Below are 124,760 nucleotides of genomic sequence, written 5' to 3' on the forward strand. Positions count from 1 at the left end.
CACCCAAATTGGGGGCCAGCCCTTATCTGAGGGTTAAGTAGATAGGCTAGAAGAACCCCCTTGGTCAGAGAGAAAATAGGGGTGCCAGGCTGCTGGGACTTGGAGGTCAGTGGCCCAGGTAGGCAGCTCAGGCTAAAAGGGGTCTGGCCACTCCCCCATTAGCCATCTTCCTACCTTGCCCACCTCATTCGAGGTCCCAGGTATCACTTGCTAATGAGAAGGAACAACCTGGAGGTGTCCCAGAGCCAGAGAGGCACTCTGGTTGGGAGTTCTCAAGACCTGGTAGCGAAGCAGGCTAGGAGTGGGGACCCAAAGCAAGGAGGATGCTTGGATAGAGCTCTTACCAGTTGCCAGCTTCACAGCTCCTGAGTTGAGGGCTCTCTGGGTCCCGTCCTGCTTTGTGACCAAGGAAGCCCAGGATCCTGGTCAGAGGATGGGCCCCTGGCCCTGCTCCTGGTGCAGCTCAGCTGATGGGAATCTGAGAGCCCAGCCTGGGCCCCCTCCCCACCTCTGGTTCCAAGCCCACTTCCAAGAGGACTGAGCAGAGGCTTGTCTTCCATATGCAACCCTGTCCCTCATCTTCCCTATTTGAGGGAAGACTGAGACCCCTGAATCCCATCTGGAGGCACCCCTGCCCTGACTGTTTAGAGTTAGCATATCCTTCCTTTGCTCTTGGAATCTGCTCACACCCCTCTCATCTCCAGGGGTCCACCCAACACCCACACACATCCTGAAGGACTACCCTCTCCCTCTTGGCCATGCCCTCCTCTTCCAGGACCCCAGATGAGGAGCTGTCCTCTTCTGAGGCTCGGCCTTGCTCTCAGGAGGCTGGGACCAGGCCAGCTGTTTTCCCTGGGCAGCCAGCTGTTTTGCCCATCAGGAAGTAGCCCTGGCTCCTCTGCTAAAATCGTTGCTCTGCTGCAGCGTGGCAGCCCTGCTGGGCCAGGGCCTGGGAGCTGTTAACTCCTCCAGCCCAGGCAGCCCTTCTACCTCCTGGCCTCATCCTTTTTGCCTTCCCCAAACCCACACGAGTATCCTGTCCCAAGGACTTCTAAGGACTCCAAGAAGATGGAGTATCTTATCCTCCGCCCCCCCCCAACAACTGCTAACTTGCTACTCACACAGAGCCTTGTCCTCAGGTGAACCCAGGTGATGCGGAGGTTCAAAGGGCCATCAAATTTTATCAGAATAATTATAGTACTAATACCCACCCTTAACTGCTTGATGTGTGGCAGCCATTGTGCTGAGTGCTTAAGATGCATCACCTGATTTCCTTTTCCCAACAACCTCATGTTGTGGGGAACATATTTACTTTCCAGAAGAGGAAACGAGGAAACCAAAATATAGAGAGTCTAAGTCATAGCTCACAGTGAGTAGGGTTTGAAACCTGCTTATCTGGCCAATCCTGATGGCTCTGGAACATCCCCCCACACACACACACACAAACCAGGTATTGCTGTTTAAGGTTCCCTGAGCCCTCTGACCCTGGCTCTCTTTTCCTAGTCTGGGCCTCTGAGAAATGGGGAAACCAGTGGATGGAGTTAACACCCCACCAGTTCCTGGATGTTGAGTTGGGCGCTGTGCCAGGAGCTGTGCGCAACACCTTCCAAGTATTTATTAGCGGATTACTCCTGGTGGCTGCGGTCAGCCTGGGCTAGAATTCCAACTCAGCACCTCCTCTGGGCAAGGGACTTTCTTTCTCAATCTCTCAGTCTCCAAAACTGGATAATGGAGATAAGAACAAGGGTACTGCATCCCTGATTTTGTTGTGGAAAGGAATAAGAAAATGCAAGTGGTTAGTCCAGGACCCAACACAGAAGGTGTGGTGGGAAAGCTAGAGTAACTGTTAACCACAATCTGGAAGGATCTGAGTGCCACCATGGAGCACCTCCATGGTCAGCACAGAGTGGGTACATGGGGGGTGCTCTGTCCTAATATGTGAGTGAAGCCTGGTCCAGGGGAAAGCAGGCTGGAAGAGGACCACAATGTGCCCAAGATCACAGTTACCAGTCACCTGGAGAGAGTTGAAATTCAGCCCATCTGCTGGATCTCCCAAGGCCGCCTGTTCTAACTCTGTCCCCCTGTGCCTTCTCTCCTGAGGCCAGAACCTGGTCTGGGGAAAGGGCAAGGGAATAGGGACAATCCCAGGGATAAGACAGCCCAGAAGATGACTTGACTGGGGCTGGGTGGGATCTCAGGGTCTGGGAACGACCCCTCAGGATGCAGTGACCCGTGCTCTTCCCCTTTGTCCCCTCCCCCCTGCCCACCCTGGGTCAGTTCCCTGGTCCCAGCCTAGACATCTGGAACTGGGGCAGACAAAGGGCTTCGGGAAGGGACAATAACCTTCTGTCCATTTTCAGATGCGGCCGGGCCTGGCCAGGGCTGGGGGCCGGAGCCCCGGGAGGCGGTGCCAGGCCCCCCGCGGGCAGCGGACAATGTTGGCAGTGATGGAGAGGAGGCATTTCAAAGCGTTTTGTTCCCGCTGACCCCCTCCCCCCCACATCTCGCCCCAGCTCGGGGTGAGGCCCCAGCCCCACCCCCAGCCACCCAGGCCTTACGCTGGGCGGCTTGGGGACCGGCCACATTCTTGACCTCAGGGGAAAAGTTTAGACTCTTTGCGCCCTGGGCAACAATAACAGTGTCACAGAACTGATTTAGGAGCAGCACTTACCATCACAAAGCAGCAGACAAAGAGCCAGGGCTGAGAACGAGCAGGCCTCAGTGTGGATTCCACAACCGCTGCCCATTTCTCTCCAGGGTTCTGCCTAGGCTGAACTGGGTACCAGGCTGTGGACTCAGGGCACAATGGGGGATAACCTGAGGTGGGCAGGAGGTGAAAAAAGACAGTGGGATCCAACTGTGTCCTAAGAGCCACTTCCCACTCCATCACCAGTTTGCGGTGTGACCCTGAGCAAGTCCTTCCTCACCGTGGCCTCAGTTTCCCTTTCTGTAATAAGGCTCAAGCACAAGACTAAAGCAGGAGATTCTGATCTTGTGGGCAGAAGGGTTTCAATAATGATGGCTGGGCAAGTGACAAGTGCCTGTAGTCCCAGCTATTCAGGAGGCAGAGGTGGGAGGATCCCTTGAACCCAGGAGTTTGAGACCAGTCTGGGCAACATGAAATCTGTCTCCCCCCACCAAAAAAAAAAAAAAAAAAAAAAAAAAACAGAGCAAGATCATGGGATGGTGACGTTGGTGAAAGGACATATACTCCACTTTATCTGGGTACTTCCTAGGTGCTGGCACTATACTGATAGGACAGCCCTGTCTGGCCTTCAGTCCCTTTAATCATTTAAACCTCACGCACTTCACAAGCAGGTAGATAATTAACCTTGATAAAATGAGGCTCAAAAAATTTGAGTCATGGGCTGGGGATGTGGCTCAAGTGGTAGCGCGCTCGCCTGGCATGCGTGCGGCCCGGGTTCGATCCTCAGCACCACATACCAACAAAGATGTTGTGTCCGCCGAGAACTAAAAAATAAATATTAAAAATTCTCTCTCTCTCTCTCCTCTCTCACTCTCTCTTTAAAAAAAAAAAAATTTTGAGTCATGCTGGGTGCGCTGGCGCTTGCCTGTAATCCCAGCAGCTTGGAAGGCTGAGGCAGGAAGATCACGAGTTCAAAGCCAGCCTTAGCAAAAGCAAGGCACTAAGCAACTCAGTGAGACCCTGTCTCTAAATAAAATACAAAATAGGGGCTGGGGATGTGGCTCAGTGATGGAGTGCCCCTGAGTTCAATCCCTGGTAACTCCCTCCCCCACCAAAAAAAAAAAAAAAAGTTGAGTCACTTGTCCAGGGTCCCAGCTTGGAGGCTGTCATGGCCAGGCTGCTTTACTCCTGATTATACTCCAGTGGGAAGGACAGGAGCGTGGAGGCAGCTGAGACTAGAGAGTTGCGGGTGGGAGGGCCTCCCCTCCCAGCCAGAAGGCTATGAATAAATAAATGTCTGATTACCCCCAGGGGGAATTCCACCCTTGGAGCAGGTGCCTTTAAAAACTAGATTGGTTCTTGTCTGTGCCCAGAGGTTGGCCAGGGTGGACACCCAGACACAGTGGACTGGACACAGTAACCCCCAGTGCAGGCCTCTGAGGAATTAGAGGCCATGTAGAAGAACATTTAAGAGCTTGGGGCTCTGGAGCCAGCCCTGCTGTGAGCTAGAATTCCAGCTTTGACTTTTCCTGGCTGTGTGTCCACGAACAGGTTACTTCAACCCTCTGTGCCATGGTTTTATAGTCTATAAAACTGAACCCAACTTGTAGGACTGTGGTGACTTTTCAGGGAGGTACAGGAAGACCTCCGAGCAGAGTTTGACACAGTGTGGACACCCTGTTTCTACTTGGCACGATCCTCCCAAGTTGGGTCCCACAGGCTGGGACACTTCACAGTGGGCACCTCTGGGGCCCTGTAGCATGCAGTCATGGTTAGACACCCAGAGCAAAGAGGTCCCTGTTCTCTGGGATTTGTAAGCAAAGGCCAACCCTGAATCCCCAGGGAGGATCAGAGGAGACTAGCTACTCTGAGGCCCAGCAGTGATTGCTCTGGCTTCCAGGCTCTTTCCAGGGTATGGTGCCTGGGCAGGGACAGAAAGGGAGGGGACCTGAGGTGCTGTTCAGACCCTGCTCCTCTTCTACCCACAACCAGCCCTTATTATTTTTCTTTCTTTCCTTTGATACTGGGGATTGAATCCAGGAGGGCTCTACCACTGAGATACATCCCAACCCCCATTTATTTATTTATTTATTTATTTATTTATTTTGGGACAGCATCTCTGTAAGTTGTGATCCTTCTGCCTCAGCCTGCCAAATCACTGGGACCACAGATGTGCACCACCACGCCCAGAGCAACCAGCCTCCTAAGTCCAAAAGGGAGGGATAAAGGTGGCCAGGGGTGATGACCACAGCGCAAACGATACTGGCCTCAGTGTGTAAAGGGGCCTGACTGGTTTGAACACCACATCCACTGATTTGCTGTTCATCCAGGATGAACACTCTGAGTTCATTCCAAAAGTCTTTTAGATTCCAAAGTGTTAAAGCAGCCTCTGATTTCACCAAGTCTAATCAAAGTCAGTTTTGGCAGAGTGCTGTGGCATGTGACTACAGTCCCAGCTATCAGAAAGGCTAAGGCAGAAGGAACACTGAAATTCAGAAGTTCAAATCCAGCCTGGGCAACATGGTGAGAATCCAACTCAAAAAAAAAAAAAAAAAAAAAAGTGGCTTGGAATCCAGGAGTCCTACAACCTAGGCTCCAGTCCCTCCCACCTCCCCTCATTCCCAGGGTTTTCCTCTAGATTCTCCAAACATCCTTTCAGCTCCCTTCACCAAAACACCTGTGAGTGACACACCAGCCACAGACAGAGGATAAGACAGTCCAACAGAAAATGCCACATATCTTGGGACTCAGAGCTTGTGGGGTGTCCTGAGGAAACCCTTCAAGGTCAGCCTCTCCCTCCCTCACTTCCTGGCTGTGGCCAGAGGGGCACTTACCTGGGGAGAGCATCTTGGGGTTCCCCTCTGCCCTGGAGGTGGATGGCACTGCTGGGGTGTCTCTAACACAAGGTGACTGCCTGCCCATTTCCTGTGGCTGAGGAGAGCCAATCAGGCAGCCCTCAGGTACTGGGCCAGCCCTTCCCAGGCCCAGATTTTCCTGGCATCTTTGGACAGGAAGGGCACTGGCCTGGGGGTGGGTGAGGGACAGGGAAAGATTTGAGTGAGGGTATCTCCTGGAAGGCTTATCACCAAACCCTAGCCCCGCTCTCCTGTGGACACTATGCCAAGGGTCCAAGGAGGCACTGCTCAGGAGTAGGGAGAGGGCCGATGGAAAGGCTAAGAAGACCCAGGCCCCTGCTCCATTCCCCCACCGCACCCCCAGGCCGGTGGGGCCCACATTGCGGTGTTTGCTTTTCCTCTCTCCACACTGACTCCATTCAGACTGGCCTATCCCCACCCCAGGCCAGCGGCCAGCAGCAAGTCAGGGCACCAGGGAGCGAGATCACCGCCCACCCTCCCTCCTTCCCAGAGCTCCCTGCCATCCTTGCTGCGGGAACACAGCAGCCACAAGTCTTCTCAGCTGCATGGGGGACTGGGGGAGAGGGGACCACTCCTGAGAAGAGAGAAAGGGAAAATAGGGGGATGGAGAAGAGGGAAATAAATTCAGAAGGTAGAAAAGGGGTGGACAAAGGACTGGAGGAGGCTGCAGTCTAAGGCGCAGGAGGGTACAATTGGAACTATGACTGGCTCAGGAAGCAGGAGGACCTCGACACACTGGTACGGCCTCACCACCTGGCTCGGTGCCAGGATGACTGGCAGGGCCTGAGCTGGACACTGCCACTGGAAGCTCTTGATGCCCACCTGAAAACCAGCTTCCTCATCATCCCCAGGACAGGGCCCAGGAGGGGCTGTGACCTGGTCTGGGGCCAGGGGAAGGAGGAGGGTGAAAAGTTTCCCCAAGTCAGGAGGCCATGGGGAGGCATTTCAGGGGGTCCTGCTCTTTGCTCTCTCTGACTGTCACGTTGGTACATAAAGGGGGTAGAAAGGTCAGATGTGGCCTTTCAGGCCCGTGGGAAAAACTCTGCCCATTTCCCTAATCCATATTTATTGGTGTGAGACCCTGGGGTGGGAGCAAGCCCCCGCCCCCACCCACCGCCCTGGCCAGGCCAGGTTAGCACTAAGAACAGGCTCCATGTCACCCAAATCCTACTCTTTGTCTCCAGATTGGCTCCAGAGTCCTCCCCTTCCCTCCTCCCCTTTGCTCCCTCCCAACCCCCCTTGGGGTTGCCAAGCAACCATGGAAGGGTAGCTGAGATATTTTCTTTATTACAAGCAAAAGCAAGACAGCATCATGGCCCCAGGAGAGGAGCAGGGTGGGGGTTGGGGGAAAGGGCGTCCTGTGCTCTGGGGGGAACATGTGACCCCCACCTGCTCTGGACATGGACAGTGGGGAGACAGGTCCCAGAGCCCAAGAGAAGATGGAAGACAGTACATAGTGGGGGTGGTGAAGTAGGAGGGGCGCACATTGATCCAGTCTAGATAATTCTAAAAGACAAGGAATTAACAAGAGACCTAGGCCTGAGTCTCTCACCTGTCACCAGCCAGCTGTCCTCTCTGCACCAAGTCACTTTCCTTCTCCAGGCCTAAGCTTCTTCCTTGACAAAAATGGGAATACTAATATTATCTCATTTAATCCTCAGAAAACCCATGAGACATTTATTTTTCCCATTTTACTGGTTAGGAAACTGAGGCTCAGAGATGTGACCTCACATGACTAGTAGGTAAGTGGCAAAGGTGGGATTCTTGAGCTCCAATTTTTTTTTTTTTAAGAGAGAGAGAGAGAGAGAGAGAGAGAGAGAGAGAGAGAGAGAATTTTTTAAATATTTATTTTTCAGTTTTTGGTGGACACAACATCTTTATTTTATTTATTTTTTTAATGTGGTGCTGAGGATCAAACCCAGCGCCCCGCGCATGCCAGGCGAGCTTGTTACCACTTGAGCCACATCCCCAGCCCCTCCAATTATTTTTTTAAACAACACTTTTATTGAGATGTAACTCACATGGCATACAATTTGCCCACTGAAAGCATACAATTCAATGGTTCATAGTATAATTGGAACTGTGTGCCATCACCACCTTCAATTTTACAACATTTCCATCACTCTTAAAAGAAGCCCGGTTGCTGGGCACAGTGGTGCACTCTGTAATCCCAGCCACTCTGGAGGCTTAGGCAGGAAGATAGCAAGTTCAAGGCCAGCTTCAGCAATTTAGTCCTGTCTCAAAATAAAAAGGGTTGAGGATGTAGCTCAGTGGTAGAGCACCCCTGAGTTCAATCCCCCCGTACTCCAAAAAAGAAAGAACCATTAGCCATCACCTCCCCACAGCTCCTCCCAACTTCCCCTCTCCCCAGCTCCAAGCAAACTGCTAATCTACTTTCTGTCTCTACATATTTGCCTATACTGCATACAAATGTAATCATACAATATATCTGAATGCCAATTTACAACTTCAGTGGCTGCTACCTCACTTGGATGGGTGCTGGTTGGCGAGGGTGGAATGGTTAAAAACACGGACTTTGCAGTTTGACAGACATGGGTCTAAAACCTAACTCTGTTGCTCAGTAGCTCTGTGCCTGTGGCAGGTTGTTCCTCTCTCTGGGCCTCAGGTTCCTGATCTGCAATATGGGGAGAGTGACATTTCTCTTACAGGGTTGTAGTGATGCAGGAAAAGTGCCCGTTGCTCAGGATCGCAGGGCTGTTAACTGGATTACAATAATCCACGCAGCTTCCTCTTTATTCTTTGACCCAGGCATTTGATAAAACTTGCCACTTTGTAAGGGTCAGGCATCATTCTCGTTGCCAGAGAGGGAGTAGTGGACAGCACATGACCCCGTCCTCCTTCATAAGGCTTCCGTTCCAATGGAGAGACAGGCAAGAAAGCTGATAAGTGTGACACTTTCAGAGAGTGATACTTGCCATGAAACCACAGCACAGTGTGACAGGGTGATGGTGACAGCTACTATATATTTATTTTTAATTAACAATTATTAATATTATTATTTTGTGGGCTGGGGTTGTGGCTCAAGCGGTAGCGCGCTCGCCTGGCATGCGTGCGGCCCGGGTTCGATCCTCAGCACCACATACCAACAAAGATGTTGTGTCCGCCGAAAACTAAGAAATAAATATTAAAATTCTCTCTCTCTCTCTCTCTCTCTATTTTTTTATTTTATTTTTAATTTTTTTTAAAAAGGATTAGTTTTTGCTTAAGAGGCAGGTATATATTTTTTTTAAAGAGAGAGTGAGAGAGGGGAGAGAGAAAGAGAGAGAGAATTTTTAATATTTATTTTTTAGTTTTCGGCGGACACAACATCTTTGTTGGTATGTGGTGCTGAGGATCGAACCCGGGTCGCACTCACGCCAGGCGCCAGGCGAGCGCGCTACCGCTTGAGCCACATCCCCAGCCCCTCTCTCTCTCTCTTTAAAAAAAATAAATTATTATTTTGTGGAGCTGAGAATTGAACCCAGGGCCTCATCACACTAGGCAATCACTTTTCTGCTGAGCTACATCCCCAAGCCTTTCAAAATTTTTGAGTCTCACTAATTTGTCCAGGCTGGCCTGGTACTTGCAGTCCTCCTGCCTCAGCTTCCTGAGTGGCTGGGGAGACAGGCATGGCCAGCAGCAAAGGCTCCTTTACACTAGAAGGCATTCCTGCCCTGCTTCACCCACTTCGTGGAGAAGGACATCTTTCATACACTGAAACACACAATGCAGGGTGGAGGAGTCCTTGGTATCCTTTCTGAGTGAGGACAGATGACGAGCTTTGGCATCTTCTGAGACTGGGCATGTCAGGTTGTCAATTCATTTCCAAAGGTGGGCCACATGGCCAGTCACCATGTGGCGCGGGTCCCTTTTAGAGAACTGATGGAGCAACTGGACCCCAGAATGGGCCAGGGCTGGCCTGAGGAGGCACACCGGTGGATCCCAGGCTGAAGGGTCAGGTCACACTGAGACCTGGATTGATAAGAACACTCAGGGACAGGAATCCAGCTTTGGAAATACCCAGTACAGAGCTGGGTCCTAAGCAGCCTGGCACTACAGCTGTTGCCTGGACTCCTACCTGGCTGTCATCCTCAGGATCCTGGCCTAACTTCAAAGCACCAAGTGGAGGCCCCCCGTGTGATTAAACCCTCTTCCAGCCCCCTTAATAAGCCCCACATCAACACTTGCAGTTCTGCACCTAGAACCTTGATTGGCTACAAACATTCATCACCTACTATCCACTTTTTTTGTCCATTCTTTATTCATCCTTCACTCAATTGTCCCCAAGTCTGCTTTTTCGTCCATCTATCTGCTCATTCATGTAATTATTATGTCAATAAAGCATTCATTCACACATTCAGCCATCATTCATTCAGCAGATGTTTACTGAGCAGCTCCTTTGTGCTGGGTACAGTGTTTGGTCAAATCCTTGGTAAAATGCCAGTCCTGGGGGTAAGGAAGAGCATGCTACTGGGGAGTGAGGACAACTCTGCTCCCCACATTCTGAGAACTGTTTTTCATAAGGGAGAAGGCAGAGCTGGTTTTCATAAAGGCTAGACAAGTTGAGTGCACACAGGAGCCCAAACACTCACCCATTTGTGTGTGTGCGCATGTGCACCCAAGTTAGAGGACAATGAGAATTCTCTCCTTACAACAAGCAAAGGCCAAGTGTATTTGGATCCTCTGCACTACAACCATCTCTAGGGAGGCAGGGCAGGCACAGTGGCCAGGTATAAAGTGATCCCACTTTATAGACTATATAACTATGGTTCAGCTATGGGAATTCACTGGCCCTGGAAGCCCAAGGTAGGTCTGCCTCTTCCACAAGTTTCCCCACAGCCTCCCTGTTCGAATGAGCTTCTGCATTCTGTAGTCCCAGAGCACTCTGCCAATACTTCAGTTAAACTTTGCCAATACTTCCCTGGAGCAGGGTGTGGTGTCACATGCTAGTAATCCCTGCGCTTGGGGAGGTTGAGGTGGGAGGATTCCAAGTTCGATGCCCACCTTAGCAAGTTAGTGAGACCCTGCCTCAACGAAGTGGTAGGGCATCCCTGGATTCAATTGAAAGAAAGAAAAGATGGAATGTGTTTTCTTGTGGCTCTCCCACCTCCATTGGGGTTGGCTGGGTATCCTGCCTGTCCACCAGCTGGGTGCTTTTGGAGGGGCAACATCACTGTTCACCTCCTCTCCCCTAGTGTATACATCAGGTGCCCACTAAACGTTGCTGGGCACAGGTCACCCAGACCATCCAGAACACAGACCCTGCTCCACTGCTGCAAGCTCTCACCTGCAAACCAGCAGTAGCCTAATTAGTCTCCCGTCATCAACTTGGCCCATCCCCCTCAGGCTTCTCCACACTTCAGCCCCAGCAAATCTTTAAAAATGTAAATCTGAACCTGTCAGACCTCTCAGGATCCCCACAGCGTTTAGGATAAAATCACAAATCCTTCCCAATGTCCTGCAAGACCCAGCAGGGTTGACCTCAGCTTTATCTGGAACTTCCTCTTCCATTTGGCACTCCAGCCACACTGAATTCCTTTCCTTCTCAGAATTTGCCAGCCCCCTAACTCCCACTGGGGATTGAACCTAAGGCCTCATGCTTGCTAGGCAAACGCTCTGTCACTACATCCCCAGCTCTACTTTAAATTTTATTTTACCTGTTGTAGTGGTGCACGCCTGTAATCCCAGTGGCTCAGAAGGCTGAGTCAGGAGGATGACAAGTTCAATGCCAACCTCAGCAACTTAGTGAGACCCCATGTAAAATAAAAAGGGTTGGGGATATAGCCCAGTGGTAAAGCACCTCTGGGTTTTATTCCCAATAAATAAATAGATAGATAAATTTTAGTTAAGATGGAATCTCACTAAATTGTTCAGGCTGGCCTTGAACTTGTGATCCTCCTGACTCAGTCTCCCAAAAAACTGGGATTACATGGGTGTGCACTATTCGACGTGTTCTGTTTTGCTTGCTAGCTTTGGACGGGAGATGCAGTGTCTGCCTTTGCTTAACTCCTCACTCCTCCTTGGGGCTCTCCATTCCTGTGACCTGCCTCAGTTGCACACTGTACCCCCTCTGGGAATATCTATCCTCTGCTGAGCCCCTAATTAGCTCACAGTAGGCATTCCATAAACGTTCAAAGACCAGAGTAGATACTCCTTGGCTCCTCAGTCCCCAAGGGTGAGAGGAAGGGCAACTGATGGGCTTTAAATATTGCTGACATTGGACTGGGGTGCAGCTCAGTGGAAGAGCACTTGCCTAGCATGCGCAAGGACTTGGGCTAGATCCCCAACACCAAAAACCAAATGAACAAAACAATAGTGTCCACATCCCCAGGAGCAGGAGGAAAAGTCCTCCTCCTAGATCTCAACTAAAGATCCAGCCTGGGAGCTCCCCACTAGCTCAGAGACATCCCGTTGCCCGCTCAATCTTGGTTGTACTTGCACGAGAATAGTATAGGGCTGGATTATAATGTAAACGGACAGGGACAGAGTGTCTCCCAGGTCCCACTGTTTTGAGTGCATTTACAACAGTCACCTCTGTATCTGCTAAGAAAAGCCTGGAAAAACCAGTGTGCAGTTTGACAGGCTTGAGTTCCAACTCTGGCAACATCACCTGGCAGATGGGAGCTAACCACTAATCTCAGTTTTTCAGTGGTGGTGGTGGTGATGATAATAGTACCTAATTCCCAAGGTTGTGTGGAGAGTCAACAAGGTAACTACCTTCATTTTATTTATTTAGGCAGGGTCTTGCTCTGCTGAGGGCTGGCTTTCTGTCTCCACCTCCTGAGTGGCTGGGACTACAGGTGCACCAGTGTCAGTAAACTACCTTTATTTTATTATTTTTATTTCTAAACAATTTATTCTTTGTGATACTGGGAACTGAACTCAGGGGCACTTTACTACTGAGCTACATCCCCAGCCCTTTTATTCTTTATTTTGAGACAGGGTCTCACAAAGTTTCCCATGCTGCCCTTGAACTTGTGATCCTTCTGTATTACCCTCCGTAGAGGTGTGCACCACCATGCTCAGTTAAACTATCTTTAAAGCACTTAGTGCTCAGCATCTAAGACACTTATTGCTATTATTATTAAGTGGAGCACTTCCAGGAATTGAGATCTGGTTGGCAGAGCTTTGTCTCTATAAAATCCAGAAGCCATATTTTGCCACCTTTTAAAAAGAAACTCCAAGAAATCTATGTGGTTCATTTTTAATTAATGGGGTATGCATGCAAACACCCACAGACATTTGATTTGTTGGGGGAGGACATTGTTCTAGACTCTGGAGGAATAAAGATAGAAAGGGCTCACTTCCTGTCCTAGGGAACAGAATCAGTCAAACTGATAATCACAATTCATTTGGGCATATGCAGGGCTGCCTAGAGGTTGTGAGGACAGGAGAGCATTTCAGAGCAGGATGATAGGGTGTGCAAGGGCAGAGTTTTGGGTTTAAGGTGGATGGAAGGCAGGATGAATGAAGACTGGCCATTCATTCCCCCTCCAGGGGTGATATTCACTGGGATTGACAGACTGAGCTCAGGAAGCGAGTCGGGTACCTCTTTACCCAGCAATGTAAGAACCTAGTGAAGAGTGGGTGTGGGGGTATCAGACCTTTCAGAGTCCCTGCTCTCCTGAATGGGTGGGCTGTCCAATGAAAGAGACAGTGAGGACACAAGCATTAATGAATTCCAGTCTGCTCTCACACCCACCTGCTCCCCCTCCCCGGCTGCTAGAGCAGAGGTATCCTGGAGCCTGGAGCTTTGGAACCAAGCCTTTTTCCTTGGTTGGAGAAGGGGGCAGCCTCCAGATCCCTAGTGGTGTGGTCTCTGGAGATGGCATCCTCAGACTGGGGGTTGGGGCTGCATCCCTCCTCTCCTATCCTGCTACATGGCCTTCTTAGGGGCTGGCTGACCCTCTGACCTCCAGACTGTTCCCCCCTCCCAATAATACCCTGGACAGGAGCTCAAGGAAGAAGCGATCCAGAGGCCAGGCCATAGGTCTAGACATAGCTGGAAAGCAGGGATTGGGCCTTAATATTCTGGGGGTCCCCTAAATTCTCTTGGGGAGCTCAGCCAAGGCCAGGGCCTGATTCGGGTCACAAAGCGCAAGGCCGGGATGTGGGTGCCTGGCCCAGGAGGGAGGGGACGTGGGTAAAGGGGTCAGGCTGAGGGAGCAGGCGGGGCATTGGGAGTGGAGGGCGCTGTGTGGGGGTGGGAGGGCGAAGGGTCCGGCCGGTGCAGAGGGGGGCGGCCCCCAGGGAGGGGCACGCTATGTCTTTAAGAGCTGCCTGAGCGCAGGTTGCAGCTGCCTGGCCAGCCCGAGGAGAGACAGCGGAGATTCATTACCCGCCAACACAATGACCATTGATGGCCCCGTGGCGTTATTCAAATCCAGTACCAATTGCAGCCGAGCCCCTTTCTCCGCGCCAGGCCCGTATTGTTGGAGCGGCCCACTAAAAGCCCGCCCCGGCCCCGAGCCGCCAGAGGCGCCCGCTCGGGTTCAGCCCTGCGCCTCGCCAGCACGCCGGTTCTCAGTCCGGCTCCCCGGGCGCTGCAGGTGACCCGGCGGCGCATTCCAGTGCTCCCCGCCGCCCGGGCCACCGCCACCGCCGCCGCCACCTCCGGCGACTCAGCCACAGGGAAGCGGAGAGCGCCCGAGCCGGTGCGTGCGCGGGGCTGGGCGGGGGCGGGGGACCCGCGAGTCCAGCAGCCCGGACCCCGGGCTCGGAAACGCGACCCGGCCTCGGGCCCCAGCTTTCCGGATTCTCGGCGAGCCCAGGCTGGGGGACAGGGAGAGGGGAGTCGGGGTTCCCCGGGCCTGGCAGAGGAGATTTCCCCAACATGGGGCGGCACAGACCCAGCGGTCTACTCCAGGGACCCCGGGCCGCGTTCGAAGGAAACACTCCAGGGGTGATGGGGATCCCCGTGCTGTGTTGGGATCCGCGTGCCTGCTCGTCCACCTTACCGCGGGATGGGGCGAGACTGCTGAGCGTCTGCGAGGTATTCCGAGGGGCAGCTCCGGAGATCTCCGGGTCCGGCGTTTTTAGAAAAGAGCGAAGCGGAAACCCGCAGGAGACCGGGGCCTTGAACTCTGGGGCTTCGCCACTGATTGTCCAAACGCAATTCTTGTACGAGTCTGCGGCCAACCGAGAATTGTGGCTGGACATCTGTGGCTGAGCTCTGGGCGCAACAGGGGTTGGGGGATGCAGGGACCAAGCTCAGGGAAGCCGAGACCCTGGGGGATGGGATGGGGGCGGCTGACTGGCCCCAAGTGTGAGGATCGCGGCCCCAGCTCGACGCGCAAAGGGACGCCGATCCCTGCCATCAGCGTCGCCGTCGCCATCCTCATCCTCTTTCCTTCTCCTCTGCGGGTGACTGGTCCCTCCTGGCGGGGTCCTCCAGTAGATCGCGTCGGTTTCCCCCCTTTAAAATTTCTGCCCAAACGAAGCTGGCTCGCAGCAGCGGGACCCAAATGTGGTCTGGGAGCCCGCCCTCGGCCAGAGCCGCAGGAAGTCGGGGGTGAAAGCAGACGCCGGCGAACGCGCTCGTTAACTCGTTTTTGAATTTGTTCTATCGCATCCCCCGACCGGTATCCCCTAAACAAACAAACAAAATCCTAAATCTGCCCCTAAATTCCAAGCCAACCAACCCCTTCCACAAACCCCTCCAGACGGACGGATGGACTGAGCCTCCTCCAACCGCTGCTAGAGTCCGAGAAGCTCGGGAATCATGCGCTCCAGCCGGGCAACCACCTCTGCTTTGGAAATAGAACTTGGACAAACGAATCCTTTTCATTAAAGAAAAATCTTCGGAGATAGTGGGGTTTATTTATTCGTTTATTTCCTCAAAAGTTGGGGTCAGGGAGTTGCATGGGAGGAGAACCACTGGCAGCTGCTGGGTTGAGCCAGTGTCACCTGTCTCTGACCCCTTTTGGGCTATAGGCTAAAAATGACCTGAAATGATCTGGAGTGCCTTATCCCTGGCCAATTTCCATGGTGGCGCTGGCATCAGCTGTGGGGAGCACCCGATTTCTCCAGCCCCTCTCCTGCTCCGCAGTAACTGGGGTGTGGTGGAGGCTGGGATACCCCACATATCATTCCACACCCTTTGCAGGCAGCGTAAAGGAACCCTAGTGTGGTCAGTTCCAGGAAAGTGGGACAGGCCATTCCTGAAGCTCCCCAACGGGAGAAAGGGAGGGACCCTCAGGTTACAAGAATTTAGACAAGCTGACCCTCTAAAAGTGAGACTGTGAGGGCCATTACAAGTCCCTTACTCTGTTCCCTAATATGGAGACTCTGACCTCAGCACCTAATGAGGGCTGGTCATGCGGGCTCTCTGGACAGTGTTCAGACCCAACGCTGGCCTTAATCTGCACCCAGTATTGCCTGGACCAGTAATCCCAACATGGATGCTCCCACCCACACATGCCTAGAGGGCCTCCACTGCAGCAGGACTGGGGAGAAGTCCACCAGCCAGGGGTCATCTGTTCTCTAAGAGAATGATGTGTGCCCGACATTCTTCCCAACACAGCTGGGACACTGGGTACTTTCGTCTCCACAGGGGGAGAAATTCCACCTGAAATCACTGACATTTAAAGAAAAGCAATGTTTGGGGTGGGATGATAGTGCCCTAATTCTTTTTTGAGGTCTCCCTCCAGCAGACAAAGCTCTTTCTGCCAGATCATGGGAAGGAGAGGGGACTCTCATCTATGCCACTCCCATTCTGGGTTCTGGGGCTGCTGAATGCAGCTGGTGGGACAAAGCCTGGCCTTGGACAGACCAGTGGGGATGTCCTGGGACTCAGACTGGTCAGCACAGACTGGCTCTGCACCTCCTTTTCCAGATAGTCCTATCAGACTACCCCCTCTGGGGTAGCCTGAGTTTTAGCCTTTTGGTTAAAGCGCAGCTGAGAGCCCTAGGTGAGGATAGAGAGGTCATATCAGACAGAGGCTTGGGCTGGGGGAACTGGGGTGCCACCCATTTCTGAGGATGAAGAAGCTCCAAGCAAGGCTAGTAAACAACCTAGTCTTTTATTTGCTCAAGGCCAGCTGTTGCAGGCCCCAAGGACCCCAGATTTCCAAAACAGACAGAAGGAGCGGGTAAACCCCTCTGCCTACCAGGTGCTGCTTGCCCCGACCCTGCTTTCTGCAGGAGGTGGGAAGGGACATAGACTTTACATCTGTGCCATCATATATATCCTTGGCTTTCAGGTATTATGAATATTCAGTTAGTGTAGAGAAGGAAACTGAGGCACATTGAAACACCCCCCCAGGCCTCTATTGGCTAATTGGAGGTTGGGCTACTTCCTCTTCTTCTCCACCCACAGAAGAATGAACTATAGACAGCCTGGTGAGGGTCTCAGGAGCCCATCTGGTGGCCTGTGTGTGTGGGGGAGGCCAGCCAGGGTCAAGGGCTGGGTGTGGGGGGAGCAGGAGGAGGGGTGTGGCTGGGATAGCAGCTGCTGGGTGAGGGGGAGGGAGTCAGTATTGAATAGGGGACCCCAGCTGGGGTTCCATAATGATATCAGTGGGGGACAGGCAGAGCCCTCTGCTGTCCAGATGGGGAAACTGAGGCGGAGACTCCTCCAGTCTTTGGGAAGGGAGGGGTTTCCCATCAGTTATTCAGATCCATCCATCTTCTCCACAAATGTGGCCATGAGCTGGAGTGCTCATTGGCAGTCACTCAGTGCTCAGACTGAGACAGGAATGGAAGGCAGCTGGGTCACCTGGCCACACCAGAGGGGCACCCTCCCCCACCTCAGCTGCTGGGAAGGAGCTCTGGGCTCAGGAGCCTGACTGCCTGCTTTCCCCTGCTCACGTGCCTGAGAAAGGCTCATTTTTAGCACCTGGCCTCTTTTCCCTGCCTGGAGGGAGCTTGGGGGATAGAGCAGGGAAGAAGGCAGCCACGGGGGACAGGGAGACCTGAAGGCTGGGCCCAAGGGGATGTTTGTCTGTTCTGTTCTCCCCCTGCAAGGGTGCCGAGGAAGAGAGGGGCCCTCAGCCTCCATGCAGCGTGGAAATGAAGAGGACGCTGTCCTGGTCCTGCAGCTGGTAGTCCAGCTCACCCTGCGGCAGGAGAGAGGACAGGAACCATCAGGACACGGTCTAGTTTCTCCCCAGGTGTTGGGAAGGGAACCAGGGAGGACTTGCTGCTCTTAGAAAGACAGACTTTGCCAAATGAAATGGGTGCTCTGTACATCAACATGCAAGTCTAGAGGTGGTCCTAGATCTCACACTCACCACCTCCCCAGCAGCCCATTCTCTCCTCACTTGGGGTGGGACACTTGAGTAGCATCAGTTCAGGGGCTGGAGTGGCACAGAGATTATCCAGCCACCCTATCTGGGCTTAATGAGAGGCCCAAAGCTTTTCTACTGAAGCAGCGGCTGGGAGAGCAGGGGTAGGGGCTGGGAGAGGGGTATCCCCCTACGCTGAGGTACTGACCAGCAATTCCCAGTCGGCATCATTAATCAGCACCAGAATTCCTGGTCGCCTGTGGAAAAGATGGCATAAGTAGCAAGGATTGAAAGGCAGAAGACTCAAGAGTCTTTGGGCCATAGGAGAAGAGGCAGCCCTTCTTTCTGAGGTTTTGGTTAAAGATCTGCCAGGCCAGGCGCAGTGGCACAACCTATAATCCTAGTGGCTCTGGAGGCTGAGGCAGGAGGATCAGGAATTCAAAGCCAGCTCAGCAAAAGAGAGGCAACTCAGTGAGACCCTGTCTCACAGCTCAGTGGTTGAATGCCCGAGTTCAATCCCCAGAACCCCCCCCCCCCACACACACACACAAAATCTTCTTGGAAGTAGAGGAACCCAGGTAAAGGAACCCAGGTCAGAAGGCCTGGTCTTGAGGGCCAGATGGAAAGTGTGTGCAAGTGACAATACCATCACCCAGACCTTAGGCAAATTATTTTGTTTCTCTGCACATCAGTTTCTTTTTTTTTTTTTTTTTTTAAGTGGTACTGGAGACTGGCCCTGGCCCAGGGACTTGGGCATGTTACAGGCAAGTGCTCTATCACTGAGCTACATCCCAGGGCCATTTTTGGATTTTATTTTGAGACCGGGTCTCATTAAGCTGCTAAGGCCAGCCTCAAACTTGAGATGCTCTTGTCTCAGCCTCCTGAGTAGCTGAGGTTATAGGCATAAGCTGCTGCACCCAGCTGCACATCTGTTTCTTCATCTGAAAATGGGGTAAGCAGGCGCCTGAGTCACAGGTGTGCCCAAGGATGCAAAGAGATACAAAGGGCTTGCTGGCCACACTATCTGTCATGATAACTGGAGAAGCAGCATACTTTTCCTGGGGTTTAATCTTAGTATTTTAGGCCCCAGATAGGAAGAACTCCAGCTTCAAGGCCCCCCACATGCCCATGCTTCCCCTTGAGAGGAGGCTACCTTAGCTCTTATAGATCAGGGATGGTTGCCAGTGGGACCTGAATGCTCAAGAGTAGCCCTGCCTCAGATCCACAAGGCAGTTTAGCTGGCTTCTACTGGCAGTAGCCCAAAGGGCACTGCTATTCTTGCAGGTGGCCTCTGGGACTGCTGCACCAGGGTCTGAACCAGAGGCCCTGGGGGGCACCCCTAGCCCCCAGGAACTGAAGGAGCCTCACAACTGTGTTACCTGCCTCTTTTACTTAATCTTGAAGAGGCCTTGTTAGAAGTAAAGTGACTCCCTGGCACATGGAAGCTGGTCCTTTGCCATCAGGCTGGGCTAGGCTGGGTGAGAGAGGTAGGAAAGCTTTGGACTTTTATAGGGTATCCATAATGAGAGATTAAATGTGTGTTCCTGAGAGGGTACATGCATGCAGTTAATGACCCCTGGAATCCAAGACCTGTGTGTCCCATATAGTACCTACTGGCCATATGTTGCTATTTATATTATAATGAAATAAAATGGAATGTTTAGTTCCTCATTCACACTAGCTGCACTACAAGAGCTCAACAGCCCCATGTGGCAGCAGTTACCACACTGGACAGCACACATATGGAACATCTCCATCACTGCAGAAAGTTCCATGGGATAGCACTGTCCTAGATAGTTCAATGACAAGAGGGACCTTGAGCAGCATCTTTTTCTTAGAATTTTCTGTATATAGAGAGTAATGGAGGCCTAAAGAAGCAAAGTAACTTGCCTCAGATTTCACAGCAAGTTTGTGGCTGCCAGAAGGTGTAACTGGATTTTTTGGAGAAATTCACCAGGCTCCTTTCATCACGTGTGTGTTGCCCAGGTCTTGTGCATGAGAGGCAGGCACTCTACCAACTGAGCTGTATCCCCGGCCCCTCGTGAGGGCTTTTAACAAATTCCGGACAGTCTAGTGTGGTATCAAGAAAACTGAAAATCCACCTCAGACAGAACTGGATAGCTCTTTTCTCAGAGGAGACAGGGAGAACAAAGAGGGAACAGGACCCAGAGGAGGCTGAGACTGAACCCAAGGATAGGGGCCCAGACGTCCTTCCCACCCTGTCTTCTTCAGGGAAGAGAGGAAGGGACTCACACACTGTCTCCCTGGAGGAACAGCTCTGGCCGCTCTTTTAGCAAATTCTTCTTGATCCAGATGAGGAGGTTCCGGATGTCCCCTGGAGAGGAAGACACAACTAATATCAAACCCAGGTGATTATTTTTTGTTTTGTTTTATTACCAGGGATTGAACCCAGGGTTGTTTAACCACTGGGCCACATCCCAGGCCCTTTTTACTACTTTTTAAAACTTCAAAAACAGGGTCTTGCTTAGTTGCTAAGGCTGGCCTCGAACTTGTGATTCTCCAGAGTCAGCCTCCAGAGTCTCTGGGATTACAAACATGCGCCACCTGGTTCAGCTCTGAGGCTGGCTCTGAACTCACAATCCTCTTGCCTTAGCTTCCTGAGTTGCTAGGATTATAGGCTTGCACCATGGTGCCCGGTTCATGCTAATCTTCTCTGTATTATTACAATTTTAGAAAGTGTGATGCTGAAGTGAGCACTTTTTTTTAATATTTATTTTTTAGTTTTAGGTGGACACAATATCTTTATTTATTTATTTATATGTGGTGCTGAGGATCTAACTCAGTGCCTCATGCATGCCTGGCGAGCACGCTATCACTTGAGCCACATCCCCAGCCAATGTGAGCACTTATTTATTTATTTTTTTTTAAAGAGAGAGTGAGAGAGAGGGGGACAGAGAGAGAGAATTTTAACATTTATTTATTTTTTCTTAGTTCTCGGCTGACACAACATCTTCGTTTGTATGTGGTGCTGAGGATCGAACCCGGGCCGCATGCACGCTAGGCGAGCGCGCTACCGCTTGAGCCACATCCCCAGCCTCTGTTAACTAGCAAGGGATCCTCCCCCTCAGCCTCCCCAGTCACTGGGACTACAGGTGTATGCCACCACAGGCAGCTCAAACCTAAATGATTCTTGGGTCCCAAAACCTTGCCTGGCCCAGAAGGGAGTGCATGTGGGAGCTTACAGGGCTTTTTTTGGACTAGGCTGGGATGGCCCAGGAATTTGTGGGTTCTTAAGATGAGGAAACAAATTAGGAGAGGTTAGTGACTTTTCAGAGAGATCTTCACAGAAAGTGGCCCCTGGCCCTGCTGAAAGCTTGAAAAAGTACTAGCCTTTACCTATAGCAAGGGACTCAAGACAGTCACATCTTAAGGTCTGGGAGACAAAACCCCACCCACAAGTCCTGGAAGCTGATCTGGACTGCCCCAGCCAGGCTTCTGAGAGGGCCCTGAAGAGCCCCTTCCACCTCCATCTCCAGCCAGTCCCAGATGGAGAGGATTGGGCTTTGCTCTTGGAAGGGTCTGCATATATTTCCCTTTGTGAGGGGAGAAAAACAATCACTGAGCTGATAACATCAGTTAATTTCCTCTAGCACAGGGAGAGAAGGATCCTTCACCAGCCAGGGACACTGACAGATCACTGCTCCGCCACTCCCTGCCTCCAGGGCCCTCAAGACTGGGGATGGCTACCTTGAAGACGCAAGAGGTTCAGGGTCAAAAGGGCCTCTCCTGCTCAGCTGAACGCCAAGATCTGCTTCATTGTGGATCTGGTGTTCTGGAGCAGCCACCAGTCTCTGTGTACTCACACAGAGGCTCAGAGGCTGGGTCACCTCAGGATCAAAGGTGCCAGGCCACAGCACACTGGGATCTGGCTCTATAAATTGCTTGGACATGAAGAGGCTTTTGCTCTGTGCTCCATGTGGGTTCGGAAGTGCAGCTCACATGCAACTGCCACCTTGGGTAGGGCTGGAAGCACTCTCCCTGGCCTGCATGCCACCTTCCCAGGCGGAAGGCTGTAGTCAAGATGTGCTGAGCCTCGAGGTTGGGCACCAACACCCCTAGATTGTACACCAGCAGAACACAGGGCCTGTGCCTATAAACAGGCATAGTGTCCATAAGCTGAGGCTGCTACCTTCCAATTTTATTTATTTATTTACTTGGTACTGGGGATTGAACCTAGGTATGCTCTATTACTGAGCTATACCCCTAGTCCTTTTTATTTTTTGAGACAGGGTCTCATTAAATTACTGAGGCTGGCCTCAAATTTGCAATGCTCCTACCCAGCCTCCTGGGTTGCTGGGATTACAGGCATGCGCCACCACTCCTGCAGTTCCTCCTTTTAAACAATGGAGTCTGCCGGTGGAGTTCACCTGTAATCTCAGTCACCAGTGAGGCCGAGGACTGCAGGTTTGAGGTCAGCCTCAAACTTAATTAGCAAGCCCCTAAACAACTTGGCAAGACCCCTAAAAAATAAAAGGGCTGAGGATGTAGCTCAGGGTAGAGCATTTGCGTAGCCTGCGTAAGGCCCTGAGTTCAGTCCCCAGTACCACCAAAAACAAAGAGGCTAGAGGTGTAGCTCAGTGGTAAAGCACCTCAGGGTTCAATCCCCATCACCAAAACAAAACAAATAAAATAAAATAAACAGACTGGAATCCCCAAAGTCCCTGGAACAGGCATGTGTGTGAATACAGTCTCTAGCTATCTGTAGTCCACTTGGACTCTTGGAGGCTCCTCCCCAAGGCTTGGGTTCCAGAGGCTTTCTCTCGGCCCTGAATCCCCTTGGCCTCCACCTGGCACTGTCTGGTGGACCTCTGGCCCATATGTCTTGTGGCCGCTCGATAGAGCCGCCACGACCTGACACATCCATCAGGCAGCCTTGCGGGTGGGGCTGTGCTTGTGTGCGGAGGCAGCAACAGGGACTGGGCAGTGTCTGGACTGGGGACCACAGACTGCACCCCCACAACCCTATCTCCCTCAAAAAGGAGGGCATGACTGCTCCATTATGGATAGGCTTGGGGGTGGGGGAGGGCCAGTGGTCATGCTGGGGTCATCCACGTGATGGCACCATCATGGAGTCCCGAGGGGTGGGCTGAGGGGTGAGTCTGCTGCCTGGTGCTGGCTCATTTATCATGATGCTCCTATTTGCTGAGGTCACTCCCTCCCTCCTCTGCCCACCCCCCACCCCAGGCCTGCCCACATTTTTGATAGCCGGTTTCCATGGTGAGGCTACCACATCACCACCGGTATTGTTCCCCCATGCTTGAATTTGAGAGTGGGGAGAGGTAGAACTCAAGGCTCCCTTCTCAGGCTGCAAAGACCACTCGGCCTGGCCTGAAACACATCCCCAGGGACATCTTGCTCAGCTTGTTGAGGCCCAGACAATATGCAAATAGGCTTCAAGCCAGATGGTCGGCTTCCAAAGGCACCCAGGGGAGGAGGAAGGGTTAAGCAGAGTCAGGGGCTGGTGGCTTGGGGATGGCCCTGAGATAAAGGTGGGGCTGAGAGACTCTCAATTCCACCTTTCCACTCTGTGTTCTCCTGCCTTTCCAATTCTGCTGAGAGTGGTCTCCTTCCTATGATCCCAGGCAACCATTCAAGACAAATATTTATTGAGCAACTACTATGTGCCAGGTACAAGGGAGATGGTGGTGAGTAAGATGGAAGCAGAGCCCACAGTCATGGAGCTAAGAGGACAGCAGTGAAACAGACACGACTTAAGTAGTTAAGTAGGTGATAAAATGCTACCTCCTTTGTCTAGGATCAGGAAAGGCCTTTCTTGGGGTGGGGTGGGTGGTAAGAGGGATTGAACCCAGGGGTGCTTAATCACTGAGCCACATTCCCAGCCTTTTTTTATACTTTATTTAGAGACAGGGTCTCACTGAGTTACTTAGGGCCTCACTAAATTGCTGAGGCTGGCTTTGAACTCAGGATCCTCCTGCCTCAGCCTCCTGAGCAAGGGGATTACAGACATACACCATCATGCTGGACTCAGGAAAGGCCTTTCTGAGGGTGTAAACACTGAAGCTCAGGTCTGAAGAATGAGTGGGGTGGCTGTGGGGGAGTACCCCAGATAGCAGTAAGAGCACACGGGAAGACCTAAGGCAGGATGGAACTGGCAGGTACAAGGTAAAAGAAAGGAGAGGTTAAGAAGCTCAAAATGATGGGACCAGGGTTATGGCTCAGGGGTAGAGATTGCCTAGCATGCATGAGGCACTGGGTTTAATCTCTAGCACCACATAAAGATAAAAACAAATAAAATAAAGAAGCTCAACATGTGGGCTGGGGTTGTGGCTCAGTGATAGAGTGCTTTCCTAGCACAGGCAAGGCCCTGGGTTCGATCCTCAGCACCACATAAGAAAAAAAATAAATTAATTAAAGATATTATATTCAACTACAACTAAAAAAAAAAATTAAAAAAAAAAAAAAAAAAAGAACAGCTCAACATGAGAGGGACCCCGAGGAGGGGCCTGCTCTGGAAGGTGCCACTCTCTTTTCATGAACCCCAGCGGGGCTGACCAAGTATGTGCTGTTTATCTGCCTTGACCCTTGAAGCCCGATCCAGCTCAAATATATTGCATACCCTCCCATTCCTAGAGTGGGAGCTGAGGCTCAGAACCCTGAAACTCTTGCTGAACACAGGGGCAACTGAGAGGGGTGAAGAGTCAGACTAAGACCACTGACTGGAGTTGGATAGTCCTGGTTTTGAGTTGGACCCTGTCACTTGTACTCATTGACCTTGGGAAAGGAATTTCCAGAGCCTCAGTTTCTTTGCCTTGCAAAACAGGGTGGTCAGAATGCCTGACAGGTTGTTGTGAGGACTGAATAAAATGATCCACATACAATTTTTGGCACTGTGCCTGACCTATCAATGTTGTAATTATTCTGGAGTCCAGAGGGGGAACCTGTCTCCTCCATACTCTCTGGTGTCCTGGGCTTCCACACACTTGCTCTGCATAGCAGCCTGGCACCCCAGCTTTGGAAAAGTCTGTTGAGTCTAATAATTTGTCAGTCAGTGCTAGTTGGGGCTTTCTGAAAGAGAATTAGGGAAGTGGTAACATTGGGCTTCCTTCCTTGTTTTTTTTTTTTTAATCTTTTTTTTCCCCAGGGCTGAGGACCGAACCCAGGGCCTTGTGCGAGCTAGGCAAGCGCTCTGCCACTAAGCTAAATCCCCAACCCCATACCCCCCCCTTTTTTTAAGACAGGGTCTCTTTCTGTTGCCCAGGCTGGCCTCAAACTCCTGGGCTCAGGTGTTCCTCTTGCCTCAGTCTCCCAAATAGCTGGAACGATGGGCCCCTGTGCCTGACTTCTTCCTTCCATTTTTATTCAGACCCATAAGATGCCAGTGACCGGTCAAAGCCCTCAGGACAACCTGGGAGTAAGGAATCACATCCTGAGGCCACGTGTGCTAGCATCCAGACTCCTACTCAGGGCACTGGGGAGGAAGATGGATACTTAATGCCAAGGTGTCCAGCATAGAAGACCTTGCGGCCTGGCCTACCCGCTGGGGGAGGGCAAGTGAAGACAGCTGCTGCTCTGTGGAAGAGTGGTTAAGAGTTCCCCCTCTGGAGCCAGAGGGAACTTAGCTGTGGGCTGGATGGCCTTGAGTAGGAAGTCATTTGACCTCTCTAAGTCTTGATGTCATCTACCTTTCAACAAATGGGAACAATAATCCACACTTCAAGAAGGCTATGTGAGAATTAAGGTATAGCCTAGAAGCAGGCCACAGAGCGTGAAGCACACAGGACACGCTGAACAGACATGTGCCACAGGAGCACATGGCATGTCCATCCTAGCAGGCTCCTGGGAAAGCTTCCACCAAAATCCTTGCCCCAGTGACTTCTCCTTGTCTGGGGTATACACGCTGCCCAATATGGCAGGGCCACCAAGGGTGTCAACCCCAGGCTCTTAGGGCTGAAAAGGAACAACTTCAAGGTCCCATCTGACATTGAATCCTGCCTGCAACAGACTCTCATTCAGCCTCCTTGAACACCTCAGGGACAGGAGGTCACTCCCAGGGAGTTGTGCTTCTCCAGCAGAAGCAAGTTTTCCTGCCACTCCCATCCACTGGGCCTGTTGGTCCACAGGGCCCACGCCAACAATATGACCCTTGTCCCCATAACAGCCCTTCAGATTTAGGAGATCCTGGATCCCCTAAATCTTCCCTTCTGTAGTTTATACCTTCCTGTCCCCACCAAGGCTCCAAGACAGGGTTCTTTTGGGAGCCCACCCCAGGCCTACGTTGAAAGGGAGAAGAAAGAGCTGGCATAGGGGGAGTGAAAGAGAAGAGGGGTGGAGGGAACCTCTGAGGCTCCATTTACAAATGAATGGGGTAAGAATGGAGCAGTTTGTGGGCTAAACTGGCCTCAGAAGGAGGTTTACAGATGTGCGAGGGGACGCTCCTCATTGTTTAATTAAGCAGAAAGTGGATCTTTTCAAAAGCAATTTTGCACAGGGACTGGGAGGGGTGGGAGAAGAGGAGGGAGGCAGGGAGGGGATCAGCAAACAGGCCCCAAGAGCAGAGAAAGGAACAGCTGGCCCCAGAGAGGCTGTGAAATGAATGCTAAGCAGTTTAAAGCGCCCAGAAGCTCTGCTCAGCTCCTCCCCTCCTTCACCAGCCACCCTTTAATGTGAATCAGCAGGAGGAGGGGGCATGAGGGTGGGGCGAGAAAGGTGAGGCAGTCTCCTTCCTACAGGGGAAGGGGCTGGGAGCCTGGAGTTGAAGGGATCCTTGAGTCATAAAGGCCAGCAGCCAAAATGGCCAGACGGTGGTTGGTGCCTACCCCCAAAATCCCCTCCAATTAAGGAGATGATGACAGTTAACACACACACACCACTCGCCTCTTGCAAACACATACTTGCAACCACTTGCTGGGTCTGCACATTCTACTTCACAAAAGGACATATACTTACATCTGGAACCAACTTTTCCAAATTGGAGTTGTTCAACAGATATCAGGCTCAATAAAGAGTGGAGTTGGCCCATTTTCCATTCTACACACGGGGAGAGAGACGTTGGCCGAAGCCACTAATGTGCAATGCACACTGTCAGGGCTCCTCTCTTGGAGTTTCATCCCCTTTGGCCTCTCCTGTCCTTTTACCATGTGGGGTGGGTTGGAAGTTCTCCCCTGGCCCAGGACTCACAGGTCCCCTTTTTTTTGTGAGACTTATCATAGTCTACAGTTTTTTTTTCTTTTTCTTTTAATACTGGGAATTGAGCCCAGGAGCACTCTACCTCTGAGCTACCTCCAAACCCTTTTCATTTTGACCAGGGTCTCATTAAGTTTCCAAGGCTAGCCTTGAACTTATGATCCTCCCGCCTCAGACTCCAGAGTTGCTGGGATTGCCACCATGCCTAGCAGTCACAATCTGTGATCCATGGCTCTTGCTATTTCAGCTGGAGTATCTAAGACCTGCTTGGCCAAGTGGCAGCCAGGGCTGGGAAGGTTGCCAGATGACAGATCTGGGCATGGGTTGGGGAGAGAATATAAGACTTCTCTAGCAGTATCAGGCCCCTTGGGTTCATGAGTGCCAGAGTAAGGCCTGGCAACTGCAAACTAACTCTGTGGCTGCAATGTGACCTGTGCCTCTGGACACCGCAGGTCACAAATGGGGACCAGGAGTGAGCAATAGGGGCATCCTGCCTTCCTTCCCTGGGTTGATGGGCCTCCATGTTTTGCTATCTGGCTGAGGAATGAAGGAACAGAAACCTGAGTCCTAGCTCCTAGCCCAGCTTCCCTACCTAGGTAATTGTGGACAGGTCTCAGGTTCCTCCTCCTCGGTCTGTTTTCCTTCCCTCTGAGGTCTGACTTCCTTGGTGATAGGATCTATCAGGGTCATAACAAAAGTTAAACTAAATAACCAATGAGGGTCATGAGTGAAAATAACAGTGTAAAAACTGGAAAACAGGTCTTGGGTGTGATACGTCAGGGTGATTCAGGGAGCCTCTTGGAACAAATGATGGGTTAATGCCTGGACTGCAGAGACCCTGCGGTCTGGGTGTGCTTCACTTAAGTAATTATATGAAAAAGATCCCTTTTTCACTTTAACTTATTTATGTATTTTTTGGTAATGCTGGGATTCAAACTCAGGGCCTCCTGCATACCAGGTAAGCTCTCTACCATTGAGCTACACCCCCAGCCCAGTTTCGGCCTTTAAAAATTGAAATAATAGGAGCTATCTCCTAAGAATGTGGGAAAATGATCTACAAAACCTACTGAGACTTTACCTGCCACTCCAAACTCAGCCTGTGCCCCCCTTAATCCTGGCCTTCCTTCAGCACTCTACCCAGACCAAGGCTTTTTGCCCCTTGGAGTTTTCCCAAGTGCTGTCTCCCTGCCTGGAAAAGCCCAGGCCTCTTTGCTCTCTCCCTGCAGTTTATCAGGTTGGCTTCCTTCCATTCTTCAGGCCTTCACTCAACCTCACCTCCTTAAATTGAAGAGGCCTTCCCTGACCACTTGTTAGTCCCATTCCAAGCACCTATGTGCTCTTCTCATGCCAATCACTGGAGTCTGTGATGGTACAGTTTTATGTTTGTTTCCTTATTTACTGCCGGCTCCATTTGCATGCCACAGTTAACTTCATGAAGGCAAGAACCCACCCAGCAACCAGTGCACTGGAGGCACCAGTGCAAAAGGAGGCAATCAAAAAATATTGCCAACTACATGAAAGAATTAAGTACTTCCTACCATTCATTCCTGGCACTTGCTGAGTACTCTGTCAATGAATGAATGAGATGAAGCTAGAACGGTGAAAACTAGTGGGCTTTCATGCCAAGCAAACTTAAGAGGAAATAAATCATAATGTGCTATTTTAATAAACTTCCAGGAAAGATCTTTGAGAGGCTTTATCTGAGAACCCTTGCTTCCTCTCAAGGCTGCCAAGGTTGCGTGGCCATCTGCCACACTAAGAAACAAGGATCTATCATCTGAGGGTCCCCGTCACCCTCAGAAAGGACGCAAAATCTTACTATCCTGCCGTTTTAACACCAGCTACACACAGCCCCAGCTCAAGGTGAGCAGTACCCTGATTCTGGATAAATGTCCCTCAGCCTCTAAGAATGGCAGGGAGCCAGGGACCCAAAGGAGGGCCAGAGATGGCCATGGCAACCAGTGGATTTGGACAAGTGTAACTGTTTTGTTCCTGGCAGATGTGTCCACTTCAGAAGAATCTTATCAAACCTCACCTGATTATTTTTTAGTGTCCACCTCCTGGAACCTCATTCCCCTGCTTCCGCATATGCTTGATGGCCTCGTCTCAGCCTTAGAAAGAGACTGGGCTCCTATCCCTGAGTATCTGCTCTCAGCAGGACTCACTGCTAGGGCTGTAAAAGACCTGACAGTCACCAGATGCAGACCTTGCCCTAGGCTACACTGATGGTTACCCTGGCATACCTCTGGGTTAACTCTTTAAAACCTCCCCACTTGAAGTCAGGGGCTGACTCCTCTTGTTCATGTTTGTCACCTCAATGACCAGACACAGTCCACCTCACAGAAAGTGCTCAGTATATATTTGTTCAAGAAAGATTAACAAGTTTCTCCTTTAGTCAACCTCCCTCCTCCAATCTTTCTGGCTGGAGCCTTTTCATTAGTCTAAATCTCTGCACTGTCAGGAGAGTCCAATTGTTTGGTCCGTTCTCAGGGAAGGTTACCTCCTTGAAAAGACCTTCCCTGTGCTGCCACATTATAATAATAGAGGGCTGGGGATATAGCTCACTTGGTAGTTGCCTCACATGCACAAGGCCCTGGCTTCAATCCCTAGCACACACCCCCATCCCCCACACAATGGCATAATTTACTTCCTCCTCCTAACATCTCTAAGAGAGAAGGACTGCCATACCCACTTCACAGCTGAGAATACTAGAGTTAAAGAAGACTAGGTCCCTGGCCTAAGGTTCTAAGGAGTATGAAACCTTCACAGAACTAAGTAACCCCACTTCCCTCCCACAAAGCTGGTTGATCCCAGAGAAGATGGGAGAAAAGTATTCTGGTGACTTTTTCTTCCTTCCCACCCCTGGCCAGGGAAATCCTACCCATTTCCACTGAACAGGGCTAAATGATCCCATAGACCCTCTCCTGCCCAATATCCACTCCCCCACCCCCGCTTAAAAAGCCAATACTCACAGGGCTCCTCCTGCCCAGGCAAGGTGACTTGATGTTTTTTTACACCATCAAATAGGAGCTCCGCACCACCTCTGCAAAGGAAGGCCAAAAAAGACAGCCAGGTGAGCTACTGCAAACAGAACTAAGGATGAGAACTAAGATGAGAATGGAAGAAGAACTAAGGATGAGAATGGAAGTAGAAGCCCAAGAGATACAGAGACCAAAGTTCAGGAACAACACGGCACTGGTGACTAACTCTCAAATGCGACTTCCTGCTGTGGTAAGGTAGGTATAAGTAATTTTTACTAATAATCAAGCAGACTGTTTGCCCCAGAAGCAGCCGGAGTACACAGTTACAGAACATTAGCTTTGGAGCTGCCAATTCCAACATGGAGACCAGGCTCCATCTCTGCCAACCAGGGCATGTGACTCCATCTTCTCATACCTTGATCTTTCCATCTGCAAAAATGCCTTGTAAGAAAAGCCTTGTAAGACCTTCTGCAGATCCTGTGCATCTCAAAGTTTCCTCTGGCCAGGTGAGGTCTAGAAATGACCCTGTCCCTGTCCCCTGCTGCTAGCCTGGTGGGCATACCACAGCACTGGAGGCTGAGAGTCCACTGAGCTCTCAGCCTCAGCTAGCATCCACCAAGAGTAATCCTGCCATTTATAAGATGCTCTTCACCTTATTTCATCCTCAAGGCATCACAGGGAAGAACTGGGAGGGAGGCAGATATCATTAACTCCATTTCATAGAGAAGCAGGCTGATTCCTGGAAAGGTTAAGTGACTTGTGCAAGGTCAGACAGGAAGCAGCTGCACTAAAATATGAATCTAACTGGTTTCTGCTCAGCCCCAGCAGCCTTGCTGAAAAATAAATAAATAAGACTCCCCAAAAGTCAGAAAGCCCCCTGAGGGCAGAGTTTGGTTCATTTCTGTGTCTCAACATTGTGCCTTGGGAAGGCAGGAACAGTAGAGATAATCAGAGTAAAGTACAGAAGCCAGAACTCCTGATGTGGGCAGCAGGACTCTTTCAATGCCCCATACTCATCTCCCTTTGGGTCTCCTGATTCCCATCTCAGACCTAACATGGGTCTGACCTGAGAAGGCCCTAATAGACTTGATGGATGGGATACCTCCCAGCCTACTACCCTTTCCCAATTTCAGGGAACAGAGATGTCCTGAGACAGCCCACTGGGAGGCAAAGGCAAGGAAAGCATTGTCATGGGAGAAACATGGGGCGACTGTCATCCAAACAAGGTCACGCTTTGTTGATGCAGAAATGTGGAGGGGGAGCAGAGGCCCATCTGTGGCTGTGTGCAGGGCCATTTCAGCTGCAAGCCCGCACAGAGCCTCCATTTATCTCCTTCCAAGAGCCTCATTTTCTCCTGGGTAGGGGTTGGCACATGTAGCAGCTGGGATGGGGGATGGTGACAGGCAAGGGGCTCAGGAATTGGGGGTCAGAGAAGATGGGTGGGAACTGGAGGCACTGGGACCCAGGCAAACAACCAAGAGTGGCCAAAGCTGGTGGTGCCAGTCTCAGAGGCTGAGTCTGTTTTTTCCCTTTATAAATGGATGAAGGCAGAACCAGTCTGGCTCAGAGAGTAACCTGTCACTGCTGGGTTCACTGGGCCCCAGGGGAGGGGTTGACACTTCTGTCAGCACATCTGGAGTAGGGGAAAGTGCACACCAAGCCTCTAGAGTGACCCTAGGAGGCAGACAAGGGGCCTGTTCTAGCCCCATGGACCCAACCAAATCTTCTTATGTCTTACAGGATTTGCTATGCAACTCAACTAAGATCTCCATCTTCTCTCCACGTGCCCAGACATTCCTGCTGGATGTCTGTTCATACCAGTGACAGATACAGACATTCCCAAAACTGTCTTCCTTCTACTAGTTCATCTTCATCGTCTTTATCATCTATTCATCTATTTTTTAAAAAAATATATTACTTCAGTTGTGGATGAATCTTTATTTTTATTTATTTATTTTTATGCGGTGCTGAACCCAGTGCCTCATACATATTAGGTAGACGCTCTATCACTGAGCCACAACCCCAGTCCTATATTTGATTCTTTATTTCCCTTCTACCTGCTGGAATACAAGCCTTGCCTAAAACAGGGCCTAGCACACAGTGGGTACTCAACAAAAATTTGCCAGATAAATGAAAATGTCCATTTTTCTTATTTTTTCTCTGACCTCAACGGTACCCTCCTTTGTTAATACTTCCCCAACTCAGGGAGGAGGAAAAGGAATGTGGTAAAGAGAATCTTACATTTGAATTTTAACAGCCTGAACTGAAGGACTCAAAACACAACCATACTACGCACTTTTGAATTCTGAGAAAAAGCTCTGCTAGGAACAGTTCAAGAGGGAAGACAAAAGATGGCAAAACTAGTTACTGACAAAAGAGAGAATGGTGCAAGAGGCTTTTTAGAAGGCTCAAAAAAGAGCTGATGGGGGCTGGGGATATACAGCTCAGTTGGTAGAGTGGTTGCCTCACATGCACAAGACCCTGGGTTCAATCCCTAGCACCATCATACACACACACACACACACACACACACAAAAAAAAAAAAAAAAAAAAAAAAAGAGCTGATGGGGCCAAGAGGACTATATCTGCTCAGGGGTTAGAGACAAAGTCCTAACCCAAACTCTTCTAGGATCTGTGATGGTAGGAAAACAGGGAAACAAGGGAGATAATGGTGGGCACGGCAGCTTCTTTGCAAATCTGCCCAGGTTCAGGGTGAAACACATCTACTAAGAGATGTAGGAAGTAAAAGGTCAGAGATAAAAATATGCAAGGACAGAGAGCAGGGACTTGGGTTTGCAATGCTTCTTGGGCATTCTTACTTCCCAAGAAGATACAATTCTCATGGGACAATGGTGTGGGTAGTGATGGAAGGAGGTAGATAGATGGGTAGAGGGATGTTGTCTTGTTTTGCTGGAACTCACTACTGCTCTTGGGGGTAAGGGAAGCTGAAACTAGAAAAGAAGTAATTATGTTGGCCTGTGACTTCCTCACTGTTGCCCGCACAGTATCTGGAAGACAGAAGACATCTCTGGTGAACAAACACCATGTCTACTTAATGAGAATAAAAGGCAAGTTGACTATGGATAAATCCCAGCCTGGCGATCTGAAGCTTCTCCCTTTACAGCTCTACTGAGGCCTGTCAAGACAGAAGGGATTCTCCTAAAATGCCCAGGCTTTAGTGTACAGCTGGGCCAAGGGTGAGTGAAGCAAAATAGTCAGAAAGCCTGACCAATGTAGTTCTAATTGGATCCAAGCGGCTAGACAATAATCATCAATTAAAATGCACTTAACATTCATGAGGCTACCCACTTCTAAGGGACAGAAATGCTGAACACTGTAGGGCATGGACACAGTGCTATTTATCTTTGTATCCTCTGTGTCTGGCTCACTGCCTGGCACATGGTAGGCACTCAATAAATGACTGGTGAATGAACCACCCAATGAAGGGAAAACATGAAAGAAACTGGGAGCATCCAATGAGAGGAAAGGCATTTGGACAGAGGTTTTAGATTCCTATCCCTGACTTTTCCTCTCCCTTTCCCAGCGCGCGCGCACACACACACACACACACACACACAGGGTCCCATCCTTTTCATGTGATTCTGGCAATGATATCACCACCCATCTTTTAGGGTCTCAGTTTCTTTGCTGTCTCTCTAAGCTATGCAGTTTTTCTCAGAGTTTTTAATTTTTATTTTGAGACAGTTGCACAGGGCCTTGCTAAGTTGCTGAAGCTGGCCTTGAACTTGCAATTCTCCTGTCTCATACTCCTCCCTAAAGGCTACCAGGATTACAGGTGTGCACCACCATGACTGGCTTTCTCTGTTTTGAAACCAGGACAAATCTGTTTGTTGGAGGGATAAGATAGTGGCTTAAGAAGATTTCCTCTCTACCGTTTTCTTCAGTTATTGATGTGTTCCAATCCCTGCATTTTCATCTTGTGCAAAATATACTGCCAATATTAGTCTCTTCCAATGTGGTTATCACATTTATCCCCATACCTCTACTAGACTCAAGATCTGCAGAGGCACTCAGCAAGTTTACTGACTATCCTGAAAAGAGCTTCAGGTTTTTTTTAAAATCCCAAGTCTTGCGAAAAAGAAGAAGAAGAAAAAAAAAGAGTTCCGTCTTGTCCACACATCCCACAAGAAACAAAGCCTCAAGAACCGTGTAAGCGGATATTGAAACTGCTGCCTGAAGAAAAAAATCATGGGTTGGAGAGCGGTTCTTTCAAGGAACCAGATGCCAAACCGATGGACCTGGTAAAGTGCGTAGAGAGGCCACCCGCTAACCGTCATGTCTTTTGAGCCTTACAGGTACTGGGCACAGCGGAGTACTCAGAGCGCACCTCCCCGCCCGTGTGTGCGCATCTATTCCCGGACATACGGCGTTGCCGAGGGAGACAGAGCCTATCAGACTCGAGGCGGGTGGCACGGCTCACGGCAGGCGCCGGGAGCCTCGGCAACTCGGCCGTGTCAGGCCTCGAGACAGGAGAGGAGTTGCGGGCCCGAGGACTTCAATCCATACCCAGGGCGCCCCAGCTCTGTTACTCACCCGAACTCCACCTCCACTGACAAGGGCGCTGCCATGTTGAGGAAGCCGAGCTCGCAGGAAACTCCCCTGAACTTCCGGAGCTCCCGCCCACTTCCGGTCGCCGCCTGGAGCCACGTCCGGAAAAGGCGGTGCCCAAAGGTCATCCTCCTCAGCTATTGGAAGGCGCGGAGGAGGGAAAGTCACGGGCGTTCCCGGGGATCAGGAGTCGATGTGCCTCCGCCTGTTGGCGGCCGGGTTCCAGGACCCGGACTGGGAATCAACTTGAGACCGCAGCTAGGCGGAAGACAGCCCCAGCACCTTTTCGACAGACTGTGAGCCACATTACTGTTTATCTTGCGTTAGTTACAAATCCGCTTGGGCGAGCCTATTCACTCGTCTGACGTCATAGTGACCTCCTAAATATTTCTGACACAAAAGTCTCTCCCCTGATCTATCAACTCACTGTCCAACCGCCCCTTTGGATATTAAGCTGGCTGTCACTACTCAGAATTTTTTTTTTTTTTAAAGAGAGAGTGAGAGAGGAGAGAGAGGAGAGAGAGAGAGAATTTTTTTAATATTTATTTCTTAGTTCTCGGCGGACACAACATCTTTGTTGGTATGTGGTGCTGAGGATCGAACCCGGGCCGCACGCATGCCAGGCGAGCGCGCTACCGCTTGAGCCACATCCCCAGCCCACTACTCAGAATTTATTCCATGTTCATGTGCCCAGCATCTTGTTTGGTGCTATGGATGCAGTAGCAAGGGGCAGGGAGTGTGTGTGTGTGTGTGTGTGTGTGTGTGTGTGTGTATGTGTGTGTATGTTTTAAAACCCTCTTTGTGTTGGGAATCGAACCCAAGGTCTCGTACATGCTAGGCAAGCACTTTATTACTGAGCTACATTCCTAACATTCAGTATCTTTAGGGCACTCACAGTCTAACCGGGAAAAAAATCTGTAATAAAATAAACATGCTGGGCTGGGGTTGTGGCTCAGTGGTAGAGCGCTCGCCTAGCATGTGCGAGGCCCTGGGTTCGATCCTCAGCACCACATAAAAATAAATAAAATGAAGGTATCGTGTCCAACTACAACTAAAAAAGAAAATATTAAAAAAACAAGAAATAAGCATGCTAATCAATCATATATATATATGTGTGTGTGTGTATATATATATATATATATATTTTTTTTTTTTTTTTGTACCGGGATTGAACCCAGGGGCCCTTAACCACTGAGCCACATTCCCAACCCTTTTTTTAATAAAATATTTTTTTTAAAGAGAGAGGGAGAGAGAGAATTTTAATATTTATTTTTTAGTTATCAGCGGATACAACATCTTTGTTTTGTATATGGTGCTGAGGTTCGAACCCGGGCTGCACGCATGCCAGGTGAGCGCGCTACCGCTTGAGCCACATCCCCAGCCCAATAAAATAATTTTTTAATTGTAAATGGATTCTTTTTTTTTAAATTGTAGTTGGACACGATACCTTTATTTATTTTTATCTGAGGTTCGAACCTAGGGCTTCACATGTGCTAGGCTAGCGCTCTACAGCTGAGCCACAACCCCAGCCCCTGAATCTTTATTCTATTTATATAAGGTGCTGAGAATTGAACTCAGTGCCTCACAATGCTAAGGCAAAAGCTCTACCACTGAGCTACAACCCCAGTCCCCCAGCCCTTTTTTGTATTTAGAGCCAGGGTCTCACTGAGTTGCTTAGGACCTCACTAAGTTTCTGAGGCTGGCTTTGAACTTGCCATCATCCTTCCTCAGCCTCCTGAGCTTCTGGGATTATAGGCATGTGCTACCATACCCAGCTAAGAAAGGCTTTTTTTTTTCAAAGATAATTTTTTAATATTTATTTTTTAGTTCTCGGCGGACACAACATCTTTGTGTATGTGGTGCTGAGGATCAAACCCGGGCCGCACGCATGCCAGGCGAGCACGCTACCACTTGAGCCACATCCCCAGCCCAAAGAAAGGCTTTTAAGTGGTAAGACACTTCAATAAGAAAGGGGGAGCTGGAAATGTAGTTCAGAGGTAGAGCCTTAAGTTCAGTCCCCAGCACTGCAAATAAACCTGACTGGACTTGCTGGGCTCTAAAGCCTAAGTAGAGTGAATTGAGTGGATATGAGAGAAGCATTCCAGTGAGGAGAGCAAAAGGTGAAAATAAGCTGAAGCATCAAGGGAAGAAAGTGGAAGTTGGGAGCAGAGATGGAAATTGCTAAGAGATAGGCTAAGCCAAGCCATGCCTTATAAGCAGGTAAGCATTTCAGTGTGTAGGAGCACTACTGCTTGACTTGAGGCTGTGGAAGGTTTGGGGAGGGATGGAATTGTGCTTTAAAATAACTCAGTGGTAGAGTGGTTGCCTAGCATGTGCAAAGCCCTGGTTCAATCCCCAGCACCACAAATAAAAATTTAAAAACTTTTTTCTGGCTGCAGTGTCAAATGGTTTGGAGGGAAACACGGAAGAGGATATGGAGACAACTGAAGTTTGTTACAAAAACCCAAGGCAGAAATGGAGTGGAGCAGAGTGGGTGTTCTATGGGTCTCCAAACATTAGTACTCCCAGAGTTGAGCACTGGTAGAGGATGGTGATGTAGCCTGATGGTTAAAGATGTAGTGATTATGTTAAGAGCTAGCAGTTCGGCTGGATGCAATGGCACATGCCTGTGATCCCAGCAACTCAGGAGGCTGAGGCAGGGGGATCATAAATTTGAGACCAGCCTCAGCAACTTAGTGAGACCCTGTCTCAAAATAAAAAAATAAAAAGGGCTGAGGACTTAGCTCAGTGGTAAAGCCACACTGGGTTCAGTCCCCAGCACCAAAAACAAACAAAAAAACCCTAGCAGTTCAACTGCCAGTTTTTATCCAGGTCTGCCTTAGCTGTTTCTTTGGGCAGGTCCCTTAATAATTTGTGGGGCTGGGGATGTGGCTCAAGCGGTAGCGCGCTCGCCTGGCATGCGTGCGGCCCGGGTTCGATCCTCAGCACCACATACCAACAAAGATGTTGTGTCCGCCGAGAACTAAAAAATAAATATTAAAAATTCTCTCTCTCTCTTTAAAAACAACAACAACAACAAAACAATTTGTATCCCAGCTTCCTCATTTGTAAAATAGGAAGAATAGTTTCTTACAAGGGCGTGGAAAGGACTGAATGAGTTCTTGGCACAGTGCCTCTTTCCCTAAAATAGGCTCTGTGTTGCCCATCTTTGGGGTGTAGGTGCCACTGCCCCTCACACAAATACCAAGATACTCAAATACTTGAATATTCATTTAAATATTTTCCTCCATTCAACCACCAAATTTGGACCAGTCTTACTTTTGACATGATTTTGCAACCCCCCAGATTTTTCCTGACACCCAGCTCCCAACCACCCTCTCACCCACATCTGCTTCCTCTGGCCTATCTCCCTGTGGCCTTAGCTTCATGTGCAGTTAAACTCCATGGACAACTCTGGGCCCCTTCAGTGTTCCAGGCAGTGTTCTAGGGCCCTGACAAAACAAGGGCAAATGAGATATAGCTCTGGTTCTCATAAAATGCAAGTGAGTCTACATGTCCTACATGGAAAGGCCCCCCCACACACACACACCACCATGCTACGTGGGCCACTTCCCCTCTGGAACTCAGTTTCCTCAATCTGTAAAGAGAGTCTGGGACCAAATGATCTCTTAAGAGACTTTCAGCAAAAAATATTCTTAGATTCTTCCACTGAATTCTTAGCTTCTCCAGAGCAAAAACCTTTTCTGATTCATCTTGGATCGTTATCCTGTAAGGAGGAACTTTGTACATCATAGGGATTTGGTAAGTGCTTGCTGAATGAGCAAAAAAAATTAACAAGTGATATTTGCCAGCAAGGGCCCATCTAAAAAGCATTCAGGTCCTTTTACAGCCTCTGATCCCAACCAGCCTCTGCTGGGTATCTTAAGATCCTAGGAATTGCCACTTCCCAGAGCTGGAAGGAGAGATTGCTTGGGAGCATTTGAAGAGCATCCTCCATTAGAAAAACATTCATTGAGCACCTGTTAAGTGCCAGGCCCAGTGCTGGTGCTGGGAACACAATGGTGCACAAAAACAGCTAGTTCCTGCCCTCTTGGGGCTGATGTTCAAAAGAGTGGAAGGCAAAACAGGATGCATGGTGAGATCAGTGTTATGGAGGGGAACAGGGGAGCTGTTGGAGGCCCCAACCCAGCTTCATGATCTCACGGAGGCTTCCTGGGAGTCAATTAAACCAGATCCACTGGGATTTAGAAGGAAGAGGTGGAGTTGGGGAAGGAGAGGGCACAGGCAGACCAGAGTTGTCCCTCCTTCCTCTAGATTCTAGGTAGTCCTCAGACTTGTCCTGGTTACTGGGAGCTCACCTCTTGAGTAAGCTGGCCCGGTTCTGTGGCTTCCCACCTCTCACTCAAAAGTGCTTCCTTTACCTGACCCCAATCCCATTCCCTTGAACCCCTCAGTGACAATACTGTTTTACCAGTGTATGCCTTCAAAGAATATTTATTGAACTTGAACATTGTCTTTGCATCTGCCAGGTGATTTACATGCATTACCTAATTTATTCCTCCCAGGGACTCCCATCTTTCCTATGAGTAAACTGAGACAGAATATGTGGCTTGCCCAAGGACCCCTAAGTATGAGGCCTCAAACCAGGTTTTAGAGCCTTCAGGATCCCTTCCGTGTCCCTATCATTGAGCCTCAATGCCTTCCCTTCAACTAGTCTCAACCAAATGTCTTTCGCTGGGACCCAGAACAGGGATTTGGGCCCCAAACCCTATCCCTTCCAGCAGGCTGTCCAGCCAGGGCATAGGCCTCCATCCTCTCTGAAGCTTCTGGGGAGACAATGGCAGGGTTGGTGGGGGAATTGAGGGCTCGGGTGCCCCCCTGCCCACACCCTTTGTCTTCCCGCCTGCTCCTCTCAAGCGCCCGGGAGGCTGGGAGTCGCCTCTCGCAGGCTTCCTCCTCCCATTCTTGTGCTAATTGGGTGTCAAGCTGAGATCAGTGAGAAAGAAATCCGCCCTGGCTCGGGTTAAACTGCCGCCAAAGATGAGGGCTGAGCCCAGAATATCATTAGACCAGGAGGAAGCAGGGCCCCTTTTGGGGGAGGGACTGGCAGCGCATTCAGGCCCCTTTGAAAGTCACTCAGTCGCCCCCTCCCTTGCTGTTGCCATTTCAATGGGCCCCTCAGAGGTATTTAACCTTCCCAGGAATTGAAAGTGATAGCCACGCACTGGCCTGGGCAGCCACTTGCCTGTCCCGAGGGCAAATGGACCTCCAGGGACGCTGCAGCCCAGCCCTTTCCAGCCTTCTCCTGTGGAACAGGCAGGTTGTAGATGGGAACACTGCTAGGAAGGGGATTTTTCTCCCAGCTTTGCCATTCTCAGGCTCTGTGGTCTTTCTCATAAGGCTCAGATTCCTCATCTGCAGAATGGGGATGAAAACTGTACCTACTTTGCATTAAGAAAATTTAATGAAACCATGCACAGAAAGCCCTTTGCACAGGGCTGGTGCACAGGGTCTGATACTCAGGCAGCGCCCCAGACTTGACAGCAAATCTAAGGAAGTTGGTTTGACCAGCTACTAGGACCTCCAGATGTCTGGCCTCGATTCTAATCCCCTTTACAAACCTGCAGCCTACCACCCCTCTTTTTACATTAATTTTTTTTTATGTGTGTGGTGCTGATGATTGAGCCCAGGGCCTTGTGCATATGAGGCAAGCACTCTACTAACTGAGCTATATCCCCAGCCCCTACGTTTACTTTTTTTTTTTTTTAGTTGTAGATGGATGGACACAATATCTTTTTATTTTATTCTTATGTGGTGCTGAGGATTGAACCCAGTGCTTTCACCTGTGCGAAACAAGCGCACTACCGCTGAGCCACAACCCCAGCCCTACTTTACTTATCTTTGATCCACTCTGATGGCATTGTGCCTCTCTCACTCTCCTGAAGGAAAAGAATGACTATCAGTGACAAATAGCTGCTTTGCACCCAGAGAGAAAGCTGCACCTCTGCCTCATGGTGTCCAGTGCTCTCTGCATTCAGAGAAATTTCTAGTAATGAACTATAGAAATGACCCATTAGGACTGGAGTTGTGGCTCAATGGAGGAGCACTTGCCTGGCATGTGTGAGGCCCTGGGTTTGATCCTCAGCACCGCATATAAATAAGTAAATAAAAATAATAAAAAAGACCCATTGACAACTAAAAAATATTTTTTAAAAGTGACCTGTTAGTATTGTCCTTCCTTAACCTGCCCTTCACTTCCAGGCCTTGGCATCTGCCTGGAAGCTTCTGGAAAGTCCTCCCTGTTCCAGTGTGCTTGGTTAGGTGCAGCTGAGCACATGACTTTGGCTTTTCTATTTGCCAGCCTCTTCCCCCACCATGCAGACTGGGGGCTCTCTGAGGCAGACTTAGAGCTTGGGGATCTGTGAGGCTATCAAGGGCAGCCTTTAGAAGCTGCTCAATACATGATATGGGGGCTGGGGATGTGGCTCAGGTGGTAGCGCGCTCGCCTAGCATGCGTGCGGCCCGGGTTCGATCCTCAGCACCACATACAAGCAAAGATGCTGTGTCTGCCGAAAACTAAAAAATAAATATTAAAAAAGAAAAAAAAAATACATGATATGGTGGTGCACACCTGTAATCCCAGCAATTTGGGAAGATGGGGCAGGAGGATTGCAAGTTGAAGACCAGCCTGGACAACTTAGTGAGACCCTGTCTCAAAATAAAAAGGGCTGGGGATGCAGCTCAGTGATAGAGCACTACCGTTTGGTACTGGGGATTGAGCCCAGAGGTGTTCTAACAAAACAAAATAAAAATTAAAAAAAAAAAAATCAAACTTAAAAAATATAGGAATCTTCTCAGAAGATGAACTGCATTGTGGTCTGTGAACTGTACCACTAGGTAAATGTCACCAACTGCCTGGTAAACAGTAGCTGTTATGTGGTTAATTAACTTCACAACCATGTGTTGAGCAACTGCAGCATGCATGGAGATGATGGAGAGCTGTAAGGCCTCCATTGTGGATGATGTGGTGGTGGTGGTGGGGGGGGGCTGGTGTGGAATTGGGAAACTTTCTCTGGGATCTTAACATCTGAACACACTTTTTCTCCTTTTAAATGATGTACATTGTGCTGAGATTTTCATGCATGATCTTGTACTTTTCACAATTCAAGGTGGGGACTCCTTGGCCTATGTATACAGGAAAAGGAATTGAGTGCAAATGGTAGAGCCGGGATTTGAATATAGGCCCATCTGACTCCAGGGCCACAGCTCTGAACACCACACTGCCTCTTGGTGACTGCTCAACATGGAGGAAGGAACGGGCCTCCTCTAGAGGTTCCTTCCCATTGTAGAGAACTCACTACTGAGGATTAAAGATATAAAGATGCTCCACTAACCAAGCTAAGCCTCTTGCAAGCATAATCAAAGGTCCTCAAAGGCCACCATAGGGTCTTCTGGGTGGGGTATCTGCTTCAGGACGAGGCAGGAGGCACAGTCTCCTTGCTTCCCTTGGCTTGAGTGTTAAGGTTCGGGACTGAATTCTTCAAACTCTGTGCACCCTCTGCTGGCCACATTTGGCAATGCAGACATACCTGCCACCCCAAATCCCTCAGTATGGGTAAGAGACCCCTCTTCAGGTCAGCTCCCTACTTTCTCCCTACTTTTCTACCTGTCAGGAGAAAAGACTCCTCTTTCAAGGCCGCTCCCCCAAGAGGCACCTCAGTTTTCTTCACCAGGCTCCTGACTGCCTGAACTGTCAGATGATGGCCCAGGGTGTGGTGCAGAGCTGGCTCTGGAGGCATGTGTGGAATGAAACTTCCAGCTTCCTGTTGCCTTTTGCATCCAGAGGAAGAATAGTATTGGTTGGGGGGGGACTGGGGCTTGGGTTTGCATTCCAACTCCCTACTTTTGTGACTTTGGCCAAGTGACTTAAAATCTCTAAGTCCTAGGTCTTTCTTCAAATAACCCATTTGTGTAAAACCAATTTCATACACTGGACAAAATTTCAACAGTGGAGATGAAGCCCCCCAGGGGTGTGTACCCCCCACCACCCTGGGTGGTGTTGGGACCCTTCCCCACTGCACTGATTCCTGGGTGTGACTCTAGCAATGGGGCCCAGGATATCTGGCTCCCCATCTCACTGCTGCCTGCTGCTCCAGGGCTGCCTGGCAGGCTAGGCCACCTCACTCTGGTTCTCTAATCAACCTGGGCAGAACTTTCCCACCTCTGAACAACTGGGGCACCAGACAGGGAGGAGCAGAGCACAGACCTGGAGATGACCCTTCCTTCAGGGAGACTTCCCCTCAAAGCCCAGGCACCCTCTTCCTTATAATGGCCTTTTTGCCTTCTGAATGCTTTTTGTTTGTGTATTTGTGGTACTGGGGACTGAATCCAGGGGTACTCTGGAACTGAATTACATCTCCAGCCCTTTTTTAGACAGGGTCTCACTAAGGCACCCAGGCTGGCCTCCAACTTGGGAACCTCTTGCCTCAGCTTCCCGATTTGCTGGGATTACAGATACATGCCACCATACCTGGTCCAAGGCCACAAGCTTCTGCTTTTTTTTTTTGTTTTTTGGTACCTGGGTTTGAACTCAGGGGCACTTGACCACTGAGCCACATCCCCATCCCTATTTTGTATTTTTATTTAGAGATAGGGTATCACTGAGTTTCTTAGCACCTCGCTGTTGCTAAGGCTGGCTTTGAACTTGTGATCCTCCTGCCTCAGTCTCATGAGCCACTGGGATTACAGGCATGCACCACCATGCCCAGCTAAGCTTCTGCTTTTGAGTGACAGCTGGTCTGGACTTTGAAGCTCAAGCTGTTAAAACAAATACCTTGCCAGACTTGGTGGGAACTGCCCCCCATCTAAGCCAGCACATAAGCAAGGGCTGTGGCATTTCACTTTACCTGCTCTACCTTTTTTTTTTTTTTATTTTTTTTTAGTTCTCGGCTGACACAACATCGTTGTTTGTATGTGGTGCTGAGGATCAAACCCGGGCCGCATGAATGCCAGGCGAGCGCGCTACTGCTTGAGCCACATCTCCAGCCCCACCTGCTCTACCTTTAAGTCCAAATGAGTCAGTGGACAAGTTAGTTAACGGGCCAGATAAGCAGAAAGTAGGGCCTGAGCAGACTGGGGGCTCCAGGGGAGGATGGGCTCAGGTGGAATGCACAAAGGATAGGAGGCGTCAAGGCAGAGTTTATTGGCCTGAGGGCCACCCTCCCATTCCTCCTCCTCTCATAGCCAGGCCAGGAAGGAGATGGAGACAGTGACGCTGACCCATACAGACAGGGCCTGTAAGACAGCCAGGTACCTCCCAAGCAGATGAAGATGTAGGGGTTTGGAGAGATAAGGGTTGGTGTCCTGACCTCCTGCTGCAGGTGAGGCATGGTGGGGCCACGTCGGGTCTTCCTCCTCTCCACCTAGAGGGGTGGGCAGCTCTGGGGCAGATTCTTTCTGGTCATCAGATTGATGGCCATTACTGTTCCTGCCCAATCGCTTGGCTTCCTGAGTCTGGAGGCTTCTGCCTTGGTCCCGTTTATGAAAAGCCCCTGTTCTTTGGAGGGAGCTTTGTGACCCCTATGCCTCTCCCTGCCCTGCCTGACCCAAGACATCATCCTGAGGCGGCCCCCCGTTAGTCTCAGCCTGGGGCCCAGAAGATCACTTGGACATGCAGCTTTCACAGAAAGCTTATGCAAGGGTGTGGAGGCGGCAGTGAGTCACTTGGCAGTTGTGGAGGGAGGGGTCAGCACCTCAGGGAGGAGGTGTGGCCCTGCTTGCTTTGGTCTGGCATCACCCAGAACCCCTCTGAGTGGAAGCTGAGGCTTTGGATCCAGCATCACTGGCCTCAGAGGGATGTGGGGGGCAAATCACAGCTTCTCCTCGCCTGCCTGGATGCGGGCATAGGCCTCTTGGTCCAGCGGGACATAGCAGCCTTTCCGGGCATCCAGGTAGAAAAGCGGGTCTTTCACAACAGCTGGGTCAAAGCCCTCCTTCCGTAGCTCTGTCTTCTGGAACTTGTAGGTCCCTGGGAAATGAAGAGGACAACTCAGCACAGGAGCTGGAGTCTTTCTCAACCCCCTTGAATCTGGACTGGCCTCATGACTTGCTCTGACCAACAGAATGCAGCCAAAGCGATGTCTTAGGTCAGTCTAGGTCTCAAAGGGCAATGCTGCTTTTTCCCCACCTCCTGGGGGTGCCCTGAGGCCAGTCCAGCCTTCAGAAGGATGAGAAGCTGGATGGAGCAGAGATGAGGCCTCTAGACTGGCACTGTCCTGTGGGGGTAGTCAATGCCCTATGTGGCTATTTAAAGTTAATTAACATTAAACACAATTTGAAAAAAAAATTTTGGATTTTAGTTCTCTAGTCACAACAGCTACATCTCAAATGATGAACAGCTTCGCAGGGCTAATATATACTGTCCTGCTGAGACAGCAAACATTTCTAGCACCTCAGTTCTGCTGGTCAGTGCTGCACAAGTGACCAGCCCAGAGCCAGATGTGAGTGAGACTACCTTAGACTCTCCTGGCGTGACTGAGTCCCTAAGTGATAGCAGCTCTTGGAATGACCCCTAGGCAAGGCCAACAGAATTGCTCAGTTGAATTTGGCTCCCAAACTTCTGACCCACAGAACTGTTAGTAAATAAAGTAGTTGAAGTGCTTTGGAAGCCAGCTGTTCTGCAGCAAAGCCATGTGGAAGCTGAGGCCCAAGCCTGCCTCTCCTGGACAGAAGTCACAGGTATCAGTCCTCAGGGAATGAGCAGTCTATGGCTTGAGCCTGGCACCACTGCTGTCTTTCTGTGCCACACTGAAGCCCTAGGTCCTTCCCCCAGGTCCAGGTGCCCACATCAGTGGGGGAAGGCTTACCATCTAAGAGGGGCTCACATGATGACCACCATTGGGGGCATCCAGGCAGATGTGGCCCAAGGGTGTGTAGCCAGAGAGAGGCTTGACAAAGGGAAGATTCTACAAGGGACAGCAAGGACCAGGCAAGGAAAACACGGGCAGGTCTGGGCAGGAACCTCTGTACCTCCTACCCACTAGGAACTCCTGAGAGCCATCAGAGGACCAACAGAAGGATGGCACTGCCCTGCATGTGACCACAGCTCACCAGGAGGCTATGACAGCCTTTCCTTCATCTCCTATTCCCCCTGCAGTCCTATCCCACTCTCCATCCAGCAGCCAGGATCTTTGAGCAGAGTAGTAACCTCGTCAGATTTGTATCCTACACTTCTGTGGTTCCCTGCTGTTCTGAGATAGTCACACTCCCCCCTGGCCTAGGCCTTGGGCTTCTAGCTCCTGTGCCCCCTCTCACCCACCTTACCCCTCTGCCTGCCCCTCTTGTAGCCTCCTCCTTTCATTCCTTCAGCACTGCCATTCCTTCCTGTCTTGGGGACTTCACACTTGTTCCCACAGCCTGGAATGTTGCCCACCCCTATAAGGTCCTCTTTTTCATTTGGGTCTTAGCTGAGATGTCACCTCCTCAAGAGAGCTCTCCAGTCATCCCAAATGCCCCTTCATTCACTTTTCTGTGAACCTAATCTGTAGTTCACTCCTTATTTTTGGAATTCCTTGTCCTGGAGCTGCTTCCTTTCCAGTTCTAAAAGCTCTAAGGCGGCAGAGGTCCAGTCAAAATTTACCTGTTTCCCCAAGGCTCAGCCCAGAGCCAGATACTCTGTCAGTGACTTGTCCCACTAATGATTGGTGAACCTCCTCTTCTGAGGGACAAGTTTGTTCACTTCCACAAGGGAGGGCAGTTTACCATCTACCTGGCAAGGCTGTGGGCGAAGGTCAAATGCCCGCCACTGGTTTCTCTAGAAAGGAGTGGAAAGGCCCAGGCCTAGTACCCAGGAGCTGGAGCAAGGAAGGGACATACCTGTTTTGTGCAGCTCAGGCAGGAAGCGCAGGAAGATGGGTCGGGCATACAGGGGCAGCTCCTTCTCTAAGGCGTCTGCAAAGTGCTCCAGGTCACAGCTACCTGTGGAGCTGGCCACGGCAGCCATTCCGGCCCGACCTTCAGTTCCTGCAGACAGGAAGATGAACCATGAGCCCCAGCAGTGCCCACTTGTGGCACTTCCCAGCATGCCACCCCTCCCCCAACATACCTGGTACCTCAACACCATATACAGCTACATCAGCCATGTCCAGTAGGCGGCTGAGTGTACCCTCCACCTCGGTGGTCGACACGTTTTCCCCTTTCCAGCGGAATGTGTCGCCTGTGCGATCTCGGAAATACAGGTAGCCCAGCTCATCCATCACCAGCACGTCACCTAGGGAGGGCTTTGGTGAGCAGGACCTGGGCTGCCCAGCTCTGGCCCAGGGGCTTGAGCCAGGCAGTCTTTGCTGAAGCCTAAGGATGTGATTGACCACAGGGGCTGAGACAGGGGAGTCCTGGGCAGGTGTTCTCCGAAGATAGCAGAAGGTCCCTCACCACCCCCTGCCTCTCTGGAAGTGGTAGCAAAGGGTCAGGAACCCACCAGTGAGATAAGCTTGATCCCCCTTCTTAAAGACATCCTTAGCAATCTTTTTGTTGTTAGCACCCGGGTTGAGGTAGCCATCAAAGCGGCGCAGAGGGTCTTGCTGGATGATGCGGCCTACCAGTTGGCCCGGCTGGCCTGGGGCAGGAAAGGCAGAGTCAAATTTGTCCTAGGAATCCTCATCCACCTGTTTTCCCCAGACACATCCTACATTCTTTTTGGTTTTCCTTTTTCTTACCCCCAGTTGGTACAAGGGGTTGAACCCAGACTATTTTATTTTGAGACAGAGTCTCATTAAGTTGCCCAGGCTGGCATCAAACTTGCAGTTCTGCTGCCTCAGCCTCTCGAGTGGCTGGGATTACAGGCATGGGCTACTGTGCTTGGCTCCCTGTATCTTGAACTAATCTGATTCATACTGCTTGCCATAGAAATGCCCTATTTCTGGGGGCTGGGGGTGTAGCTCAGTGGTAGTATGTGTGCTTAGCATGTATGTAGCCCTGGATTCAATCCCTTATGCGGGTGCGCACACACACACAGAAAAAAAGAAATGCCCCATTTCTCCTCCAGCCTGGAGCTTGCTGAGGGCAAGGTGTTCATCTTGGCTGGTCTGACACAACTGGATCCTCAGTGATGTCTGTCTAATGAACTGGATGGGAAGATAAATAAATAAATAGTGAGTGGGGCTCAGGCTCTACTGGACATCCGAACAGGCTGGCACCACTGAGCTCCTGCTCCAGGCGTGACTCCACTCAAAAAGCGATATGTTCTTTATCATGCATAATCCTCAGGTTACCCTGATGGGGCCAGTGCTACCATCAGTCCCATCTGCAGAAGAGAGGACTCAGGCAAGAGGACTCAGAGAAGCTAATTCTCCCTCGGCACAGGGCTAAGGGTCCAAACAAGACTAATTCTAGGTGGCCAGACTCAGGGTTCTTTGGGGTCAATATGAAAATGAACAAATGAGCTGGGTGCAATGGCAAATGCCTATAATCCCAGCAGCTCGGGAGGCTGAGGCAGAAGTTCACAAGTTCACAGCCAGCCTCAGCAACAATGAGGTGCTAAAAAACAGTGAGACCTTGTCTCTAAATAAAATACAAAATAGGGCTGAGGATGTGGCTCAGGGGTCAAGTGCCCCTGAGTTCAATCCCCAGTACTGCCCTGCAAAAAGAAAATGAACAAATGGACTGATGGGTGGATGACATGGTGAAAGGATGGACAAAGAAGTGAACAGTTTATAGCCCTCAGAGCAGGACTGACTGATGGCTACTAGTCACAACCCGCTCCCCACCTAATCACAATGGCCGACCTCCCTCCCAGAACAAAAACTCCTCCTCTGATCCTCAATTCCCACCCAAGGCAGACCTGGCTGGCAGGGAATGCACACGCCATCAGGTCCCCGGATCAGCTCCATGGTGTCCTCGTTGACACGTACCAGCCGGATGGGGTATACAAAGGACAGGATACGGCTGTTAAAGCCACAGGCTCCTACCTGCAAAGGCCAAGACTTGGGCTGGGGCTCTGCCACCATGGGTCCCAAGGTGGACAATGGGGGCAAGGAGCAACTCTGGCACCCAAACTCCCACAGTGGAACTCTGCCCTCCCCTCTGCCATGGTCCATCCCCATAGCAGCCTTACCCATCCCCAACCTGGGCCGCACCTGGCTGTCAAAGTTGCCTAGGCTGCAGTTGCACTCAGTGGCTCCATAGAACTCGGCCACCTGGGGGATGTGGAAGCGGCTGGAGAAGTTGGTCCAGATGGACTGCCGGAGGCCGTTACCCAGAGCCATGCGCACCTGGTGCTGGGTCTCTGCTTCCCGGGGTGGCTGGTTCAGGAGATAGCGGCACAGCTCACCGATGTACTGCACAATCTGGGGTGGGCTTGGTATGAGTCTGGGCTCCCAGAGTTGCCCCACTCCCCTACCCCCATATCTCTAGACCCTCTCTTCCACAGGGGCTGGCATGTGATCCCATCCCTCTCTGGGCCTCAGTCTTCCTATCTGAACAATAGGAATGTTGCCCAGTGAACCCTTCTAAACCACCTCAATTGTGTGAAAGATATTCCAAAGTGTGGTTAGTGGGAGGCAGACAAGGGGACAAGGGACTGCTCATTCCCTTCCCTTCTCACTTACTGTGCAATTGTATTTAACACAATCATCCCAGAACCGGGAGGCTGAGAACTTCTTTCGGATCACTACTGTCATGCCATGGATCAAGCACTGACCAACACCCACGATGTTTCCTGAGGGCAAAGAGGGCCTAGAGTTCAGGAGATAGAGACCCATTCCCCAGAGGCTCCTTTTTTCTTTCCATGAAGGGGATTGAACCTAAGGCTTCACACACGCCAGGCAAGTGCTCCACCACTGAGCGACATCCCAGCCCCCAGGGCCGCCTCTTGCCCAGGCCTGCCTCTTCACAGGCACTGTCCCGTGGTCTCTTTTCCCCATCCTGTCCTAACTGATCATATCTGTCTCCATTCAGGCACCTTCCATGGCTTCCCAATGTCTCTGGGATCAAGTGCACACTCCTTAGCCTGCCCCCTGGGGACTCTGGAGCCAGCCCCAATCCCATTTTCAGCCAGGTGGGGCCTAGCTACTCTGCCTGACCTCTGTACCTCACACCTGCCTTCTCCCAGGAGTCCTCCCAGGCTCCCACTGCTGCTCTTGCCACCACTGCTCGAGCGCTCCCTGCTCCTTCTCCACTCACCAGGCCATGCCCCTCTTTAGAGTCAGATAGGTTCCCCTCACCCATTCTGCCATAAGGACACCACCATTAAGCACCTTGAGGCAGGGACTCTGCTATCTCAAGCTGCCTTCCCTCAAGTCCCTTCAACCAAGCAGCAATGCTATTGCACATCTGTGGAAACCAACTGGAAAACAGGTCAGCCCAGATGCCCCCAGAACATGGTCCCACACTCTGAGCCTGGTGTGGTCACCCTCAATGGACAAGACTGAGGTAGACCCTTTGGCCATGCCTGGATTTGAACTCAGATTTGAATTCAAGCATTTCTACTGCCTCTTCCAGGAAGGCCTCTCCATGGCCTGATGCTGCCCTGCTCTAATGCCTGCTTCCATGCCTTTCACAAACAATTTCTGGGGCTTGCCCTGTGCTAGGCCCTCTCACAGGTCCCAGCCGAGCAGGGCAGTTATATGAGGTGGCCTTCCTAAAGATCTGGGGGTGCTGGAGACTGCGGGGTGGGTCCAGGCTTACCTGCAGAATGGTAAAGGGGGAGACAGTCATAGACAATGTCGTCAGGCTGCATGCGGAACCCGTAGTACACCAGGGCAGCCATGCGGTAATACCTGGGAAGGCAAAGGGCCAGGGGCTTGGTGGGAGGAGGCCCTGCAGCCTCACCATGCCCACCCCACCCTGGGGTATGAGACACCTACCCCTTACCTGCTGTGCACCACAATGGCAGCTTTGGGTAGCCCTGTGGTGCCCGATGTGTAGATGTAGAAGAGTTTATCTGAAGAAAACACACAAGGGCAACTGAGAGGGCACCCCACACGGCAGGGCAGAGTGGGATGGATAGTGTCCATGTTCGTGTCCTTCAATACCAGTTCCCACCATGCTTCTTCCAGGAAGCCCTCTCCAATGGCCTGATGCTGCCCTGTTCTAATGCCTGTTTCCATGCCTTCCACAAACAATTTCTGGGCCTTGCTCTGTGCTAGGCCCTCTCACATGTCCCAGTTGAGCAGGACAGTTATATGAGGACACAGGCAGTTCCAGTACTGAGACAAGTGTGGGGGAGGGGAAAACACAGGACCTGAGGAAGACCAGTAGCACCAACTGGCCTGGGCTTCTGTGAAGGAGGTGGCGCCAGGTGGAGGTTTTGGAAGGAGGGTACCTGCCCCAAGACTTAGCTGCAGGAAGTGGGTGCTGTGTAGCTTCTATACTTCTGAACATCTATTGACTCCACCCTGCAGCTCTGACTAGGAACTGTCACACTATAGTTCCTATGGGAGGCTCAGCCTTGCCAGAATAATGTTCCTGGAGGCCAGGAACTGCACTGGACAACTCTGCACATTTATTGCAGCCATCTGAGGCTCTGCCTGCCTGCTGTGTGCTAGCTCCATGCAGCACGAGGGCACCAGGGTGGACCAGCCACAGGCCCTGCCCTCTAGCAACTTATAAAAGTACTAGAGTCAGGATAGGAGAGGTTAGACAATGATGACAAGGACAATGACCTGTTACTGAGCCCTTCCTCCTTCCATGCTCTAGCCTTAGAACTTTACCCACTGTATTTTTTTCAACCCTCAAAATCAACCCAGGAAGTAGATTCTGTTATAATCCCTGATTTTATGGCTGGGGGACTACACAGCAGATTGGTGGCTTTACAAGGAGGGAAGTAAGAGTGGAAGAGCTGAAGGACTGAGCAGGTTGGAGTGTACAGGAAGAGAGGAGAGGCTGGGGGAGCTGCCTGGAGGAGGTTGGGAAGGCTGCCCAGTGGGGTAGGAGGAGGAGGACCCACCTGTGAAGCCCTTGTCAGGGCGACTTGGTAGGTGCTTGGGGGCATCTTCCAGCAGAGGGTCCAGGTGCTCTGTGCCAGTGGGCACTGTATTGGGGTCCCAGGAGCCAGAGCAGAAGAGGATAAGTGAGGAGTCCAGGCTGTCATGGATCTCACATACAGCTATAGGAGACAGAACAGGTCAGCAGGCAGGCCAGTAGGCTGTGCATTCCCAGGGAAGACTGGTTAATATGAGGGGGAGATGGGTAAGGTACTTTTACTGTTTATAGGACCAACAGCCCCCATGAGCTGCTGGCTAACTACACAGAGAGCTTCTTACGTGCATTTTCTTATTCTTATAGCCCTAGGAAATAGGTACCAACAACAGCCCATTTTAGAGCTGAAGAAACTGACACACCATGAACGAGAGGGAGCTCATACCAAGGTCTCTTACCCACTGTACTGGGTATGGTTGGTGGACAGGAGTGGGGGTCAGAAGGCCCCATTTCCTGTAAGTGGGAACCTTCTGTTTTCCTAGGCACTGCACAGATGTCCAGATACTCACTCACCTTGGGCACAAGGCAGTGCTGGCTCACTTGGCCTCACTTTCTCTGGCTGCTACTTATTTTTATGGTGCTGGGTTGAAACCTATGGCCTCATGCGTGCTAGGCAAACACTATACCAACTGAGCTACTCTGGTTTTCTCTTAATTCATCTAATCTTCTTTCCTCTACCTACTGTATCCTTCTTTCTCCCCTTGTAGCATTTTTTTTTGGGGGGGTGGTACAGGGGTGTTTTACTGCTTAGCTACTTAATTACACCCCCAGTCCTTTTATTTTTTGAGACAGGTCTTGCTAAGTTGCTGAGGGTCTCACTAAATTGCTGAGGCTGGCCTCAAACGTGTGATCCTCTTGCCTTAGCCTCCAGAATTGCTGGGATTACAGCTGTATGCCACTGCACCTGGCCCCTTGCAGCATTTTAACTTCCTTGTCCATTATCCCACAACAGCCATAGTGTGGGGAGAAAGAACAGGGACACTGTGATGAAGCCCAAGATCAAATCCTAGTTCTGTTGGGCATGGTGGCTCACCCCTGTAATCAGAGCAATGAGGGAGGCTGAGGCAGCAGGATCACAAGTTCCAGGCCAGCCTCAGCAACTTAGAGAGATCCTATCTCAAAATAAAAAATAAAAAGGACTGAGGATGCTGGGTACAGTGGTGCACTGTAATCACAGCAGCTCAGGAGGCTGAGGCAGGAAGATTGCAAGTTCAAGGCCAGCCTCAGCAAGGGTGAGGCTCTAAGCAACTCAGTGAGACCCTGTCTCTAAATAAAATACAAAATAGGGCTGGGGATGTGGCTCAGTGGTCAAGTGCCCCTGAGTTCAATCCCTGGTACCAAAAAAAACAAGAATGGAAGATGTAGCTCAGAGGTACTGTGCCACCGAGTTTACTCCTCGATACAAAAAAAAAAAAAAAAAAAAAAAAAAAAAAAAAAAAAATAAAATAAAATAAAATAAAGAGCCTGGGGAAAGGGCTGGGGTGGGGCTGTAGCTCAGTGGCAGAGTGCTTGCCTTGCACATGTGAGGCACTGGGTTTGATCCTCAGCACCGCATAAAAATAAACAAATAAAATGAAGGCATGCTGTCCATCTATAACTACAAAAACAAATAAAAAAAAAGAGGCTGGGGGCGCTGGGGCTGGTGCTCAGTGGTAAAGCGCTTGCCTGGCAAGTGTGAGGCACTGGGTTGGATTCTCAGCACTGCACGTAAATAAATAAAATAAACTCCATTGACAAAGAAATAAATAAAGAGCCCTGGAGCTGGGCTTGTAGCCCAGTGGCACAGTGCTCACCTTGCATATATAAAGGACTGGGTCCTTTGATATCACAAATAAATAAAATAAAATCCCAGTCCTCACCTACAGCTGTGTGAACTTGGGTAAGCTCTTTCCTCTGAACTCACTTCATCATCCATAAAGCCAAGATGACAGTCCCTCCCTCCCCAGTCTTTGTGAAGATCAGAGCTGCTCTTGTAAAGCACCAGGCTCAGCATGCTGGCACCTAATGTGGCAGCACATGAAATGCAAGCTCCTCCAGGAGACGGGGAGTGAGTTCTTGTTCCCATTGTACAGATAAGGCAAGTGACGACTAATCAGTCACAAGAATGGCAGCCATCATGCCTGAGGGTGAACCAGTACCAACCCCCTGACTACCACTGCGGCAGGGCAACCACCTCCTCCTTAAGATCAGTAGGGGCAGGTGCTACAGATTTGGAACCTGACGCTCAGAGCACCTGCCTCTCATCCAGGACTGCCAGCTTCCCTGGCAGGCTCAAACCAGCTGACTCCAGGGCCCCTGCCCTTAACCACAGGCCAACATTGCCTCCCCCAGGCCTAGAAGGGAGCTGTGCTCTGTGCAAGGTCCCCTGGGTCTGCCACCTGTCCTTTGCCCCCTGGAGCTCACCTGGGGCCATCTCACTACCAAAAATAAGGGCACGAGCCTGGGATGTGGTAAGGCAGTGGCGCAGAGCATCACGCCGGAGATTGGTGTTGATGAGTGCCGCCTCCACGCCCAGCTTGGCCATGCCAAGCCACAGGCCCACAAACTCATTGCGGTTCTCCATGAAAAGGGCAGCCACATCGCCTGAAGCCAGGCCCCGGGCCTGCAGGAAGTTGCCCACGCTGCTTGAGTAATCATCTAGCTGGCGGAAGGTCCAGTGGGTGTCTGTGCCCTCGAAGATCAGGGCTGTCTTGTTGGGGTGGCGCTGTACCGTAGAGGCAAACAACACAGGCACAGTTTCCTGATCCCGCAGGTACCGTCGAACCTTTGCTTTCACCTTGAGGAGCACCAGGCCGCCGCTGTGTGGAAGTGAGCAATGAACTGTGACTGCCAGGGTTGGCAGGGTGGCCTCCTGAACCCCTGGCCCAGGTTCCTGCCCAATGGCCTGAGTGCCATAAGCCAGTCCTTCCTGGATGCATGACACTGCCACACACAGCCTTTCACCAAGACCTCACAATGACACCCATAGGTTGTGTGGTTTCTCGCTCCTGATAGGAGGAGGAAAGATTCTCTCATGGTGCTGCAGCTTACCCAGGGCTTCAAAGGTGCCATGAGGCTGAGACTTGAACTGCAGGCCTGTCTGGTTCCAACTTCTACTCCCCTCCTGCAGCCTGTACTGTCCTCAACCCCTATCACCACAGTAAACTATGGTAAGTTGTTCTCCCTGTCAGTCCAACTAGGACAGGCCTCTATCTTGTTTACCACCTTATCCCCAGGGTTGACCAGCACAGGGGAGATGCTTAGTGCTTGTGTTCCCCCCACCCACCCCATAAACTCTGGAGCTCTGCAGTCTTTATGTCTCTAGTGCTGTGCCTGAGGCTGGACTCCCCTCCTTGTACCACCTTTGAGGTACCTCTCCACTAGGAGGCCTCTAGATTCCCCAAGCCCCTGGCCTGGGGTCATCTCTCCCTGCTCCTTGCTCCCACAGCTCCTGCTGCTACCACCCTTCCTGCAGGGTCACTTGATACCTCCTCCTTCTGTAATCAGTCCAGATTGACAAAGGCTGAGTTGCCTATTTGGGGGATGGTACACTATGCTGGGCCCTGGAACACAAGAGTGAGCAAGACTGCCAGGGTCTTTGCCTGCATGGTACTGCCACTTCAGGGAGTTGCTTTGTCCTCTCCTTATCCCCATGGTTAGCTTAAGTTTGGCAGATCAGGTCTGCTTTGTTCCTCTCTGGGCCTCGGAGCAGCACAGGACCTGGCGCAGAACAGCAGGGAACAGGTTCTCCCAGACATCTAACTTGGAGCCTTATTCTAGAATTCAGTGCCCCTTATACCCTCTCAGGCTTGTGCCAATCCAAGAAAAGGTCCTTTCCCACTGGGTTCCTCTTCACCTAGTTATAAACTAGAGTGTCCTCACTATCTGTCTTCAACATACTTGGAATTCAGTGTGTGTCCCAGCCCAAGGAGTTTCAAGTTAGGGAGATTCCCTGAGGAAAGACTTTGACCTTGGAGATGGAGGTACCAAATATTACTGCCAGGGGTAAGGTGTGGAGCAGAGGCTTCTGGGGTCCCAGGTGTCCTATACTGGTAGATACCATGGGGTCTTGTCTGGGGAGATTACAGGGATCAGGAACCCAGGAAGGATGAAACCCAGGAAGGACTGGACCAGTACTCACAAGATATCACGCCTGAAGGTCTTGATGAAGATCCGGATGAAGCGCCAGCCACCAGATCCCAAGTAGAGAAGCAGCAGGGAGAACCCCACTTGGGTCCAGGGTAGTCTCAGCACCAGCTTGGAGAACACCATCAACCCCACCAAAGATGCCCCAAGCAGCATGTTGGCCTGCAGGCACAAGGCAGTCAAACGTTTGTGTCCCCAAGGACCACACACTTCCAGATCCTGGCACCCACTCCACTGTGATCACAAACACCGTAGGGCTTGGTCACCCCAAGTTGGGTGACTGAGGACAAAGTTCCCTTTTAAGGTTTTGGTGGCTGAAAGGGTCTTCAAGTAAGTTTCAGGGATGACAAGCAGGGGACTGTTCTAGCCTCTAGTCGTATCTTGAACTACCACTTTCCAAGTTACCTTGGACAGGTCCCTTTTCCACTTCAGGCCTCAGTTTCTGGCTGTGTGCAATGGGTTAGTGAGACCTGTTTTTAGTTTTTCAGTCCACTCTCCTACATCCAAGGACCCTAATCAAAACACCTTGACTTAAGTGTCTCCAGCTCAATTCCCCACCCAGAGGCCCAGGGAGGTTCTGGGGAATGATCAGGCCAAACTACAACATAGAAAGGGGCAGCTTCCTGGGAAGGTAGCCCAGCCAAATCCCTGCCCACGGACTCTGGCATTGTCCTGCCTCCACTGTACTGATCGATAGAGGGCGACACAGTAAACAGGTTAGAGCCCGGAGGTGCCTAAGGGTGACTGCCCACAGGGAAAGATGAATTAGGGAGAAGAGGGTCTTGAAGACACGCCCTACACCCCCGCCCCCCAGCAAACCACTCAGATGAATCTTTAGGAATGGGGCTTAGGGTAGGGGGAAAAGCTGACGGTGCTGCAAAGGCTGGGCTGAGATTAGGACTCTTGGGCTCTCTATTCATGGCTCTTTGCGGACTTGTTCAAGGGAAAGCTAGCTGAAGGGACAGTTTTTCTTAGGGTTTTCCTATTGTTAGAAGGAGCTGAAGGTCAAGGCTGTAAAGTAGCCTGAGAGCCAATATGAGGACATGGCCTGGACCACAGGGAGCCTCTACAAACCTCCTCCTCCCGGGGAAAAGCAAAACCCCGACGTGGGGGGCGGGGCTGGGCTAAAACGTCCCCAACCCCAATGCCAGGAACTCCAAGGCCCTCAGACCTCCGGCCTCCCAGAGCCCGCCAGAGCGGAGGGCAGGAACCCCTTCAGGAAGAATGGAAGGAGAAGAGGCGGGGGTGCCGAGTTCCCGAGGGGCCCCTTCCGGGGTCCTGCTCCTAGACAGAGTAGCAGAGGTCCCGGCAGGGAAACAGAGAGGCTGGGCGCGCCCCTCACCCCAGGTCCGCCCCGCCGTCATCCCCTTCTCGGCCCGGTAGGTTTACCAGCCCTGGGTCCCACCGGCCCCGCCTCGCTCACCCGGCGTCGGCTCCGCAGCGCGGCGCCCAGTCCAGATGCGGCCCGGATGCAGCAGCGGAGTGGGGAGCGCTGGGGGCATCAGCCGCCTCTGGGCGCACAGAGCCAAGACCCAGCAGCGCTTGGCCGGCTCTGCGCCCTTCAGGGCCCGCCCGCCTCCCACAACCCAAACGGGAGGTGCCGGCCCGCAGCACCGCCTCCAGCTCGGTCCCAGCGGCAGGCGAGCCTCTGAGCCGGCCGCGCGGATCCGCGCTAAGCTACCCAGCCCAGTCAAACCCAGCCCAGCCCAGCCCAGCGCGCTGGACGCCTCTCGGCTCAGTCAGCCCTGCGCGCGCCGCGACGTTGGGCGGTGCCGCCGCGCGGCATACTGGGAGTTGTAGTCCATGCCACTCAATCCAGCCCTGCGCGCACTACGCTAGGAGTTGTAGTCCGCGCCGCACACAGACCAGCGCAGCCGTAGGGAACCCCAGGCTTGGGGAACCGGCGGTTTACCGCTGGTTCCTCTGTTCCTATAATCCCGCGCGAGATTTAGGCAAGCACACTCTAACTCTTACGGTCAGCAGAGAATCCTAGCCCGCTACGCGGCCCCAGCAGAATTTAGTAAAGTCCAACACTACATCTAGGTGAGCTCTAAAAGGGCGGAGGTAAACGGTGGGAGGTCCTGGAAACCTGCCGCGGTGGATAGCGCATGGGACTTCTAGCCAAAACCTGCAGTGGCCATTTTTATGTTGTGGGTTCGAGTCCCACCAGAGTCGCTGTTTTACTTCCTCCAGTACCTTCACAAGGTTCAAGAGGATCTGGGCATGGTGGTACATGGAGGCTGAGTTCTGGGCCAGCCTCAGTAATTTAGCTGGGGCTCTCAGCAATTTAGCGACATCTTGTCTCAAATATATAGCTCAGTGGTAAAGCGCCCTGAGTTAAATCCTCAGTACCAACAATAAAACATAAACAGAAGAACCACAGGATCTGTGCCCGACTCTGCTTTTGGGGTTACTGTGCAGAAATTCTCTCATCATGATTTTTTTTTTTTATACTGGGGATCCAACCCAGGGGCACTTAACTGGTGAGCTACATCATCTCCAGCCATTTTTATTTTTTATTTTGAGACAGGGTCTCACTGAGTTGCTTAGGGCCTTGCTAAGTTGCTGAGGCTGGTCTGGAACTTGTGATCCTCGCACCTCAGCCTCCACAGTTGTTGGGATTACCAGTGTGTGCCATCACACCTACCCAGCCATCAGGTGCTTTTTTTTTTTTTAAAGAGAGAGAGAGAATTTTAATATTTATTTTTCAGTTTTCAGGGGACACAATATCTTTGTATGTGGTGCTGAGGATCGGACTGGGCCCCACGCATGCCAGGCGAGCTCGCTATCCCTTGAGCCACATCCCCAGCCCCCATCAGGTGCTTTTGAAGTAGCATTTGGTACATTGGAGCTTAAAGGTTCATTAATCACAGAAGTATATATAAGATGAAAATTTAGACACAGAAATTATCTCTGATGGTATTCACAGGGCTTGGCATATTACAGAGGTGCAGTGTTGAATGAGTGAAAGGGAGAAGGATTTATGGGGATAAACACATTTATTTCCAAATCAACTATTGAGGTCATTTGCTGATGACCAGTCACATGCTGTCTTTTGCCCAGACTAGAAATTAAGAAACTAAGGCAATACTCTACCAGACAGTGGGCCAGGCCGAGGTATGGAAGTAGGGGGACACAGAGGGAAAAGGACAGTCTGCCTTCAAATTGCTTGGTCTGGTGGGAGAAGGCAGGTGAAGATTTGAGTAAGTGGGACCTCTCTGACCACTCAGGGTACTTCTGGTGTAGCATCTGGTGTAACACTCTGCCTAGTTGTTGTGATCATTTATTGAGCTGTACTCTTTGCACAGCAGCAGACACAGCTGGGGTGCACTTCCAGCCCCAGTTGTGAGCTCTGAGCAAATCTCTCCTCACAGAGCCTCAGTGTCTTTACCTGTCCAATGGCAATACCATTGTCATGGCCCCTTCTTGTGTGACCACTAAGGATTCAGGAAATGACAGGAGTCAAGCTCTTACCTCAGGGCTGGCTTCAGTACATAGCTCCAAGGGCAAGAGTGGCACTGTTCTGATCACTTGCTTAACTCCCAGTATGTGCACTGGGCACACACTCTGAAGAGGTCTGTGAAGTGACAAGACTGGTGGGCTTGTGCAGTAGAACACAAGGGTGGTGGTGGTGGGAGCACATGGTGGAAAGAACGGGTAGGAAGGCCTTGTGTGCCAGCCTGAGTTTATCCCAGGGGCAATGGAGAGCTAGTGAGGGTTTTTGAGAAGGTCAAGGACTGGGTCCTGTCATTTGAGGGGTGTGCCTAACTTAGGCTGACCTCACAATGGGCTCCTTTGACACGGACACGACTCCCATCCTGTACCACACTGGGGACAAATATCAGTGCAAAAACCAGCAGACTTAACCAGCAACTGACTTTTGGGCTCAAATGGAGGAACTTGGCCTCCCTGGCTCTCTGAGGTAGTTTGGCCCTGGCACACAGTAGGTGTTTACACCAAATACATTTGTTCCATTGGCCTGAAGAGCTCTGAGCTATAGAAATCCTCCCACTCTGGGTGTGTGCAACATAATACCTCTGGCTTGACTTTACTTCCAAGATCTCAAGGGACCTTCCTGGCAAATGACAACTTCCTTTTCTTAAATGCTTACAATACGTTAATAAGCACTGACCATGCACCATTTTACTGAGTTTCCCAAGGGCACTGCTGTGAAGCAGGTGTATTGCTCTCCTCATTTTATTTTATCATTTGTTTATTTGGTACCAGGGATTGAATCCAGGGGCATTAAACCACTGAGCCACATCCCCAGCCCATTTTATTTTTTAAATTTTGAGATAGGGTCTTGCTAAGTTACTTAGGGCCTCACTAAGTTGCTGAGGCTGGCTTTGAACTTGTGATCCTCCTACCTCAGCCTCCTGAGCTGCTGGGATTATAGTCATGCGCCACCCACCCAGCTTCTCCCCATTTTAAGGGGAGGAAACAGGTTAACAGTCTGATGAGACAATGGCAAGGGAGCAGAACTGGGCAGCAGTGGGCCCAGGTCTGTGTGTCTTTTGAGCTTGTATACCCAGACTTGGCTCAGACTCCAGCTACCTATGCTTATTCTCAGAGTTAGTTTCTTTCTTTCTTTCTTTTTTTTTTTTTGCAGCGCTAGGGATAGGGATGGAACTCAGGACCTTGCCTTGTGCATGCAAGGCAAGTGCTCTAGCACTGACTGACACCCGAAGCCCACTACCTAAGGAGACTTTTCCCGGATTACTGGGAGAGAACTCACAACCTCAGTTTAGCTGTGACCCCAGAAGTGTCCCTAAACCTGAGAGTTGGTCTTCATCGGTAAGTGAGCTACCATCAGTGTCTCAGGGGTTACTAAGGGAATTGAATGAGGACTTGACTGTAGCAGGCTAGCAAGGGCCTGGCCTCCATTTGCTCAACAATGAAGTATTAAGTCCTTGTTATATTCTTCCTCAGATGGGGTGGTCAGGGAAGGCCTGAGGTCACATTTGAGCAGAGATATGATTGACAAGGAGCTGCTCACTTAACTACCCAGAGACAGAGTGCTGTTCCCAAAGGCAAGAAGTTTGGTGTGTTTTGGGAAGAAGGATAAAGGCAATCAAGATTTATTAGAAAATGGAAGTTTCCAGATAGAAGGTGGCCTCACAGGCTATGTTAAAAACAATCAGTCATAGCTATTACAGTATTGTTTTTCTTCACTCATAGGTGACACTAATGCCACCCTATGGTTAGACCAGACTTCATCCCAGACAATGTGGATGTCTGATTCCCTCTGGCAAGTGCTGTAATGGCCCAGGGCTAGAGTAGGTGTGATCCAGATGTGCAGAGAAGGCCATCTGAGTCTGATCTACCTGCCACCTTGGCACCTGACTTCAACTGAGTTGCAGTGGGGTAGGTGCCCTAGACACCAAAGTTTCCCAATGGCACTGCTGTGAAGCAGGTGTTTTGCTCTCATCATTTTATTTTATCATTTGTTTATTTGGTACCAGGGATTAAATCCAGGGGCACTAAGCCACTGAGCCACATCCCAGCCCATTTTATTTTTTAATGCAGACCAGGCAGCTCTGCAAAGGCAGCCTACATTGTCCTGCAGGTGGGTGAAACACAGGGAACTTGCCTCTACCTCTTGCCTTCTGTAGGAATTCAGGGAGTCAGCACAAGGTTTCCCTATTTTTGTTGGTTGGTTTGTTTTTATGGTGCTAGGGCTTGAACCCAGGGGTGCTCTACCACTGGAGCTACATCTCCAGCCCAAGCCTTCTCTCTTAAAGAAGCCCACATTCTCAGCCTCCAGCACCCTCCTTCTGCCAGCAGGAGCCCAGGACAGGACATGGTGGCCACAGGTAAGGCCAGGGCTGGGCAGGTGCTCATATGGCTTTCTAGAAAGGCCTTCAGATAACCCTGGTTCCAGCCCCAGTTCTGTTCCTGTTGCCTCATTAGTAAAGCAAGTAAATGGGGCCCCATGGTGCATGTTTGTCATCCCAGCCACTGGAGGATTGCAAGGCCATCTTGGGCAACTTAGCAAGACACTCTCTTCAAGTAAAAAGTAAAAAGGGATGGAGATGTAGTTCAGTGGTAAAATCAAAGTAACAGTACCCCCTACCTCTGGGTGGCCACCTTGAAGTGTCATTGTGATGATGCATCTCAAGTGCATAGTGCTGCTTGGCCCATAGTATAGTTGTAAATAAACTGTGGTCATTATTATAGATTGGGAAAGTGAGGAATAGGAAAACCAACCTGGAAGCCTGTGGCCTGTGTTCTAGTTAATATTAAGCAATTCCCTGCCTAATTTCTGGGCTCCAGGTGACAAATCCACAAAATAACGAAGTTGGCCCTGAAAAACTCTAAGGGCCCAGCCAGGTGTGGTGTCTCATAACTATATCACAGGGACTCAGGAGGCCGAGGCAGGATAGCAAGTTCAATGCCAACCTGAGCAATTTAGTGAGACCTTATCTTAAAAAAAAAAAAAAAAAAAAAGACTGGGTTGTAACTCAGTGGTAGAGGATCCCTGAGTTCAGTCCCCACTACCAAAGGGGGGAAAATATGCCCAAAACACTCTAAGGGCTCTGCCATCTTGAGAGTTTTTCTGGTCCCAAATACCCAGACAGAGCCACCCACTCTTCTCAGGTACTTTTTGTCCTGCCTGCCCCTGTTCCTGACTCTGATTGGAGGGAAGAGCCTGTTTGCCACTCCAGAATGAGCTGCAGTCTCCTGTGCCCCCCAACACACTAAAACTAAAGTGGCTCCTGCTCCTTGGCCCTATCCCCACAGGCCTTCTGCACTCCACCTCAGGGAACCCCCATAACCCAAGGCAGAAACTGTCATTTGCCCTTCATTGAGGTTTAAATGGCTCAGAAGGGGAAGGTAGGAGTCCTCCACTAGAAAATGGAGGAGCTGGAGATTGGAATCTTGGCCTGCCCAACTTCAGACTAGAGAGGGGAAAGCAGCTGAAGTTCAGGTTGGGAGGGAATTTCCACCCTCGGTGCTGGGAAGGCCCAGGGCTGTCAGAGCCACAGGCAGCCCTGGGCCAAGGAGGACAAGCAGACACTTGGCCTGATGAGAGCCTTTATTCAGATGGCTGACCTGCCTCCACTCTGCCGCCTCTCTTCTTAGACATTTGGAGTTGAGTGTTGCTCTCACTACTGTGAGTACACCCGCCTGGGCCTCAGAAAGCCCTGGTTGGCAGGGAGGAGTCCCAAACAGGCTATGGACCTGAGATATTCCACCTAATCCTAGATGGCCAGTCCTTGAGAAAATGTGGCTCTCCTTAGGCAGCTTGGAGGCCCAGTGCCCTGCTTGCTCCCTCCTGGACTGGCCCTCAAGGACACACAGCAATGATTATGACAACTATAAATAACATCCACAGGTCAGTCAGTGTTCAAAAAGAAGGAGCAAAGGTAGTGGCAAAGGTGTCTTCTGTCCCTGGAGGCAGTGGGTGGGAAGGCAAACCAGCACCCTTGTTGCAGCAGCTCAGACTAGGCCCAGCCCCGGACACACAGAGGCGGCACTGTGATGCCCAGTTCCTCTCGCAGGGCACTCAGGGACTGCTCCCACCGCTGTTCGTAGTACAGGTTGAGGACGCAAGGGGCCCTGCGCCCATTCTCAACTGCCCACGGGATCAGCTCCGAGACTAGCACCTGCAGGCTCCTGAGGGGTGGCAGGGAGAAGAGAAGACATCAGGTCCTCAAGGGCTAGGCCTGCTATGTGCTCAGAACCTGCTGTGCATGTGCCCAGTTAGTCCTCACTCAGAAGCAGAAGGAAAGCTCAGTGAGGTGAAACCTTATGCCCCAAGTCTTACACACCTTGAACACACCAAAACTCAGATGTAAATAGAGGACTAATTCCAGAAACTTGGGCTACCCTGCCTTCCCACTGACTCCTGTCATTCTGCCCTGGTCCTGAGGCCTGGCCCCAAAGCTCCTGGGACATAGGCCAGTTTTCCCTTTCTGCCTCCTCTTTCATACCCTTGCTTCCTGGAGAGCCACGTGGGCTGCTAGGTGTCTGCATACCTTTCCCATTTCCTGAAGTCCAGCCCCTCTGAGGTCTCCCCCAACCCTCCAATGTCCCTACCACTTGAAAACTTACTGAGCACTGAGACGGACTGGTCCAAAGAGTGCACCCAGGATGCACATGGGGAGACGAGTCTGCACAGCCTCAAACCATTTCACCACGATTTCCCCTAGGGGTAAGGACAAGGACCAGGTGGAAGGTAAGTGATGCTGGGAGGAGGTGGCCAGTGGTGCTGCTGGTAGGGCCCAGAGAGGCATCTGCTTTTCTCCAATCTCTACCAGGGCTCAGCTGTACCCCTTCCTGGCCTGTGCTGGGCTTTGGGGCACTGGGCTTGGGGTGGAGGAGAGGGTATCAGTGCAGGAGAAAGGGGCTGGAAGGGAAGCTGCGTCAGAATGCAGAGGATCTCAAAAGCCAGACTGAGGAGACTCCGATGGTCCCAACAGGCCTTAGAGGGAGGGATGCTGTGGGAGGGATATCAGTGTAGAAGTCACAAAGGAGAAATGGGGATAGCATGGCCCAGATGCTACCAGAATGTTTGCGCAAAGCAAAAAAATCAGCAGGCACTGAGTAGATGAAGGGACGTGGTGGAACAGGTGACCCTGCCCTGGCCCTGAAGACTCACAAAGACAACTGGCTGGAGGACACTGCCATCCACTACTTGCAGGTAGCTGGCTTGGTGGCACTCACCCAGGATGTTGGTAGGCATCCCCAAGAGGGTGTGAAGCATGTCATGCACCTCCCGGTAACGCTGGATCACGTATGCTAGCTCTTCATCATCCACAAAGCGGGTGGGCGCTCGGGTGTCTGGGGAGACCCTCTGACAAACATGACACTCCCCTAGACCCTTTCCCAACAGCTCCCAGGGCCTAACTTTCAACCATTCCTACCAAACTCAGTCCACACCAGAAAACCCTGGTGACTTTATTTCTGTCCACACTTACCAACAGGGGAGGACTCAGGCAGGAAATATTGGGGAATTAGCACCCCGGCTTGGGCCTACTCCAACTCACACATCATGTTTGTAGCCTGTTGAATTCTATGGTAACAAAACCCCTTGTGGGGAGGGTAGGTAATAGGAAGTTGTTTAATAGGTATAAGTATCCATTTTGCAAGCCTAAATTCTGGAAATTAATTGTACAACAAAGTGAATACAAATAAATACTACTGGGGCTGGGGATGTGGCTCAAGCAGTAGCACGCTTGCCTGGCATGCGTGCGGCCCGGGTTCGAGCCTCAGCACCACATACAAACAAAGATGTTGTGTCCGCCGAGAACTAAAAAATAAATATTAAAAATTAAAAACAAAGATGTTATGTCTGCCAAGAACTAAAGAATAAATATTAAAATAAAATTAATAAATAAATAAATACTACTGAACTGTAACTTAAAAATGGTTAAGATAGATGGGCATGGTGGCACATGCCTATAATGCTAGTGACTTGAGAGGCTGAGGCAGGACCTCGGCAATTTAGCAGGCCCTAAGCAACTTAGTGAGAGCCTATCTCAAAAAATGAAAAGAACTGAGGATGTGGCTCCGTGGGTTAAGTGCCCCTGTGCTCAATCCCTGGCACTAACTAACTAAATAAATAACCAATAAAATAAATAAGATGTTAAATTTTATGTCATGTGCTTTTCTTTTTCTTCCTTTTTGGGTGCTGGGGAGTGAATCCAGGGGCACTCTACCATTGAGCTACATCCCCAACCCATTTTTTAAAAATTTGAGAAGGGTCTTGTTAAGTCACCCAGGCTCCTGAAACTCAGGATCCTCAGCCTCCCCAGTTGCTGGGATTACAGGTTTGCACCAACACGGCTGGCTAAGTGCCTTTGATTTTTTTTTTTTTTTAACCACAATTCAAAATTTAAAAAAGGGAGGCTGGGAGTACAGCTCAGTGGAGAACATCTGCCTAGAACGTGTGAGCCTCTGGGTTTGGTCATCACCACCTCACACGAAAAAATAAAAAGAAAACAAGAAGCCCCAAGGTCCCTGATTGTTGGCACAACCTGCTCCCAGCCTGGGTGCTCTCTCCCACCCCCATCTTCACCTTGAGAATTCCTGTACATCCTTCATGACCTGATTTAAGCATCTTCCACCTCCTAGAGAAGCTGTCCCTAACCTTCAGACTGAGTGAGTCCATGTTATGGTCTCCTGCAGCATCCTGCCACCTCTTTGTGTACTCAAGATGATTTTACCTTGATGTTTAGTGCATGTGACTATTAATGTCACCTCATTCTGCACTGTCCTGTGTAGCAGCCACCCACCACTGCAGTGATGGAGCTTCCAAACATGGCAAGTTCCAAGATGTGCTATGCTTGTAAAATACACTGGATTTCAAAGACAGTATGAAAGAAAGTGAAATCACAATAATTTAAAAATGTTGATGCTGGGGAATGATACTGGCCCAATTATACTGTCATAATGTGTGCATATATGAATATATAACAAATCCCATCAGTATATATACAATTAATATACTAATGAAAAAGGAAAGACCCATCTTAAACCACAAAAAAATAAGTAAATAAAAATAAAAATATGGATTACTTGTTGGAATGCTACTATTCTAAATATATTTGATTAAAAATGTATTATTAAAACAATTCCTGGGGCTGAGGTTGTGGCTCAGAAGTTGAGCACTTGCCTAGCAAGCATGAGGCTCTGGGTTCGATCCTCGGCACCACATAAAAATAAAATAAAGGGGGCTGGAGATTTAGCTTAGTTGGTAGAGTGCTTGCCTCACATGCTTAAAGCCCTGGGTTCAATCCCCAGCACCCCCAAAAAACAAAATAAAATAAAGATATAAAAAAAAAAATTCCACTTTTTTTTCCTTTTATTAAAGTGGCTAGGAGAAAGCTTTAAATAACCTATATGGCTTGAGTCTAGTCTGTGGACACTGCTGCTGCATGAGGGCAGGGCTAGCTGCTTTGCTCATTGCTGTTATCTTTGGTTTCCGGTCTGGGACCTGGATGAATAAGCATCTCTTGAATGTGTGAGTAAATGGCCAGCCATCCCTGAGCACTTCTCTGACCCCAGGTAAGAATGTTGACTACATTCCTTCAGCCCCTGCCTCGTTGAGTCCTCATCAGTGCCCACACAGTAGTAGTATCCTGGTCTTTCTGCTCTCAAGGCATGGCCTCAGCCTGTCCAGAAGCCGAGAGATCTGAGGTCTTCATTGCTTTGAGGCTGCAGGCTCAGCATCATGGCCAATCTGAGTCTGTGGCCTCACTGGGTCCCAGGACCTCACTTCCTCTGCAGTTGTGCTTGCTGTGTGAAGCTGAACTGATCAGAGTAACAGCAGCTGCTTTTATGGAGTACCTACTATATGCCAGCCCTGGGCAATCTCCTTCACACGTTATCATATTTCACTCTCACAGCAATTTAGGTAGTTCCCACTGTAATTATCCTCAGATATAGGTAAGAAAAACAAGGCTCAGATAAGTAACTTGCCCAAGAGCATACAGCTAATAAAGTGACTGAGTCAGGATATGAAATAAAGTCTGCTGGATTCCAAAGCCAGTAGCCTTGACATCTGTTATCAATAAGCTGTATAAGTACTCTGAAGACAAAGGTTAGGTCCTTTTACATCAGATAAGAATTTGTCCAGGGCTATAAAACTAGGAAGAGGCAAGATTTTAACTTGGGTTTCTCTTTAACTCCAGAGCTCATGTCTGCCCTCTTGACCATGCCTCTTAGCAACGTTAGCCTCAGGGCTGGTGGCCTCACCTTGATCCTTTCTTTGAATCTCTATTGGCACAGAGGTGTTCCTTCCCATTTTGTGGGTTGCTGATTCCCTTGCTCTAGAAATGTCACAATCTTCAGGCTGTTACCATAACTAGGGCAGTTGCTGGGCAAGGTGCCCATCGTAATCCTGGTAGACACCTCTCTGCCACTGCAACCCTCCACAGCATCAAGACTAAAGGTTCTGGTGAACTTCAGAAACTGTTTCTACTTGGGTGGCACATGGGGCAGGTTTCCCGCTGATGAAATAACTTACACCCTAGTGAAATCTGAGGAAGATGGTATAAAATAGGACAGGTGATTGCCCTGCAAAGGCAAGTGTCTGGAAAGTGTAAGGGACAGGTTACTGTCTTGGGAACAATGTCTTTCAAGGGCAGTGACTGTCAACTGCTCACCAGGGGACATCTGCAGTGTCTAGAGACATTTGTGGGTTTCTCCATGGGAGGGGGAGGGTTCTACTTGTATTGAGTTGGTAGAAGCTAGGGATTCTGCTAAATGTTCTACGAGACACAGGACAGCCTCCTATGAGAATTATCCAGCCCCAGGCATCAATAGTGCAAGGTTGAGAAACCCTGTTCTAGAGCAACCTTTGGTCACCACTTGCCCTCTAGTACGGTGGGCTCTTGAGCTGAGCTGGAGAGGCACTTAGCAAGGGGGCTTTGATGGGGTGAGTATGTGCTAGAGGGAGGAATAAAGACAGGTCAGGTCAGGTCATGTAACTATCCTTGTAATGGTTTCCTTTAGCTATTACGAAATACAGAGCTCTTCCCAAAGTCTATAGGGCCTGGTAGCGCCTAGCCCTAGCCTACCTCCCAGGCCACTTTTTGCCTTTCCCCCAGTCACTCCTCTGGCTGAGTTTCTATTCTTTATGGTGCTGGGGATAGAACCCAGGGCCCTGTGCACTGAGCTACACTTATATTCCCAGTTAATTTGCCTATATCATAGAAAATGAAATGAGACTAAAAAGCACTTTTTTTTTTCTTTTTTTACAGGGATTGAACCCCAGGGCACTTAATCACTAAGCCACATCTCTAGCACTGTTGACATTTTTTTTTTTTTTTTTTTTTGAGAAAGGGTCTCACTAAGTTGCTTGGAGCCTCACTAAGTTGCTAAGGCTGGCTTTGAACCTGCAATCCTCCTGCCTCAGCCTCCTGAGCTGCTAGGATTACAGGCATTGCCACCACAACTGGCCTAAAAAGTACTTCTGCCCATGATGGCAGCTCGGGGCTCCCCCTGCCTCAGCATGTCACTCCTATGCCATTTCTCTGCACTTCTTGATGATGCCAGATGCATACAAACTGGAAACTCACATTCACATCCAGGAAACGGAGATACTCGCGGCCAAACGAGCCTTCAGGGAGGCTCTGGAGCTTGCCCAGGTCCAGGGTGGACAGTGAGATCCGGGGACGCTCCCTGAAAGGCAGAAAGCAGGACCGGATATTAGGAGGTACCAGCAAAGGCAGGTGAAAGGCCCAGTTAGAGTAAACTTTGGTTGGGGGTGAGGACACAGAGCAGCATTTAGCCACAGCTCTAAAGGAGAATCTACTTGCCAGGCCAGTTTGGGGACTGAGGAGACTACCACAAACCAAGGACATAGGAAGATAGACTACAGATGTACTACAGGGGAAGGGTACAGCTAGCACGTTTTGTGAGCTTAATGAAGGCACGGAGTCCTGTGGCTGAGCTGCCACCTTGTACAACCCAAAGGTGGTCATACTGCACACACATATATATCAGTGGTGCCCCTGGAGTTGGGCAGTGCCCAGCCTGTGCAATGTCCATGGTCAGGGTATCAAGAAGAGATCCCTAAAAGAACAGGGCTGATAAAATATGACTCTAGAAAAGTCAGGATCCCTAAAGAACTATCGCTTCTTGGCCTTTTGGCTAAGATATGTGCAGGATACCTAGAAAATGACTTCAAGTCCCTAGGTAGAGCTGGGACCTACTGTAGGATCTTGGCACCCTCTGGATCCCTCCTCATCTGGTCCCTGAGGACCTTCAGGGTCCAGCATCCTGTGGTCTCCCCAAGAACTGCAATCATGTCTGAAATGACAGAGAAGGGCACAGATAGGGAATGTGATCTTAGGTAAGTTACTCGACTTGGTCTTATCCTTGGTTTTCTACACTATAAAACAGGGATAATATCTACCTCTTAGTTATAATAATCCATTTTAAATGCTTAGCATATCACCTAGCACACAGCTTAGACTCAATGTATCTATGATTTATTTTATGTTATTAATCTTCTGGGGTGGCTTTGGTTAGCACAGTGCTCTAAAGACTTTATAAATCATTTCACATTCATTATCACAAAAGAATATCATGTCTGCATTGACTGGTACAGACTCTGGTATTAGAGAGTGCTGTGTCTGAGACCAGGTACGATCTATTTAGGTGAACTTACACAAATTGCTTCACACTAAGCCTCAGAGTCCTAATTTGTAAAGTGTAGATTACACCTTTCATAGAGGGTTAATGTGAGAAATCCAGAAAAATCATGTTATATAAAATATTTAGCACAGTGCTTAAGGAGCAGTTGTCATTATTATTCTCAGTAAGAGTGACAGTACTTTCTAGAACTTAAAAATCCTGGAAAGGACACTATAGGATCTTTTTTTTTTTAAGTATTTTTTGTTGTAGTTGAACACAACACCTTTATTTATTTATTTATTATTTTTTTTAAAGAGAGAGTGATAGAGGAGAGAGAGAGAGAGAGAGAATTTTTAATATTTATTTATTTTTTTTAGTTCTCCGCGGACACAACATCTTTGTTGGTATGTGGTGCTGAGGATTGAACCTGGGCCGCACGCATGCCAGACGACTGCGCTACCGCCTGAGCCACATTCCCAGCCCCCCTTTATTTATTTTTATTTTATTTTAAAAAAGAGAGAGAATTTTTTTAATATTTATTTTTTAGTTTTCACCAGACACAACATCTTTTTTGTATGTGGTGCTGAGGATCGAACCCAGGCCACACGCATGCCAGTTGAGCTCGCTACCTACCGCTTGAGCCACATCCCCAGCCCCCTTTATTTATTTTTATGCGGTGCTGAGGATAGAACCCAGAGTGCGCACATGCTAGGCGAATGCTCTACCGCTGAGCCACAACCCCAGCCCCAACTATAGGATCTTAAGAACTATCTAGCAGCCAAGTATGGTGGTCCACTTCTGTAACACCAGTGACTCAGGAGGCTGAGGCAGGAGGATCACAAGTTTGAGGCCTGACCCTGTCTCAAAATAAATAAAAGGGCTGAGGACATAGCTCAGTGGTAGAGTACCCCTGGATTCAATCCCCAGTACCACTTAAACAAAAAGTGTTCTAGGGGCCAGGGAAACTTGGCCCTTTAAAAACAGCATCTAAGCCAGGTGCGGTGGTGTATGCCTGTAATCGCAGCAGTTTGGGAGGCTGAGGTAGGAGGATCGAAAGTTCAAAGCCAGCCTTGGCAAAAGTGAGGCACTAAGTAACTCAGTGAGACCCTGTCTCTAAATAAAAGATACAAAATAAGGCTGGTGATATGGCTCAGTAGTCAAGGGCCCCTGAGTTCAATCCCTGGTACCCACCCCCCACAAAAAATAAATAAATAAAGCAGCATCTGGTTGGAAATTGCCTCACCTGCCACACCTGTTATAGAGGCCAGGAAACTCCAATTCCTCCTCCAGAAATGAGCCCTGAGCAGCCTCCTGATTCCTCCTGGGCCCAGGGACCCTCATCTGCAGGCCTCCATGGCTGGGTGCCAAGTAATTTGGTCTTTAGCCATGCCTGCACTCCTTACCAGAGGCGACCTTCCTTATGCACTGGTGAGCATAGCCCCTTTCCTGTGCCCTTGTCCATCCTATAGAATAACCCCTGGATTGTGATCATAAACATTTTGTTTACCTTCTCCCCATTACAACCCTGGGCACCATGAGGAGGGGCTATGCCCACCAGGGTGCCTGTGGTGGGGAGGGGGCACAGTGGTTAGTCAGCCTGTGTAGGGCCATCTGGGGCTTTTATACAGGCTGGTCAGAGACCCTGGGCAGCCCCTGATGGGTCAGCTTGTAGAAATTGCCCACGGCCCTGCAAATGTCAGGAGCAGTACTGATGTATAAGTTAGTGAGCCGCCACCATAGTAGGCATTTGAGCAGAGTTAGGAAGCAGAGGGGGTGATATGGTATATCTTCAGAGAGAGGTCACTTCTAGAGATGATGCCTCTGTGGCCTAGGGGGGCCTCCCAGGTCAGGGCTCCCAGGTTAGGCTCAGCTGATGGAGGATGAAGTGGGTGATGGGTGGGTGTGGCCAGCCTGGCAGAGGAGACAAATATGACAACAATGTGACAAATGCCATGCTAGAGAAGGTCAGGGGTCACAGCTTGGCACAACTGGAGCAGAAAAGAGGCTCTTCTCAGGGATATTTGCCAGGCAGGTGTGGGAGGAGGTGAGCTCCCAGGCCATACCATGGGACATGTATATCCATGCTCCCCAGTGTTCTCTGTAGTTCTCCACTGTTCTTTCAGATCAGTCCTCCCCTGTGCCTGTCTCTCTGTCCCTTGTCCCAGGTTGCCCAGTTCCTGGAACCAAATCTTGAGGAGGCCTGAGTTCCTCAGACCTCCAGATTCTCGGCCTTTTACTTAAGAACTCTGTCCAGGGGAACTGGACGCATAGGAAATAAAAAGCAGCAAGATAAATACTACTTGAATCTTCAACCCAGACAGTGTTTTCTATAAGTGCTGAGGTTATAATTGGAAAGCCAGAATTCTCTTAGTTGCCTAGTCCTGAAGTTGGGTGCAGTTCAGTGCTACAGTACAAGTAGGAGGCCCTGGGTTCAGTTCCCAGTAATGGGGGGGTGTTCTAGGGATGGGAATATAGCTGAAAGGTAGATCCCCCCGTCCCCCCTAAAAAAAAATTCTAATTATACAGCCAGCAGACATTTATTGAGATTTACTGAGCATTTACTATGTGTCAGGCACTATTCTAAATGCTGCAAATTCTGTGCATTCATGTTATTCGACCTCATAAAATTTACTTTCTAGCAAGAATGTTGTTATTATTTTCTTAGTATGAGGGATTGGAACCCAGGGGGCGCTTAAGCCACATCACCGGCCCGCTTTTATTTTAATTTTGGAAACAGAACCTCGCTAAGTTGCTGAGGCTGGCTTTGAACTTGAGATCCTCTTGCCTTAGCACCAGGAATTAAAGGCGTGCGCCATAGCACCCGGCTCTAGCAGGAATGTTATAATGCGACAGGTGCTTATAAATCCTTTAGCCCAGGGGTTCTAAACACAGATGGATGACAGAATCTCCGGGAATTTTAAAAGATAAATGATCAGACTCTGCACCCCTCTTTTTATCCCTCCCCGCCCCCTGCCTGGCAGATTGGGATTCAAAGAGTTTAGGCAGAAACCAGGCATCTGGTTTTTATAAATGTTTCTGGTGATTATGAGGTGAAGCAAGGTTTGGGTACCCCGACCCGTTCTATTCTCCAGGCACCCAGGAAAAGGAGGCTTTGAGGTGGGGACCTGCCCAGGCTTCCAGAGCAAGGGCACCCCGACCTCTCGCTGCCGGGACAGAGCGCCCAGCACGCGCGGCCTTACCGTGGCGGTACGGGTCGTAGAGCGCCATTCCCGCCGAGCCCGCGGCGAGCAGCGCCTTCTGCAGCGGGGAGGTGGGGATGTGGTCCGGGTAGAGCCGGCTGGCGCCATGGCTCCTGGCCCGGAAGGGCACATCTGCCGGGAAAGCAAAAGGCAGAGGTCAGACAAGCTCTGCGCCTGCACGCTCCTCCCGCCTCGGCCTGGGACCCAGCGCCACTTGCCTGCAGCCGGCCGGGTACTGCTGGAGAGCGGACGAAGGGGGAGCAGAGCCCGACGCAGCAGCGTCGCCATGGCAGCGGGCGTCCACCGAAGGGCAGGCGGGGCAAGGCCGACGCTCTAAACTTCTCCGGGAACGGAGTGCCAGAGAGGTCAAAAACTAAGCTGCCTACGGCCTCTCGTGGAACCGATAGGAAAGGGACCTAGCTAAGTATGAGAAGGAAACTCAGCAGTTTTCACTGATATAAGTTGTGCCCTGTTTCCCGCAACCCCAGAAAATTTCTCCAAAAAGACCTAATCCCGCTAGTTTTACAATTCTCTACCGGACCCTATTTCCTCCTCTCAGGTTTTCCCCGAGGACAATATGATAAGAACCTCTTCCGGCCAGGAAACATGGCGACGCCTATTGTAAGGACCACATTTGGGAAAGAACCGTACGACACTTCCGTTTGAATCCCAGCTTTTCCGAGAGCCCGGGGCGCCAGGGGTGCGGGGGGCGTGGGCTGTGGTTATGGGTCTGGCGCGGTTGAACGGGCTCTTCGCCGCCTATAAGCCCCCGGGGCTAAAGTGGCTGCACCTTCGGGATACTGTAGAACAGCAGCTTCTGAAGGGTGAGTGCTTCGAACCCACGCACTATCCTGTTGAGGTTCTTTTAGGGGTCCCTCTCTGCTTCTTTCTATCCTTCCTGCAAAATAAAGTCATGTGACTGTTCTCCTGGGCAGAGCACTTTCCTATTCATCTGTTCTTATTCTCCACTATTTTCAGATGGGGAAATGCAGTATTGTATGTTGTCACACGGTGCATAATTAGAGTCAGGATTTGAACCCAAGTTGTCTTAACTGCTGCTATTTTGTGCTTATTTTCTCTCTTCTACATCATTTACTTCCCTGTCCCCTTCTCTTCCAGTTGTTCTGACAGAACTGGCAAGACATTTGTCTTTATTCAGGTCTCAATGCCGCGGAGCGGTCTGTTCCTGAACAGCGTGTTCGCTTCTTGTTGGGCCCCATGGAAGGCAATGAAGAGGAGCTGGCCCTCACAGCCACCAGTGTGCCCACCCTCACCAAGCACAGGCTTGGTAAGGTAGATTCAGGCGGGATCTTGGTTAATACTTAACAGAAAATCCCTGACCTCCGTCAGTATCCCAGTGCTCAGATTCCTGGCCCAGGTCCTTGAAGTATTAGACCAGGGATTGGCAAACTTTCCTGGAAAGGGCCAGATTCTAAATATTGTAGGCTTTTCAGGCATGTGGTTTCTGTTGCAACTGTTCAGCTCTACCATTTCAGCACAAAATGGCACAAGACACTGTGGGAAAGAATGATTCTTTTAAGATTGTCATGCAAAAAAGCTACAGTCAGCTATGTGTGTACCTGTAGACCCAGTGACTTAGGAGACTGGGGCAGAAGGGTCATTTGAGTCCAGGAGTTCCAGGCCAACCTGGGCAACATAGCAAGACCCCCATCTCTTAAAACAGCAACAAAAGGACCCCCACAGGCTTGAGGATTTGGCCTATGGACTGTGTTTTACTGACTCTTTTATTATTCTAGGACTCCTGATATGAATTGAGACCTATAGATAGAATTCTTAAGGAGGGGTTTGGGACTTCTCAAAAAGAGTGACTTTTTTTTTTTTTTAGTACTGGGAATTGAACCCAGAGACTCGTACATGCTAGGTAAGCACTCTACCACTAAGTTATTTTTTAATTTTTAATTTATTTTAAATTTTAAACATGGGGCTGGGGATGTGGCTCAAGCGGTAGCGTGCTTGCCTGGCATGCACGCGGCCCTGGGTTCGATCCTCAGCACCACGTACAAATAAAGATGTTGTGTCCGCCAAAAACTTCAAGAAATAAATATTTTTTAAAAATAAATAAATAAATAAATTTTAAACATGGTCTCTCAAAGTTGCCCAGGCCAGCCTTAAGCTTGCCATCCTTCTGCCTCTGCCTCTTGAGTAGCTGGGATTACAGGTATGTGCCACTGTGCCTGGCAAGACTGACTTTTTAATCAGTAAAGTGGCTCAACAACAGAACTGTTTGCGGAAGCTGCCCTTGAACTTGCAGTCCTCCTGCCTTAGCCTCCAGAGTTGCTGGGATTACAGTGTGTACCATAGTCCCTGGCATGCCCAGTCCTCTTGAAGTCTCTCACTGGAAGACTGGTGAAAGGAAGAGTAAGAAACCTCTTGGGTTGTCCTTTCTCTGAGCCCTAACGAACTAAGAAAATAGTTCTAGATCCCAGATTCCATGGAAAAAAGCCCGAGAGTATAGCCTGATCCTGATTTGAGGTACCATTCAAGGAATGAGGTCAGCATGCAGTGCAGAGTTATCCTGGAGGCTGGATTAATTGAGGAAATGGACCTTGCTGTTTTTTTCCAGTGTGTGGGCCAGCATTCACCAGCCTGAAGATTGGTGTGGGACATCGGCTGGATATCCAGTCTTCTGGGGTACTTGGTAGGTTGTGGGCAGCTTGAGGGTACAGTGATACGGTCTTAGGGAAGGACCAGGGAGCTACCATGAGCCCAGTGCACTTCACACCACTGCCTCTTCCCCTGATTCCTGCCTTGAGTCTCTGATCAGCTGGGGAATTGATTGGTAGGATGGAGGGAGTCACAAGAGGGTAATCACAATTGCTTACTTTTATCAAGTGATTCTACCATGTGACATGGCTCAAGACCTTTAATGTACATTTATTCACCACAATAACCTTACTTATTAGGCAGATTCTTTATAGTTTTATGATTAAAGAAAGTAAGACTTCAAGAGGGGCTGGGGATGTGGCTCAAGCGGTATTGCGCTCGCCTGGTATGCGTGCGGCCCGGGTTCGATCCTCAGCACCACATACAAAGATGTTGTGCCCGCTGATAACTAAAAAAAATAAATAATAATAAATATTAAAAAAAAAAAAAAAGACTTCAAGAGCTTGGGTGGCTTGGCTGGGTTCTGTGGCTAGTGAATGCCCCTGGTCCTGAGAGGGAACACCATCATCTCATCATGGGGCAGCCAGGCATGTGACTCTGGCCAGTGTCTGAGTATTGCCAGAGCTGGGCCCACAAAGCCCTGAGTCATAAGCTGTTTGTGTCCCCAAGGTCAGGTGTTGGTCTTAGTTCCTCAGCCTCAATGGCAATGGTCCCCTTGTCTTGCTTCTTGGAATATGGGAAGGCAGACATGATCTCATCTATCTACCCTGCTCACCCTCTCCAAGAGTGAATGTGGGTTGTTCTCTCCTTCAGCCAGAGAAACAAGCAGACTGAGAGAGACACATGAAGTGGCCACAAAGACCCCCATTTGTTGGGCCCTTACTTTGTGCCAACGAGCTTCCTGTGCACTGCCTTCTTCCATCTGCATGACACTCTCAGACACTGGACAGGATGCTTCTCTCTATTTTACCGATGCAGAGCTCAAATCCCAAAGAAATTAAAAGTTATACTCAGAGACAACCAATATTTGATTACAAATCTATGGGTCTAGGCTACCCACAAAGTCTCTTGTTTCTAAGTGGATAGAATCCCCTGAGAAACTTGCTAAGGACCCAGACCCCTTCCCCACCTTGTGACAGATTCAGTACATATGGGCAAGGCCTAGAAATTGGTATCTTGAAGTACCCAAAACTCACTCACTTCCTGCAGAGGAGGTTCTCTTTGCCACCTTGCTGGCGTCGGAAGCTTGGGAGTATTCTAATGGCAGCAACGGGGGTGGGAATTTCTGGGGGAATAGGAGGGAGATGCCAGGCATGAGATGAGACTGACTGCCTTTCAGTGCTTGGCGTGGGATGTGGACGAAGACTCCTCACCGACATGTACGATGCTCACCTCACCAAGGTAAGGGAACCAGTACAGCTTGCTTATCCCTTGGTCCTTTCTTGGGGATCACTAGCAGTATTCTTTTTTTTTTTTTTTTTAAGAGAGAGAGAGAATTTTAATATTTTTTAGTTTTTGGCGGACACAACATCTTTGTTTGTATGTGGCGCTGAGGATCGAACCCAGGCTACGCGCATGCCAGGCGAGCACGCTACCACTTGAGCCACATCCCCAGCCCACTAGCAGTATTCTGATGCTGAAGATACCATAGGGAACACCCAGGCCATCAGCAAACTTTTTTTATAATCATGTACTAGGGGAGACTGATATTGTGATGGTGACCAATGGTGTTATTACGTGCCGACTGCTCCGCTCAACACTGTACACACATTTCTGTGGGGATCCCTCACCACTACCTGTAAGGTGGAATCTGTGGCTAATCCAGTTTTACAGATGAGAGACTGATTCTCACAGAGGGGACATACATATAGGGTCCCAAACTTTTTAAAAAAAAGTTTCCTGTGGTGCTAGGGATTAAATCCAGGACCTTGTATGTGCTAGGCAAGTGCCCTACCATGGAACTACCTCCCCAGCCCCACGAAGTCTTTAAGGCTTTAAGAACTGAAATTGTAACCTTCATTTGCCCCATACCAGAGCCTGGTCATGACACCATTTCATTCTTTCCCCAAGACTGAGAAGTGGCTGTTATCATCAAGTCCTCAAGGAGCTTCCTGTCCAAGATGGGGCCGTGGACTCTGGTCTCATAATGTACATGCAGATTTACATGTTAAGGACCTTGTCTTAATGTTAAAGAGCATAGATTCTGGAGTCATATGACTCCAGTTCAAAACCCAGCTTCAGGGCTGGGGATGTGGCTCAGTGGTAGAGGGCTTGCCCAGATGCATGCCCAGGGTTTGATCCCCAGCACTGCAAAAAATAAACAACTTCTATTTCTTTGCCAGCCATGTGTCCTTGGGTGGGTCTCTTAACATCTGTGTACCTGTTTCCTCATTTTTAAAAAGGGAATGAGGATAGTATTTCCTCTGCAGGTATATTAGCCAAGGTTTTCTAGAGGAACAGAATCAACAGGAAGTATAATTGTAAAAAGGGACTTATTAGGTTGCCTTATGTGACCAGAAGCTGGAGAGGCCACAATGGCTGTCTGCAGGCCAGAGAGCTGGGAGAACCAGTAGCTGCACAGTCCAAGAGGCTGAAGCCCCAGAACAAGAGAGATCAATGGTGCTACCCTAGCCTGAGACCTAAGCCTTCTGGAGAATCACTGTCCTCTTTGGAAAAGTGAAGAAGTGAAACAATTACCAAGTTGATACTTCTGCAAGGGAGGAAGCCAGAATTTTGTGAAATAGAGATATTTGTTGTTGCTAACCAACATTTTTAAAAGAAGATTCATGTGTTAATTATATAACTGAAAAATAAGGTAAAAAAGAACATTAGATGCCAATCATCTGATATACTCAGATGATTGTAGCAGCAATCAAGAACCTGTTCAAGAAGAAATGAGCTTATGTCTGCTGTTGCTTCTTTGTTCTTCCAACTTTTATTCTATCCAAGCCATCATCTCATTGGTTGGTGCTGGCCACGCTTAGTGAGTGTCTCCATTGCAGTTGGCTATCTTACATGTCAGTCATTTCTAGACATACCCTCATTGACACACCCATAATCTTAATCCTTGGCATCTCTTTTTTTAAATTTATTTTTTAGTTGTAGTTGGGACATAATGCCTTTATTTTATTCATTTATTTCTATATGGTACTGAGGGTCAGACCCAGGGCCTTGCACATTCTAGGCGAGCACTCTACTGCTGAGCCACAACCCCAGCCCTCCTTGACATCTATTAATCCAATCAAGTTGGCAATGCAAATTAACCATTACTTTGAAGATTAAACTAATGACCACATGTAAATGCTGAGCCCAGCCCCTGGCACATCGTATATGCTCAGTAAATTCACTGTCATCACCAACTCTGCCCTCATCACTGCCTTCACTCTTTTCTTGCTGGACTTTGATTGAACCCTGAGTACTCTACCATTGAGCTGCGTATGGAAGAGGCAGTTAGCTGTGCAGAGTTGGAAGAAGGGGCCCTCCTGAGATCAGGGTGGCAGGAGGACTTGACATGACTGTGGAAAGCCTTGTTACCCTGGAGGGTAAAGAGAAGCTAACAGCATGCTGAGAGTCACTCATTATTGGGTGGCTGGGTGGAGAAATGGAGAGGTATGGGGTCGTTGCAGGGTGACGATCGGCACTCTTTGCTGGTGGGCTGGTTTAACATCACCATGAGATTGGCCCTGTCGTGGTCCCCAGGTCACAGAAGAGAATTGGGGCACAAAGAGCAAGAGAGCTGCCCAAGCCCCATAGCCGAGCTAGCACCCTTCCCTAGGGTCAGGGGCTGTACATGGGAGCTCCCTGAGCAGGACCCAAGGACCCCCACCCCAGCCTCAGCTTTCCTCTTCCTCTGCACCAGAGCTTGGAGTGGGAATTCTGATTGGATCTTCTTCCTGCCTCACAGGATTATACAGTGCGCGGTCTTCTAGGCAAAGCCACGGACGACTTCCATGAGGATGGACGGCTGGTGGAGAAGACCACATATGGTAAGAGCCTGGGGTGGGTGGGAGTGGTGGCTGCCACTGCCCTCCACGTTGGCTTCTCAGTGAGCCTGTGTTCTGAGACATTCCATGGGATCTATTGCATGTTCATTGGAAGAGGATTTTGAGTACCAGGCACTGGGGGAAAATGGTGAATCAGATGGAGGTCCCCAGCCTAGCACATGGATCCCACCTCTTCTGTAAAGGATAGGAAACATGAGGCAAAGCAACACTATATATTTGTACACATAAATATGTGTCAATGTCCCAAAAAACGCCTGGAAACAATTACCAAGTTGATACTTCTGCAAGGGAGGAAGCCAGAATTTGGTGAAATAGAGAGAGAGATTTGTTGTTGCTAACCTACATTTTTAAAAAGAAGATTCATGTGTTAATTATATAACTGAAAAATAAGGTAAAAAAAGAACAGTAAATGCTGAGAAAGAGAGCCAACAGGAAGAAGCCACAGGATCCAGGAGGGGCTTCCTGGGAAAGGGGAATCAAAGAGGGGGAGGAGGCAGTGGTAGGTACATTCCAGGTAAGATGACAGGCAGTGTGAGGAAGGTCAAGAAGGCAGGGCCCTTGGGGCTGAGGATGTGGCTCAAGCGGTAGCGCGCTCGCCTGGCATGCGTGCGGCCCAGGTTCGATCCTCAGCACCACATACCAACAAAGATGTTGTGTCTGCTGAAAACTAAAAAATAAATATTAAAAAAATTCTCTAAAAAAAAAAAAAAAGAAGGCAGGGCCCTTCCAGGCTGGCAAACCTTCTGTCCCCACACCTGGTTCTAGAGCTCTGGCCCTTGCTACCAGAAGTTGACACTTGCCCCACCTGGGCCCTAGGCTCCAGGCCAACTGGAATTTGTGAAAGTCTCCAGGCTGCTATAGTCACTTGGTGGGACCAGGTGTCAGAGCCATTCCCAGGTTTTTTGTTTTTTTTTTTTTGCTTCTGTTTTTGTTTTGGTGGCACTGGGGATTGAACCCAGGGGCAGTCTACCACTGACTGAATCTCCATCCCATTTTTTTTGTTTTTCCCATATTTTTAAAAATTTTATTTCTTCTTTTTAGATATACATAACAGTAAAGTGTATTTTAAAAAAAATTAGTTGTAGATGGACACAATACCTTTTTTAAAAAAAATGTGGTGCTAAGGATAGAACCCAGTGCCTCACATGTGCTAGGCAAGCACTCTGCCATACTGAACTACAACCCCAACTCTAGTAAAGCGTATTTTGACATATTATACATGCATGAAGTATAACTTATTAGGATCCCATTCTTGTGGTTGTACATGGTGTGGAGTTTCACTGGTCGTATATTCATAGGAAAGTGATGTCCAATTCATTCTACTGTTTTTCCCATTCCCATTCTCTTCCTTTATTTCCTTTTGTCTAATCTAATGAACTTCTATTCTTTCCTCCCCTCTCCAGCCATTTTTATTTTTCATTTTGAGACAAGGTCTTGGTCAATTGCTGAGGATGGCCTTGAACCTAGAATCTTCCTGTTTCAGCCTCCCAAGTAGCTGGCACCACCACACCAAGCTCCACTCTCACTCCTTACTTCCTGTTTCTACATTTGGGCAGGTGGCACCCTCCTCCAAGGGTCCCTGGCATGGAAAACCCAAGGCCAGGGCATAAGAGATGTGACTTAGGATATTTGGTGAGTCACGTTAGGTCTTTGACCCTCCATTTCCAGAAGAAGATGTTCTTTTTATTTTTATTTTTATTATTTATTTATTTATTTTTTTTTTAGGGTAGATGGATACAACACAATGCCTTTATTTTTATGTGGTGCTGAGGATCGAACCTGGGTCCCACCCGTGCTAGGCAAGCGCTCTACTGCTGAACCACAATCCCAGCCCCAAGAAGATGTTCTTAAGCTGAGTCTGGGTGGCTTTAGGGAATCTGTGAGCCCCTGGAACATATCCTCAAAATATTAAGTTCCTGGGCTGGGGCTATAGCTGAGTGGTAGAGCACCTACCTCACATATGTGAGGCACTGGGTTCGATCCTCAACACCACGTGAAAATAAATAAATAAAGATATTGTGTCCATCTACAACTAAAAATATATAAATATATTAAGTTCCTGTGTCTTTGCTGAGAAGAGGGTGCAGAGCTTTCATGAAGACTTTTCTCAGAGGACTCTGGACTTCACTCCCTGGAACCCTTCTCTGGCTGATTTTAAGGATGGAGTTGGTTTGGAGGAAAGGAGCTTGCCAGTTTGCTGTCGCCTCTCCTCAATGGGTACCTGTGTACTGACACCCCACAACTGCGTTTTGCAGATCATGTGACTAGAGAGAAGCTGGACCGGATTCTGGCTGTTATCCAAGGCTCCCATCAGAAGGCCCTGGTGATGTAAGTGGGGTCCTGGGGAGGTGCTGGGACAACAAGAAGTGCCTGCAGAGCTCTGTAGGCTCTGCCTGCCCTGGTACAGATTCCAAGGATCCTGTTTTTACAACTCAAAACTAAATGGAACTGCCCGTTCCTCTCAGGGCATGCAGAAGTGTTTCTGCCACGTCTTGTTCTGGCCACTGGGGAAATAAATAAATAAATAAATAAATAAATAAATAAATAAATAAATAAAATAAAGGAGAGCAAGAAATCCCAGTGCCAATCTTGGGAGCTTGGAAACCTGGATCCACATCCTGGAGGCACAGAGCTGGAGATAGGGATGGTGGTGGGGTCACCTAGTAACTACGACCTTGGGCCCTTGTGGCAGCCCACTTAGGATTCCTGGTTCCTAGACATCAGTGCTGTGGCCTTGGGTGAGACCCTACCCTGCTGGAGTCTGACTTTTCTTGTCTGTGAATGGGACAGAAAGAACCCATGCCTTCCAGAAATGTGCTGAGGACTTCAGAGGATCAGACAGGTGCCTGAGGAACAGGGACACAGCAGAACAGCCACCTGAGATGGGGAAGCAGCTGTGATTAGAGAAAATGGCCTGGAGAACATGATTTCAAGAATGAGTGGGAGCTGGATGAGGTGGCTTGTGTCATCCCAGCTACTCTGGAGGCTGAGACAGGGGCACCTGAGTTCAGAAGTTTAAGACCACACTATGTTGCTACAGGCAACATAGCAAGACCTCATCTCAAAAAATAAATTAATAATAATAATAATAATAATAATAAACCACCAACAACAAAACATAAAACACCTGGGTGTGGTGGTACACACCTGTAATCCCAGCACTCAGGAGGCAGAGGCAGGAAGATCAAAAGTTCCAGGCCAGCCTCAGCAATTTAGCAAGACTCTGTCAAAATAAAAAGGGCTCAGGATGTAGCTCACTGGTATAGCTCTTGCCCTGCATGTGCCAGGTTCTGAGTTCAATTCCCAGTACCATAAAAAATAAAATGGAAGCAGGATGGACAGGATGATGTGGGCACAAAGAGAGAAGAGTCTGGGAAAATATCCTGGGCCACTGGGAGTTGGGACAGGGAGGAGGAACCCATGTTGGGCATGTTGTGGGTTACTTGGGTTGAGTGTGCAGTGCCTGCAGGATGATCAGGCTGAGATGCTGGAGCATAGGGCCCATCACCCTCTCAGCCTGGGTCACCAGTGAGCCCAGGGAACGTGGGCAGAGGCTGCCTTTGGTGATTGAAGGGGACCAAGTAAAGGAAACTGCTCCAAAGGTGGCTGGAGAGTAGGGGGTGGGTGGGGAGCATAGAGCAAGTGAGAGGAAGCACCTTCCATGGTGGGGCAGGAGCTGGCTGCACCTCCACCCACACTACCCCCTGCTCCCCAGGTACTCTAACCTAGACCTGCAGTCCCAGGAGGCCTATGAGATGGCCACGAGAGGTGTGATCCGGCCCATGAACAAGTCCCCGATGTTGATCACTGGCATCCGGTGCCTCCATTTTGCACCTCCAGAGTTCCTCTTAGGTAAGCTGCCTCAAGAAGTCGGAGCCCCTATGGAATGCTTTGGCAGGAGCCTGCCTTTCAGGCTCAGCCAAGGCAAGCACACACCAACCCTGATCTCTGCTGATTAAGGCTTCAGGGGCCAATTTCCTTCCCGCTCTGACCCAGACTTACCTGAACCCAGTGCAGCCCTGACTCCTGCCAAGTCAGCCTTTGAAGTCAGAACTGAACAGATATAGGTTCCAGAACAATCTCCATTGCTCTGGGCCCCTCAGACATCGCTGTCGTTTCCCGGGTCCTGCCCAGCTCAGGATCTTTGTTCCATCTATGACTGTTAGTCATGTGAACAAGGGCTTTTCTTTTTTGGCCCTGGAGCTTTACTCCAGGGCCACTTTACCACTGAGTCATGTCCCCAGTCCTTTAAATTTTTTGTATTTTATAGTTTTTGAGTCAAGGTCTTGCTGAGTTGCTGAGGCTTGAACTTGCAATCCTCCTGCTTCAGCCTCCCTAGTTGTTGTGATTACAGGTGTGTACCACCATGCCAGGCTAACCAAGGCTTTTCTTGAGCACTGATCAAGACTCTGAATGCTAAGCACCATGTATAAATGATCTCTTTAGTCTTTATAATTCCTGTTTACAAATTAAGAAATGAGGTCTTGGAGTAATACTTCTCAAATTCTCACCTGCCCCTTGGTTACTTGGGGGATTTCTTAAAAGGCAGGTTCCAACCCAGCAGTGCAGGTGGGGTTTTGGATCCTACATGTCTGGCAAACTCTTAGGGGTCCCCACAGGACTGCATTCTGCACAGCAAGGCCCAGAAAGCTGAAGTGTCTTGCCAAGGCTATTACACAGTTGAGGCATCCAGATGCCAGAGGCAATTCCTGACCTCAGTGTCCATCCATGTCCCCGGCAGAGGTGCAGTGTATGCACGAGACACAGCAGCAGCTGCGCAAGCTGGTGCATGAGATCGGCCTGGAGCTGAAGACCACTGCTGTCTGCTCCCAAGTGCGCCGCACACGGGACGGCTTCTTCACACTGGATGATGCCCTCCTGAGGACTCACTGGGACCTACACAGCATCCAGGATGCCATCCAGGCTGCAGCCCCCCGGGTGGCAGCCGAGCTGGAAAAGAACCTGAAGCCAAGGTTGGGCACCCAGGAGCTCCCCAGTCCCAGCCCATCCTGGAACTCCGAAGGCCTGAGCTCCGCCATGGGGGCAGGGAGCTGTGCAGGGCATTGATAGGCCAGGCTGTTGGCGGGGCAGTGGGCGCTGTAGCATAAAGGCTCAGTATTCATGAGCCAGAACCAGTGAGTGTGGAGGAATTGAGAGTAAGAGAAGCTCTTCTACATGGACACAAAACTGAGTCTGTAATAGGAAAGATTAGTGGGCTTAACCCAATTGAAAAGGAAAAAACTCTGTATGGAGAAAGAGATGATAAAGAAATGACAGACTAAGACTAATAAAAAAATTTGCAGTATCTTTAGCTAGGAACAGCGTCCACAGGCTGTATGCACACACACATGTGCTTTTTTTTTTTCCTTTTTGTGGTTGAGCCAGGGCCTTCAGCATGCTGGACAAGTGCTTTACCACTGAGCTACATTCCCAGCCCAATCTATACCACATAAAGAACATTCGACAGTAAGAACAAAATGACAAGAAAGTTGATACGGAAAAAAGAACACACACACAATTTGGTGATCATTTCATGTCATTTAGTATTCTTTTACAAATATTTTTCCAAAAACAGTTGAGCAATGATTTGAACTGTTTGTGTATCAAAAGTAATCTAAGGGGCTGGAGCTGTAGCTCAGTGGTTGCCTAACGTGTGTGTGGCCCTGGGTTTCACCCCCAGCACTGAAAAACAAAAACCAAAAATCCGAGAAGCTAGTACACCAGAAATGGCCTTCAGCCTCCCTATTAATGAAAGAAGAAAATGACTTGTCTCTCAGAGTGGGAGAATTAATTAAAAGATAATAGGCCGGGCTGGAGATATAGCTCAGTTGGTAGAGTGCTTGCCTCACATGTACAAGGCTCTGGGTTCAATCCCCAGCACCACACACACGGGGGAAAAAAAAAAAAGGTAATATGCTGTATTGGTGATGGGGCAAGAAAATGGGCCATCTGTGAAACTGCTCTCTTAGGAGTCATTGGTAGTGTGTATCAGAATTTAATCCTTCTGCCCTATGATCAAGCCACCATCAGGATTCTGTCCTACATGGTTAGAGACATTTATATACAGACAACTGTCGTGGCTGTGTTTTAACAGTAAAAAGTGCAGGAGGTGGCTGGGGATGTGGCTCAAGCGGTAGCGCGCTCGCCTGGCATGTGTGCGGCCCAGGTTTGATCCTCAGGACCACATACAAACAAAGATGTTGTGTCCGCCGAAAACTAAAAAATAAATATTAAAAAATTCTCTCTCTCTCTCTCTCTAAAAAAAAAAAAGAATTTTAATATTTATTTTTTTAGTTTTTTCGGCGGACACAACATCTTTGTTGGTATGTGGTGCTGAGGATCGAACCCGGGCCGAACGCATGCCAGGCGAGCGTGCTACTGCTTGAGCCACATCCCCAGCCCCCCCGACATGTACTTTTTAAAATATTTTAGTTGTAGATGAACACCGTACCTTTATCTTATTTATTTATTTTTATGCGGTGCTGCGGATCGAATCTAGTGCCTCACACATGGTAGGCAAGTGCTCTACCACTGCGCCACAACCCCAGCCACCCCACCCCCCATGTACTTTTTTTTCCCACTCTAGTGGGAATTGAACCAAGAGCCTCACAAACACTAGGCAAGCACTCTACCACTGAGTTACACCCCCAGCCCTTTCTTTTCTTTCTTTTTTTAAAAATATTTTTAGTTTTAGGTGGATATAATATCTTTATTTTATTTTTATGTGGTGCTGAGGATCAAACCCGGAGCTTCACACATGCTAGGCGAGCATTCTACAACTTGAGCCACTACCCCAGTCCTTTAGGCAGGGTCTTTCTAAATTGCCCAGGCTGATCTCAAATTTTCAATCCTGCCTCTGCTCCTAAGTAGCTGGGATTATAGGCATGCACTGCAACACCTGGCTTTTCTTTTCTTTTTTTTTTTTTCCCTTCCTCTTTGGCAGGGTTGTCTTTTCTATTATGTTTATTTCCCCTTGGGCTGCTTTGATTCTGAGGCAAGCACTGGAGTATCTCTTGTCTATATTGTCACCTGTGGAAACTGAGGCCCCACCACCATGACCCCTTTACCTACTCAAACAACCTGCAACTCTGAGCAGGGCTGAGCAGCTCTGGCTCAGCAGGTTTCTGGCTCCGGTGTCTTAAAAGTTCAGCTTCCTCATCCATGAAATGAGAATAATGATTTTGCCCATCTTGTTGTGGGAACAAATGAAGGTGGGTTTCCAGTGCTTCTCCAAGTGTCAGGCCTTCCCTCTACCTTTTGTCTTCTTGCACAAAGATCTGCCAGCTGAATACCTGACAAACAGGAACCTTAGCCAGGTGAGCAACATCAGTCACAAGTCCTGCTGCTGGTGTGCACATTTGATGTGATGAAATTGGCCCTTTACCTTTGTGACCACTTCCTAAAGGTCCCTAACTCTATTAATGAGGAAAACACCAAATAGACTCCAGTGGCAGGGCATTCTATGAAATACCCGAACAAGGTTAAAAGCAAGGAAAGTCTTAAGAAACTGCCACAGCTAAGATTTGCCTAGAGATTGGACGATTGAGTAAGTATCTCCTGGATGGGATCCAGGAACAGAGAAAGGACAGTTGGAGGAAATAAGCAATTGAAATAAACTATACATTTTGGTTAATCGTGATGTAGAAATAACGGTTCATTAATAAGCTTATTATACTAATAATGTAAGATGATAATACCATAATGTGGGGCATGATGCCAAGTATGTAGGAATCCTGTTGTCCTCTGAGTTTTCTCTGCAAATAACTGTTAAAAAAAAAAAAAAAAGGCTTGGTGGCTCTTACCTGTAATCCCAGTGACCCAAGAGGCTGAGGCAGTAGGATCACAAATTCAAAACCAGCCTCAGCAACTTAGCAAGGCCCTGAGTAACTTGGTGAGACCCTCAAAATAAAAAAAATAAGGGCTGGGGATGTGGCTCAAGCGGTAGCGTACTCGCCTGGCATGCATGCGGCCCGGGTTTGATCCTCAGCACCACACACAAACAAAAGATGTTGTGTCCGCTGGAATCTAAAAAATAAATCTTAAAAAAAATTCTCTCTCTCTCCCTCTCTCTCACTCTCTAAAAAAAATAAATAAATAAAAAATTTAAAAAATAAAAAAGGAATGGGGATGGGGGAACTCGGTGGTTAAGTGCCCCTGAGTCCAATTCCCAGTCCAAAAAGTCTCTGGCGCTGTGGATGTAGTGTAGCATGGTATGCTTGATGCCTTGGGTTCAGTGCCCAGCAGCACCACCATCCCCCTGCAAAAAAAAAAAAAAAAGTCTAGTGAAGGGCTGGGGATATAGCTCAGTTGGTAGAGTGCTTTCCTCACATGCACAAGGCCCTGGGTTCAATCCCCAGCACCAAAAAAAAAAAAAAAAAAAGTCTAGTGAAAAACCTGGAAATATCTTTGAAAATCCAATTCTAGAACTGGAGATAAAGCTTAGTGGTAGAGTACTTGCCTAGCATCCATGAGGCTCTGGGTTCAATTCCCAACACTGGCCCCAAAAGATAAATCCTAGTGGGGCTGGGGATGTGGCTCAAGCAGTAGCGCGCTCGCCTGGCATGTGTGCAGCCCGGGTTCGATCCTCAGCACCACATACAAACAAAGATGTTGTGTCCGCCGATAACTAAAAAATAAATATTAAAAATTCTCTCTCTCTCTCTCTCTCTCTCTCTCTCTCTCTCTCTCTCTCTCTCTCCCCCCCTCCTCTTTCACTCTTTTAAAAAAAAAAAAAAAAAAAAGATAAATCCTAGTCCCAACCCTTAGATTCTAATGCAGGTCTGAGGTGGGGCCCAGGCACCTATGTTTTTAGCAAGTTTCTTCATGTGACTACAATGCTAGTTCTTTAAGAAAGAGTGCTCCATTAGAGGCCACAAGGGGCTGTATTTTTCTTCAGATGTTTGGGATTGACAAGAGTCCCACAAACGGAATGATTTCAACCATAGAAACTTACTGTCTTACTTCTGGAGTCTGAAATCCCAAGACCAAGATGTCTGTAGGGTTGGCTCCTTCTGAGGCTGAGGGAGACCCAGTACCATGCTGCTGCCTCACTTCTGGTGGTTTACTGGCAATCTTTGGTGTACTTTGGCTTGCAGAAGCATCCACCAATTTCTGCCTTCAACTCATATGGTGTTATCCATCCAAATCTGTCTTCAAATTCTCCCCCTTTATGAGAACACCAGTCACATATGAGGTTCACCTTGCTCTATTATGGCCTCCTCCTAACTAAGTGCATCCACAATCACCCAGTTTCCAAATTAGGTGGCATTCTGAGGTACTGGGGTTTAGGACTTCATTCAAATTTGAAGGTGGTTTAGACCCAGCAGCTGGGCTGGCTTAGTGCTTCTCAGCACATTGTCCCATGACCAGAAAATTCCCCAGAGGTCAGGGCAGACCACCTACTCCCCTGCCCACACCCAGCCACCATGGCAGCAGTGAGCTGCTGCAGTTGACCAGCTGCTGTGATGCTGTGGTTATTGGAGTCCCCTTAAGAACTGATGGGATGGCCAGGCACAGTGGCACATTCCTGCAATCCCAGCAGCTCAGGAGGCTAAGGTAGAATTGCAAGTTTGAGGCCAGCCTCAGCAACATAGCAAGAGGTTTTTTTTGTTGTTGTTTTTGTTTTTGTTTTGTTTTAAGTGCTGGGTATGTAGCTCAGTGGTAGAGCGCCCCTGGGTTCAATCCCTGGACTAAAAAAAAATTAAAATTAAAAAATGGGCTAGCCTCAGCACTCTGGTTTCGGCTGTGATGGGGCAGGGCCCAAGGCACATTGGTCTAGCTGCTGAGACTCAGGGTGGGCAGATCTAACTCTCCCTTTCACCAAGCAGCTCCCCTTCCCTTGCCTAAATAAAAATGTAAACTGTTTGCACTCTAAGAAGATAATCTTGATCTCATTTTAGAATTTACAAGTTGAGCATTTGGTTTTGGATTATAAAGCTAGGGAAAGTATCTCTCAGGAGTCAGGAAAGAGGGCTTCGTCTATTTCATTTTATAAGAGCCATGCAGAACCATGCCCTGGGTTCCTGGGATAGTGCTGAGTATTAGGAGGCTTCTTCAGAGAAACAGGATCAGTGGCAGTTTCTTTAAGGAAATAGCTTGGAAGGGGGTTGGGAATTTAGCTTGGTGGCAGAGTGCTTGCCTAGCAGGCACAGGGCCCTGGGTTCGGTCCTCAGCCCTGGGGGGAAAAAAAAAAGCTAAAAAAAAATAGCTTGGATGATTCTGGAGCCTGGCAAGTCCTAAATGTGCAGGGTAGGCCAATAGGCTGGTGACACTGGGAAGTTGAAGTTGTGGTTAGACTCTTAGGATAGTCTTCAGACAAACCATTTTTCTCTTCTGGCCTTGAAATTGGTTGGATGAGGCCAGCCCACATTATGGAGGTTTTACTTGCTTTACCAAAAGTCTACTAGATTGAATGTGAATCTCATCTAGAAAATACTGTCACAGAAACACCTGGATGGGTATTTGAGCAAGGATACTGGAGATGGGATCTTTGGCTTGGAAATGATGGAAATGAGACCAGCCAAGTTTGGGGAGCACACACAGGCAAGAGTTTGGGCTCCAGCCAAGTGGAGTAATTGGCACTTCAGCTGAAGGGTGACAGCACTGACCAATGGACCAGGGTGCTCTCTAAAAAAGGGAGATGCAAGGTTTTATTGATTTGCTTGGGTGGGCTAATGTCTGGTCATTTTCCACAGGCCAGAGTCAGTTCCAAAAGATGCTTCCTGTGAGGGATTCGAACCACTGAGTAATCACAAGCAACTTGTCCCCGGAACTGTTGAGTTACTCTTGGGACTGACTCTATCATCCTGCGATGGGGCTGAAGGACTGGGGCTGCTACAGCTGCTGAAAAAGCAGAGGGTGGGGCAGAAGGAGAAGACAAATCAGCTCCAAAGGGCAAGTGACATGTCCACGTGCAGGGTAGACTCTACCCTGAAAGTTAAGGCAACAAATTATGAAAACAGAGATGCCATTTCCGTCACCTATCAGACACCTGCAGGCCCAAGAGTCAATGTTTTCAGCAAAATCGGCCTCCAAGTCCCTCTGCAAATTAACCTAGGCAACCCTGTCATCACAACCCACACGTCAGAGTTGGGACCCTCAGCAAAGCCAATGGGAGACTACTGTATTGCCAGCTGTATGATTTTAGTGGGGGTGGGGGTGGGGGAGTGCTAGGTGTTGAACCTAGGCATCTGGCCTGCTTGGCAAATGTTCCACTGCTGAGCCACATCCCCAACCCCCCAGTTAGCGCTTTTTAAATTGACAGTGAGGTGAGTGAAGCTGGAGGGCTTAAGTGTTTCTTGGTAGCAATTTCATCCTTCTGTGGTTTTAAATGGTTTCATGATGGGTTTGTTGAATGAACACAGAGGCAGGAAGAGAAAAACATGCCATGCCTCAAAGGATAATAGTTCACTTCACCTGGGGTTTTATTTTATTGTCTCAGCCTTTATATATATATATATATATATATATATATTTTTAGTTGTTGATGGACCTTTGTTTATTCATTTATTTATATGTGGTGCTCACAATCGAACCCAGTGCCTCACTCAAGCTAAGCAAGTGCTCTACCGCAGAGCCACATCCCCAGCCCCTGTCCCAGCCTTTTGTCTCATTGTAGTGGTCCCTCACTATCTCAGTGTGGCCCAGCCAACTTAACACATAAGAACTCCCAGCACAGAATATTTAGGACTGTGATGCATGCTCCCTGAATATGGGGGCCTGTGGATGGAGCTCCTGGGTTTCTCATTGGTGAGTCAGGGTTTCCTTACCTATCAATAGTATCTGTCCCATATAGGTAACAAAAGCAGCCAAGGCCACAAGGAAAAAACAGAAAGCTTGCCATGTGCCAGGAACTAGCAGTTAATGTACTTGATTTCATTTAATCTGCAAACAGGCTTAGGATTTTATTTTATTTTATTTATTTATTTATTTTTTGGTGGTGGTATTGAGGATTGAACCTAGAGGTGGTTTGCCATTGAGCTACATCCCCAGCATTTTTATTTTTTATTTAGAAACAGGGTCTTGCTAAGTTGCCTAGGCTGGACTTGGACTTGTGATCTTCCTGCCTCAGCCTCCTGAGTGGCTGGAATTACAGGTGTGTCCCACCATGCCTGGCTATCCATTTCTTTTAAGGAGAGGCATAGAGAGGACAAATGACATGTCCAAGGACACCCAGTGCTATGGTCCAAATGTTTTGAGTTTTCCTCAGATTCCTTCCTGTGTTGAAATCCTAACCCTTTAAGTGGTAGTATTTATTAGGAGGCAGGCCTTTGGGAAATTTGATCATGTGGGTGGAACCCTTTTAAAATTGACCCAAGGGGCTGGGGATGTGGCTCAAACGGTAGCGCGCTCGCCTGGCATGCGCGGGGCGTTGGGTTCAATCCTCAGCACCACATAAAAAATAAAATAAAGATGTTGTGTCCACCGAAAACTAAAATATTTAAAAAAATAAAATTGACCCAAGGTCAGGTGTGGCGGCGCACACCTGTAATCCCAGTGGCTTGGGAGGCTGAGGCAGGAGGATCGTAAGTTGAAAGAGACCCTCAGCAAAAGCAAGGCACTAAGCAACTCAGTGAGACCCTGTCTCTAAATAAAATACAAAATAGGGCTGAGGATGTAGCTCAGTGGCTGAGTGTCCCTGAGTTCAATCCCCAGTACCAAAAAAAAAAAAAAAAAAAAAAACCAACAGAGAGACCCAAGAGCTGGGATGTAGCTTAATTGGTAGATGTGCACTTGCCTGGGATTCATAAGGCCTGGGCCAGATCCCCAGCATCACCACCTGCCCCTTCCCCCTGAAAAACCCAAGAGAGCTTGTTGTGTCTTCCACAGTGAGGACACAGTGAGAAGTGAGTCCTCATTAGTCACCTAGCCTGCCAGTGTAAATGCCTACCTCCAGAACTGGGAGAAATGGATTGCTGATGTTTCAAAGCCACCCAGTGTGTGGTGTCTTATTAGAGCAGCACAAACAGGCTGACAGAGCAGAGGAGTTGAGAGCCAGGGACCCCGCTGTGCTCTCCAGTCCAAGCCAGTCAGCTCTCCCAAGGCCATGCTGTCTGGCCTTGCTGGAGCTCGTGCTTCTGTCTAGAGTGGCCTCTGTGTCCATGGGTTCTGCATCCTCCGATTCAGCCAACCACAGGTAAAAAATATTCAGAGAAAAACTGCATCTATATTGAACATGTTCAGACTTTCCCCCTTATCACTCTTTCCTACATAATGTAATGTAAGAGCTATTTACATACATTTACATTGCTAGACATTATAAGTAACAGGCGTGATTTAAAGTATGCAGAGCATGTGCCTAAGTTATGTAAAATATTAGGACACCTTATATAAGGGACTCAAAAATCCACAGATTTTGGTATTCAGAGTCTATAATCAATGATGCTGAGGGATGGTTGTATAGTCATGCTCCCTCCATCTTCTTTTAGTGAGAGTGTGCTTAACCTCTCAGAGACTTCCTTCTGCTTATATATTTGTAGATGATACATTCCATAAGGTTAGAGGCCTTGTCTTGTTCACCATTAAATTCCTAGCACTCAGCCTCAGGCACATAATACCTGCTTAGAAAAAATCGCTGTTAAGACTTAGGCACAAGGGTGGGGGGCCGCAGAAACGGATGGAGGCCAGGGCCCCATAGCAGCTCTATGGCCCGGACCCGGGTGGGCGGAGGTGGCAGCTCCCGGGACCGGCTGCACTATGATATTGTCCACTGGGCATGTACTGACCAATGTGGCAGGTCTGAGGACATAGCTGAAGCTGAAAATAGGAAAGCTGGGGGCAAGGAAGAGCCTTGAATCTTGAGGTGGGATGTTGACTCTAAGATGTCCTTGAGCAGTGAAGCCTCCGGAGGGAAAGGAGTGGATGCAAACCAGGTTGAGACATAGGACAGTGGGGATGAATGGGACATTGGAGTAGGGAATCTCATCATTGACCTGGACATCGACCTGGGAAAGGACCAGCAGAAACTGGAAATGTCTGGCTTAAAGGAGGTGGGGATGCCAGCTCCCAATGCTGTGGCCACACGACCAGACAGCATCAAGTTGTGGCCCCAGTGCCAGGTCCTCAAGGGAAGGAAGGCAAATCAAAATCCAAAAGGAAAAAGAGTGAAAAGACACTAGCAAACCCACTCAGGGACTTCCTGTTCACTCCAAGTGAGGGGGCAGCTAGCAAGAAAGAGGTGCAGGGGCGCTCAGGAGGTGTGCCAGTGCAGGAGGCCTGGTTGCTGCTATTGCTCCCAAGGGCTCAGAGAAGGCCGGTAAGGCATCCCGCAGTGTAGTCGGCTCCAAAAAGCAGAGAAGACAGCTCATCTAAGAGCAAGAAGGAGAGAAGCCAAGGAGTGGGGACTTGTTCAGAAAAGGATCCTGGGGTCCTCCAGCCGGTTCCCTTGGGAGGATGGGGTGGTCAGTGTGATGGAAGTACAGGAGCTGTGGAGCCACTTGGGAGTATAGCTGTTGAGCCTTAGGCAGCGCTCAATCCTTTGGGAACTAAACCAGAGCCAGAGGAAGGGGAGAATGAGTGTCGCCCGCTAAGGAAAGTCAAGTCTGAAAAGGTAAGAGGTGGCCGGATCTGGCTGCCCACTGCAGTCAAAACTGCCCTGGACTAACTGCCAAATGCTGTGTGCACTCTGTTGGAGGCTTATTAGTTTGGAGGTAATGACCAATTACAAGGTCAGAGCAGCTGGTAATGATAATGTAGTTTTGTTCCAAATTAGAGGATTCCCTATAGGCTCATTTACAGCAAGCCAGGACATTTTGGAATAGGATATCTGTTCTTAGAATTCTACTTGGTAGAATGAATTTTCCCACATCTTGTTATTGTTCCATCTTGGACACTTGTTGCTAGAGGCTGGCACCAAACTTTTATGTGGTTTCCAGCTTGAATGACATTTCATTATTATAGAGTTATAATAGTTGATAAACTTAGTTTTGGTTACATGTATAGGACTGTTCTTAATGGAATAAATGGTGGTGTTGTGTTTCTGGAAGAACTAAAAGATTGATTAAGCTTCATGGCTTATCTACCAAGTGTTCTATTGTGGCTACCAAAGAGCATAAGGACACAGTTTCTGGTCAGGTGAACAAGGGGACAGGAGGTCCTGACTATACTGTGAAATACTCATAAATCAGGCTTTATGAGTTACTGTTGTGGCTATGAAAGTTTGGCCTAGAAAGAATTTTTGGTCACTAAAAGAGTATCTCTTTGTCAGGTACCTCTTGCAACTATTGGGAATCAGTGACCTGGTGGTTTTGTAGCTGCCCAATAGTATAATGATACCTTGTCTTTTGCTTGACTTAAAAGGATAGGTGCCTACAGCCCCAGGATTTTTTTTTTAAAGAGAGAGAGAGAGAGAATTTTAATATTTATTTTTTAGTTTTCGGCGGACACAACATCTTTGTTTGTATGTGGTGCTGAGGATCGAACCCGGGCCGCATGCATGCCAGGCGAGTGTGTTACCGCTTGAGCCACATCCCCAGCCCAGCCCCAGGATTTTTTAAGATTGAGTTGCTCCTCTGAGAAGATGATCTTAGTTGATATCTCAGGAAAATTCTTAGTGAATGTCTCTCAGGGCTAGAGAAGAATAGGTATGCATCTGGGGCCAATCCAGGCTGCCTTAAATTTGAGCAGCTTACAGTTTCCTACAAAGCAGGACTGGTGATGAAGCATTTATCGGCTCTTGATTTTCTGCTCCGTGTTCTGCTCACCCTGTGCTTTTAGCTGATCCCAGCAGATGCAGTATCAATTGATTTCTCTGTTATTAATCAGCTACAGCAGGGAATACCTATTTCCATATGTAAGTGTTAATAAATAAAGGCTGGATGTGCAAAAAAAAAAAAGGGTTAGGCACAAGGAGCTGGGGTTGGGGCTCAGCGGTAGAGAGCTCACCTAGCACATGTGAGGCCCTGGGTTTGATCCTCAGCACCACATATAAGTAAATAAATAAAAATATTGTGTCCAACTATAACTAAAAAAATATTTTAAAAAGAGGCACAGTGGTATATGCCTATAATCATGGCTATTTAGGAATCTTAGAAGGAAGGATTTCAAGTTCAAGTTCAGTCTGGATGACTTTTTGAGACCCTGTCAAAAAATTAAAAATAAGAAGGGCTGGGCACAATGGTGCATGCCTTTTTATCCCAGTGACTCGAAAGGCTGAGGCAGGAGGATCACAAGTTGAGGTCAACCTCAGATATTTAGCAAGGCCGTAAACAACTTAGTATTTAAAATACAATATAAAACAAATATAATAATATAAAAAGGGCTGGGGATGTGGCTCAGTGGCTGAGCACCCCTGGGGTCAATCCCTGCTACCCAAAACAAAACAACAAAAAAAAGGAACTGGAACTGGGGATGTAACTCAGTGGTAGTATCTCTGGGTTCAATCCCTAGTGCAAAAAAAAAAAATTGTATAAGAACTGGGCACAGTGGTGCACATCTGTAAACCCAGCTACATGGGAAGCAGACCACAAGTTCAAGACAAGCCTAGGAAATTCAGTGAGAGCTTGTCTCAAAATAGAAAAATTTTAGAAAGGTAGCTCTGTGGTAGAGTGCCCTGGGTTCAATCCCCTGTACTAGGGGTAGGGGGAGACTATAAGAAATGAATAGGAGGGCATGGGTTTGATCCCTAATAGTGAAAAAAAGTAAGCAAAGGAAGATGTATATACTTGTATATAAGTAATTCATTATATAATATATATATACATATATTGAATATATATGTATTCATTATATATATAATGAATAACCCAGAAACTCAGATTTTTTTTTTTTTTTGTGTGTGTGTGTGTGTGTGTGTATGCTGGGGACCTGAGACAAAAGGACATAACCTTTCCCAAGAGCTGTTTTTTATATTCTTTTTTCTTCTGGTTTCTCTAAACACCACATAGCCCTGCTTCCAGGAGACTTTGCTACAGTGGAGGCTACAACAGATACCCCCATGACTGCTCTGGGAGACTGCTTCAGTTTTAGTGACTTCGGACCTCCCCTAGGCTCTCCAGGTGGCTCTGTCTCATAACCTGTCAGGATGACTTCTCTGCAACTGTTTTAGATGTCTCCAGTTCCCACGACTAAGCAGTAAGCTGGGGAGACACTGCACTGTACAAGCCCACCCTTTCCGTCTGTACAAGCAGCTCCCGCTCACCGTATCGGTTCAGCCCATGTGCTGTTTCTCCATATACTGCAACATAAAGTTTGATAAAGACTCTTTCTGATAGTTTTATTTTGCCTGTTGTGATGTCTCTTTTGAGCACAGTAGTCTAAGCTGATTGCACTTAGAGCTGGTAACACCAAGTGGCTACCACCAGGTTGTCAGCAGCCAGATCTGATAACACCAAAGATTCAGTCATTCCTGAGAATGACTAGCAGCCAGAGAGCTTCGAAGAACTGCAGGAAAAGCTTCTAGAAGGGCTGCTATCCCGAGGAGGAGGACAACTCAAACAGCAATAGGGAGAGCTGCTAACACTAAGAGCTGAGAACTGCTGGCCCTCACAACACAGAGCTGTTAACACTAAGGGAGCTGCATTTTGCCTAGTGATTTCTATCTTAATTGAGCAAGTAGCCTATTGGTAACAGTGAGCCCAGGGCCACATGCATGCTGAACATAGTACCACTGAACTGCTTCCTGAGCTACAGTTGATATGTTAACCAAGTGGGGATTGAACCCAGGGCCTCATACATGCTGGGCAAGTCCTCTGACCCTGAGCTACATCCTCAGCCCTGCAGTTTGCATCTTTCCTTTAGCAACAGGCATGACCATATCTCTATACCTGCCCATCACGCCTGGGCACTCTTTCCTCCGGACTCCATGGCAGGGGCCAGAGGGAGAGGGCTTTTTTGAGAAAGCATTTAGCTCTACCTAAGCCCTGGCCTCTTCCCTCCTTGGATTATCCCTTCCCATTGAGCAAATTACCATTTGCTCAATGAGATGACTTTCCCAAAGGCCTGGGCTCCAGCCATTTTATTCAACATGTGAACTGAAGTTCTCTGAAGAAAGCCTCATCTGTATAGATCCTTCACACTGAGCTTGACTGACCCAAATGTGGTGACTGGGGAAAGATGGAATAGTACAAATCAAGATTCAGTGTTATCTTGGGCTATATATATAGCCCTTTACTTTCAACCTCTGTATTTGGCCTAACATCCTGTGACTACAAGGTAAAACTCTTGACATGTATAGCTTAACCTGACCTCTAGCCTTCACCAACCTCCAATACTGCAAAAGACAAACAAACAAAAAATAGTGGTGTTGTTTTACTGTTACTGTTGTTGTTGTTGTTGTTTGGTACTGGGTCTCAAACCCAGGGACGCTTAACCACTGAGCCCAAGCTCCAGCCCTTTTTTATGTTTTATTTTTAGAAAGGGTCTTGCTAAGTTGCTGAGACTGGCTTTAAACTTGTGATGGTCCTGCCTCAGCCTTCCAAGTCGCTGGGATTATAGGCGTGTACCGCTGCACCCGGCTAGTTGTTGTTTTACTTTGACAAACATCATTCAACAAATATTTAGTTAGCAATTACTGTTTGTCATCATATGGACCAGAGATACATCATCAAATAATGTAGGGACTAGGGAGGATAACAATGTTAAATAGGATCAGGAAAACTTCCTTGTACAACCACCTGAAGGAGATGAGGGCCAGAGCCAGGATGTACCTCACCAAGTATGCCTGGTTTACCAAATGGAGCTGCACTGTCTACTGATAACCTTGATCATCTGTGAACAAGAACCACCTGGAAGGCCTTTATACCTGAGAGACAAGTAAGTGTTGGGGATTCCCACAGAACCCCTTGCAACAGGCCTGGAACACCAGCTCTCAGCCTCTGACTCAGAAGCCACTAGGCCCGTGGACCTGTTTCCTCCTTTATTCATTTGACTTAATCTCATCCCAGGGTTCAGAACCTGGCTGACCAATATTTGTTCCTTCAGACTAGCCAGACTCTTTGGGCCCTTTCTGTGTCATCTCACACTAGTGACTGTCCCATATTTTCTTGGAAAGCCGGGCCAATGGCCAATGGCCAATAGCCAGTGTTGTAAATATATTGTCAATTGTCCCCAGGGCTCAGCATCAGCCCAGGGCCAGGGCTGATTTGGCAGTCAGCAAATCACTTGACCAGAAGAAAGGGTGATGGCATTGTTATTAATAACAAGAGCTGTCATTAACCTTGGGCTTCTGATGTGTGCTATGAGTTTGACGTTTGTCCTGTCAGTTACTCCCTCTGTCTCAGGACAGAAGAGGAGATTAACTTCTGTGTAACCTGCACAACTCCTGCTTCTGTGCCTGGGGGTGACACTGCCCAACCATGGGTCACCCAGACCCTTGGCTAGGCTGACCCCGTGAGCAAGTGCCTGCTCTCCTTAATCATGGCCTCCTTATCTTGATCCTGGCCCAGCCCATGCAGACTCAGCTCTGCCCTGGACATCCTCTCAGCCAGATTTTTCTACTAAGGCTTTGAAGTAGGGTGGGGGATACACAATCCAATACCATCTATATGTGGCTGTAATATAGAAATATAGAAAATTCAGAATAAAATCAAGCAATACTTAGATAGGTGGATCTAGTCCACTGGAAAGGAGACCAGGGTAGGGAGGAGGGACTTTGTTAATCTGTTAGTGCCTGGAACTCAGGGGGTTGTTGTATCACCCTGTCTGGAGTCCATATTGGCAGAGATGATAAAATGAGCTGCAGGGTACCCACTTGATCTCAGGAGGAGCATCTCCTCAGTTATGTCCAAAATATCAGTCTACATGCAGCCTGTTTTGGGGAAAAACCTTCCCAAATCAATTGGTATGGCAAAATGTTTTCCTTAGCCAGTGTTTTTAACCCCGAGAATGCAAGAATTTAACAATGATTGTTAATAGGCACCAAATAAGCTGGGTGAGGTGGCACAGCTTGTAATTCCAACACTCAAGAAGCTGAGATGGGAGGATTGCTTGAGCCCAGGAATTCCGGACCAGCTACCTGGGCAACACAGTGAGACCCCATCTCAAAAAATAAGTAAATAATTTTTTTTTAAAGAGAGAGAGAGAGAATTTTTAAATATTTATTTTTCAGTTATCGGTGGATACAACATCTTTATTCTATTTGTATGTGGTGCTGAGGATTGAACCTGCGTATGCCAGGCAAGCGCGCTACCGCTTGAGCCACATCCCCAGCCCTAAATAAATTTTTTAAAGTACCAAATGGATAAGCAATGTGAGATTTATAAAGGGAGCTTCAAAATTTGAGTTAAGGCTATCTTGGGACTGCAGGGCGATGGAGGCTGAGGAAACTGGAAACCCAGACCCCGGAGTTTGCAGCTGGGTCTGTGCCTGTCTGAGCCTAGGAAACCTGTGGAAAGTCAAAAACTGGGTTCATTTCACCAGGGGAACACAGGTTAGAGAGTAGGAGAGAGCAGGCTGTCCCCAGCTTCCTGAGCCCAGAGGCTCCTGAGGACTGAAGGGACAGGTTACAGGGACAGGTTACAAGTTGGAGTTGGAGCCCTCAACTTCTGCAGCCAGCCGGTCCAGCACCCACCAGGTTCCATGGGCCTGCCATGAGCCAGCACCTGCCTGATCCCCAATTCCCTCCCTCCCCAGTCCAGCATCTACTGGTCCCCACCAGGTCCCCCATCAGTCAGGCACCAAATAGGGCCCTCCTCCTCCCCCAGTCCTCCACCCCCAACCCCCAATTGCTCCCATCTTCTCTGCCAGCCTTGATCCACTTGTCATGAAATAGCTGGGTCCCCAACCAGTGGCCAGGCCTCAACTTGCCTCACACACAGAACAGTGAATAGCCACCAGACCTGCCCAGTCTAGTGCACACCTTCCCTGTTGCCCACAGGTCCCCACACCTGCCCGCAGATTTTTGCACAGGTCCTTGATCTGCAATTCACAGAATACCTGGGCCCCAGACATGGCTAGGCCCCAACTTGTACCACATGCTGCTTAGCCGCCATATCTGCTGAGTTCAGCCAGCAGCTGTGTGGCCACCTGCAGGTCTTAGCACCCTCCCACATGTCCTGAAGCCCAGCCTTGATCCATCCTGCACAGAACAGCTGACAACCCCACATAACTGCTGAGAAGGGAAACTGAAAAGCTTTTGAACTCTAATGAAAACAATTGTTCAATTTTTTTAAACAGAGAGAGAGAGAGAGAGAGAGAGAGAGAAGAGAATTTTATTTTTTAATATTTATTTTTTAGTTCTCGGCGGACACAACATCTTTGTTGGTATGTGGTGCTGAGGATCGAACCGGGGCCGCATGCACTCCAGGCAAGCGCGCTACCAGTTGAGCCACATCCCCAGCCCAATTGTTCAATTTTTAATTGGAATCCAGTTGCTTTCCTTTTCTTTTTTTTTTTTTTCACATTTCTACCATTTTTTAAACTAACTGTTTTTTTATGCATCAGTTTATTGAAGACTGGGATGTCTGAATAGTATATTTCAGTTTTTTTTTTGAGAGAGAGGGAGAGAGAGAGAAAGGGAGAGAGAGAGAATTTTAATATTTATTTTTTAGTTATCGGCGGACACAACATCTTTGTTTGTATGTGGTGCTGAGGATCGAACCCGGGCCGCACGCATGCCAGGCGAGCGTGCTACCGCTTGATCCACATCCCCAGCCCATATATTTCAGTTTTGTTTGTGTTCTTCCATTTATACCTTTCTCGTTCAATTTTTAATTAAATATTTATTATATATAAAATTTATTATATTTTCTCTTTCTCTCTTTTCTCTGCTAACAATCTATCTTGATTAGTCCTCTTTCACTCTTCCTATAATTTTTATTTCTATCTTCTCTCTTCCTTCCTCATAAACATCACATCCTATACCATTTCTGTTCTCTCTTTGTTCACTATCTGAAATTGTAAACCCTTTTGCACACTTTTATTGTAGGCAATAACTGAGCACATCATTTCTGTGATGTGAAAGAACTGTAGATGTTGTAGTAGAGGCTATTTGGTTTAAGGCTGTATATTTTTGCATTGGTTGTTGTTATTATTTTTTTTAGAGAGAGAGAGAATTTTAATATTTATTTTTTAGTTATTGGCGGACACAACATCTTTGTTTGTATGTGGTGCTGAGAATTGAACCCGGGCCGCATGCATGCCAGGCGAGCGCGATACCGCTTGACCCACATCCCCAGCCCCTGGTTATTATTATTTTCCCTTAAAGGCAAGGTACTGGAAACTTTCAGGGACAATCTAAGTCTACAGGGTAAAAACTGTAGTACCTCAGGTCTACACTACTAGATGGGTAGACACACAACAGCATGAAAAACAAGGGAGCAAATTACCTCAGAAAAAACAAAATGTTCCTATAGAATCCAGTGACACCACAGTGGAATAAATGTCAGAGAAGGAGTTTGGGATGTTCATAGTTAGGGCTGGGGTTGCGACTCAGCGGAAGAGTGCTCACCTCGCATGCATGAGACCCTGGGTTCAATCCTCAGCACTACATAAAAATAAATAAGTGAATTAAAGGTGTCCAACTATAACTAAAAATAAATATTAAAAGAAAGAGAATGTACATAGTTAAACTGATTTGTGAGGTAAAGGATGATATAAGGGGGCTGGGGATGTGGCTCAAGCGGTAGCGCGCTCGCCTGGCATGCGTGCGGCACGGGTTCGATCCTCAGCACCACATACCAACAAAGATGTTGTGTCCGCCAACTAAAAAATAAATATTAAAATTCTCTCTCTCTCTCCCACTCTCTCCCTCTCTCTCACTCTTTAAAAAAAAAAAAAAGGATGATATAAGGAGTGAAATCAGAGATAAATTTAGGAAGTAAAGATCACTTCAGTAAGGCGGGTGCAGTGGCTCACACCTGTAATTCCAATGACTCAGGAGGCTGAGCAGGAGGATTGCGAGTTCAATACCAGCCTCATCCAATTGGTGAGGAACTTAGAAACTCAGACCCTGTCTCTAAGTAAAATACAAAAAAGGACTGAGGATGTGGTTCAGTGGTCAAGTGCCCTTGGGTTCAATGCCCACTACAAGAAAAAAAAAAAAAAAAAGTTCAATAAAGAGTCTGAAAAGAAATCAATCAGGAATTCTTGAAATGAAGGAATGAATAAACCAAATTAAAAATTCAATGCTATGCATCACCAACAGACTAGACCACTTGGAAGACAGAACCTCAGACAATGAAGACAACATATATAATCGTAAAAATAAAGTTGAGGGACTGGCTTAGAGCACTCGCCTACCATGTGTGAGGCACTGGGTTCAATCCTCATCACCACATAAAAATAAAAAATAAAGATACTGTTTCCACCTACAACCAAAAAATAAATATTAAAAAAAAATAAAGTTGACCATACAGAGAAGATGTTAAGAAACCATGGACAGAATTTCCAAGAAGTATGGGACAACATGAAAAGACCAAATTTAAGATTTATTGGGATAGATGAAGGCACAGAGATACAAACCAAAAGAATGCACAATCTTTTCAATGAATTAATATAAGGAAATTTACAAAACCTAAAGAATGACATGGGAAATCAAATATAAGAGGCTTACAAGACCCTAAATGTGCAAAATTACAACAGACCCACACCAAGCACATTAAAATGAAAATGCCTAATATATAGAATAAGTATAGAATTTTAAAGTCTGCTAGGGAAAAATGACAGGTAACATTTACAGGGAAATCAACACAGATCTCACTCATCCAGATGCTCAAAGCTAGGAGGTCTTGGGCTAATATATCCAACCTCTGAAAGAAAATGGATGCTAACCAAGAATAATATTAAAAATTAATATTAAGCTAAATGAAGCTTCAGATTTGAAGATGAAACAAAAACATTCCATGACCAATAAAAGTTAAAAGAATTCACAACTAGAAAGCCTGCACTACAAAACATTCTCAACAAAATATTCCATGAAGATAAAATGAAAAAGAGCAAAGGGAGGAACTATACTAAAAGATTATTCAATCAAAGGAGAAACTAACTCAAATTATAAACCAAAATGACCGGAATACAAATCACATCTCAATACCTCAATACCTTGAATGTTAATGGCCTAAATTCATCAATTAAATGACATAAAAAACGTGGATGTGTAACAGATGTGATTCTGCAATTTGTATTTGGGGTAAAAATGGGAGTTCATAACCCACTTGAATCAAATGTATGAAAGATGATATGTCATGAGCTTTGTAATGTTTTGAACAACCAATAAAAAATAAATAAATAAATGACATAGACTGGCAGATTGGATTAAAAACAAGACCAACAATATGCTGATTCCAGGAGACTTGCCTCATAGGCAGAGACATCCTCAGATTGTGTAAACAAGCAGGGGCACTTTTCTTTTAGTATGGGGGATTGAACTCAGGGGGCACTCAACCACTGAGCCACTCCCAGCCCTATTTTGTATTTTATTTAGGGACAGGTTCCCACTGAGTTGCTTAGCACCTTGCTATTGCTGAGGCTGGCTTTGAACTCATAATCCTCCTGTCTTAGTGTACAGAGCTGCTGAGATTACAGGCATGAGCCACTACACCTGGCCCAAGCAGGGGATGGCTTCCATCCTCATATCAGATAAAGTGGACTTCCAGCCAAAGTTAATCAGAAGGGACAAAGAAGGACACTTCAGACTGCTTAAGGGAATTATACAGCAACAAGGAATAACAATCATAAATATTTATACCCCAAACAAAGGAGCATTATATAATCAAACAAACCTGTCTCAATTTTAAGAATCAAATAGACCACAACACAATAATACTGGGTGACTTTACACACCTCTCTCACTACTGGATAGATCCTCCAAACAAAAACTAAACAAACTATAGAACTAAACAATACAATCATTAATTTAGACTTAACACACACATATATAGAATATTTCATCCATAAATGGGTGAATACACTTTCTTCTCAGCAGTACATGGATCCTTCTCTAAAATAGACCTTACCTTATGCTACAAAGCAACTCTTAGCAAATATAAAAAATAGAAATACTACCCTGCATTCTATCAAACCATAATGGAATGAAATTAGAAATCGGTGATAACATAAAAAATAGAAGCTACTTTAACACCTGGAGACTAAAGAACATGCTATTGAATGATGAATGGATAGCAGAAGAAATCAGAGATGAGATTAAAAAAATACTTAGAGGTAAATAAGAATAGTGATACAACATATCAAAATCTCTGGGACACTATGAAAGCAGTGCTAAGAGGAAAGTTCGTTGCATTGAGCTCCTTCATTAAAAGAATAGAAAGTCAATGAATAAATGATCTAACATTAGATCTCAAAGCCCTAGAAAAAGAAGAACAAATCAACACCAAAAGCATAAAAGACAGGAAATAAATAATTTTCTTCTTGAGACTGGCCTCAAACTTGCCAACTTCCTGCCTCAGCCTCCTGAGTCCTGGGATTGCAGCATGTTCCACAGCTCCCAGCTGCAAATAGTTCCTTCTGTATACTAAAGAGCTCTGAAGGGTACCAGAAACCTTGTTAATAAACTCAGGCCTTCACGTTTGCCTGAGTGCCACAGTTACCTGGAGGAGAGGCCAGGTCCTGCGCTGCCCTTTGGGTTTGGTCTGGAAGGGCCTGGAAGGGCCTGGGTTCATGAACCTCAGCTTGGCTTGGTGAAGCTCCAGCACTGCCCCCCGCCCCCCCAAAAAAAAAGGAAAGAAAGAAAAAACATGAAGTGTCTTTTTATTTATATTTTTTTGGTATTAGGGATTGAGCCCCAGGGTACTTTACATCTGAGCCATAATCCCAGCCTTTGTCTTTCTTTTATTTTGAGACAAGGTTTCACTAAATTGCCAAATCTGCCCTTAAATTTGCAATCCTGCCTTAACCTCCCAAATCACAGGGATTACAGGCCTCACCCCCAGCCCTGGTAACTCCTGCTTTGCTTTCTGTTTCTCTAAAACATTCTTTTCCAGAATGTCACACAGATGGAAACATATAGTTCGTAAATTTGGAGACCTGCCTCTTTCAGTACCATGCATCTGAGATTCCTCAACATTAGACACGACAGTAATTTGTTCTTTTTTTACTGCTGTGTAGTATTCCACTGTCTGAATGCACCACTGTCAATTCATTCAGTAGTTGAAGGGCTTGTTGTCTGTTTTCAGTGATTATGAACAAGCTGGAGAACTTCTTTTTCTTGGATGCTTCACATTGCCTCTCATTTCATGGTGAAAGTAGAAGCAACTGGAAGAGGACTTGGACTAGCTCCATTAACTGGGACTCTATGTCCCCATATCCAGGTCCATAAATTGCGTTTCCTCCTGTTACTCAGGGTGCACTCTCAGAGCTGTGACATTAAGCTCACCTTCTTCTTGTGCACCAGATCCCGTCTCATTTCTGGCAATTGCCCCCCTGCTTCACTAATTTCTCACTTTTCCTTGATCATTTTCATCAGCATTAAACATGCTATGCTATGCTATGCTATGCTATGCTATGCTATGCTATGCTATGCTATGCTATGATACGATATCCCCTATCTTAGAAACAACCAGGTGTGGTGGTGCATGCCTGGAATCCCAGCAACTTGAGAGGCTGAAGCAGGGGGATGGCAATTTGAGGCCAGTCTCAGAAACTTGGCAAGACTCAGTCTAAAAACAAACAAACAAAAAAAATGCAAAGGGCTGGGGATGTGGCTCAGTGGTTAAGCCCCCTGGGTTCAATCTCCAGTGCCAAAAAAAGAAAAGAAAGAGGCCTATCTCCCCGCAGAGGGCAGCTCTTCTTCCCCACCCTCTTTGAGGTCCTTGCTCCCTTCTCTGCTCACACCCAGTCCCTTGGTGACCTAGCCCTGTGTGCCCATGGTTTCCAGGGCCCTAGATACATGGCACTGATGGTGCCACATTTGTACCTCCACCTGACCTCTGCCCTGAACTCTGTTCCCAACTATCACCTTAACATCTCCACTCCCACGTGGAATCAGCATCCTGAACTCAGCCTGCTCCAGGTCTCACCAACTGCTCGGCGGCCTCTGCTCTTCTCCTTGCTCAGGCCAAAATCATTGCAGGGTCCCCACCCTGCAGTCAGTCCATCAGAACACCTGTGCTTCCAGCATCTGGCCACGTCTCCACTTAACACCCGCTCCACCAGGGGACAGAGGCTCTTATAAAAATGCAATCAGGGGGCTGGGGCTGGGGCTCAGTTGGTAGAGTGCTCAGCATGCACAAGGCCCTGGATTCAACCTCCAATATTGAAAAAGAATACAATCAGGTTTGATCACTTTTTTGCTTGAAGCTCCTTCCATCTCGGAGGGCAAGTCCATGCCAATCTTGTCTCCTGGGTCACCTGTGAGCCCCAAGGGCTTCTTCCTCCCGCCTGCCCCTGCTTGACACGCCTCCTCCCAAGTACCCATAGGCCCCTCCCTCACCTCCTACAGGTCTCCGCCCCCCACACCTGCCCACCCTATTTAAGCCTCTCCTTCCTAGGCCCCCAACCTACATGTGTCCCTCAGCTCCCCGTGCTGGGGGTAGGACCCAGGGACTCAGGAATGTTAGGCAAGCTCTCCAACTCTGAGCCTACCCCCCAGCCCTGGACCTAAATTTGAATTCATTCACTATATATTTAGGGGAACAAGGGAGGCCAGAATTTGGCCAGCTCTTATCTTTCCTCCTCCCTGACTTACTTTTCTTTCTGACATGAATCCCACCTGAACTAAGACTTTTTTTTTTTTTCTTGACTGTTCATCTCTTCTTGGAAGGTGAGCTCCACACAGGCAGCGAGGAGCGAGGTTCGTCTTGCCCAGTTCTGCGCCCTGGAGTTCAGAGCAGAACCAGACGCCTGTGGAGTGGATGAACGAGGCTGAGCCCGCTCAGCTGCTGCTTCACTGGCCCCAGCCCTCGGCACCTTCCTTCTCTCCCCACTGCCAGGGTACTCCCAGGTACCTGGGGTGTTGGTGAGGTTCACCAAGGTCCCACTTTAATTGCCCCGGGGCCTGGAATCTGCTTAGAACATATAATACTGAAGCAGCACATACCTGTACCTGGGCAATCATTAAGCTGACTTTCATAAAGGTGACCTCTGTGACATGGGCAGGGCAGGCACTATTTGTTCTGTTTTATAGATGAAGAAACAGGTCCTGGTGATGTGAAGCCACTGGCGCAACCTCCTGTGTCCTCCTCTACATGTCTCGGCCTGCTGAGCTTTCTCTTTGGCTACAGATTAAAAAACAAGCACTCCATATCCACTCCCAAATCACCAAGACCTCAGTTTCCTGCGTTATCTGATCAGTCCCTGGAGCGCCTCCGCAGGAAGCTTGGGACTTCTTCAGAGATGGGCTGGGTAAGGGAGGGGCCTTCATTACTCACACCACAGGAGCTCCTCGCTGAGGCTGCCATAGGGGGTGGCGGAGGTTGACTAAGAGAGACAAGCATCACAGGTGGGCGGCCAGGATGTGATTAGCAGGGTGGGGACTGTCCTGGGGCCTTCCAGCCCCCTTGGGATCTGCAAAACTGGCTGAGGTCAAAGTGACCTCCTGTCCTGAACTGTCTCCATAAGGTCCAACCTCCAACTCCGGGGCCAAGTCTGAGTCCAGGGCCAAGTCTGAGCCCAAGGCCAAGGCTCAGCTCTTGATAAATCCGAATCAAGAAGAACCTGAAGATGGCAAAACAGGCCCCGCCTCTTCCCTGGCAAACCAGCCGAGCAGGTTTCTGGCTCTGGGGAGGAGGGCAGAGGAGCCAGTTCGCTTCAGGGGGAACAGCACTAACTGCCAGAGCCCAGATGTTCTGAGGGGCAGTTGGCTTGGGTCACACCTGGGTTTGATCTAGAGCTGCCACCCTGGCTTTTACGGTTAGGAGGCTCTTAGACGTGCTTGCAGGCAGATGGGCTTGAGGCCGGACTCAAAGGACATTATGCTGGTGGCTAAAAACAATCCCATCAGCACCAGGAACACTCCCGAGGAACCTGTTAAATGCATTTCTGGGGCTGCAAAATCAGAATCCCTAAGTGCTGCGGACACAAGTTTTGTTGTTACTTGCAGTACCAGGGATGAAACCCAGGGCCTCACTAAGCACGTGCTCTACCTCTACCTTGGAGCTGCACCTCAACCCCTGCAACTGTTTTTTTTGGGGGGGAAGGGGGCGGAGGGGGGAACTGGGCTACTGGGGATTGAACCCAGAGGTGCTTCATTCTCAGATCTTTTTCATTTTGAGACAGAGTCTCTGAAGGTGCTTAGGGCCTTGCTAAATTGCTGAGGCTGGCTTTGAACTTGCAACCCTCCTGCCTCAACCTCCTAAGCCTCTGTGTGGCGTGTGCCACTGCGCCTGGCTAACTATTCATTTTTAAAAGCCCTCTCAAACTGGGCCCATGGCGCAGCCTATAATCCCAGCTACTGGGGACGAGGGGACTGAGGCAGGAGGATCACAAATTCAAGGCCAGACTGGGCAATTTAGTGAGACCAAACTTTTAAAAAGTGACAGGGGATATGGCTCAGTGATTAAGTGCCCCCAAGTTCAATCTCCAGTATAAAAAGGGCTGAGGATATAGCTCAGAGCATGTGCTTAGCATGCATGCAGCCCTGGGTTCAACCCCAGTACCACAACAAACAAACAAAACAGCAGTTGAACAACAGCAACAACAATAAAACCCACTAACCCTTTCATATCATTGTTATACTGAAGTTCAGAAATTATTGCCTGTTTTTTTGAATCTCTAACCCTAACCTATGAGTCTGCTTCATAGCTGTGTTTCCTTGGGAAAGTGACCAAACCTCTCTGGGCTTCATTTGTCTCATTTGGAAAATGGGGATAATTCTTCTTAGCTCTTAGGGCTGCCATTAGGAATGTGTGTGATATTCAGGCCAAACACCAGGTTCAGGCCTGTCACAGAGATCAGAGAATGTACTCTAAGTATAAGCCACTAGAATTATTACTCCACTGAGACCCTTTAGGATTCTGTGATGAACAGGAGAGGCTGAGGCAGTTAAAGGTAAGGAGGGGCTTTGCTCTTGCTCAGAGTTCCTGGCTTTGGGAATAAGGGGATCCCTGGAAGGATTCAAAGCCCTCTGCTCAGAGGAATCAGGAGCAAGGGGCCAAAGTTGATCCCAAGGTAGAGGCTGTTCTTTTGTAGCCAACAGCCTTGCTGCTAGGTTGAGGTCTGTTTTTTTTTTTTTTTTTTTTTTCTTGTACCGGGGAACAAACTCAGGGACACTGAACTTCTGAGCCACATCCCCAGCCCATTTTCATATTTTATTTAGAGATGGGGCTCATTGGGTTGTTTAGGGCCTCACCAAGTTGCTGAGGCTGGCCTCAAATTTGTGATCCTCCTGCCTCAGCCTCCCAAGCTGCTGGGTTTATGGGCCTGTGCTACCACACTTGGCTCAGTTGGGGTATTGGGCAGATACAATGTGAGCAGAAGCACAGCAGAGATTAGTGGCTAAGAGTTTGGGTTCATGGGCTCAGGGAGTTCTGGGTTCAAGTTCTGATTGCTCCTTTTCTTAATGCATGACTTTGTCTAAGAGGCTCCGGAGAGGCTGACCTCGGCTGGGGAGGCAACTCAGCACAGGGTTACCTTGCCAGCTCTGGATTTGGAGGGCTCTCTGCTGTGCCTGTTTGGGACCTGGGCATTCTCCACCTGACCATCCCATTGCTGCGGGGGGTCAGTGGGCTGCTGCAGGTGAGGGGCTCAGGTCCTCTGACCCTCAGTTGCATAAATGCTGGTTATTGCAGTCATCAGCCCCATCTCTGGTGAAACCTTTGGCTCATCGCAGGTTGGGTGTTTCACTGTCACCTTTCATCTCATTCTTTTTTTTTAATATTTATTTTTTAGTTCTCGGGGGACACAACATCTTTGTTTGTATGTGGTGCTGAGGATCGAACCCGGGCCGCACGCATGCCAGGCGAGCGCGCTACCGCTTGAGCCACATCCCCAGCCCTCATCTCATTCTTAGTCCCTGTCCACCTGAAGAGGAATCTGGAGCTCTGCTCACAATGTCTCCAGGGCGTCAGACCAGGACCCCACCACAACGCTTCCTCCCCTCCCCATCGTCTCCTGAGCAGAGCTGGTGTGCGGTGAGCTTAATGACATTGTCTCTGTGGCATCAGACTGCCCAGAACTGACCCCTTTTGGTCCCCTGGGATGGGAGTGCAGAGTATGTTGTCTTAGTGTCTTGAACTCCGTAAGTGCCAAATGATAAGTTTTAAAAACTCCTTTCTTTATTTCAATTTTTAATTTTGAGATAGGGTCTCTCTGTGTTGCCCAGACTGATCTCAAACTCCTGGGTTCAAGTGCACTTGCTGCCACAGCCGCCCAGTAGCTGGGACCCCAGGCATGAGCCACTGCTCCTGCCTGAGTAGATATTTTGGAGTAGGATTGACGCTGGATGTGGCCAGACCAGCTGCAGACCTGCTCACACAATGCCAGTGAGTGAAGCCCGGCCTACTGTTTCCAGCACCCTAGGGGCACACCCTGAAAAATGAACGTCACACAATCAGGTGGCTTCTTATTGCCCGTACTGGTGACTTCAGACTCCTGGGAACACTGCCAGAAGAACCCCTCTTCTGTGAAGGGAGTTCTGAGATCTAGACTGGCCTGTGGCTTGGCCGGTGAGCACCGGTCTGGCAAGCCCAGCTAGGCCCTCCCCTGGTTGTGCAGTGGAGCCATTGGGCCCATCTCTGGGCAGACACCGCCCCCTCAAGGCCTGCACCTGCTATGACACCAGGGAGAGTTGATCTTGCATGGGAGAGATGGATCCAGTAATGCTTTTCTTCCCTGTGCCCTCCTTGGGTACTTAAGATAGGCCCAAAATGCAGAAATGGGTTACAGTTGTGCTTGGGCGAGGCTCTTGAGCGAACACGGCCTTTAAATCACCTTCCCTAGTCACCCTTCAACCAGACTAAATCCTTATGTCCTGGGCCGCTAAGTTCTCTGCCTCTGGGCCTTTGCACATGCCCTTTTCCCACCCAGCTGGAATAATCTCCCACATTCTCATCTGCATGGATTTTTTTCCATCTAAAGATACCCTAGTGTCTCAAATTGGCTACATACTGCCCAAACATGCTCCTGGAACCCATGGCAGCCTTGTATCAACCTGCTGGCAGGTGAATACCACGTGGCAGAGACCCAAAGACCACGGCTCTTGTGTACCTAGCACTGAGAGACTTTTGCGTGGACAGAAGCAAGATGAGCCTGGTCTTCAGCGGAGGAAAGGACATGAGGCGCGGGAAGTGGCCTCCCTTCCTCCCAGCAAAATGATGTGGGCCAGGAGGTTGAGAGGTGACAACAGGTGGAGCCTAAGAAGCCTGAGGGTCTCAGAAGCCCATCCCAGTCCTGGTTCCATCTTCAGTGGGGTCGCCTGCTCCCACCAAGGCCTAAGGGAACATACCAGGGGACATTCAGCAGGGAAAAGCCGAGCACATGTGGGAGCCGGGGGAAGGGCGGGTGCGAAGCTGATTCTTGTTCTGAGAGGGCACCGGGCCAGTGAGAGTCCAGCAGGACGCCTCCCAGGGTGGTATCTGGCCAAGGAGCCAGACACCAGGACTCTGGCCCGGCCCAGCCACCGGTTCACTGTGGCCGACAGGTTGCTCCCCTCTCTGAGTCTCAGTTTCCTCATTTATAAAATGAGGACAATAATGGAACCTATCTTATAAGGAGTTTGTGAAAACCTGTTGACATTATAAAAAGAAAGATACATGTAAATTATAAGAAATGGCAAAAAAAAAAAAAGTCCAGAAATGAGAATGGCTCTGCCAAGGGCCAGTGTCTGGGACCTTCCTGGTGAATCTAGGTGCGGACAAATGTCTGTGGTCATGAACAGCGTCCAAGCACAGGCGTGGGTGCCCGCAGCATGAGCTGCTGTCTAGTGCAGCTCTAAAGGCTGGATGCCCGTGAGCAAGGTGGCACACGCCTGTGATCCTAGCAGCACTGGAGGATGAGGATCACAAGTTCAGAGCCAGCCTCAGCAACTTAGCAAGGCCCTAAGCAACTTAGTGGGACCCCATCGCAAAATAAAATATTAAAAAGGGCAGGGATGTGGCTTAGTGGTAGAGTGCCCCTGGGTTCAATCCCCAGTCCCCCCAATAAATAAATAAATGAATAAGGATTTTTTACAATTAAAAAGTATTGGGGGGCTGGGGATGTGGCTCAAGCGGTAGCGCGCTCGCCTGGCATGCGTGCAGCCTGAGGTTCGATCCTCAGCACCACATACCAACAAAGATGTTGTGTCTGCCAAATACTAAAATAAATAAATAAATATATATATATATATATATATATATATATATATATATATGATTCTTTTAAAAAAATAAAATAAAAAGCATTGGGGATGTATTTCAGTGCTAAAGTGCCCCTAGGTCCAATCCCCAGTCCCCTCCCTGTCAAAATGGAAGCATCATGGTGAGACATAAGGCGGGGACAATGAAATAAGTCCCTGGGTGCAATAGACAGTTCCCCTTTGTAGCACAGCATGTCACTTCTCTACCCGTGTGCTTTGTTCCTAAACCCACCATGAGAACCCAGTAAAACCACAGAAACAGAATGCACAAGATGAAGTGACCAGAGGAAAAGCCTGAATAAACCACCTAGTGTCACCTATTTTAATCAAATTAAAAATCACTGGGCTGGGGATGTGGCTCAAGCGGTAGCGCGCTCGCCTGGCATGCGTGCGGCCCAGGTTGGATCCACAGCACCACATACCAACAAAGATGTTGTGTCCGCCGAAAACTAAAAAAATAAATAAATAAATATTAAAAAATCTCTCTCTCTCTCCTCTCTCACTCTCTCTTTAAAAAAAAAAAAAAATCACTGATGTTGGGCTGTTTCCTGACTCTCATGTCCTGAGCTGCTTTCCTCTTCCACACCCCTCCACCATGATGTTGTGTGTCACTTTGGGCCAAGAGATATAGAGTCAGATGACCAGAAATTGAACTTCTGAAACCATGAGCCAAAACCAACTTTTCCTCCTTTAATCACTCTTGTCAGTTTTTTTGGTCACAGCAACACAAAGCTGACTAAAGCAGAAATTTGTACCAAGAGGTGGGGTCATTAATATGACTAATCTGACCACATGGCCCTGAAGCTTTTGGAGTTGTTTGTGGGTGGATTAATTTTGAAAAGTTTAGAGATGCTGAAAGGGTAAAGTTTCTAAGCTGGAAACCTTGAATTGAAATGTAAAAGATTAGGTACTATTAAGTTCCTCTGTTACACCCAGATTCCTGAGATAGTTAAGACAACGCCCTACTGGCCATTCAGCCTAGGGCCCTGTGCAGTTCGTCACAGGGCCCGAACCAATCAGTTTGAATGTGTACCCAGTTTGGAAGTGACCAATCACCCCTGCCCAGCCTGTTCCCGCCAATGAATGGACTAATCATGTATCAGAGTTGTTGTTCAATTTTCCCGCGCCTCATGATGATTTGTTCTGATGTATGCAAAGCCCCCCACCCTCTCCAAAAAGTGTACTTAAGCTCTGCTTGACCTCTGCTCTGGGCTCCGGGCTGCTCTCCCTTCTTGAGTGAGCATGGAGTCCCAGCGCGCTGGAATGGATCCAATAAATCCCCCTTGCAATTGCATGAAGCTAGTCTCGTGGTCTCTTTCTCCGACGTTTCGCCTGACCCTTACAATGCAAACTGGAAGAACTAGAATGCTGTAAGTGGAACTTACAGTTGGTGAGTTTGGTGGGAACTCAGAAGACCAGAGCACGATGCTGAGAGCCATTGCCAAGTAGGAATGACGCATGGCATGACCCAGGTCATTTGCAGTGACATTGCATGTAAGGTGACCTTGCTCAAGGACCAGGGCGGATCCGGGTTTAGGGCGGATCAGGGTTTAGGGCGCTCCTTGGGTTTAGGGCGGTTCCAGGTTTAAGGTGTATCCTGCTGGGAATAGGGTGCTGCCTCCAGGCACCCACTCCTTGAGTTCCCGTTGAGTTCTCGCAGGATTCAGAGAGTATTTGGGATTCAGAGCCTGGTGGAGAGCGTGGATTTTGCCCAGAACCTGTGTGTAGAGTGCCGGTGACAGTTCGAGAATAAAGAGTTGCTGTTTGAATCTACAAGGTGTGAGTGGCTCGTGATTTTGTGCCCAGCCAGACTGTGGCAGCACGATAGGACTGCAAACAGTAAAGACTGGGCTCATGAGGTTTCCGAGGAGGAGGAACACTGTAGTAGAAATTGGCACAGAGGCCGTTCATGTTATGTTCTGACAAATAAGTTGTCCACATTTTGCCAATGTCCTGAGACTTTCTGTGAGGCCTAATTTAAAGGTGATGGACTGGGCTGGGGATGTGGCTCAAGCGGTAGTGTGCTCGCCTGGCATGCGTGCGGCCCGGGTTCGATCCTCAGCACCACATACCAACAAAGATGTTGTGTCTGCCGAGAACTAAAAAAAAAAAAAAAATTAAAAAAAATTCTCCCTCTCTCTCCTCTCTCACTCTCTCTTAAAAAAAAATTAAAAAAAATAAAGGTGATGGACTAAGATATTAGGCAGAAGAAATTTCAAGACAGCACAACATTCAGATATGGATGCTTTTAGCCACATTTACGTGATAATCAGAGACAGAAAGAACAGAAAGATCTGAAAATCTTACAGGTTGACCACAAAAATGAGAGTAAAACTGAGGCTAAGGAAATTCCGTTTTTTTTTTTTTTTTGGTGGTGCTGCTGGGGATTGAACTTGTACATGCAAGGCAAGCACTCCACAAACTAAGCTATAGCCCCTGCCCAGGAAATCTGGGAAATTGTGATTGTTAAAGACATTACAGCTACTAAAGAGATATTAAGTACTTTAGGAAGAGACAATATGAAAAATAGCTTGAGGGCATCGGGCATCTCAGGAATTAGCAAGAAAAGAAATCCATCTCAAGCTCAAGGCTGTAAAAGTAAAAATTTCTTTGAGCCCAGGGGGGCACCCTGCTTGCACCAGAAGTTTTTCACCATGCTAACTTCCCAGGGGCTCAGAGGCTGTTGTAGTCGGGGGTCCCAGGAGGCTTGGCTACTGTTCAAGATGGCAGCAGACCTTGGTGTCAACCTGGTTGCTGGTTCTACACGAATGCAGGATGTGTAATGCCAGATTCACGGGATCACAAAAGACCTCCAGGAGCCGAATCTGTTGCAATCACACAAGAGTCTTTATTGCAAGCTCGGGCCTGGACTCACAACCCGGTTCTGAGGCAGCAGTCCCAAGGAGTGAGCCCCAGCCCCTTAGTACAGTGAGGATTTATAGGTTTTGGGGGGATACTCTATGCACCACAACATCACACAGCAAATCATTTCACACCACAGCAAAAACCAAACAACTCTTAACATTGATTAGCACATTCACTGGCAGGAACAAGTTGGGTAGGGGTGATTGGTTAGCTCAAGTGGTGGATACGTTTGAACTGATTGGTTTAGGCCATGAGGGGTTGCAAGAGTGTATATGCTAAACTGCAGGGTGGCCTAATCATGTTATCAATCACCGAAACTATTGGGAGGGTCACCTGGCATTTCAGATATTTTCCTCTTCTCAAGCTGATTGGTGGTTGCTAGGGGTTGCTATGGGTCCTCACCTAGCCTGACTGAGTCAGGGACCTCTGGCACCACAGATCTCTCCTGTTATTTACAGACAAACAACTCGGCAGGGTGGGTATGTGCCTAGGAGTGCTCTGTGGGTTTTTCCAAGGACAAGGGTCACACCCCCTCCCTCTAGACAGGTCTTGAGGTAGAAGCTGGCTTCTCAAAAATGGAGTCACAAGGGCTGGGGATGTGGCTCAAGCGGTAGCGCACTCACCTGGCATGCGTGTGGCCGAGGTTCGATCCTCAGCACTGTAAAGGTAAAATTTCTAAGCTGCAAAATCTTGAGTTAAAGTGTAAAAGACTAGGGCATTGTAAAGCTTCTAGATTACAAGGCCTGGGCTAAAAAGTAAAAGACCATTGTTAGAATTAAAATAGTCTATTGTTACAATTCCCCTGCTATCCCCGGAACCTGTAATCTCTGTGAAGTTGTTAGGACAATACGAGAGCTGCCCAGTAAATATCTCCATTGATTCCCTGGTTGTTTAATAGCTAAGGGTTCCAGGTAGCATGGCACGTAAGCAGATAGGCCCCAGAACCAATCAGTTTGAATGTGTACCCCTCTTAGAAGTGACCAATCACCCCTGCCCAAACTGTTCCCACCAATGAATGGACTAATCATGTATCAGAATTGTTGTTCAATTTTCCCGCGCCTCATGATGATTTGTTCTGACGTATGCAAAGCCCACCGCCCTCTCCAAAAAGTGTACTTAAGCTCTGCTTGATCTCTGCTCTGGGCTCTGGGCTGCACTCCCTTCTTGAGTGAGCACAGAGTCCCAGCGCGCTGGAACGGATCCCTAATAATACCCCCTTGCCATTGCATGAAGTTAGTCTCGTGTGGTCTCTCCTTCTCTGACGCTTCGCCGGACCCTTACAGCACCACATACAAAGATGTTGTGTCTGCCGAAAACTAAAAATAAATAAATAAATAAATATTAAAGATTCTCTCTCTCAAAAATGGAGTCACATGAGTTTCTCAGATGCTGGAGTTAGGGGGTCATGGAGTCTTCTGCTGAGATTTCAAAGGAAGGCATGGAAGGCCAGGCAAAATGTAGCAGGGTCAAAGTCCCTGTGGGCTGTCCCTGAGAGGGGAAAAGGAAGCTGAAGCTACAGTGGAAACCCATGAAATTGAGAGATGTGAGTAGCATGGAGTGTCTGTTGAGAAAGCTATAGAGACAAGTCCAGAGAAAGGCTCTCTGGACTGGAGCCGGTAAGGCCACAGAGGCAGAGTTATAAGCGCTTTGGAGAGAAGATCCTGACGCCTTTGGTGGTGCATGTCTGTAATTCCAGCCACTTGGGAGGCAAGGGAGAAGGATCACAAATTTGAGGCCAGCTTCAGCAACTTAGTGAGGCCCTATCTAACTTAGCAAGACTCTGTCTCCAAATGAGAAATAAAAAATGCTGGGATTGGGCTGGGGTTGTGGCTCAGTGGCAGAGCACTCGCCTAGCACATACGTGGCACTGGGTTCAATCCTCAGCACCACATAAAATGAAATAAAGATATTTGTTCACCTACAACTAAAAAATAAATATTTTTTAAAAAATGCTGGGGGCTGGGGATGTGGCTCAAGCGGTAGCGCGCTCGCCTGGCATGCGTGTGGCCCGGGTTCGATCCTCAGCACCACATACAAAGATGTTGTGTCCGCCAAAAACTAAAAAAAATAAATATACTCCTGGGTTCAATCCCCTATACCAAAAAAATAACAAAGAAATTTACAAAAGAATAATGTCACATGCCTCAGATGCTGGACATGGAGCTAGAGGACTTGTTTGCCCAGCTGGACTTTGGTTTTGGTTTGGTCCCATCCTTCTATCTACAGCCCTATATCTTCCTTTTGGAATGGAAATGTTTACTATTTGCAATTATATATTGCATATTCCTGGGATTTGAATTATGTCCTTGAACTTTCTGGGTGATGGGAACTCTCTCTCCTGGTTCAAAGGTGACAGTTCAGACTTCCCAGTTGCTATGGTGAGACCCTGCTCAAAAGGGGGTTCTGTGCTGTTATGGTCTGGATGTGAGGTGTCCCCCAAAAACTCACATATAAGACAGTGCAAGATGGTTCAAAGGAAAAATGATTGGGTGGTGAGTCTTAACCCAATCAGTAAATTAATCCCAACAGGGATTAACTGAGTGGTAACTGAAGTGGTAGGAGGTGAAATGAGGGCTTGGCTTTGGGGCATATATTTGTATCTGGAGTGATGAGTCTCTATGTTTTGATCAATATGATGTGAGCTGCTTCCCTCTGCCACAAACTCTGCCATGATGTTCAGCCTCACCTTGAGCCTTGAGAAATGGAGCTGGCCCTCTATGGACTAAGACCTCTGAATCCATGAGCCCTCAAACTTTTCCTCCTCGAAAATTGTCCTGGTCAGATCCTTTAGTCACAGCAACAAAAAAGCTGACTAAAACACGTGCCTACCACAGCACTATCAGTTCTTGACTTTAAGTTTGAAAAACCAGCCTCTCTCTCAGAGCAAAGCCTTTCCAAGGAAGGGACATGGCCTTTGTCCTTGGAAAAACCCACAGAGCACTCCTAGGCACATTCCCACCCTGCTAAGTGGTTTATCTACAAATAACAGGAGAGATCTGCTGCACTAGGTGTCCCTGACTCAGTCAGGCTAGGTGGGGACCCCTAGCAGCCACCAATCAGCATGAGACAGGGAAATACCTGGGATGCCAGATGACCCTCCCAGTAGTTTATGGTGTTGGGAAACCATGTAATTCAGCATGAACACCCCTCTTGGCTTAAACCAATCAGTTCAAATGAATACCCCTTTTGTACTGACCAATCACCCCTACCCAACTTGTTTCCGCCAGTGAATGTGCTAATCAATGTTAAGAGTTGTTGTTGGATTTTTGCTGTGGTGTGAAATGATTTGCTGTGTGATGTTGTGGTTCATAGAGTATCCCCCCAAAACCTAGTGAATGTGCTAATCATGTTTTAGAGTTGTTATTTGATTTTCCCGTGGTGTGTGATGATTTGCTAAGAGATGCTATGATGTATGTGGGGGTTCCTGCCTTCTCCAAAGAATGTATAAAACTGCTGCAAACCCTGGGCTGGGGGCCTCTCAGCGTCACCAGTTGCTGTGTGCATGCGGAGGACCGAGCTAGCTCACAATAAACACCTCTTTGCTGTTTACATCCATCTTGGGTCTCTGGTGGTCTTTTGGGGGGTCCTGAATTCGAGCATAACAAGTTCAGGCACCAGCTGCCCGGTGGGAAGAGAATTATGAGCGCAAGCTGATAATTATAATCAGGCTATTAGTCTTTGACCTTAGTTCTATGTGATTTGAAGAAACTTTCTCACAGAAAACCCCTTTGATGTTAAAAAATCTATATAATAAACCTGCTGAGCTGGCTCTGGGTCACTGTCTCTACCAGAGTGTACTGCCCACTGGGCCCAGCTTTTTCTCTTTGTATGTGTTTGTCTTTTCTAATCCCTCATCGCCCCTCACCCAGTTTTCTGAATTAATGGTCGTATAGTATGGCAGTGAAGCCAGATTTAAAGTTAGGTAGTCAGTGTAGTTAGGTAAATCGGGTCTAATACCGAGTGAAATCTAAAATGGAGGCCATGCTGGGAATGACTCAGGGAAAACACAGGACAACTCATGGAATGTTGACAAAGTCCCAAAAAGGCCCTAGGCCAAAGTCCACCTCAAAGAAGTGTTAATAAACAACCCCCAGCAAACTTAAAGATAGCCCATCACAAAGAAGTGTCCCACCCCTCGGGCCTTTCAACCTACATTCCATCCCCAAAACTATAAGAAGGAGAAACAACTGCACTGCCACGGATTCCACCTCTTGGGTCCCCTTCTTCCTCAGGGAGAAGTCTTTTCTGCTGTCCTTTAATAAACTTCTAATTTCTCCTCTGACCTTGCCTCGGCGTGCTTCTTTGGTGTTATTCTTCAACATCGGGGAAGCAAGGACTCGTCACCGGTCGACAGCGGTATCAGCAGGATATATGTAACTTGCTTTTCATCTTTACAGGAGAAAAGAGTTTGCCTTGAGTCTCAGAAAAGATTTTAAACTTGAACTTTTGGGTAAAGCTGGAATTGTTGAGACTATGAGGACTCTTTTTTTAGGGGGGGTGGTACTAGGGATTGAACTCAGGGGCACTCGACCACTGAGCCACGTCCCCAGCCATTTTTTATATTTATTTAGAGACAGGATCTCATTGAGTTGCTTAGCGTCTTGCTGTTGCTGAGGCTGGCTTTGAACTTGCGATCCAAGACTATGAGGACTTTTGAAAATGCATTACATGTATTTTGCACTGTGAAATGGGCATGAGTTTTGGGGGGCAGGGGTGGAATATTAAGGCATCTTCCAAAAGCTCATGTATGAGACAATGAAAGAAAGTTCACTGGTAAAAGCCTTAACCTAATCAGTGGATTGATCCTTTGATATGAATTGACTGAGTGGTGACTGCAGGCAGGAAGCTGTGGCTGGAAGAAGTAGGTCACTGGGGCTGGGACTGGGGCTGGGGCAGAGGCTCAGCAGTAGCGCAATTGCCTGGCATGTGTGAGGCACTGGGTTTGATTCTCAGCACCACTTAAAAAAAAAAAAAGAAAATTTGATTAAAAAAAAAAAAGAAGTAGGTCAATGGGGGGCATGGCTCTGGGGTACACATTTTGTCTCTGGGGAGCAGAGCTCTCTATTTCCTGGTTGCTGAAACTGGATCTTCAGCCTCCACTGCTGTCATGTCGCAGCAGGCCCCAGCCTCCTGCCAGTGCCTTCTTTCCAGGCTTTTGTCTCAAGAATTTGAAGAATGAAATCCATGGACAAGGGAGAGCCAGTGTAAGAGTAGGATTCATTCAAGTGAGAGAAAAGGGACAGGGCTTCCCTCAAGGTGAGAGGGGACCCAATAGGGATTAGCACTAAAGTGTCCTAGTCTAGGGGCCTTATAGCTATTGGGTAGCTATAGCTATGATAATCACTCATCAATGACTATGCTAATCAGGTATTGGAAAAGTACCAAGGCTATTGGTCAAGATCTATGCTGAACAGGTATTGGAAAAGTGTTCAGGCAGTTGGTTCAGCCTTCAATGTTCGGATTGGTTAACCTGCGTCTCTAGTCTTCACTCAGGTCTGCCTTGTCTCTCTTTCCACCACCCTGGGACAAAGGAGGTGGCTGGAATGTTTGGAGTGCTCCTGTAAGTAATGGCCTTTCATTCAGAGAAGGCTTTGTGGGGTTCATTTCTTCACCTGCAGCTTGCTTTATTACTTATCTAGCCCATCTTATTCAGTGTCCTGGGCTGCTGTCCTCTTCCATGCCCTTCCACTGTGAGGTTCTGTATCACCTTGAGCCCAGAGGTATGAAATCCGCGTACCCTGAACAGAACCTCTGAAACCATGAGCCAAATAAAAAATTCCTCCTCTAAGAGTAAATAAAATAAAAATAAGTAAATAAATCACTGATTTTGGTGGTCATTGAGCTGGGCAGTACATGATTAGGTTCCCAACAGCTGTTTTGTGGGTCACACTTCTGACATGCGGGTCATGGTAATAGTTGCCTAGGGACTACTTTTCAGGGACTTGAGGGCTGCTTTTGCTGAAAACACTGATTCTTGGGCCTGCACGTCTGATGGGTGGGGTTTTAAATATATTTATAGAAAGTTATATGTTATGTTAGGTTAAGGTTGCTGCCTTAACTTCTGGGGTAGGTTCTCCTGGCCCTGCATGTGGGCATGTGGGTTGCCTGTTGGAGCAGGTGTGTTTTCTACCCAATCCTTCTGCTCTTTCAGCAGCCATAGCAGCCTGAACAGCCCAAGTCCCTCAGCCCCTTCACAAGGACCAGTCTAGTCACGAGGCCTGCATGTTTGCACAGGAGATGGCACCAGCTACAAGAGTAAAAGTTGCCCATGACCACCTGGTGGTCTGACTTTCACTCAGGAGAAACATCGTTTGGAACTGTGCCTCTGACCGCTGGAAGTTCCTAGATTCTAGCCCACCCCAGCAAATCAATAAAAGCCTGCAGCTCCCTTTGTTTGGAGAGCAGCCTGGGCCTTAATCAGTGCTGTCTCCCCCCAGCTGAAGCCCCAGTTACCCACTGTGGCTGAAGGCCCAATTCAAGCCTTGTCTGTATATCTGTGCTCATTTGACTCAATTTCATTTCTTCTGTCACCAGGTAAAAAGTTCCCATCTCAAGTATCAAAAACATCCTTTTTCATGGCTAAGACAGCTGGTCCCCTGGAATATCCATGTGCTTATCCCCATTGCCTAGCCTTACTCATGGCTGGCTTGGGTCCTGTGACTGCCTCGGGACAGTAGGCTGTATTGGAAGTGATGTCTGCCAATTTGGGGGGTAAGTCCAATGGGAGTTGGTGTGCCTGCTCCACGGCTCTCTCTTCCTGCTAAGTATGAACTAGGTAAACTTAGCCTGAGGAAGTATGGTGGCCACACATCCCAGCAATGTAACTACAAAATACAGGAGGGTGACCAGACCCTCCTCGGAGTCTATGACACAAATGGACTTTTATTATGCTCAGCCGTGGGGATTTCGGTTTTTTTGTCGAGGCAGTTAATGCTCATGGTCCTGATGAGTGCAATACTGCCAGTCTTCCCACTTTATAGAAACCAAGTCCGTTGCTCATGGCCACATAGCTCTTGAGTAGGCAGAGAGGGAACTCAAACCCAAACCTGACGTGCACAGCTGATTTTTAGAAACTCTACTTCCTGAATTGCTTGACAGGCTGTCCTTAGGCACTGCTATCCCATGGGAAATCTTTTTTTTTTTTTTTTTTTAAAGAGAGAGAGAGAGAGAGAGAGAATTATTTAATATTTATTTTTTAGTTCTCGGCGGACACAATATCTTTGTTGGTATGTGGTGCTGAGGATGGAACCCAGGCCGCACGCATGCCAGGTGAGCGCGCTACCGCTTGAGCCACATCCCCAGCCCCCATGGGAAATCTTGTGAGAACATCCATCAGGGATGGGGCCAGATGTGCAGTAGGAGCATTTGGAACGCCTGGCCAGCCTAGTGTGAACTCCTGTCATCCTGGCTGCATGGGCAGCTCTATCACTCTGGTTTCTATTCTGCCAGTGGTGACTATTTTTTTTTCTCCTGCTTTGGTGCTGGGGATTGAACCCAGGGCCTGTGTGCATGTTAGGCAAGCACTCTGCCAACCACCCCTATTTTTTTTGGGGGGGTGCTGTACTGGGGATTGAACGAGGGGCACTCGACCACAGAGCCACATCCCCAGTCCTATTTTGTATTTTATTTAGAGACAGAGTCTCACTGACTTGCTTAGCACCTCGATGTTGTTGAGGCTGGCTTTGAACTCTAAGAGTTCCTGCCTCAGCCTCCCAAGTTTCTGGGATTACAGGTGTACGCAACTGTGCCCTGCCGGCCCCTATTCTTGATAATAAACATGCAATGAAGAAGGCATACTACCTTGCTAGGCAGAGATTTACAACTGGGGACTGGAATTCTCATTCTGCACATTGACATACAAGGGAGAGATTTTGCTGTGAAAGTTGTCAGAATAAAAGATTAATGTGGACTGAGGTTGTGGCTCAGCGGCGGGTGGAGTGTGCTCACCTGGCACATGCGAGGCCCTGGGTTCGATCCTCAGCACCAAATAAAAATAAATGAATAAAATAAAGGTATTGTGTCCAACTACAACTAAAAAAAAAAATGATTAATGCCAACATTTAAATAACAAAACGTAGAGTAGTGATGGGGGCAGGGGTTGTGACTCAGGGGTAGAGTGCTTGCCTGGCATGTGTGAGGCCCTGGGTTCGGTCTTCAACACCACATGAAAATAAATAAATAAAAAAGGTATTCTGTCCAACCACAGTTAAAAAAATAAATATTAAAAAAAAAGAGTAGTGATGGAGTAGGGATACATGGCTGAGTGGTAGAGAGCTTTCCTAGCAAGTGCTAGGCCCTGGGCTAAATCCCTAGGCACCACAAATCAAAATAAAACAAAACAAAGAATAGTGATATCTGCCAGGCGTGATGGCATGTCCCTGTATCTCAGCAACTCAGGAGGCTGAAGCAGGGGGATCACTAGAGCCCAGGAATTTGAGACTATTTTGGCAACACAGTGACACACTGTCTCAAAAAAGAGAAAGAAGGAAAAGAAAAAAGCAGCGATGGTGAATGAGCAGGGAGCACTGCAGAGCAGAATGTGCGTGCCTCGGGCACTCCACAAGTACAGAGGAAAACTTGTAAAGGCAAAACCAAAAGCATCGAATCAGTTATTTTGAAACAATGATCCTTGGCCCCAAGGATATTCAAAGGTTAATAACAAAATGGTGCCAGTCCAAGGTTGAAGAGACAGTTGCTGGGATGTTGCCTATTTCTTTATTTATGCTGGGGATTGAGCCCAAGGCCTCATGCATGCAAAACACTCAGCCACTGAGCTGCACCCCAGTTCCTAGAAATATTCTTTGTGTAAGGTTTTGATCTTGATGGTCTTTAATAGTAGTTTGTTTCTTTTCTTTTGGTACTAGATGGAACCTGGGGTGCTCTACCACTGAACTGTATCCTCAGTTCTTTGTATTTTATTTTAAGACAGTCTTACTAAGTTGCTGAGCCAGGTCTTGAACTTTCAATCCTTCTGCCTCAGCCTCCAGAGGAGCTGGGATTACAGCACACATCACTACACCCAACTGCTTGTAATAGTTCCTGTTATCAGGCGTCTGTGCATGAGATCTCTTTTTTTATAACCTTCCAGATTTATTTTAGTTAGTGATATGGTTTAGATTCAGGGTGATGAGGTGTCCCCCAAAAGCTCATGTGTGAGACAATGCAAGAAAGTTTAGAGGTGAAATGACTGGATTATGACTTTTAACCTGATTAGTGCATTAGTCTTCTAATAGAGATTAATTAACTGGGTGGTAATTGTGGCAGGAAGGGTGTGGCCAGAGGAGGTGGGTCATGGG

General features: G+C 48.6%; 3 protein-coding genes and 1 long non-coding RNA gene across 22 annotated transcripts; 2 read left to right on the forward strand and 2 right to left on the reverse strand.

Moving 5' to 3' along the window:
- Positions 1-344: 344 nt before the first annotated feature.
- Positions 345-34,936, reverse strand: URM1 (ubiquitin related modifier 1). Of its 10 annotated transcripts, none has more exons than XR_014020539.1 (8): positions 34,448-34,936; positions 29,885-29,955; positions 27,505-27,589; positions 20,001-20,082; positions 7,076-7,139; positions 5,482-5,578; positions 2,672-2,817; positions 345-393 (listed from the first exon to the last, which is right to left on the reverse strand). XR_014020539.1 is itself a non-coding variant. In XM_081281225.1 (6 exons), the coding sequence occupies exons 1-5, from the start codon at positions 34,480-34,482 to the stop codon at positions 17,978-17,980; spliced, it is 300 nt and encodes a 99-aa protein (XP_081137351.1). In that variant the 5' UTR covers positions 34,483-34,552; the 3' UTR covers positions 16,526-17,579; positions 17,956-17,977. The 10 variants fall into 10 exon arrangements, 3 of the variants coding, with proteins under 3 accessions (XP_081137351.1, XP_081137350.1, XP_081137349.1); XR_014020540.1 differs by having other exon boundaries at positions 345-396; XR_014020541.1 differs by having other exon boundaries at positions 345-2,817.
- Positions 34,937-43,603: 8,667 nt separating this feature from the next.
- On the reverse strand, positions 43,604-73,384 carry LOC308641084 (long-chain fatty acid transport protein 4). 3 transcript variants are annotated; one of them, XM_081279291.1, is made up of 16 exons: positions 73,026-73,384; positions 72,808-72,939; positions 69,184-69,280; positions 68,548-68,650; positions 55,518-55,684; positions 53,801-54,195; positions 51,366-51,524; positions 50,291-50,360; positions 50,105-50,196; positions 49,027-49,136; positions 48,556-48,765; positions 48,261-48,387; positions 46,899-47,036; positions 46,527-46,691; positions 46,298-46,444; positions 43,604-44,450 (listed from the first exon to the last, which is right to left on the reverse strand). In XM_081279291.1, the coding sequence occupies exons 1-16, from the start codon at positions 73,093-73,095 to the stop codon at positions 44,293-44,295; spliced, it is 2,340 nt and encodes a 779-aa protein (XP_081135417.1). In that variant the 5' UTR covers positions 73,096-73,384; the 3' UTR covers positions 43,604-44,292. The 3 variants fall into 3 exon arrangements, with proteins under 3 accessions (XP_081135417.1, XP_081135418.1, XP_081135419.1); XM_081279292.1 differs by lacking the exons at positions 68,548-68,650; positions 69,184-69,280; positions 72,808-72,939; positions 73,026-73,384 and adding an exon at positions 56,946-57,234; XM_081279293.1 differs by lacking the exons at positions 43,604-44,450; positions 46,298-46,444; positions 46,527-46,691; ... (7 more) ...; positions 53,801-54,195; positions 55,518-55,684 and adding exons at positions 62,545-63,139; positions 63,578-63,671; positions 64,190-64,319 and having other exon boundaries at positions 73,026-73,344.
- LOC308641088 lies at positions 57,360-62,400 on the forward strand. Its single transcript, XR_014020410.1, has 3 exons — positions 57,360-57,565; positions 60,132-60,316; positions 60,452-62,400. It is a non-coding gene; the product is annotated as an uncharacterized lncRNA (long non-coding RNA).
- Positions 73,385-73,417: 33 nt separating the features above from the next.
- TRUB2 (TruB pseudouridine synthase family member 2) lies at positions 73,418-85,572 on the forward strand. 8 transcript variants are annotated; one of them, XM_081279294.1, is made up of 9 exons: positions 73,419-73,631; positions 73,967-74,095; positions 74,654-74,689; positions 75,392-75,466; positions 76,772-76,833; positions 79,337-79,418; positions 81,692-81,764; positions 83,152-83,287; positions 84,174-85,571. In XM_081279294.1, the coding sequence occupies exons 1-9, from the start codon at positions 73,532-73,534 to the stop codon at positions 84,501-84,503; spliced, it is 1,023 nt and encodes a 340-aa protein (XP_081135420.1). In that variant the 5' UTR covers positions 73,419-73,531; the 3' UTR covers positions 84,504-85,571. The 8 variants fall into 8 exon arrangements, with proteins under 8 accessions (XP_081135424.1, XP_081135420.1, XP_081135425.1 ...); XM_081279295.1 differs by having other exon boundaries at positions 73,424-73,631; positions 83,152-83,288; positions 84,178-85,569; XM_081279300.1 differs by having other exon boundaries at positions 73,494-73,631; positions 73,927-74,095; positions 84,174-85,572.
- The last annotated feature ends 39,188 nt before the right edge of the window (positions 85,573-124,760 follow it).

This window comes from Spermophilus citellus, assembly GCF_964194105.1.
Source record: "Spermophilus citellus genome assembly, chromosome: 2".
Taxonomy (NCBI): domain Eukaryota; kingdom Metazoa; phylum Chordata; class Mammalia; order Rodentia; family Sciuridae; genus Spermophilus; species Spermophilus citellus.

What these genes read in the sequence shown, in the direction of transcription:
- URM1 (XM_081281223.1), bottom strand. Translation starts at nt 34,482, where the DNA reads ATGGCAGCGCCCTTGTCAGTGGAGGTGGAGTTCGG. An exon ending in GCCTGGGCAGGAGGAGCCCT is followed by an intron (nt 20,083 to 29,884) that starts GTGAGTATTGGC and finishes CTTCCTCTCCAG; the next exon opens with GGGACATCCGGAACCTCCTC. An exon ending in ATGCCGACTGGGAATTGCTG is followed by an intron (nt 17,580 to 17,955) that starts GTCAGTACCTCA and finishes CTCCTGCCGCAG; the next exon opens with GGTGAGCTGGACTACCAGCT.
- LOC308641084 (XM_081279291.1), bottom strand. Translation starts at nt 73,095, where the DNA reads ATGGCGACGCTGCTGCGTCGGGCTCTGCTCCCCCTTCGTCCGCTCTCC. An exon ending in GAGGGTGCCAAGATCCTACA is followed by an intron (nt 68,651 to 69,183) that starts GTAGGTCCCAGC and finishes TCTGCCTTTCAG; the next exon opens with GGAGCGTCCCCGGATCTCAC. An exon ending in GGATCAAGCTTATCTCACTG is followed by an intron (nt 46,692 to 46,898) that starts GTGGGTTCCTGA and finishes AGCCCTCCCTAG; the next exon opens with GTGACGTGCTGGTGATGGAT.
- TRUB2 (XM_081279294.1), top strand. Translation starts at nt 73,532, where the DNA reads ATGGGTCTGGCGCGGTTGAACGGGCTCTTCGCCGCCTATAAGCCCCCG. An exon ending in ACGATGCTCACCTCACCAAG is followed by an intron (nt 76,834 to 79,336) that starts GTAAGGGAACCA and finishes CCTGCCTCACAG; the next exon opens with GATTATACAGTGCGCGGTCT. An exon ending in CATCAGAAGGCCCTGGTGAT is followed by an intron (nt 81,765 to 83,151) that starts GTAAGTGGGGTC and finishes CCTGCTCCCCAG; the next exon opens with GTACTCTAACCTAGACCTGC.